The sequence below is a fragment of the Notolepis coatsorum genome (assembly GCF_963971535.1).
Source record: "Notolepis coatsorum genome assembly, chromosome: 8".
Taxonomy (NCBI): Eukaryota; Metazoa; Chordata; class Actinopteri; order Aulopiformes; family Paralepididae; genus Notolepis; species Notolepis coatsorum.
The window spans coordinates 148,819,695-148,963,873 of NC_140172.1; the positions used below are offsets into that span (position 1 = coordinate 148,819,695).

Consider the following 144,179-nt stretch of genomic DNA (forward strand, 5'->3'; position numbering starts at 1 on the left):
GATTGAAATTTTATTTTCACAATTTTTTTAGCAGTGAGATGGAATAGGAGCTATTCGTAGCTCCTGGACTGTTTCTAATAACTGCGCATCAATGTCAAAAAACAAGTCCGTATAAACAAGTTTTGTTTATTATTTAATAGTAAACTACAGCCTGCTACCAACTGGAGAACACAGCGAGAGCCCACAGTTTATATCCTGGTCCCCACCATATATTTTCTCTCCCACTGACCCACCCGGTCTCCTCCCCATATGTATATATTCTCTGTTAGGATCTATCGTTAACAGTACTGTATATTTGCATATCGTATATGTCACAAATGTAACAGTACTATATACGTGTATGTCCCTATGCCATAAATGTCATGATGGCATGTATGTTGTGTATGTCATAAATGTCACTATGAATTGAAAATGGGGGACCCTGATGTAAACAAGACAAAAGTCTTTCTCTGGTCTGCATCCCCTTAACAATTGTGTGTATTGAGCCGTACTGTATTGTACCCATTCTGCAATCTGTTTTCATTCATTCATTCATTCAGTTGTCTGGAAATGACGCCGCTCCGCCTAAGAGTTTATCGGTATATGATTGATTGAAATTTTATTTTCAATATTTTTTGGAGCAGGGAGATTGAATACTGTTTCTTCCAACTGCGCATCATGACAAAAATCAAGTCCTTCCTCTCCCCCAGCGACCTTCATAAAGTTTCACGTTTGTTTATTATTTGTCATAATAAAATACAGAATACTTTATGATGAAATGCTTTGATCTGATATTTCTTTCTACCGTGATCGATGCTGTCTGTGTGGAATGTGTTGTGCTTTTTACCGGTTTTTCGCACCTCGCTACGAGGGCCATTTCATGTATGCACGAGGAGACATAATAATGATAATCTAGCGTTGATTTCAGAAAGATTCGATAATCAGGCAAAAAATTACAACATGATAAGTGTATTCCACTAAAACGCTATTATCGCGTCTTTTCCTGGGATTACTAAGAATCACCAAAACTATACTCATATTCAAAACGGTATAAAACGGAAATGTCCGGATGAAAAAACAATCCGTTTTTTGCATGTTGACTAGAAGCAACTCACTGACAATCAACGGTGTTATTAGACCCATAGCTATAATATAAGATATATTTTAAGCACTTGCAAATTTCGCAATCTCATAGACAGGTCGTGCCGAGGGGCTAAGCAGAGGAGTACAAACAATTGACGAGCGTAGTGAAATAACTCCATTCCACGTCCAGAAAATACTTTTCAAGCTTTTATTCCTTCGTTTCATGAAACAAACAAAATACACTTAATTACATACACTAATATACTGATACTGATGCGTTCTAATGATACTATATTGCGTTCAAGTTCACGTTCACGTTCCTATAAACTTTCTTGCGTTCTTGCGTGGCTTGCGGTCAAAAGAAATTATGCGCTCCTACTCTCACCCCCTCTTTCCGTAAACTGTCAACCTGTGAAAAGGTGAATGAAATTCCATAAGAACACTCCCATTACCACCGCATACGCGTGAACACGCCCTCCACCTAAAGTGACAGTACAACTAATAATACAACACAAATAGAGAATACTGAGACTTCCATTACGGCGCCTACAAGATATTATGCATCATCTCTGCATAAACCCACGACGAGAGTGAGAAATAACAAATAACAAACTCAGCAAGACCGACGGCTTCTCAGTTACAGTGGGTGACAATATTGTCACAAGGAAAGATGAAATCACATACCTGGGTTCCATCCTAGAGGCAAATCTTTCCTGTGACAAAATGGCATCCAATGTAATAAAAAAAGTCAACCAACGAACTAGATTCTTGTACCGGATCTCCTCTCTGGTAAACAAGAATACCCTGAAGACTCTAGCAGGAGCACGCATTCAAGGGTACTACGACTATTGTTACAAAGGGTCAGATTAAACCGAATATATATATTTATTGCCTGAGATCCCATGTATACTATTTGTATATCGTTTGATATCCCTTGTATATTCCTTGTACAATATGCACTGAATATCCCTTTAGTCTAGCAGGACAGACCATAATATTCATTCCTCTATTGGAAGCGATCCCATGGCGCCAGGTACCGAGTAAAGCCTTGCCCCCTCGAGCTGACTTGAAAGCTACCGCCTCGGACTTGTCTTAACATGCCCGCTTTCGCCCACGGCTACGAGACCGAGAGGCGACAGAAATGAGATAGGCACTATTTGTCCGCCGTGGATATAAATATGGCGCAAGAATACAGAACCCCCCTTGCAGTTCCCGTTCAGTTCGCCTTCAGTTCAGTCTGGTTCAGTTACCGAGTAAAGCCTCACCCACTACGCAACGTGTGGTGCAGAGTAGGGCTCGTATCGCCCAAGATAGAATCGTGTTATCCTAATACCTTTGTTCAAGGTACCGTTCGCTATTTACTAGTAAAAGCATTCATTACGAGTCAAAGACCACGTGAAGGGAGTAATTGTGCGTCTATACAGAGCACTTATAGCCGCGTGCAAATAGGAGAGACCAACGTCAAGTTCAACTCGGAACCACCGCGCACTACCGCGCAACACGGAGGATTTACCCCGCCAGCAGAGCCACTTTTCCGGCAAGGATTATTCTTCAGTGCTTTGACTGTGGCGGCTGGAGCAGAACCGTCTGCCCCGCTGCTGCTGTGGGAACTACACATCTACCGTGAGGACCTCCACTCGAGCCCGTCTCTGCCGGAGCAGAGACTCCACGGCTCTCACCTACACAGCGCGCATCCTGGGACCAGGTTGCCTATCCCCACTGCTCCAGGGGTGATATTGCCCCCGTGAACCATTGACTTGCATAGAGCTTTGGCCCCCTCTGCTGGCTTACAACCGGTAGTACCCCCCTTTCCCAGAGCACCATAGAGATCATCCTTAATATTTACTATTGATTACCTATGCACATTCTATTTGCCTTATAAGCGCAATTGACCAAAGTGATGTAATCTAATATCTCCCTTTTATGTAATAAATATTGTAAACTAGTATTTTGTGTGGAAAACCTGTTATTGTGCGAGTGTCGTCATCTAGAATACCTTTGTACGGTGTTGGCCAGTAATGTACAAGTCGGTAGTGATTCAATGATATCAGTACTTGATTAATACAGTCAGGGAATTGTACCCCTCAGTTACAACTATGCTTGCACCTCATGGTACCAAAGCACCTCAAAGGCACTAAAAACAAGATTACAAACATCACAAAACAAACTGGTCAGACTACTACTTGACCTTACTCCTAGAACCCACCTCACCCCTGCCCACTTTGACTACCTAGGATGGCTTAGAGTAGACGACAGAGTACAGCAACTTGCAATGGGCCTGGTCTACAAGATACACTACACCACATAGGTACCCATGTACATGTCGAAATACTTCCCATTGGTCAGTGAATACCACGCCCACAACACCAGAGGGAGTTCCACAAATCATGTGCAACCCAGATTCGGCACAAACAAGGGACTAAACACATTTCGCAATTATGCCACAACAATGTGGAACGTACCCACAGCCGTAAAAAGATGTGAATCCCTACCCACATTCAAAACCGCTCTTAAAGAGCACCTACGGGAGGCTGCAATTCAAAACTGGCCACCGTGAATGTCCAACCAGAAATTAGTCATCATCATGCTAATTTTCTCACAACTGGACTACTGCAATTCCCTCTACTCTGGTCTACTAGTACTGTTTCTTCCAACTGCGCATCATGTCAAAAATCAAGTCCTACCTCTCCCCCAGCGACCTTCATAAAGTTTCAAGTTTGTTTATTCTTTGTCATAATAAAATACAGAATCCTTTATGATGAAATACTTGTTTCTCTATGAGCCCCTGAGAGTGTGCTACATACAGTAACAAAAAAAGTTATTAAGAAGTAAGTAAAAAGTAAGTAAAGGAATGTTCAGTCAATATACATATACAATATACAATACAGAGTAAAATGAGTAACAGTGAGGTACAATGCAGAAATGAGTCATCATCATGCTAATTTTCTCACAACTAGACTACTGCAATTCCCTCTACTCTGGTCTTCCGGACAAAACGATCTTCCTCCTCCACGGTTACATTTGTATAGATGTAGACATATCCATATATCGGACGCTACATGCATGTTGCCTGAGAGTATTTATCTTACACGTTAAGAGATATTATGCATCATCTCTGCATAAACCCACGACCAAGAGTGAGTTGTCTGGAAATGACACCACTCCGCCTGAGACTTTGCCTGAGACTTTACCGGTATATGATTGATTGAAACTTTATTTTCAAAAAAATTTCGAGCAGGGAGATGTAATAGGTTTTATGTAATAGAATAGCACAACTGCACAAGTAGGCCTACTGTTTCTTCCAATTGCGCATCATGTCAAAAATCAAGTCCTTCCTCTCCCCCAGCGGCCTTTATAAAGTTTCAAGTTTGTTCGCTGGGATTGTGGGAAATAAGATGGCTGACTCCCTTGCCAAACAGAGCCTGGGAAGGGAGGAAGAGATAGGCATTTCAATGGGAAGAGTAGAACTCAGAGAGAAGATAAAGAAAGGAGTTGAGGCTGAGTGGCAGGCTGAGTGGGAAAGGGGGACCAAGGGAAGGCACTATTTCTCTCTGCAGCCTCGGGTCAAAATCAAGGTGGATGGATATGGGTCGAGGAGTGATAGGGTGAAGATGTGTAGATTGAGGCTGGGACACTGTGGGTTGAACAGTACCTTGTGCATTGTGGGAAAACATCCAGATGGGGGGTGTGAATGTGGAGAGACTGAAACTGTCGGGCATGTCTTCCTAAAGTGTGAAAGGTATAGGAAAGAGAGGGAAATCTTTTATAAAAGTCTGGTAGAGTTGGGAGTATCTTCCTTCTCTTTTAAATCTTTCTTTGGCATGGATAATGAGAACCACCAGCTGATCACAGAGGCAGTGCTGACATTTCTGCATGCTTCAGAGTTGTACCAGAGGATATAGCGTTATTGTATTTATTAGTATTGGACAGGCAAGAGGAGCAGAGAAGAAGGAGATAGTGTGTTTTGAAGATGAGAAGAAGAAGAGGGTAAACAATCAAAAGTTGGTTTACCAGAGGCCTAACTATGGCACACCACTAGCGTAGTATAAGAACTGAGGAGGGCAGTAATAATACGCCTGCGGGAAATTCGAAAGAAGAAGAAGAAGAGCTCATCAAAAGAATTGCGGAGGGCAGTAATACGCCACGATGCGTCTACACTGCCGGAAATTCTAAAGAAGAAGAAGAATTTGTCATAATAAAATACAGAATATTTTATGATGAAATGCTTGTTTCTGTATGAGCCCCTGAGAGTGTGCTACATACAGTAAAAAAAGGTAATTTATATTAGAGGGTAAAGAATTAGATGATTTTATTTTGTTCATATTCACCGCACTCCAAATGTTTGCCGGATTAGAGTATGAGTTTGTAACCAACTCCAGATAGTTTTAGTTTCATTTTTAGATTTTCTTACTACTGCAGTACATTTGTTCCTAATTTGCCTAAAAGAAAGCCAATGTTGAGGGTCTCCAGAACGCCTGGCCCGAGACCATGTAGCATTTCTGTCTTTAATTAGGGTTGACAATTCCTGAGAAAACCAGGGTATTACTCTATCTTTAATGCGGACTTTTTTTAAAGGAGCATGCTTGTCAACTAATAAATTGTATCCTGAATGAACACGAGGGGACTGTAATGAAATTACATGTTTTCAGTTTGAGGACATTGGTCGTGGAGTTACTTACCTCGCCTACGCTAAGTGCAGTTCGCTTGATTGTCCAGCTGGTGGAGCCAGAGCTCCTTGTGTATCTGCAACGTGAGAGAACATAACAGAAAAACAGGGAGAGATTGGATCGTAAAGTCAACTTGATGTCACCCGCTGATCGTTCGTGAGGTTAACGTTATTCGTTTCCTTTGTCTATATGATTCAGATGAGCAGAAGATATATGCAACTCTTCCTCTTTTAGGTGTTTTTTGAGTTTAGATATTTAGCTCGTATCCTATTGGAGGGTGGCTGCCACGTGACGAGGATGTGTTGGGAAGTATACTTGAATAGCGTTACATTGTTCTTAAATAATTCCTCTATGGTTACATTTGTATAAATGTAGACATATCCATATATCGCACGCTACACGCATGTTGCCTGAGAGTATTTATCTTACACGGTAAGAGATATTATGCATAATCTCTGCATAAACCCACCACGACCGAGAGTAGGTTGTCTGGAAATGACACCGCTCTGCCTGAAAGTGCATAGGTTATTCTAATACTATACGGTAGTCAAATACCTGCGTTGTGTAGTCTATTTTTGGAGCAGTGAGATGGAACGCTATGTGCTCGTAGCTCCCTCCGTCGTTCAACTGCGCATCATTATAAAAATCAATCCCCGACCCATGTGAGAATTGGCTGGGAGGCGCATTATTAATTACGTCATATCATACCACAGTTTATATACTGGTACCAACTGAAGAACACAGCGAGAGCCCACACTTTATATACTGGAAAATATGTAACATGTTGACATACATTTTCATGATCAATCACCTCTAATATGAAACACCATCTTCCTGACTGCTATTATGGAAAAATTACATCTTCTTCCCTGTGCAATATTTAGTGTAATATTCCTTTACCTTTTAACATATTAGGGACTCAGGTCCTGCTAGCCAGATCCAGTTTATCAGTATTCATCCCACACCGTTATCATATGAGAACTGCCTGACTCTTTTTCTGTATGCAAAACCTTGATTTATTTTACTATAAGGCTGAAAGTATCCTTGGCCTCGTGGCTCACTTCTCAGATTGTCTTCCGCTCTCTGTATCGAACGGAGACTATGTCCACAGAATAAACTATCTTTTTTCCTATCCATTGACTCTATATCAATTTCTCTTAAGTTCACCAGACTTGGGGGGGGGGGGTCCATCAGGGGGGGGGGGGGGTCCTTTGGAACAGTTTGGAATAGGGATGGCACTTTGGATAGTATCTTTGCCCGTAGCCACCAGTAGTTCCTCAAATGACACTGGTTGGTCTGAACCACTGTGGTTCATACTGTCTGACCAGATGGATTCTTGCGTGATCTCATGAAGCTGCCATGCAAGGTTAGGGGGGAGGGGCACCACACAGTACAAAATAAATAGATTTGACCCTTATTGACAACACATTGTGAAATGCTGTTGGTTGTGATTGACAACACATTGTGAAATGCTGTTGGTTGTGATTGACAACACATTGTGAAATGCTGTTGGTTGTGATTGACAACACATTGTGAAATGCTGTTGGTTGTGATTGACAACACATTGTGAAATGCTGTTGGTTGTGATTGACAACACATTGTGAAATGCTGTTGGTTGTGATTGGTGCCCGACCATCTGAGAGCACCACAGTCCGTTGAGGTTTTTAAAAGGGGCCTAAAACAATTATTTTTAACAAGGCATTTGCCTGAATTATTATTTATATATATATATTTTTTTATCTGTATGTTTCTTCCATTTCAATTGGTTGTTTTATACATTTTAATTGTTTTTATTCATTAATTTTTTTTATCTTTATCTCCTGTAGCACTTTGAGATTGTCACAAATATAAAGTGCGGTACAAATTTTATTTATTATTATTATTATTATTATTATTATTATTATTATTATTATTATTATTATTATTATTATTATTATTATTATTATTATTATTATTATTATTATTATTATTATTATTATTATTATTATTATGAGTGGTTTTGCAGCATGACATCAAAGTTCATGCAAATCCATCAAAAGGGCATCAAATCACAGCACTGCAAGTGTTTAGCCGTTACAGCAGGTACAGTAATGTTAATAAACAGATGGATGATACTTGGCATTGTGAATATCCCAGGAGGATTAATTAATAAAGGACTTGACTTGACTTGAAAACGACCACAATGTCATTGGATTGAATGTGCCTAGTATCACTATGGAATTTGCGAGTGAATATGTGATTATTATTTAGCTCTTATCCTTAACATAGCCATTAGCCCACTGACTTATATAACCCTCCCATTGCTGTTTGCAGTCATTTTTTCAAAATAATTGAGAATTGCCAATTTTATAAACATAATTCTTTATTTCTGAAGGTATGGTATGGTTTATTTCTTAATCCCAGAGGGGAAACACGGGTTGCCACCAGAGCGAATACAAATATACAAACATGAAAGAAACAATCACATGATACAATACAAGATACACAACACAGTAATAAGAGGAGAGCCTCTCAACACAGTGCTAACGGTGCTCGTTAAAAAATGTAACCGCAGCAGGAACAAAGGACCTTCTCAATCGCTCAGTAGAGCATCGAGGCATCAACAACCTATCAATGAATGAGCTTCGCAGAGCATCAAAAATACTGAACAGTGGGTGGCCTTCAAAGGATAAAATGGGGTTCAGTTTAGTTCTAGTTCGCTTGGCTATGATGATCTCCAAGGAATCAGGAGGGAGGCCAATCACTGAGCCAGCCTTTTTTAATGATTTTATTTATTGTTTTTTTTGTCAGAAACCGTGATGCTGCCCCCGCAGCAGAGAACAGCATTAAAAAGGACACTAGCCAGGATACCTTGATAGAAGACATGAAGAAGTGACCTGCTGATGTCGAAGGATCTAAGCTTCCTCAAATGAAAAAGCAGAGACTGGGCTTTTTTGAACACAGGATCTGTGTTCTGCTTCCAGTCCAGATTACCGTCCAGGTGAACGCCAAGATATTGATAGGACCGGACTATTTCAACCTCCTGCCCCCTAATGAAGACAGGAGAGACGTTCACCTTCTTCCTACTGAAGTTGATGACCAACTCCTTGGTTTTTTCTATGTTTAGTTCCAAAAGATTGGCATCGCACCAGTGGACAAATGAGTCAATCTCCTTTTTATAGGCCCGGTCATCACCTTTGTTGATGAGACCGATAAGAGCAGTATCATCAGAACATTTTTGCATATGGCACATGGCCTCGCTGTGTCTGCAGTCCGCAGTATAGAGCACAAAGAGGAAGGGAGCCAAAACTGTTCCCTGGGGGGCTCCAGTTTTTGTCCAGATGACATCAAGATATCCCTGTATTTCTGAAACCTTTTCTTTTTTGTGGGGGGACATAATTACCGACATAATCCTAGTGCTCTCACTACGGGCTGACTATACTCCCCCTGCCGTAAACGTCATACTCCTTGTAGCGCAGGTAGTCCCTCAGTCTGGGAGGGAGAGGCAGGAAGTTGATGAAGGCCGGGTTCCTCAAGCGCAGGCGACTGAGGTGCCCTCGGATCTGCAGGCGACACAGATGCTTGAGGCTGCGTGCGTTCTCTGAAAAGACAGTTCTTAAAGAGGTAAGTCACACAAATATTATCTGCAGGTTCAAACGTCGTCATTGTTGTTGTTTATTTTTTAAAGGAGAGGGTTAAGGGACTCTTACGTTGGATGTCACATATCTCCGGCCACTGTGTCTGCTCCTCCAGCGTGTCCTTGAGCTTGGTGCACAAGGTGACGTGGTCTGTGTAGTCCAGCATGATGCGCACCACCAGACCGGACATGTGTTTGAGCCAGTTCACCGTTATCACCTCGCAGAACTAGAGAGAGGGGAAAAACAAGGAAACACCCATAACGCAAATTTCACATGTGTTGTATGGAACACTTCACCTGTGATTTACATGATTCTTACATGTGTTCACATGGTGTCACAGATGTGTAATGTTTACACTTAACTTTGCTTTCACGCATCGCCATGTGATCACAGTACCTCAAGTTTCAAGTTTTGTTTTATTTGTCACACATAAGGTAAATATAGAATAACAGTGAAATGTTTGGTTCTGTATGACCCTCCTGAGATTATGCTTCATACAGTAAATTAGTAAAACATTAAAGAATAAAGGCCAAATACTATACAAAATAATAGGGTGGAACTAGGGATGTCCGATATTATCGGCCTACCGATATTGGCATTAAAATGTGATATAGGAAAATATCAGTATCGGTTAAAAAAAAATATTAAAAAATTCTTTTTTATTTTTACATTTATTTAACCTTTATTTACCCAGGCAAGCAAGTAAGAACACATTCTGATTTAATTTATTGTCAAAAGAATGCATAATGTTGTGTTAATTCCACAACAAGAGATATGTAATGTTAATTACCTGAAATTATTCCGCTTTTTGGGGGGGAAACCCTGCATATATCGGTATCGGTTGATATCGGTATCGGAAATTAAGAGTTGGACAATATCGGTATATCGGTATCGGTAAAAAAGCCAATATCGAACATCCCTAGGTGGAACGGTTCACAAAATCCACGGTTCGGTTCATATCACGGTTTTGGGGTCACGGTTTTTGGTTCGGTTCGGTATATCTTGTTTGTTATTAAAAATAAATGTAACACCAAAAATACCATACATCAGCATAAGATATATAGCCTAAAAAGAATCCAACTTTTCAGTTATTCTCAAGGACGTACAGTAGTCATGCAAAAACTGAAAGAATGAGGCAGTTTGACATCAGGCACATCATTTTGACAGTGACCGGTTAGAGCTAGGAGAGATTTTGGTACAGCAAGAGGGGAGGCATTGCTGATTTAAACATGCTTCTTATTTATTTGGTGTAAAAAAAAAGGTTTACAGCGGTTTGCCTTAAATAATGTTTGGCACACAAAGACCGAACTGACTGAAAAATATAGGCTACATTTGTCAAGGTAATAACTTAGTGCAAACAAAATAATTAAACCCTTCTATTTTTGTGGCCACATTATAGATAAAGGCCATCAACATAAATATGCATATGCTCAACCAGCACTAGACTTTCCTTTCTTTAAAATAAACACAAAAAAACAATGTCAACAATGTTTAAATTCCCTGATTGTCAGTTCTTAATGGAAAGATTAGTTTTCCGCTTGAAATTAAAGTGCAGTATTTGAAATACAATGAAAGGAATATGGCTGGATTTCTTATCAAAAGGAAAAGTGTCACTGTGTTATTTAAAATAAATAAATAAACAAACAAATTAGAAGGCCATCAATATAAAATGCAGCATAAATCAAACTAACACACACACTGTACTGTTTCAAAACAACACTGCTCAGTTCATTCTATTTTTAAAATAAGTACATTGTCTTTCTACATTTATTTAGACTAACATTATTTAAATATTGAGTGCAACACAGTTTAGCGTGTGGTACCTTCGTTCTCGACTACCTACAGTGGAAGTTGAGTGGAGTGTTTTCAATTGGTTTGGGGGGTAGGATTTGAATTTTATTTAATATCTTTTGTTTGTGTTTAGGTTTTAATTTAATTTGTATTAGGTTTGTATAGGGTGGTGATGTTAGGGTTGGGTATTTTGTTTTGTTTGTTCTGGGTTTGTTGTTGTTATTATTGTTTTCTTTTCTTTGCCGGGTTCTTGCCTTATCCGATCCAGTTGCTGGGTTGTACAGTAGGTGGCGGTATGCGCCTTTCTGTGGTTTGCGACCCGCCATTAACACCAAAGAAGAAGAAGAAGAAGAAGAGCGGAGTCGAATCGAGTGTTGGCTCCCGCTGTTGTGCTGTATATGCGGGGGACGGCAAGGAGTATCTGGGGTATGTTTACTGGATCAAAGGTGGAAGTTGCCTGGTCAAGTTTGACGGCTATAGCGGAGACGAGGCGATGGATGTGTCCGCCTTGCGCCCTTGCGGGTCCCTAGTGGACTGATCTCGACGTCGGGAGCTAAGACGTGTAGTGGGAGCGACGAGCGAGGGAGATGACGATAGGGATGGGAACGGCCATGACAGGGGAAAGGAGTCGGATAATGGCAGTATGGAGTGTGGTGCGGGGGGTGAGAGCGGGGGTGAAGGGTGGCGTAAGGTGGAGAAGAGGAGCAGGGAAAGTGGGGGGAAGGGGCTTAAGAGGAAGAAGGGTAGGGGAGATAGCTCGAGTGGGTCGGATGGTGAGGGTGGAGGAAGTGATATTGCAGGAGTGATTCATATAGTGGTTAGGTTTGAGGGGGAGGGGGGAGTGAGGAAAAGGATGTTCGAGTTGCCCAAACTCATAGAAGAGCAGTTAGGTGAGGTGAAGTTTGCAAAAGTGTTGGGAGATGGGAATCTGATTATAGGGTGTGTAAGTGTAGAGCAGGTGAAGAAGGCTAGGAAGATGAGGAGCATTGGTGGAGTTAGTATAAGTAAGGTAGTAAGAGTAGGGGAGAAGAGGGAGGGGGGGTGTAAGGGGGTGATAGCTGGGATACCGGTCGAGGTTAGCATGGAGCAGCTGGTGGGAAATTTAAAGAGAAACATGCGTAATAGGACAGTTATTTAAGAGTGCAGAAAGGATGAAGAGAGGAGCAGATAGGATAGAGACGGAGACAGTAGTGGTTCAGTTTCAGTTTAGTTAAGGAAGTTCAGAGTATCGGGGAAGATACTCCAGTCCTTCTACTCCGGAGCTGTAGAGAGCATCTTGACCGGAAACATCACTGCCTGGTATGGAAACAGTACGGCACAGGACAAGAAGGCCCTACAGAGAGTGGTGCGCTCAGCCGAGCGTACCACGGGTATTGCGCTACCTCCCCTGCAGGCTCTATACAACAAGAGGTGCAAATCCAGAGCCTGCAGGATAATGAAAGACCCCCACCACCCCAACAACAGCCTGTTCCAGCTACTGAGGTCAGGCAGACGCCTGCGAACCCCAGCTACTAGGACGGAGAGGCTTAGGCTCAGCTTCTTCCCCCAGGCCATCAGAGCCTTGAACAATGAACATTGAGTGCCACAGAACACTGAACTATCCACACACAAGCACACATGAGCACACACACGACACGCACGCTGTGCACGCTCACACACTAGCAGCCACTTTAACACTTTAACAAGAGCGGGCACACACTCATGCCGCACACACGCACACTTATGGCCAAGAGGAAAGGCCACTTTAAATTAGTATAACAACAGGAACAGTGTATTGCACTACTAAAGCTACCTAGCATGTCCTATATGCTCTGTAAATAACTATGTACAGATACCGAGATGTCACACCATGTTACCTGTTACCTGTTTATTGCACAATGTTGTTTTATTATTGGATTCTATTATATGTTGTACCACTGTATTGCACATCGTCGCGGGCAAGACCACCCGCATTTCATTGTATACTTGTATGCCGTGACAAATAAAACTCTTGACTTGACTTGACTTGAAGGTGAGGTTGTTCCTAGTGAGGTGTTTGTAGGGTATATGGTGTTTAGGGTTAGGGAGTTTGTTCAGAGTCCACTGAGGTGTTATAGGTGCCAAGTGTTTGGGGATATAGCCATTACGTGTAGGAAGAAACAGAGGTGTGCAAGGTGTGGCGGGGAACATGACTATGGGAAGTGTGGAGAGGGAGTGAAGCTGAAGTGTTGTAGTTGTGGTGGGGAGCATATGTAACGGGGAAGCCCGTGGGTATGTCCACAGTCACGGAAACAGGTGTGTTGACGAGTGACTGTGGCAGTGCGGGCTGGTAAATTAAACTCACTTCCCCATAACAGGGTTAACAGACGCATAGGTACGGTAGTTAGGAGTGAATTCACTTCTTAGTGCAGCGGCCTGTGTTGTCGCCCGCGGACGCGGGAGCCCCCTGTTCGACTCCCCCTCGGGACATTCTCATTTAACATCAAACACAACGCAGACCAATATGATCCGTCACAGTGGTGCCCAGTGACCCTGAGGGGCGTGAGTTTAGGGAGGTGAGTGTAACGGGGAAGCCCGTGGGTATGTCCACAGTCACGGAAACAGGTGTGTTGACGAGTGACTGTGGCAGTGCGGGCTGGTAAATTAAACTCACTTCCCCATAACAGGGTTAACAGACGCATAGGTACGGTAGTTAGGAGTGAATTCACTTCTTAGTGCAGCGGCCTGTGTCGTCGCCCGCGGACGCGAGCCCCCTGTTCGACTCCCCCTCGGGACATTCTCATTTAACATCAAACACAACGCAGACCAGTATGATCCGTCACACATAGTGTAGCGTTTAGGGGTTGTGAGGTGATGAAAAGGGAGGTAGTGGTTCAGAGAGTGAGAAGGGAGGGTAAGTTATCATATGCAGAGGCGGCTAGGAGGTAGGACGGGGAAGTCAAGATAAGGTACAGGGGTTTAGAGAAGGGCAGTTGGCAGAAAGGGTAGGACAGGAGGATAGAGAGAGGGTGTGGGAGGAGACGTTTAGTATTGTGGCCTTTGTGGCAGGAGTGGTTAATGCTACGGCAATGGTTAAGGGCAGAACGGAGAGGATAAAGATGATTGTTAGAGTAGCGGTTCAACACTTGGGAATGGACGGTTTGAAATGGGGGGATGTGGTTAGGGAATTAGAGAAGGGGATTGTGAATATTCAGGAAGTTCAGAGTCAACCCATTGGAGGTAAGGAGTGTATCACAGAGGGGGGCTCAGTCAGGGAGGAGCAGCATTAGCTGCACTTCATGATGGTGAAGGAAATGGACATTATAGGAGGTAAAGGATACCAGAAGATGGCGGTAATGCCCTAAAAGTGGCCAGCCGCCGTTAAAACCTCAATAAAAAGAAGAAGAAGAAGAAGAAGAAGTAGAAGAAGAAGAAGAAGAAGAAGAAGAAGAAGAAGAAGAAGAAGAAGAAGAAGAAGAAGAAGAAGAAGAAGAAGAAGAAGAAGAAGAAGAAGAAGAAGAAGAAGAAGAAGAAGAAGAAGAAGAAGAAGAAGAAGAAGAAGAAGAAGAAGAAGAAGAAGAAGAAGAAGAAGAGGCAATACTCCCGGTTGGAGTTAGTAAACACAGTTGTATGTTAGCCTTTTTGGATGTTGAATAAACGTCATTGTCTTTCGACACCCCGCCTCAGACTCCCATCTTATCCTCTGCTAGCTACGGTAACATTTCATTGATGTCTGATAATGATGTCACTGGTATGGAAGCAAATGAGTGCCAGAAGTATTTGAATTTAATCAGACACCGCATTTATAGCATTGAAAATAATAACTTTGAAAACATGTATCAGAATTTTTTCAGACACCGCATTTTTGTATCTGAATTATTTCAGACACCGCATTTATAGTTTCAGACACCGAATTTATAGCATTGCAAATAAATACTTTGAAAATCATGTATCTGAATTTCTTTGCTCCGAATTTACATATGCGAAATAAAAATGCAGTGTTAATAAAACAATTCGAATGCATAATAAAATTCAATTCGACGCCAAAAAAAAAATTCGATGCATAATTGCGGTGTATATAATTCGATGTAAAAAATTCGATGCATAATTGCGGTGTATGGAATTCGATGTAAAAAACCAACATCCGGGTAACCAGCTGCAGAACCACCACAGCAGCAGCAGGCTGAGGCCCCTCGCTTCCATTGGCTGATTTGGGTCACGTGATTTGGGTCACGTGACCGTCCCACCCAATGGCTGAATTGGAGTATTGCACTGCGGGCATTGGCTGATGCACTGCGGGATTGATTGATTGATTGATTGAAAACTTTATTAACAGATTGCAGAATGGGTACACGTGACCGCCACAGGCCCTGATTGATTGATTGAAAACTTTATTAACAGATTGCAGAATGGGTACAGTGACGTCACAGGCCCGGATTGATTGATTGATTGATTGAAAACTTTATTAACAGATTGCAGAATGGGTACAGTGACGTCACAGGCCCGGATTGATTGATTGATTGATTGATTGAAAACTTTATTAACAGATTGCAGATAGAGGTGTGAGGTATAGAGGTGTGATAGGTGTGATAGGTGTGAGAGGTGTGATAGGTGTGATAGGTGTGCTATGTGGGATCGGTGTGATAGGTGTGAGAGGTGTGATAGGTGTGATCGGACACCTCTCACACCTATCACACCGATCCCACCTATCACACCTATCACACCTATCACACATGATCCCACCTATCACACCTATCACACCTATCACACCTATCACACCTCTCACACCTCTCACACCTCTCACACCTATCCCACCTATCACACCTCTCACACCTATCACACCTCTCACACCTATCACACCTATCACACCTATCACACCTATCACACCGATCCCACCTATCACACCTATCACACCTATCACACCTATCCCACCTATCCCACCTCTCACACCTATCACACCTCTCACACCTATCACACCTATCACACCTCTCACACCTCTATACCCATTCTGCAATCTGTTAATAAAGTTTTCAATCAATCAATCAATCAATCCGGGCCTGTGACGTCACTGTACCCATTCTGCAATCTGTTAATAAAGTTTTCAATCAATCAATCAATCAATCCGGGCCTGTGACGTCACTGTACCCATTCTGCAATCTGTTAATAAAGTTTTCAATCAATCAATCAATCAATCGGTCACTGTACCCATTCTACAATCTGTTAATAAAGTTTTCAATCAATCAATCAGGGCCTGTGGCGGTCACGTGTACCCATTCTGCAATCTGTTAATAAAGTTTTCAATCAATCAATCAATCAATCAATCAATCAATCAATCAATCAATCAATCAATCCCGCAGTGCATCAGCCAATGCCCGCAGTGCAATACTCCAATTCAGCCATTGGGTGGGACGGTCACGTGACCCAAATCACGTGACCCAAATCAGCCAATGGAAGCGAGGGGCCTCAGCCTACTGCTGCTGTGGTGGTTCTGTGGTTCTGCAGCTGGATACCCGGATGTTGGTTTTTTACATCGAATTCCATACACCGCAATTATGCATCGAATTTTTGACATCGAATTATATACACCGCAATTATGCATCGAATTTTTTTTTTGTCGTTGAATTGAATTTTATTATGCATTCGAATTGTTTTATTAACACTGCATTTTTATTTCGCATAGGTAAATTCGGAGCAAAGAAATTCAGATACATGATTTTCAAAGTATTTATTTGCAATGCTATAAATTCGGTGTCTGAAACTATAAATGCGGTGTCTGAAATAATTCAGATACAAAAATGCGGTGTCTGAAAAAATTCAGATACATGTTTTCAAATTCAGATACATGTTTTCAAAGTTATTATTTTCAATGCTATAAATGCGGTGTCTGATTAAATTCAAATACTTCTGGCACTCATTTGCTTCCATACACTGGCTGTATTGGAGCTGGCCAACGTGCGTTGTACTTGTAGCGTCACAAACCGTGTTAACGTTATGTGTATGCCTATGTAATGTTAATGCCTATGTTTTTAAAGTAGTAATGAAGATTGATTTATATTGCGATTGCCATTTCCACAAACTTTCTACGAACTGACTAGCACCTGCTGCTGCCGGCCAGCAGCCGGCGTTTCACCTCTCTGTGCCAAATTAATGAATTAATGAAAACTTTATTTAACAGATTGCAGAGAAAAAAATACATATACGGCGGGGAGAGAATATATACATGCGGTGGGGAGGAGACTGTCTATTAGGTGGGGGTGGGGAGTTTGGACATTTACGGTGTCCAGTTTCGAATTGCAGCCTCCCGTAGGTGCTCTTTAAGCACGGTTTTGAATGTGGGTAGGGATTCACATTCCTTTACAGCTTTGGGTAGGGCGTTCCACATTGTTGTGGCATAATTGCGAAACGTGTTTAGTCCCTTGTTTGAGCCGAATCTGGGTTTAACATGATTTGTTGAGCTTCCTCTGGTGTAGTGGTTGTGGTATTCACTGACCTTTGGGAAGTATTTTGACATGTACATGGGCACCTTAGTCGTATAGTGTATCTTGTAGACCAGGACCATTGCAAGTTGCTGTACTCTGTTGTCTACTCTAAGCCATCCTAGGTTGTCAAAGTGGGCAGGGGTGAGGTGGGTTTTAGGGGTAAGGTCAAGTAGTAGTCTGACTAGTTTGTTTTGTGATGTTTGTAATCTTGTTTTTAGCACCTTTGAGGTGCTTTGGTACCATGAGGTGCAAGCATAGTCGTAGTACCCTTGAATGAGTGCTCCTGCCAGAGTCTTCAGGGTATTCTTGTTTACCAGAGAGGAGATCCAGTACAAGAATCTAGTTTGTTGGTTGACTTTTATTTGAAGATAATAATAATCCCCTGAACCAAACAATACACACATGCCCCAAACCGTGGAGGTCGAACCGAACGATGTACGGTTCGAATGCATACTTAAATACAAAACAAAAAATTTACAAATGCAAAAACAAAAGGAGGTAGAGAGATCTTTAGTAATACATGGATAAAATATGGTGTAGTGTTAAAGTGTCTAAAGTGAATGTTAAAGGTAAATACCTTCACATGAGCTAACGTGTGATAACATGATATATGACGTGTCTCTCCTGTACGGAAAGGGCAGTGAGAAAGCAAGCGTGAGTGAGGAGGGCAGGACCTCCCCTCTGAGACACGACGTCTCACATCAGTCTTACCACCACGTCCTTGATGACCTCGCTCGTCCAGGGCGCGTAGTCATGGGAACTGTCGCCGTAGGGGCAGTTGAAGCAGCGCTGCACGTCGTAGCCGTGGTTCAGGATCATCCTGAGCATCACCTCGTCCTTCAGCGCGTACTGCAGCGCCGAGGGGAAGTGCGTGGTGTTGACGCGCGAGTAGTAGTTGACGTTGGCGCCGAACTTCAGCAGGACGTTGATGAGCTCGTAGTTGCCCTGCCTCAGAGCCGCCTGCAGGCAGCTGAGCGGGTCCTGGTTCAACATGGCGCCGGCCTCCAGCAGCAAGCGGGCGCAGTGCAGGTCATTGTTGCACACGGCGAAGTAGAGGGTGGACCGGCGCTCGTCGGCGTAGTTGCGGCGCACCTTGGGATGCAGCATGAAGTTGGGGTCGTAGCCGGCCTGGAGGAGCAGCTCCAGACACCGGGCGTGGCCCCCGGCCGCCGCGGAGTGGAGCGGACTCATCCCGCTGTCCTTCACCACCACCATCTGGGTCACCGGGATCAGGTACTCCAGTGCCCTGTCACAGACGAGAGGAGAGATCTACAGTGTGACCACGTGCTCTAGAGATACGACACCATCTACAGAGCATAAAGGAGACGGTAACGGGCTGGTTCCTCACAGTATGTGTCCGTGGTACGCCGCGCGGTGGATGGGCAGGTGCCCGCTGTACAGTGACACGTTGGGGTCGGCCCCGTAGTCCAGCAGCAGGGAGATGATGTCAGGGTTCCCTGAGGCTACCGCCTCAAACAAGATGGTAGCGGATTCCTCTGATTCACACCCCACATGGGCTCCTGGAAGTAAATGGTGCATTTATATAACGGCTTTTATCCAAAGCGCTGTACAATTTTGTTCCTCACATTTCACTCACACACCGACGGCGGAGGCGACCATGCGAGGTGCCAACCTGCTCATCGGGAGCAATTAGGGGTTAAGTGTCTTGCTCAAGGACGGGAGGAGTGGGAATCCAACACACACACACACACACACACACACACACACACACACACACACACACACACACACACACACACACACACACACACACACACACACACACACACACACACACACACACACACACACACACACACACACACACACACACACACACACACACACACACACACACACACACACACACACACACACACACACACACACACATTTTAAAGAATAGCTGAAAAAGAACAAAACATCACATGTACCTTTCTGCAGCAGGGCCTCCACCACGTTATAGTGTCCGTTCTGCGCAGCCAAAGCCAGGGGAGTCTTCCTCTTGACGTCGCACGCGTTGGGGTCAGCGCCAGACTCCAGGAGGAGGTACACAAAGTTCTCCAAGCCTAGGAAGGCCGATTCGTGTAAGGCGGTCCGGTTTAGTGGTCCCGTTTGGTCCACTTTGGCGTGATAGCGGAGCAGAAGTGTAGCCAAGTCGTACTGGTCATTTAGGATAGCTAATGAGAACGGAGGGGAGAAGAGTGGAGGAGAGGAGGAGGGGATTAATAATGAGCTGATCACTGATCAGTCAAATGAGATGTGTCTGGCAATGCCACCTTTTCACTGCCTATACTGATTCCAAGGCCGATACAGAATAGCCTACTGATCCGATCCTTGATAAACCTAGATCATTGGTTTGTGATTATTGGACAAGAATATGGATATAATGTATTTACCAGACTAGAGACATCAGAATCAGATTCAGAAAGGTCTTTATTGAAGGAATTAGTTTTGGTTGTTTGGTGCAACATTAACAGAAAATTATGGTATAATAAAATAAAATGGAATATATAAACTAAATTGAAATAAAACTACAATAGAATAGAATATAGAGGGCGGCTTCGTGGCGCAGCGGACTAAGCGCTCGTCACCAACGCAAGAGACACTGGTATTGAATCCGGCTGTCAGCGTTGCCTCCGGCTTGGCCGGCCGTCATACTGGCTCGATTGGCAGAGTCAGCGGGAGGGAAGCCGGTGGGTGGGTCCGGGTCGTTGTAAACAGCGACTCCTACAGTTCGGTCGGGGCGCCTGCACAGCGAGGGAAGGATCTGGAGGGAGGTAGTGTGACCTTCCACACGTTACACTCTCCCAGTGAGAGTCCGCGCTGCCAGGTGAAAAGAAGCGGTGGGCTGGGTACACATGTGTCGGAGGAAGCATGTGATAGTCTCCGCCCTCCAGGACCGACGGTAGGGGGTAGAGTGTGCAATGACCAGGAAGGGGATTGGGAATTGGCATAACGACTAACATTGGGAGGGGAGAAAAACGGAAAAAGGAAGGGGGAAAAAGATTAAAAAAAATAAATAAATAGAATATAGGACAGGGCTATATAATTGTGCAGGGTGTACTGTAGTAGAGTATATACATCATCATCATCATCATCATCATCATCAGGTGGCTTCTTCGTTCCGAAGGTTGCCTATCACTCCAACCCATTCTGTCCCCACTTCTTCTCTCCAACTCCAATATACACTAAATTATAATAGAAATACAGTGGAATAGAATATGTAGCAGGGCTGTGCTGGTTTACCATGGTAATAGAGATCATGTCACTTTACCTTTGATTACTGAAATGTTACACGTGGCTCTTGTTATCGGATTTCAGAATTGGGGAATATCCCCGATACCGAGGCCTTTTTTAATGTATGGGCCCGATATCCGGTACCACAATCGGTGCATTCCTAGAATGAAGAGAGGCTTAGACCATAGGGCTGGGCAATCTTTTAAACTTTTTACTTTACTTTTTTAAACGATGACGATTCTGACTTGAGTTATTTTGTATGTTACAACAAGAGACTTTTAAGTTTTAAGTCAAGCACTTTGATACATGTTATGTTGTCTGTTTAAGAAAGAGTGCAATAAATGATTTGATTGAAAAAAATAAGAATCGTGGTGAGAGAATCGTGATCTCAACTCTCAGAGAGAAAAATCATGATTCACATTTTTAGCAAGAATCGCCCAGCCCTACTTACAGTATAGACACCACGACCCACCTGCCACTATAGGAGAGTCCTCCTCGTCGTTCTGGAGGTCTGGGCTGCCCCCGTTCTGCAGCAGGAATGTAGCGTTCTCCCGGAGGCCGTGCACCACAGCGAGGAACAGCGGCGTCTCGCCCTTCAGGGTGCGACACTGACCCGCTCCCAAGGGGGATGCTGTAATGAAGTAATAATTTTTTTTAGTTTTTTTTTAATACATTTATTTATTAGTCGTCAAAGGTACAGTGGAATAATACAGTACACATTGAACGGCACGTTTAATATTTTCGCCCCTTCCTTCCAGGGTTCCCACAGACATTGCAAAATTAAATTCAAGGACTTTCTCATTTTAAAAAGGATACAGTTCACTTTTAAGTGTTGTTTTCTATAGCAAACAATTATAATAATAATAAATAAAGAGAGCATTTTCTTTTTTAAATCGGATCCCATATTTATGGCTCAAAGCCAATCCCCGACAATTAGCGACACCTTAATTCAGAAAAAAATAAATAAATAGAATAAATTAAATGTCTTCATTCAGTACAATTCTATCATGGATGAACAAAACCCTTAATGTGGACGGTCGATTTGAATTTCAAGGACTTTCCAAACACCCTGTCCAGGTAATGAAGTAATAATGTAATAAATATAGTACTTATCAACAGCACAGACTGACATGTTTAATAAGCTCACCTGGGAAGATCATCTCTAGTATTCCTTTATGCTGCTGGACCGCAGCTTCATGCAAAGGGATCCATCCTCGCTCGTCCACCCTCGACATGACCCCCGGCCGCACGGTCAGCCTGTCAAGAGTGTCTTCATCACCTATGTGAGGAACACCGTTATATCATACCTGGTCAAGAGTAGTGGTTAAAGTCCAAGTTTATTTGTCACATACACATTATACATTTGTATATATTATGTACAATGGAAGTGAAATGCCCCCCCCCCCCCCCCCTAGACTGTGCATGTATAAAACCTTTTTAAAAATAAAAAGTATTTTCCGGGAAATTATCATACCCTCTCTTATCGCTTTGAAGATCTCATCAGGATCCTCACTGGGTTTCAGATCACTGTAGAAACACATCATGTAGATCATTGTGATGATAAAAAGCCAGCGCTCTACAACGAAAGCAACATATTTCACCACGAGGGAACGATAAAAACAACACCAACCTGGGATTCAAGCCCTTGAGTTTTCTGTATTCAATCAGACTCTGTTCTATGATATACTGTGTTGCCTCATCCTCGTCTTCCTCCGAGTCATAAAAGTCATCCTGATTCTCTGTGTTCATTTGTTTCTCCAGACTGGATCAGCTGCTCCCCTGGTTGCTCTGGGGGAGACATAGCAGTTAGATGAACTAGCAGACTGTGTTTATTGTGTTTATTGTTTAAAAGGATCCCCATTAGCTGCCACCTAAGTGGCGAGCTAGTCTTCCTGGCGTCCACAGAAAGACAACAGAACACACAAAACATAACAACATGAGATAACATTGAGGTTACATATGACCAATCACAATTAACACTGATAATCTAAAAACAGTAAAACATTGTACTAGACATCATTATCAACATCGGAATATTTTGCTCACATATTTAAGTAGTGCATTCTCAGGTGGTATTTGAAAGACACTTTGCTATTCAATTGACTTATGTTCAGTGGGCAGTTATTCCAATGATTGATGGCACGATAAACAACAGTCCTCCTTAAAGCATTTGAACAGCAGTCCTCCTTAAAGCATTTGATTTTGGACGTGGTAACATAATCTGTCCATCATCGGCTGACCTAGTAAAATAAGAATGAACCTGCTGGAGCCAGAGACCAGATGAACCAGCAGACTGTTGTAGAACCTGGAGCCAGAGACCAGATGAACTAGCAGACTGTTGTAGAACCTGGAGCCCAGAGACCAGATGAACTAGCAGACTGTGTTGTAGAACCCGGAGCCAGAGACCAGATGAACTAGCAGACTGTGTTGTAGAACCTGGAGCCAGAGACCAGATGAACTAGCAGACTGTTGTAGAACCTGGAGCCCAGAGACCAGATGAACTAGCAGACTGTGTTGTAGAACCCGGAGCCAGAGACCAGATGAACTAGCAGACTGTGTTGTAGAACCTGGAGCCAGAGACCAGATGAACTAGCAGACTGTGTTGTAGAACCTGGAGCCCAGAGACCAGATGAACCAGCAGACTGTGTTGTAGAACCTGGAGCCTGAGACCAGATGAACTAGCAGACTGTTGTAGAACCTGGAGCCAGAGACCAGATGAACTAGCAGACTGTGTTGTAGAACCTGGAGCCAGAGACCAGATGAACTAGCAGACTGTGTTGTAGAACCTGGAGCCCAGAGACCAGATGAACTAGCAGACTGTTGTAGAACCTGGAGCCAGAGACCAGATGAACTAGCAGACTGTTGTAGAACCTGGAGCCAGAGACCAGATGAACTAGCAGACTGTTGTAGAACCTGAAGCCAGAGACCAGATGAACTAGCAGACTGTGTTGTAGAACCTGGAGCCAGAGACCAGATGAACTAGCAGACTGTTGTAGAACCTGGAGCCAGAGACCAGATGAACTAGCAGACCGTGTTGTAGAACCTGGAGCCAGAGACCAGATGAACCAGTGTGACCGATCGTATGTCATTTCTTCTGCGTTGTGTTAAATGTCGATGCCCAGAGGAGGACGTTTCGAACACTGGTCTCCCACGCTGTGGGCGACAACATAGACCGCTGCACTAAGAGGTGACTTCACTGCTTGGTACCGTATCTACAGTATGTGTCTTTTAACCCTGTTATGGGGAAGTGGGTTTAACTCGCAGCCCCGCTTACTGCCACAGTCACTTCACAACACACACGTCCATTGTGACGGTGGATATTACTCACGGACCTCCGTTACACTATAGCAGAGAGACCAGATGCCAACAGTAAAAGCAGAATCCGCTACAGTAAGCAGTGGCTACCTTCCACAGTACTAAACCTTTATGATTGAATTTGATGTATAAAATCCATGCAAACTATTATAGTCAACTGAGTGAGGATTATACCCATTCCCTCTGCAGTCATTCTGTCTTTCTTTTATCTTACCTCATTTTATATTTGATCTTACTACTACTACTTATTGTTATTGAACACACACACAAACACACACGCACCCTGCACCTTAACATGCATACACTATACGCAAGACACATTCTGTAAATAATTGACTCTTTTATTTAATCTTCTCATTTTATCTTATTATTCTATTCTTTATTCTATTTATTTATGATTTATTCTATCTACTAAATCATTGTTGTTTCTTAACTGTGCACTGTTGAGTCTGAGCTCGAAACACAAACCCCTGTATTGTTGTGTATTTGACAAATAAATAACTTGAAGTTCTTTATATAACTATCATTTTCTACAATGTTGAATTACTGTTAGCTTGAAATATCTGGTCCAGTTCCTCTTCGGTTAGAGACGGCCAACTGCAGGGCCTGTATCTAGTAGGCTCTCTGCCGCCAGCATGGCTGGATCTAAGGCATGGGTGCCTCTGTACACTCATACAGTAACTACTAGGGCATTGCTGATTATCATGTAGAAATATTATCATGCAATGCTGCAATACTCCTGTGCTGCTGTGACCCCCACATTTCCCCTAAGGGGATTAATAAAAATAAATCTCTCTCTAACACCAATCCAAAGGCAGCAAAAACAGTCATATGTTTTGGACATGAGAACTGACAGCAACTCATCGTAATCAAAATGCAACGGTACAGTCACCTGTGTTGCAGCGGGAATTACCAGTCATGCATCAGGTCACTCAGCCAGCTCAGTAGGGAGCATTACTTGTGTTTACCTTGAGTCAAAGGGCTGTGTGCCTGCCAGTGGTCCTCACAACAGTAGGTCGAATGGCCGTCTCAGCTCCCAAACTGATCTATTTATATCTGGCCTACTATAAATATCTGGTCACGGGACCATCCCAGCTGGCACCTGGCTTTTACCCACCGGAACGCCCCCCACCGTAGGACGACGGGATGGGTCAAACGCAGAGAGTAAAGTTTAAACAGCGAGCCAATTTTTTTTTATAATTGCATGTGTGTGTCACTGCCTGACGACATTGTCAATGTGTGCAATGAATAGACTTCTTCAAAGTCCAGTTTAATCTTTAATCTTAATCTTTTAATAATCACTCATCCATGTATCGTCACTCACTAACCCATTAACTCATCTATGTATCCAGTCACTCACTAATCTATTACAGATCCATTAACTCATCCATGTATCCAGTCACTCACTAATCTATTACAGAACCATTAATTCATCTATGTATCCAGTCACTCACTAATCTATTACAGATCCATTAACTCATCCATGTATCCAGTCACTCACTAATCTATTACAGAACCATTAATTCATCTATGTATCCAGTCACTCACTAATATATTACAGATCCATTAACTCATCCATGTATCCAGTCACTCAGTAACCCATTGGCCATTACACATCCTTTACTCGTTCATCCATTAGTTCACCCACATTCAGTGATTCACATGCTCCAAATTAATTGATTTATTAAAGATTTGTTTTTTCTGCATTTTACAGCTTTATTTCGGACAGGACAGGCAGAGAGAGGAAAGTTGGGAGAGGATATGGGGAGGACATGCAGAATAGGTCCCCGGGCCGGATTCGAACCCCGGATGCTGCGATTACACTGCGAGCGCAGCTACGTGATGCGCCACCGTGGCACCCGCAAATTAATTGATTTATGAAAGGAACTAAGGAAGTTGCCACTACATGGGATGTACAGTACAGATGTGGGGGTTATTGTTTATAGATCTGTCTTTATTGTATTTCTGTTATGTCATAATGATAAGTCATTTCAATTTATTTTTATCCACTTTTTCTCCCATTTTCTATTTTTTCTCCCATCCCAATTTCGTATCGTCCAATTCAACCCTCCCCTGTCTCGAACGCTGTTTCTTGCCTCCCACAAGCCGGCTGCAATGTGGACTAAGTCATACATAGCACGAGTATCCTCCGATACTCGAGGTAACAGCAGTCGCATCTTTTCACCTGCGCGGCGCGATCTTTCAGCGTCAGGGGTCTGCGCTTTGGAGGGGCGCCGCCCCCATCGCTTCCTGATTCTACTGCGCAGGCGCACCATCCGACCTGTAGGAGTCGCTGTCCACAACGCCCGATCCCCAGATCCATCAGTTTCCCACCCCCTAATACTGCCAATGTGTATTAGTACGGAGGACCAGCTAAACTGAAAGCAATGTGGAGCGCTGGGCTCGAACAGGCGAACCCAGCGTCTCCAGTATTCGTGGTGAGCGCCTTGCCCACTGCACCACGTAGCCGCCCAAGTCATTTCAATTCTTATAAATCATTGGTTAGAGGTATTTCATGTCAAACTGCACGCTGCATTTCACTCACTAAACTAAAGTGACAAAAATGATCAAATCGATTTTTTTTATTTTTTTTAAAGTGCGTTGAGTGTTATATCATGTCTTAGTCGTCCAGTTGACACAGCATGGCCACCCCACGCTTGATCCAGTGCTGTGGACGCTTGCTGGTGGGCAACGTCATGGAGATGAGGAAGTTGGTGGAGTGGCCTGTGGTGGACAGGGTGCCCTTCCTCTCGCTGGTCTTGTAGAGCGGGCAGACATACAGAGACTTGGGCTGATCCGCCTCCTTCTTCTCAGCTGGATGGAGGGAGGAGGCAGATCAGGAAACGTATAGAAGACAACTGAACCCTGCTGTTGAGCTACTGGTGAATTAAATGTCTGACCAGACCAATTCTCCTGCTGTTTAGCTACTGGTGAATTAAATGTCTGACCAATTATCCTGCTGTTTAGCTTCTGGTGAATTAAATGTCTGACCAGACCAATTATCCTGCTGTTTAGCTACTGGTGAATTAAATGTCTGACCAGACCAATTATCCTGCTGTTTAGCTACTGGTGAATTAAATGTCTGACCAATTATCCTGCTGTTTAGCTACTGGTGAATTAAATGTCTGACCAATTCCCCTGCTGTTTAGCTACTGGTGTGTATCTAAATGGTAGATATTAATGGTGACCCCCCCCCCCCCCCCCCCCCCCCCTATTGCTAGGTTTTTAGTGAGTCGTTCCTTATCTTCATTGGGGAAAGTCTGGAAGTGTCGCATATTTGGATTTTATGATGGTTTTTGTTTTTGATCTATTGTGATGTTTCTTCTTGACTTGTACAAGAAGACTTGTACAGCCCATGGGGGCTATTCCATGTGATCTCGGGATATACAAATACCTTTGATTTGATTTAATGCTTACTGGGTTTGATCCAGATGATGGGCACAGAGTCAAACAGGACTTTGGGGAGCTGCTCAGCCAGGACTCCGCTGTGAGGGAACAAGAGGCAGATCACAGCTCGATCAACTCCCATAAAACGATCCTACTGCAACAAGATTAGGGACGGGCATCTAAAGGCATATTATCAAATAAATATTTGAATATTCTATTAAAAAGAATTGGTTCAATCAGTTAGTGAACTACCCAAAAAATATATAAAAATAAATAAAAAATAAAGTGTGCAGCAGATCCATAATGTAGCCTGCAGGGCTTCTGTGATCCTTCACTGACAACAAATAATCATCATTCAGGAGGCGAATCAGTGCAGTTTGACACAAACAAAACCGCCAGCTGTCATCGAATACCAACGTAATTTCCAGCAGTCGTGTCCATCCCTAAACAAAACCAAAATAAACACCTACCTTTTCTTGTCCCAGCGAGCTCCATCTAGAAACAGCCCGTTGATGTAAACACCGTCTTCAGGTGCTGCGTCTGAGTCTGAGACAGGGAGGATCTGCAGGGGGGAGAGTCATACTATTGAACAGGACATGAGACAAACGTCCCTTTTTCAAGACCTTTTTTTAATATATAAAATCTTGTTTTTATGAAGAAATTAAGTACAGCCTATCTGATATGAATGTACCAGTAATACTAACACATTGCATGACATTTTATTAAAAATGATTATTATTATTATTTTCTTTTTTTTACTTAAGATAAACATTTATTTGAGTTATTTTAATATTTCAATTGAATTGTAGCCTATTAACACTTTGAGTGCCAGCGACGAGATTTCTCGTTAGTTCATGCCAACCGTTGAGTGCCAGCCGACGAGAAATCTCGTTTTTAATCGTTATTTTTTTATTATCGATTTCCATAAATCTAGCCTCACGTTACCAGTGGCGATCTGTCTGAGCTCGAACAGGGAAACTACCGCCCCCTATCGTCTCTCCGGATGGTACTGCACCCCATTGGATTGGACTGAATGAAACGCATGGGGAAAAAAGAGTCCGGATTCCACATTTTACTTGTCAGGCATGTAATCCGAGCCTATTGCAGTCATCGCCCACCATCAGAACAGCGTGGAATATGTCTTTCGACCACCCAGCGTTGGATCAATAAACGCGATCGATATTTGGAATGGCGATCAGGAATTGGAATAATCTTTTTGGAGAACATCTGATCTGAGGTAAGGAATCTATTTTACCAGTATTGGGATAATCAGAGCTGTTTTCACCTATATATCAAGGTGTCCCATATGTGTGTGTGTGGCTGTGAGTGTGTGTAGCTGATCAGGAAATAAGATAATCGATTTTTCAACCCGCTTCTATAGCGTGCATAAGTACACATATACTATCGATAATCTAGCGTTTATTTGAAAACGATTCATAAATAGGCCGAAAAATTACGTGTTTTGTGTATTACAGTAAAGCACGATTCCTGCAGAATCTTTTTTTTTCTGAAAGTTTAAAAAAACGAGCGTTTTTCAAAATGGTATAAAACGGAAATGAACCGATTAAAAAACAATCCGTTTCGACAATGTTGACTGCAACCAAGTCATTGATAAGCGACGGTCGTATTAGACACATAGCCATAATTTAAGATATAGTTTATGCGTTCACAAATGTGTGCGCTCTGTCATTGAATAGAGCGTTGGCACTCAACGGGGTATAGGACTGGCACGGCCGGCACGGAAAGTGTTAACGGTAGGCCTATTTCTACCATAGTTCATATCACAAAGTGAAACATCGAACCAAATGTCATATTTAAATTAGACTGCCTCATTGATCGCCATGATCTTAAAGGGACACTTCACCAAAAAACAATGCAGATTTATTCTGCACATAATCTCACACACGTCCAAAAACTCGAAACAGTTTTACACACATTCATTTAGTTTTACAGTTATTGAGAGTAAATGAGTTTGAATATACGCCACCAGCGAATTAATCCTTGTGTTGTGTTAATTACAGCTCAATGGAATGATGTAGAATAGATGAAAAAATACCAATACATTGGTATCCAATGTCCCCAATGACATCACTGGTGGCCATATTGAAACTCAATTACTCCCAATAACCGTCAAACTAAATGAATGTGTGCAAAACTCTCTAGAGTTTTTGGATGTGTGTGAGATTATGAGTGTTTAAAGTGTCCCTTTAAAATTGGAATTATAACTCATGGAAAACACAGATCATCAGCATAGTATGAAAGGAATGTGACATCTTAATTCTATACTGATATGAGCTCTTAACCCTTTCACCACCACACTACAGAAGGTTAACCCCTTCACCAACACATTACAGACGGTTAACCGCCTGCAGTGTGGGATAGTGAAAGGGTTAACCTTCCGTAGTGTGGCCATGAAAGGGTTAACACGTTGCCGCATGGCAGTGAAAGAGGGTTAACCTTCTGTATTGTCGCAGTGAAAGGGTTAACCATTTTGGTAGTGTGGAAGGGTTAGAGTAAAACGCATTGCTCAGTGTCTGCCTCCCTGACCTGGAACTCAAAGCCCAGCAGGTCGATGGGGATGTGGTACTTCCTGGCGTAGTTCTGCATGGCCCCGGTGAGGAAGGCCTGGGTGAAGAAGAAGCCGGACAGCCAGAACACCACAGGCTTCCCGGTGTCGTACCAATCCTGTGGAGAAATCACCTCAAATTGGTCATATTCAAACTTCAGGGTTCCGCACAGACATTTCAAAATGAAATTCAAGGCCTTTTTAAGTACTTTTCCAAACACTATTTTTCATTTTCAAGGATGTCCACTCGAAGGATACAATTCACTTTTAAATGCTGTTTTTTTTTAAGCATCTTCTTGGCCTGCTTGCCAGCTAGAGCGATTCTAGAGCATCACACGCGAAGAAATTAGGAAAAGCAGTTGGAGCGTGCAAGACTCGTCAGATTTGATTAAGACAGAACAAAAGAAAAACTATTTCTTGATTCAGAACAATCTGATCATGGATGAACAAAACATTCAATGCGAATGGTTGATTTGAATTTCAAGGACTTTTTAAGCGCCTTGTTAAAAAATGGGCTGTTTTCAAGGAATTCCAGGCCTTGACTATTTTTTGTAAAGAAATCAAGCACTTAAAGCACTTCAAGGACCTTGTGCGAACCCTGAAACTTGCACTTAATCTCTCACACACACGCACACACACACGCGTGCATGCACACACACACACACACATACACACACAGGATGCTCAATGTGGACTCACTGTAACACTAACTCATCCATTGTAACATTCACTGTACACAACACCCTCATGCTACACACTCACTGTAAACATTCACCTTAAACATTCACTTTAGCCACTTTAAACACTTTATTTCTATCTATTTATTCCTACAAATTTGCACTACCTCTTCGACCTCATTTCTGTATTTAGTTTTGTTGCATTTTGTACTTTAGTTTTGTATGTTGTATATTCTGTATAGTGTTGGTCTTTACTTTTTTACTTTTTTAGCACAATCTCAGGAGGGTCATACAGAACCAAGCATGTCACTGTAATGTACACAATACCTTATATGTGACAAATAAAACAAAACCTGAACTTGAACTTGAACAGACAGACAGACAGACAGACAGACAGACAGACAGACAGACAGACAGACAGACAGACACACACACAGACAGTACGGTGAGGATGATGGTCTCATGAATATAATCCATCTTTCTACAAGTGACATCGTTGCACTCGTCTGAACGGGGAGTGTGAGAGTCACCCATGGAGTCTCACCCTCAGGAAGCTGAGCCTGGCGAGGACGTCCGTGACGTAGCTCCCCAGGGGCTTGAGGCTGGGGTAGGAGCGCCTGGCCCACTTCTCCGGGACCTTGCCCACCATCAGGCTGCCCGCCACGGCCTCCAGCTCTGCGTCCATCACCACCAGGCCCTTGATGGCTTTCAGCAGGTTCTGCAGACTCACCCGGATTGTAACACACAGCCTGGAAGGGAGAGGGAGAAACCCAGCTGATGTGAAACAGGTAAGAGACCCGACTCTCTCTCTCTACCAGGGACGTGCACAGGACTTTAGAGGGGCAGGTGCTCAAAGGCTGAAAAGGGCACTGGTCCTGTGCGAAGTGGCAAGTGCGCAAGCCCGATTTTTGGGGGCCCTTTTTGGGCGGGGGCCCCCCTTTTTATGCTTTTTGGGGGGTTTTGGTGATCAAATATTGAATATTAAACTATAATAATCACTGCAGGAGCTCAGTTATCCTTGAAAGACCCTTTTATTACTGACTTAAAAGGCCCATACATCTCCATAAATGTTCAGGGGGGAGGGAATAAGTGCTTACCCTACAGACCCCAAGAAGTGCTGTATATTCTGTATTGTTTAATATAAATATATATTTTTTTTTACTTGGCATAAAAAGGGCACTTTTTTATGAGGCACAAAAGGGCAGGTGCTCGAGCACCCTTTGTGCTCTATGTGTGCACGTGCCTGCTCTCTACAGTACGTCTGCACACGGTCACAGGACTGGTGTTGTGTTATTGTACGTACGTGTTGTAGCGCTCCATCTCCTGGACTAACACAGAGTTCATGCTCTCCTCATAGAGCACCGGGAACCTCGTCAGCGCCGCCTCAATGTCAAAACTGTCTGGGAGCTAAGGAAACAAACAAGAATCATAGTAGGTTTCACATGAACATACTGTATGGGGCTAGTATGTTACAGGGTGTGTGGTCTGTAACAACAATCTACACTTGTTGCACTGCTCTTACTTTATCTATTTTATTTGTATACTCATTCCATGTTTGCGTCTATGCATTGCTTTTATTATTGTTTTTTAAATAGATTTGAATGACAGTTAACCTTAATCTAATTTATTAAATGTATTAACATTTCTACAGGAAGTTTTAATATGAATTCTGTGCCAATTTTATGCCTGTCTATAATTATGCCAATTTTATGCCTATGTCTATTTTGTGTCTACATCACTGCTGTGAAGCACTTTGGGCTGCCATTCTTGTATGAAAGGTGCTATAAAGTGCTTGTATAAAGTTATCTATATTATTATGGGCAAACTACTGTAACGGAAACATCAACACTAAGTACCACCGTAGTTAACCTTTTCACTGCCACACGACAGAAGGTTAACCCTTTACTATCCGCGGAGCTAATGATGCTAATGATGGAACATCGCCGTCGGTTGTGTGGCAGTAAAAGGGTTAAGCGCTCTGGCAGTTCTGTACTGGTGGTGGGTTAATCTTCCGCCATCCCAAAGAGAGCTTGGCAACCAAACTGATACTGAATGGCTTCCTGATTGGGAACATTATCTCAGTTAAAAGCACCCCACCTCAATACAGAGATTCATTATAGAGACTCTTAATGCTGACGTGTCCTTTACTGTATTTTGACCTCAGACATTATTACATCAAGTCCCTGTAAAATGATAAAAGCAGGCTTGGTCAGGTGGTTTCTACCTTCTGTCATTGACTATGTCATACAGGTGGTTTCTACCTTCATAAGGATGTCATTGGCTATGTCATACAGGTGGTTTGGTTTCTACCTTCATAAGGATGTCATTGGCTATGTCATACAGGGTGTTGTCCCCCCCAGCGCCGCCCCCTCCCTTGGCCCCTCCTCCCTGAGTGAGCAGCAGCGAATCAAACAGCAGCTTGGTCTGCTGCAGGTCCTTCGATATGTCCACGTTCTCGTGCATCCCAAACACCTCCGGGTGCTGGCTGAGCGGAAGGCTCTGAAACACAAGACCCATAGACACTCATGTATAACAAGACCCATAGACATATTCACTCATGTATAACAAGACCCATAAACACTCATGTATAACAAGACCCATAAACACTCATGTATAACAAGACCCATAGACACTCATGTATAACAAGACCCATAGACACTCATGTATAACAAGACCCATAGACACTCATGTATAACAAGACCCATAGACACTCATGTATAACAAGACCCATAGACACTCATGTATAACAAGACCCATAGACACTCATGTATAATAAGACCCATAGACACATTCACTCATGTATAATAAGCCAATTTAGCAGAATCGATACATTTACATTTTGGAATTTAGCTGATGCTTTTATCCAAAGCAATACCTACTGTGTATCGGCCTAATGTCTTATAACACCGTGTTTGCGCTTTGAGGCCTTTTACTCATGACAAGTAATCACAAAGTAATCACACTATATACCTTGATGAACTCGACATAATCCTCGTAGATGGATTTAGGCGGGGCGTAGTATTTCCCACTGGGGGAGAAGGTGTAGCGGGGTCTCTCGATGATGTCCTTGTTGTAGAAGTCAGCCAGGATGGTCATCAGGAGGCGCCGGTCCCAGTCGTCCGTCACGCGGCCACCGTAGTTGCACTCCCCGGTCAGGTAGGTTATGGCCTCGAACGGCACCTCGTCATAGTCGTTCACAAACAGCTGGAGGACAGCAGGGGAGGGTTCAGAGATCAGGAGCTACACTCACAGGCACTGTGTACAGGTAACGTAACACCTGTGATCGCATACATGCCACCCACATGTCTCCGGTGCTGCTAGAAAGCTACTGAAACTCCTCAGCGTCAGGGTTTCCCCATAGCTGCTTCAGTGGTTTCCCCGTAGCTGCTTCAGTGGTTTACCCGTAGCTGCTTCAGTGGTTTACCTGTAGCTGCTTCAGTGGTTTACCTGTAGCTGCTTCAGTGGTTTACCTGTAGCTGCTTCAGTGGTTTACCTGTAGCTGCTTCAGTGGTTTACCCGTAGCTGCTTCAGTGGTTTACCCGTAGCTGCTTCAGTGGTTTACCTGTAGCTGCTTCAGTGGTTTACCCGTAGCTGCTTCAGTGGTTTACCCGTAGCTGCTTCAGTGGTTTACCTGTAGCTGCTTCAGTGGTTTACCTGTAGCTGCTTCAGTGGTTTACCTGTAGCTGCTTCAGTGGTTTATCTGTACTGTAGCTGCTTCAGTGGTTTACCTGTAGCTGCTTCAGTGGTTTACCTGTAGCTGCTTCAGTGGTTTATCTGTAGCTGCTTCAGTGGTTTACCTGTAGCTGCTTCAGTGGTTTACCTGTAATGTAGCTGCTTCAGTGGTTTACCTGTAGCTGCTTCAGTGGTTTATCTGTAGCTGCTTCAGTGGTTTACCTGTAGCTGCTTCAGTGGTTTACCTGTAGCTGCTTCAGTGGTTTACCTGTAGCTGCTTCAGTGGTTTACCTGTAGTTGCTTCAGAGGTTTACCTGTAGCTGCTTCAGTGGTTTATCTGTAGCTGCTTCAGTGGTTTACCAGTAGCTGCTTCAGTGGTTTACCTGTAGCTGCTTCAGTGGTTTACCTGTAGCTGATTCAGTGGTTTACCTGTAGCTGCTTCAGTGGTTTACCTGTAGCTGCTTCAGTGGTTTATCTGTAGCTGCTTCAGTGGTTTACCTGTAATGTAGCTGCTTCAGTGGTTTACCTGTAGCTGCTTCAGTGGTTTATCTGTAGCTGCTTCAGTGGTTTACCTGTAGCTGCTTCAGTGGTTTACCTGTAGCTGCTTCAGTGGTTTACCTGTAGCTGCTTCAGTGGTTTACCTGCAGCTGCTTCAGTGGTTTACCTGCAGCTGCTTCAGTGGTTTACCTGCAGCTGCTTCAGTGGTTTACCTGCAGCTGCTTCAGTGGTTTACCTGTAGCTGCTTCAGTGGTTTACCTGTAGCTGCTTCAGTGGTTTACCTGTACGATAGCTGCTTCAGTGATTTTCCTGTACTGTAGCTGCTTCAGAGTGCTTTACCCATAGCTGCTTCAGTGATTTACCTGTAGCTGCTTCAGTGGTTTACCTGTAGCTGCTTCAGTGGTTTCCCCGTAGCTGCTTCAGTGGTTTACCTGTAGCTGCTTCAGAGGTTTACCTGTAGCTGCTTCAGAGGTTTACCTGTAGCTGCTTCAGTGGTTTACCTGTAGCTGCTTCAGTGGTTTACCTGTAGCTGCTTCAGTGGTTTCCCCGTAGCTGCTTCAGTGGTTTACCTGTAGCTGCTTCAGTGGTTTACCTGCAGCTGCTTCAGTGGTTTACCTGCAGCTGCTTCAGTGGTTTACCTGTAGCTGCTTCAGTGGTTTACCTGCAGCTGCTTCAGTGGTTTAGCTGCAGCTGCTTCAGTGGTTTATCTGTAGCTGATTCAGTGGTTTACCTGCAGCTGCTTCAGTGGTTTACCTGTAGCTGCTTCAGTGGTTTATCTGTAGCTGATTCAGTGGTTTACCTGTACTGTAGCTGCTTCAGTGGTTTACCTGTAGCTGATTCAGTGGTTTATCTGTACTGTAGCTGCTTCAGTGGTTTACCTGTAGCTGCTTCAGTGTGGTTTACCTGTAGCTGCTTCAGTGGTTTACCTGTAACTGTCTGACACTGATCCGCAGGTCAGACTCGTTGAAGCCATAGGGGATATTCCAGCCCAGAGGACCAAACTTCTTCCTCTCCTGGACGAGAGCGTGGAAGAAGCAGACTCCATACAAGAGCTTCTCCCAAATCTAGAGGAGACGCCCCAACAGGAAGAAGTGAGGAGGCTGAAACACAGCATGGCTGACAGAGAATCTCTTTTATTCTCCAAGGATTACGACTTGTTCATTTGGTGCCAACGCATCAACACAACCAATCCTTCCATTCCATCAATACTCTGACAAGGTGCTGTATACTGGACCTCACAGAAAGACATTCACACCAACACAGACATGTGTACATTCAACGTGAGCAGTATTGTCATAATTACTTGTCTCCATGTAAGTAGTATTGTCATAATTACATTGCATTAAATAAGTAATGCCTCTTTACAGTGTGTGTGAGAGAGAGAGAGAGAGAGAGAGAGAGAGAGAGAGAGAGAGAGAGAGCTGAACCCCACAATTGGTTGATATGAACATAGATAATGTATGTAAAAGCTAAATAGTATATTATGCTGTATTGTATTATGAATTAATTATGAGTAGGTATTGTTGTATTGTATTATGAATTTGATGAGGAGTATTTATTGTTGTTTTAATTGTCTGTATGACATGTGAATGTTGTGAGTGTATAAAGTCTGTAACTGTATTTTACGTGTTATGGACCCCAGGAAGAATAGCCACAGCACTGCTCACTGCTGTGGCTAATGGGGATCCAAATAAACTTAAACTTAAACGTACCAGTTCCTTGTCGGGGCAGTTGGTGAAGAAGCTGGAGTCGCAGACAGGATCTGACATGTAGGACTGCAGCAGGTTGAGTCTGAGGCCGGTCGGAGGCTCGTTGGTCATCTTCACCCCGTTCTGCAGGATGGTTACTGGGAACTGACCCAGGGAGACACGGAGGTCGTCGGTACGGACAGTATACACAGATCTGGAGCGCTCATTATTAACGCGTGTTGATTAATTGCCCTGAACAAGCTCTGATATTCATATTAAATGTTTAACGTACAAATACACATTAAGAAGTAAAGGGTACATTTACCAAGATTCCAAATGTAATGATATTGCCAACAGTGATTAACCTTCTGTAGTGTGGTAGTGAAAGTGTTAACCATTTGTAGTGTGGTAGTGAAAGTGTTAATCCTTTGTAGTGTGGTGGTGAAAGTGTCAATCCTTTGTAGTGTGGTAGTGAAAGTGTCAATCCTTTGTAGTGTGGTAGTGAAAGGGTTGAGTATCAGGAAGAATAGCCCCAGCACTGCTGTGGCTAATGGGGATCCAAATAAACTTATAAACTTATTATCTCACATTCTTTGCATTTGTGAACACCCATAATGCATATCAGTTGGCTAATTGAATGACAGGTAGTGTAAAGGTGTTGGAAATCGGCCATGGCTAGAAACATGTTTGCAGTGCATCAGATACTGTCATCGCTATGGTACCAATGTTTTAGTATATGTCCCTATTATGACAATGCTTGGTCTCACCTTGTTTCCTGTTGCTAGGTAATGTGTCTCACCTTGTCTCCTGTTGCTAGGTACCGTGTCTCACCTTGTCTCCTGTTGCTAGGTACCGTGTTTCACCTTGTCTCCTGTTGCTAGGTACCGTGTCTCACCTTGTCTCCTGTTGCTAGGTACTGTGTTTCACCTTGTCTCCTGTTGCTAGGTACTGTGTCTCACCTTGTCTCCTGTTGCTAGGTACTGTGTCTCACCTTGTCTCCTGTTGCTAGGTACCGTGTCTCACCTTGTCTCCTGTTGCTAGGTACTGTGTCTCACCTTGTCTCCTGTTGCTAGGTACTGTGTCTCACCTTGTCTCCTGTTGCTAGGTACCGTGTCTCACCTTGTCTCCTGTTGCTAGGTACTGTGTCTCACCTTGTCTCCTGTTGCTAGGTACTGTGTCTATTTTTCTCCCATCCCAATTTCGTGTTTCCAATTCTCCCCTCCCCTGTCTTGAACGTTGCTCGACTATGCCCCCCACTGGTCGGTTGTAGTGAGGATAGAAGCCTTGCATCACGCGTTCCCTGTTCGGCACACGAGGAGGCAGCCTGTCGCATCTTTTCACCTGCCAGCGCGGACTCTCATTGGCGAGGTGTAACGCGTGGGAGGCTCACACTACCCTCGCCCACTTCCTGTCTCTGCTGTGCAGGCGTCTCCCAACCGACCTGTAGGGGTCGCTGTCCACAACGTCCAGATTACCACCCATCGACTTCCACCCTCTAACTCTGTTAAATGAGCCAGTTCGATACCGGAGTCTCTTGCATTGGTGACGAGCGCAATCTCCGCTACGCCACCCAGCCACCCGTCTCACCTCGTCTCCCGTTGCTATAGGTACCGTGTCTCACCTTGGGTGACGGATAGCTGGTGAGCCAGAGGCGGAAGTCTGCGTGGCAGGTGTCCGGGCTGAAGTCCTCGCAGATCTTCTCCAGGGTGGACATCCAGGACACGGCGAGGTGACAGTTCTGCAGACACACCCATGTGCCCTCGCTCATAGCTGTGCGGATCATCTTGGCGGCGATGGGACCCTGGCCCTGCCCCAGAGAAATGGACTGGAACCTGGCTCCACCCATGCTCTTGTCATTGGCGAACTTCAGCAAGCCTGGGGGGAAAAGGCAGACAGACATGTCTGGTGATTTCCTTTGACAGCAATACGCGTACTACTGTAGCTATTCAGAGAAAAGAGGATGCTCTACATCAGTGGTTCCCAAAGTCGGGGTCGCGACCCAAAGGTGGGCCGCGAGATGATTTAAAAAAAAAAAAAAAGAAAAAAAAAAAAAAAATTGTCAGGCCACTGAACTTAGAAGCAGGCCAGGACAGTGTTTCTAGTTGTAGTCTAAAATTCTATTCTATTGTATTCTAAAATGTGACTATATGGTTTTATATTAACTTAATAAATAAACAAAAACGAAAAATCGACTTATTTCAACGAACATTTCAAACTAAATAACAGATTATGCACATAAAACGCTGAAAACAACCGAAGCAACAATAGTATTTAGTATAATAATAGTATGAGGCTATTATTATTATCATTATTATTTTGCAACAAGTAAGCCCTCTCATAAATAGCACATATAAATGAATAACTAACTTGAACTAACTTAATAGGATTGAAGTGATATTTGGCTTAAAAAATTGGTCGTCTGGCAAAAAAAATAAAAAATAAAAAGCCTGACGATGTGCATTGGGCCGCGGCTCTCTGACGCCTTATTTTCTGGGTCCCGGCCTGAAAAGTTTGGGAACCCCTGGTCTACATTAGCGATGGGACATCTATCTAAAACATCAATGTGATCTGTCAATCCCTGAGGAGACTGTATTACTTACTGGTCATGGGGTCAGCTCCAGGAGACTGTATTACTGGTCATGGGGTCACAGCTCCAGGAGACTGTATTACTGGTCATGGGGTCAGCTCCAGGAGACTGTATTACTGGTCATCATGGGGTCAGCTCCAGGAGACTGTATTACTGGTCATGGGGTCAGCTCCAGGAGACTGTATTACTGGTCATGGGGTCAGCTCCAGGAGACTGTATTACTGGTCATGGGGTCAGAGCTCCAGGAGACTGTATTACTGGTCATCATGGGGTCAGCTCCAGGAGACTGTATTACTGGTCATCATGGGGTCAGCTCCAGGAGACTGTATTACTGGTCATCATGGGGTCGGCTCCAGGAGACTGTATTACTGGTCATCATGGGGTCAGCTCCAGGAGACTGTATTACTGGTCATGGGGTCAGCTCCAGGAGACTGTATTACTGGTCATGGGGTCAGCTCCAGGAGACTGTATTACTGGTCATGGGGTCAGCTCCAGGAGACTGTATTACTGGTCATGGGGTCAGCTCCAGGAGACTGTATTACTTACTGGTCATCATGGGGTCAGCTCCAGGAGACTGTGTTACTGGTCATGGGGTCAGCTCCAGGAGACTGTATTACTGGTCATGGGGTCAGCTCCAGGAGACTGTATTACTGGTCATCATGGGGTCAGCTCCAGGAGACTGTGTTACTGGTCATCATGGGGTCAGCTCCAGGAGACTGTGTTACTGGTCATGGGGTCAGCTCCAGGAGACTGTATTACTGGTCATGGGGTCAGCTCCAGGAGACTGTATTACTGGTCATCATGGGGTCAGCTCCAGGAGACTGTATTACTGGTCATCATGGGGTCAGCTCCAGGAGACTGTGTTACTGGTCATCATGGGGTCAGCTCCAGGAGACTGTATTACTGGTCATCATGGGGTCAGCTCCAGGAGACTGTATTACTGGTCATGGGGTCAGCTCCAGGAGACTGTATTACTGGTCATGGGGTCAGCTCCAGGAGACTGTATTACTGGTCATGGGGTCAGCTCCAGGAGACTGTGTTACTGGTCATCATGGGGTCAGCTCCAGGAGACTGTATTACTGGTCATGGGGTCAGCTCCAGGAGACTGTATTACTGGTCATGGGGTCAGAGCTCCAGGAGACTGTATTACTGGTCATCATGGGGTCAGCTCCAGGAGACTGTATTACTGGTCATCATGGGGTCAGCTCCAGGAGACTGTGTTACTGGTCATCATGGGGTCAGCTCCAGGAGACTGTATTACTGGTCATGGGGTCAGCTCCAGGAGACTGTATTACTGGTCATGGGATCAGCTCCAGGAGACTGTATTACTGGTCATGGGGTCAGCTCCAGGAGACTGTATTACTGGTCATGGGGTCAGCTCCAGGAGACTGTATTACTGGTCATCATGGGGTCAGCTCCAGGAGACTGTATTACTGGTCATGGGGTCAGCTCCAGGAGACTGTATTACTGGTCATGGGGTCGGCTCCAGGAGACTGTATTGTTCGTTTTCGTTTTAGTTCGTTCATTTTTTGCATTATTTTTTTGCGTTTTCGTTTTTTGTTCTTTTTTTTCGTTCGTTTTCGTTTTAGTTCGTTAATTTTTTGCATTCTTTTTTTGCGTCCGTTTTTTTTCGTTCTTTTTTGCTTTCGTTTTTTTTTCGTTTTTGCTTTCGTTTGTTCATTTTTTTGCGTTCTTTTTTTGCGTTCTTTTTTTTCGTTCTTTTTTCGTTTTTTTATTTGTGTTCATTTTCGTTTTAGTTCGTTCATTTTTTGCATTATTTTTTTGCGTTAGTTTTTTTGCGTTTTCGTTTTTTGCGTTCTTTTTTTTTGTTCTTTTTTTTGCGTTCGTTTTCGTTTTAGTTCGTAAATGTTTTGCATAATTTTTTTTCTTTCTTTTTTTGCTTTCGTTTTTTTTTCGTTTTCGTTTTCGTTTTACTGTATTACTGGTCATCATGGGGTCAGCTCCAGGAGACTGTATTACTGGTCATGGGGTCAGCTCCAGGAGACTGTATTACTGGTCATGGGGTCAGCTCCAGGAGACTGTATTACTGGTCATCATGGGGTCAGCTCCAGGAGACTGTATTACTGGTCATGGGGTCAGCTCCAGGAGACTGTATTACTGGTGATGGGGTCAGCTCCAGGAGACTGTATTACTGGTCATTATGGGGTCAGCTCCAGGATACTGTATTACTGGTCATGGGGTCAGCTCCAGGAGACTGTATTACTGGTCATGGGGTCAGCTCCAGGAGACTGTATTACTGGTCATGGGGTCAGCTCCAGGAGACTGTATTACTGGTCATCATGGGGTCAGCTTCAGGAGACTGTATTACTGGTCATCATGGGGTCAGCTCCAGGAGACTGTATTACTGGTCATGGGGTCAGCTCCAGGAGACTGTATTACTGGTCATCATGGGGTCAGCTCCAGGAGACTGTATTACTGGTCATGGGGTCAGCTCCAGGAGACTGTATTACTGGTCATGGGGTCAGCTCCAGGAGACTGTATTACTGGTCATGGGGTCAGCTCCAGGAGACTGTATTACTGGTCATCATGGGGTCAGCTCCAGGAGACTGTATTACTGGTCATGGGGTCAGCTCCAGGAGACTGTGTTACTGGTCATGGGGTCAGCTCCAGGAGACTGTATTACTGGTCATCATGGGGTCAGCTCCAGGATACTGTATTACTGGTCATCATAGGGTCAGCTCCAGGAGACTGTATTACCGGTCATCATGGGGTCAGCTCCAGGAGACTGTGTTACTGGTCATGGGGTCAGCTCCAGGAGACTGTATTACTGGTCATCATGGGGTCAGCTCCAGGAGACTGTATTACTGGTCATCATGGGGTCAGCTCCAGGAGACTGTATTACTGGTCATGGGGTCAGCTCCAGGAGACTGTATTACTGGTCATGGGGTCAGCTCCAGGAGACTGTGTTACTGGTCATCATGGGGTCAGCTCCAGGAGACTGTGTTACTGGTCATCATGGGGTCAGCTCCAGGAGACTGTGTTACTGGTGATGGGGTCAGCTCCAGGAGACTGTATTACTGGTCATCATGGGGTCAGCTCCAGGAGACTGTATTACTGGTCATCATGGGGTCAGCTCCAGGAGACTGTATTACTGGTCATCATGGGGTCAGCTCCAGGAGACTGTATTACTGGTCATGGGGTCAGCTCCAGGAGACTGTATTACTGGTCATGGGGTCAGCAGCTCCAGGAGACTGTATTACTGGTCATGGGGTCAGCTCCAGGAGACTGTATTACTGGTCATCATGGGGTCAGCTTCAGGAGACTGTATTACTGGTCATCATGGGGTCAGTTTCAGGAGACTGTATTACTGGTCATCATGGGGTCAGCTCCAGGAGACTGTATTACTGGTCATCATGGGGTCAGCTCCAGGAGACTGTATTACTGGTCATGGGGTCAGCTCCAGGAGACTGTATTACTGGTCATGGGGTCAGCAGCTCCAGGAGACTGTATTACTGGTCATGGGGTCAGCTCCAGGAGACTGTATTACTGGTCATGGGGTCAGCTCCAGGAGACTGTATTACTGGTCATCATGGGGTCAGCTTCAGGAGACTGTATTACTGGTCATCATGGGGTCAGCTCCAGGAGACTGTATTACTGGTCATGGGGTCAGCTCCAGGAGACTATATTACTGGTCATGGGGTCAGCTCCAGGAGACTGTATTACTGGTCATTATGGGGTCAGCTCCAGGAGACTGTATTACTGGTCATGGGGTCAGCTCCAGGAGACTGTATTACTGGTCATGGGGTCAGCTCCAGGAGACTGTATTACTGGTCATCATGGGGTCAGCTTCAGGAGACTGTATTACTGGTCATCATGGGGTCAGCTCCAGGAGACTGTATTACTGGTCATGGGGTCAGCTCCAGGAGACTGTATTACTGGTCATGGGGTCAGCTCCAGGAGACTGTATTACTGGTCATCATGGGGTCAGCTCCAGGAGACTGTATTACTGGTCATGGGGTCAGCTCCAGGAGACTGTATTACTGGTCATGGGGTCAGCTCCAGGAGACTGTATTACTGGTCATGGGGTCAGCTCCAGGAGACTGTATTACTACTTACTGGCCATAGGGTCAGCTCCAGGAGACTGTATTACTGGTCATGGGGTCAGCTCCAGGAGACTGTATTACTGGTCATGGGGTCAGCTCCAGGAGACTGTATTACTGGTCATGGGGTCAGCTCCAGGAGACTGTATTACTGGTCATCATGGGGTCAGCTCCAGGAGACTGTATTACTGGTCATGGGGTCAGCTCCAGGGCCCTCATTCATCAATGTGTGCGTAGAACTTGACCTATTTCCACACGTAAGCACGGAATGTAGAACTAGTGTACGCACAGGGAAGTCGGGATTCATCACACGGTGCGTACGCAGGCTCTATGCTCCTCCGTGTTGATGAATACCACTTTGTTCTACCGTCAATGCTCGTGCATGATTATCCATATATGGTCATGAAAATGAGGAAACACCCCCCATGGGATGTGAAATAATGGACTGACCCGAGCGGAACTCCGAGAAACTCCACGAAGATTGTTCACTGCTGTCGAACCAAGAAGACACTATCGCGTATTATGGGATAAATAAAAGGCGGACTTGTAAACGGTGATGTCAGATATCAACGGCTCCCTAAGACCATTGCTGCAATTCTGCCTGGACAGCTCAAAATACTAATAAAGACCGTTCGTTGACCACTGTTTGGCGTTGGTTGTGTGTCATTATAACCGTGCTGTAATATGAATGCCTTTATTAGTTGTGTTCGATTGGCTATATGATTTTTAGAGGCATCTATTTTGTTGTCGGCTAATAAAGACTGCGCTGGAATATGACTGCCTTTTCCCGTGTTGTTTGATTAATACCCAGGGATTAAAGTTCTCCTCAATTCTATTCCAAATCGCGATGGATCTCCCGTCAATTTTCTACCTGCTGCATATGATTTCTAGAGGCATACTACAATCTATTTTGATGTCAGTATTGGGTAGCCTATATAAACAATATTTAAGCATTACATCACACGCAGGAGTGGTTTGTGACCAATAAACCATGCCTAGGGGTGGTTGTTAGGCCCGAGGCGCAGCCGAGGGTCGTTAGACCCCCCTAGGCATGGTTTATTGGTCACAAATCACGACTGCACGTGGTGTAAAGCTTTTATACAACTGCCAGATTCATCCAACCTTATTTCTATACAATAAACACACATTAATCGAAGATTTATTGAAAAAACCATCCGCCAGAAAAAGTAGTTCCCACAACTCCATGTGGAAGCAGCTTGAAGTGCATCCAACCAAACTAACACATCCAACTGTGTATTATTGGAATGATTGAGAGAAGTTGCCTCATGTGGAAGCAGCTTGAAGTGCATCCAACCAACTAACACATCCAACTGTGTATTATTGGAATGATTGATTGAAAATTTATTAAAACGTTTTCTTTGCCCTATAGGAAAAAAACGTTTTCTTCGCCCTATTTTTTTATTTATTTCTTTTAGCCTAAACTTAACCAGTTGGAAACCAGGGGTACAGTAATAAAATTAGCAATCAACCAATCAATCAATTCAATAGACCATGCTCACTTAAAACAGCGCTGCTTCTCTCTCAGTCTGACTCCCCCGCTGTTGCAGACAGGAGTGTGTGTGTGTGTGTGTGCGTGTGTGTGTGTGTGTGTCACAGTGTGTGTGTGCGTGTGTGTGTGTATGTGTGTGTGTGTGTGTGTGTGTGTGTATGTGTGTGTGTGTGTTTGTGGGTACGCCAGCGTCGGACAGTGAGAGAGAACGCTGCAGTCAGTGGGAAGTAGGAAGGAAGAAATTTAAATCAATCAATTAATCTATCAATCAATCCGCGATTTTTCTTTTGTTCTAGATTGAGTCAAGACCCATCAATTACATCATCCAACATTGTTTAAAGGACTAACACATTCCCCTTGACAGAATCGCTTCATATTTAGTCGTTATGGTGCTTTCAACATAACCATTTGTTGTCCGCGATCTTGTTTTCTCCCGGAGTGAGCCGGGGAGGGTTATGTGATAAGGTTGTGGGCGGGTCCTGAGCCCAGGACCGTGGATTGTTGCCAATAAAGACGTGTGAATGGCCAATCAGAATCGAGAAATTTGCATGCCGTTGTATAAAATACGAGAGCATATACAAGAACAATGAATCTCACTGCATGTATGATGTAGCCTGCCTTTAAATACATGAACTTGAATTCCATCATGTTTGTGTGCGGGACTCACAAGGCTGTTGTCACAATGGGTGGTACCGGTGTACAGTAATAATAACAGTCCACACAATATCACGATCCATGCCATAGCCTATGTTCCATTAGGACATGATCTGTGACGACAAATGTTCTAGAATGTTTGATTAAGATATCATACTCTGACAGCATGCCTATGAGCAACAAAAACGCGAACTTGAATCCCATCATATAGTCTGTCCACTATCTGCATGGTGTCATTGCAATGCGTTTTCTATTCTTTCTTATACAGTAAAAAGGGGGAAGAACACTATATTCATGACTTATTCTGCTTACAGCTTCGAAATTCCACTTGTTTCGTTTAACGTAAAGCCTTTTAAATATAATCAAAACGTTCCCGTGTTTCGGCGGTCTGTGTGCAAAATAATAACGAGTTGAGCTTTATGATTTATGATGAATTGAAAATGGGGGACCCTGATGTAAACAGGACGAAAGTTGGTCTGCATCCCCAATTAACAATTGTATGTACTGAGCTGTACTGTACTGTACCCATTCTGCAATCTGTTAATAAACTTTTCAATCAATCAATCAATCAAGCTACGCGGAGCGCAGTCAGTCAGTAGCCTACACCCCGTATATTCCGATAACGCTATATAAACCATGCTGCATTCATTCTGAGAGAAAGATCTATTATTCCAAATGCTATTTATAGGGTTTTGACCATAATTACACTACTGTTGCTATTTTACAATGAACTATAATGAACTACGGTTCGTACAGAACATGCCAGTGTTATTATGCACAGAAGCTCATTTCCTTGTTGTAATAATATATTCTACCACTGGGCGCCAGGTACGCCTGGTCTGACCTGTGCGTAGATGTAAGCACGGAGTCAAGTTCAAATCGAAATTGATGAATCCCACTCTTTGCTTAGAAATGATCGTACGCACAGGGTAAGCACAGATCTGTGCGTAGAACACGTTGATGAATGAGGGCCCAGGAGACTGTATTACTACTTACTGGCCATAGGGTCAGCTCCAGGGCCCTCATTCATCAACGTGACGTAGAAAATGTTCTATTTCCACACGTAAGCACAGAATTTAGAATGCGTGCACGCACAAAAGAAACGGGATTTACCACACGTGCGTACGCAGGTTCTACGCACACCTGTCATGATAAATATCACCTTGGCCCTGCGCCGAGGCTCGTGCACACTTTCACGTATTTGCATACCAAAACCGCCCCGATTAACCATATACGGTAATGGACACCCCCATGAAATGTGGAAGAATGGACTAAACCGAGGGTGTTGTACACTGTCGGATATTATATCTATTAACTTCCTAAAAGACCATTGCTGCCTGGACACCGCAAACACTAATAAAGACCATTAACCACTGTTTTGCCGTTGCCCGTTAGTGTCATTAATGCATGCTGGAATAAGAATGCCTTTCTTAATTTATTTTTAATATTAATAATTATTATAATACAATAAAAGACAGCTCCGTCTTTTAATACACATAATTGTACAGTAACGTCAAATAAATACTACAGTCCCCGCTGAAATAAAGGTTCTGCACGCACATACCAGCAGTGATCTACAGCATAAAAGATAGCCACTTTATAATACTATTCTGAGTAGATAATTCATCTGTATCGCAACAGAGTCACGGATCTGGTCGGGGCAGGTAGCATTATGTCGGGAAAATCTTTATGAAATAAACAAAAGTGAATTAAGGAATTTAAAACGAAGTTTAGCATATTAAATCGTTTTATAAGCTTATAGCTTTTTTCGTGCTGATTTGAGAAGGGTCCAGCTGCAGAGCCGGAGAGCAACTCTCAGGGCCAAGATAGCACTTATACTATTTTGAGAGAGACAGCAGAGAGACAGACAGCAGAGAGACAGACAGACACTGTTCCACAGTGTGTGTGTGTGTGTGTGTGTGTGTGTGTGTGTGTGTGTGTGTGTGTGTGTGTGTGTGTGTGTGTGTGTGTGCGTGCGTGCGTGTGTGTGACTACTAGTCTAATGGTAGAGACTCAGCCCCCCCCCCCCCCCCCTCTGGACCACCTCCTAGTAGAAGACGAAGATGAGGATTAAGGCGAGACACTGCAGGTGAATAGGCAAATATACTTTTTTTGTTGATTTTGAGATTTTGTTATATTTTGCTTCCTAAACATGTCTTCTATGAAACTAGTGACAATAAAACGTCAATAACACACATTTAGTTGTTCATTTTACTTCATTTTGCCTTATTGCATCCATAAATGTCCACATATTTAATGGGGAAGTGCCTCATTTGCATATATAAACATACATTTCAGAAAACTTGTCTCTACTAGGAGGTGGTCCAGAGGGGGGGGGGGGGGGGGGGTCTCTACTGGGAGGTGGTCCAGAGGGGGGGGGGGTCTCTACTAGGAGACTAGTGGTCACACACACACACTGTGGAACAGTGTCTATCTGTCTGTCTGTCTGTCTCTCTGCTGTCTGTCTCTCCGGCTCTGCAGCTGGACCTTCTCAAATAAGCACGGAAAAGCTTTTAAGCTCATAGCTCCAATTTGGGTCCCAAATTGCGGTACAAATGAAGGAGGTGTCTCGGGTAGTGGACTCTAGTTAATATTATGTTCTCTCTGCAATTAGACTGCCCCTCATTCATTCATTCATCCCTATCTGATGCTATCTCTGAAAACAGTTCCTGCGAGCGCAGTCAGTGCACCCGATAACGCTATATATATAAACCTGCATTCATTCGGAGAGAAAGACCTATTCCACATGCTATTTAGGGTTTGACAATAATTACACTAATATCGCTATTTCACAATGAACTATAATGAATTACGGGGGTCATACAGAACATGTCAGTCAAGATTATTTCCGTGTTGAAACTAATGCATGCAACTGATCTATGCCGTCCGTCTGCAGTCCCCATATTCTACCACTGGGCGTCAGCTACGCATGCTCCGAGCTGTGCGTAAATATAAGCACGAAGTCAAGTTCAAGTTGAAATTGATGAATCCCACACTTTGCTTAGAAATGGTCGTACGCACGGGTTACGCACATATCTGTGCGTAAGTCACGTTGATAAATGAGGGCCCAGGAGACTGTATTACTACTTACTGGCCATGGGGTCAGCTCCAGGAGACTGTATTACTACTCACTGGCCATGGGGTCAGCTCCAGGAGACTGTATTACTACTCACTGGCCATGGGGTCAGCTCCAGGAGACTGTATTACTACTCACTGGCCATGGGGTCAGCTCCAGGAGACAACACGAACACCAGTGGGAGAGTTGAGTTGGAGTCCAGGTAGCTCTTGCTCAGGTCGAAGGGAGGAGGCTCCACAAACTTCTTGCCCAGCTTGTCCTTCACATAGTTGGTGATGGCCGGCACCACTTTATCGGGCCTGAGGCAGCGGAAGATGATCATCTGCTGCAGGTCGTTGAGTCGCTCGCACCAGGGGCCGGGCAGACGGGTGCTGTAGGGCTGTTTGCTGTCATAGATTGGCTTGAAATCCCCCGGGCTCTTGATGAAAGCCTCCCTATGGAGGGGGGGGGGGGGGCACATTTTATTTATCCAAATTACGTTTGCTGAGCACGTGGGCACTTATTCAGAAACCACATGCATTCACACCTGGGAGCCCAGAACAACTGCATGGTCTTCTAATGTTGCCCACTGAGTTGGGAGGTGCCTTGCTCAAGGTGCCGCAGTCCCCTTGTTGTCACCCGATTACAATAGTACACTTTTAAGTTTGATGGGTTCTACAGTAGAAAAGAACAATATGGGCGCCACGCAGTGTAATCACAGCGTCTGGGGTTCGAAAGTTCTCCCAACTTTCCTCTCTGCCTGTCCTATCCGAAATAAAGCTGTAAAATGCCAAAAAACAAATCTTTAAAGAAGAAGAAGAAGAAGAAGAAGAAGAAGAAGAAGAAGAAGAAGAAGAAGAAGAAGAAGAAGAAGAAGAAGAAGAAGAAGAAGAAGAAGAAGAAGAAGAAGAAGAAGAAGAAGAAGAAGAAGAAGAAGAAGAAGAAGAAGAAGAAGAAGAAGAAGAAGAAGAAGAAGAAGAAGAAGAAGAAGAAGAAGAAGAAGAAGAAGAAGAGAACAAGATGAGATTTGTTCAGTAGATAATAGATCCTACCGGATTCCCTGCAGGCCAGGCAGCTCATTGGCTCTGCAGATTTCATCCCAGCTCTTGTCCTGCAGCCAGGTGGGGTCTGGGTTGGGGGTGGTGTTCTGCAGGCCCACTCCGCCAGTCAGAAAGAACATCAAGTCGGAGTAGTCAATCTCCTTCTTTGCTCTGAACGGAGAATGTAAGACAAAAACACAAGATCAACATGACAAGAACATTTTACATATCAACAATATCATTAAACAAACACTCACCTTTAACATTCACTTTAGACATATTTTATCCATTTATTACAAAAGGATTAGCATTTTTTTTTTAAGTTTGCATTTTGTACCTCATTGTTTGCATTTTGTACTTTAGTATTTGTATATTTTGTATATATACAGTACATTCTTTTTTACTACTGTATGAAGCACATACTCAGGAGGCTCATACAGAACCAAGCATGTCACTGTAATGTAGCTTTATACGTGACAAATAAAACAAAACATGAACATAACGTCTTTAAGAGCTACCGCGGGTGATTACTGACATTCAAATTCTATGACGCTAAAATACTCAAATGAACACTAACTAATATTATTTCCTGCTTTTCCTTCTACAGTATCACACGTCTACATGCTGGTACATTAATACTCACAGGAGGAGGTTGCAGCACGTCTACATGCTGGTACATTAATACTCACAGGAGGAGAGCAGCACGTCTACATGCTGGTACATTAATACTCACAGGAGGAGAGCAGCACGTCTACATGCTGGTACATTAATACTCACAGGAGGAGAGCAGCACGTCTACATGCTGGTACATTAATACTCACAGGAGGAGAGAGCAGCACGTCTACATGCTGGTACATTAATACTCACAGGAGAAGAGCGCAGCACGTCTACATGCTGGTACATTAATACTCACAGGAGAAGAGCAGCACGGCTACATGCTGGTACATTAATACTCACAGGAGGAGAGCAGCACATCTACATGCTGGTACATTAATACTCACAGGAGAAGAGCAGCACATCTACATGCTGGTACATTAATACTCACAGGAGAAGAGCAGCACGGCTACATGCTGGTACATTAATACTCACAGGAGGAGAGCAGCACGTCTACATGCTGGTACATTAATACTCACAGGAGGAGGTTGGAGCACGTCTACATGCTGGTACATTAATACTCACAGGAGGAGGTTGGTGCACGTCTACATGCTGGTACATTAATACTCACAGGAGGAGAGCAGCACGTCTACATGCTGGTACATTAATACTCACAGGAGGAGGTTGGAGCACGTCTACATGCTGGTACATTAATACTCACAGGAGGAGAGCAGCACGTCTACATGCTGGTACATTAATACTCACAGGAGGAGGTTGGAGCATGTCTACATGCTGGTACATTAATACTCACAGGAGGAGGTTGGAGCACAGCAGGAAGGAGAAGAGCAGCTTGTCCTTCTCAAACAGCGAGCGACACACGTTGCAGTACAGGCTGTAGGTGAAGTAATTGATAAGGTATCGGAGCCTCTTCTCCAGGATCTTGGACTTGTTACTGATGAAAAGATCACGCCACATGGCTTCAGTTAAAGGGATAGATAGGTATTTTGAGAAGCCTATCTGATTCGTCACAAACTGGGGAGTCCCGTCATTCAATGCAAAGGGTACTTGGAAAACACTCTCATCAAAAAGACGAAGTCTCAGGGCGGCCGGGTAGCGCAGCGGACTAAGCGTCTGTCTACCACCACAGAGCCAGTGGGATCGAATCCGGCTGCGGTGCCTCCGGCTTGGCCGACCGTCCATACTGACACAATTGGCAGTGTTAGCGGGTGGGAAGCCGGCGTGGGTGGGTCCTGGTCCTGGTCGTTGTAAACAGCGACTCCTACAGTTCGGTCGGGGCGCCTGCACAGCAAGGGAAGGATCTAGGAGAGGTAGTGTGACCTTCCACACATTACACTCTCCCAGTGAGAGTCCGCGCTGCCAGGTGAAAAGAAACGGTGGGCTAGCTACACATGTGTCGGAGGAAGCATGTCTCCGCCCTCCAGGACCGACGGTAGGGGAGTGCGCAACGACCAGGAAGGGGATTGGGAATTGGCATAACGACTAACATTGGGATGGGAGAAAAAAACGAAAAAAGAAGGGGGGAAAAGATAATAATTTTTTTTAAAGACGAAGTCTCAAAAACAATTATGCCCCTGTGAAATATAAAATAATAGTTTGGGATATATGATAAAACATCCTATAGTCATCACTCACCTGTCCTGGATGGATTTGATGTAGAGGTTGACAAACCAGCTGAGAGAGTACTGGTACATGGGGTCTATGTTGGCCAGGTCTGCAATGCTGAAGAACAGGATGGAGGAATGCTTGGCGATGGCCCTGTAGCCCTCTCTGGACTCTGCTATCTTTATCTCTGTCTTCTCTGCTATCTGGGAGGCAGGGAGACAAGGGGAGGTTATATCTGAGCGAGTCTATATGATGAGAAGATGGAGCACTGTGGTAGATCTGAACGGGTCAATCTGTAACACTGAAGATGGATGCAACGACGAAACCACTTGCCACAAAACAAACATATTCAGAGAAAATTAAAGTTTTATGTTGAGGAAATGATAATTGACCGCATCTTGAGGTGAAATGTGAGTTTTAAAGATATCACGATTTCTGCCAAAAGGTTGGAAATCAGCGAGTGGTTGCCATGGTAACTAAGGACAGAAACCACTGTATGGTGCATGCATAGAAGCTGGTTCCTGTATAAAGGCATTTTTCTATCACTAAATTGTTCTTTACGACCAAATTAACCATTCTGTGTTCAACAACAACTTCAAATATGAAGAGAAACGATGACATGAATGACAGATTTATTCAAAGTAGGAATGTTCGATGTTGGCTTTTTTACCGATATCCGATATACCGATATTGTCCAACTCTTAATTTCCGATACCGATATCAACCGATACCGATATATGCAGGGTTTCCCCCCCCCAAAAAACGGAACAATTTCAGGTAAGTAACATTACATATCTCTTGTCGTGGAATTAACACAACATTATGCATACTTTTGACAATAAAAAAAAAAATTGAAAGCATATAACGATAATTTCCGATATGACATTTTAACGCCAATATCGGCCGATAATATCGGTAGGCCGCTAATATCGGAGATCCCTAATTCAAAGAGATTAGGGGTCATGTTTTGTTAGTCCCCGTTACCAAGATGGCGGCAGAGTGAACCGACTTGTCCTTTAGACAGACTTTGGTTATGTTTCTGTACACAAATAACCAGGTTCTCATAATCACCATCCATGTCTCATTTCTGCAGACACCAGGATCTCTGAGTTGAGTCCTGTTTGGTAAATCTTACCTGTTGTTTTTTGGAGATCTCGTTGGACATGATCTTGGCCGAGTCTAGGATCTGGATGGCGCTCTCGTCCTCAAGGATGTTCCCCTCAGAGGACTGCAGCGTCTCCAGGATCTTGTCCTCAATCTCCTTCAGCTGCTTCTTATTGGCTGCCGACTGCAGGATCAAGGCGTTCCTTTCCTCTTCCAGTTCTGGCCTGAGGAACGGATGAAGTACAAACACTATAAGAATACATTCACAAGAGGTATTTGATAAAGAATACCAACATTTTAAGGTAAATTGGCCTATCTCAAACCCTGCCCTCTTTTCTCGATCCTCCAATCACAACTGTTCCTCGGACAAACTTTGCAAACCCCTGTTGCTTTTGTTCCTCGGAGGTATAAACACTAACTATAAGAATAAATTCACAGGAGGTGTTTGATGAAGAATACCAACAAACAAGGGTCAATTGACATCTCAAACCCGTCCTCTTTTCTCGATCCTCCAATCACAACGGTTCCTCGGACAAAGTTTGTCTGAGGAAAGCAACAGGGGGTCGAGGTCCATTTCTCGTACCTCTCTTTAGCGACTACAAGGCCCAGCAGCTGGTCCTGCAGGCCCTCCGGGGTGATCATGAAGTTGAGCAGGGACACCTTGGTCGCCAGCTCAGGCAGGTAGTGGGGGTTCCGGAGCTTAGTGGTTATGTAGAAACGGAAGTCACAGGAGTACTCCACCACGCTCTCGCCCAGCCGAATACATTCCATGCCACCTGAAAGAGGTAGATGTGAGTGAGAAATTGACATGTTTTTTTGTTCTTTTTTTTTATCCACTTTTTCTCCTCCTGTTTTTCTGTGTTTTTCCTCCCATCCCAATTTAGTCGTTATGCCAATTCCCCCCTCCCCTTCCTGGTCGTTGCTCGCATGTGCCCCCCACTGGTCGGTCTAGGGAGCCCTGAAGTCTATCAGATGCTTCCTCCGAGACATAGGAGACAGCCAGCAGCATCTTTTCACCTGGCAGCGAGGACTCTCATTGATGCAGTGTAACGTGTGGGAGGTCACACTACCCTCGCCATCTCCCTCCCTCGCTGTGCAGGCGCCCTGACCGACCTGTAGGAGTTGCTGTTTACAACGACCCAGACCCACCCACCGGCTTCCCTCCCGCTGACTCTGCCAATTGAGCCAGAACGCTTACAGCCAGATTCGATACCAGTGTCTCTCGCGTTGGTGACGAGCGCTTAGTCCGCTGCGCCACCCAGCCGCCCTACATGTTTTTTTGTTATTGAAGACTCCAGATGAAGAACAACATTTTCAAACCTCATTATCTAAAGTTGACAAGTTGGAGTGAAGTGTACATTCACAGTTAAAACAATGCAGAGATTGACTACTTTTAGGTCATTCACAATTCAAATTCACACTCCCATTCACACTTCGATTGACTTTCAAACTGCAACCTCACAGCATGGTTCTTCGTCTCAAGGTTTCAATTGACCTATCTCAAACCTGCCCTCTTTTCTTCATCCTCCAATCACAACCATCGCTTCCCTGTAACAGTTGCAATAGGAGGATCAAGAAAAGAGGGCAGGGTTTTTATTGTTTTTATTGTTTTATTGTGGATCCCCATTAGTCTACACCAAAGTGAGACTACTCTTCCTGGGGTCCAAACATTAAAAATACAAACACACAAAAAAAAAAGTAAAATAAAAACATAAAACCAAAGAAAATTGAAGTACTCACAAGAAAACATCACAACGAACAAAACAGTGAATAAAAGTTAGATATCACAATTCTCAACCATAAAATACAAATTACATATTCAATCCATAAGAACAAAACAGATCAAAATCATATATATTATTTGAACTCATATTATAGCATAACTTTTCTCATGTCACCGATCACCTTTATATTTCCATACTAATTTCAAAAGTAAATGGCCAAAATGTAACTCATTATTCATGAGCGCAATTTAAAACTTTTTTTTAAACATAAATGTGTTCCTTATCATAGTTATATTTCTGGGTATTTTATTCCAATAAGCAACTGCTCTATATATTACCGTCTTTTTCAGAGCATTTGTTTTTGGTTTGAGATAGGTAAATTCCTCTCTCGTGTAAAGAATAAGATCCCACTGTAATTTACACAGGGGGAAAAAGGGCAAATATCATCATATATATTTACATCGTCAAAAATTACGTTATATTTTATCGCCCAGCAGCCCCTAACGCCACCCTAGCAGTAAGCTGTCTCCCTTCACCAGCAAAGGCCTCACCTTGTTTGAAGGTTTGTTTGAGCAGCAGTGGTTCCAGGGCCGGGTCCAGTTCCTCGCCTACGTTCTCCAGCAGCAGAGGAGTTCCAAACTGGATGCAGTTCTCCAGGGTTCTCATGTAGTCCCCGTCCGTCAGCTTGATCACACTCAAGTTGTTGTCTCTCTCCGAGTTCTTCACCCACTTGTTGGCCTGGCCCTGAGGATCGATCATCAGAGGCCTACGAGAACACACACAGACGGATGCAGAGAGTCAGGAGAATCTTAAAGCTGGTCTATAATATACGATTGCACCCAAAAACACCTTCTGTTTAGGGCTGACCCCTATAAGTCGATTAGTCGACTAATCGGTCGAAAGGAGCCGTAGTCGACTGGCCAACCTCTTAGTCGAATATCAAAAGAAAATATTAAAGAAAATTATAATCTTTTTTTTTATCATTCTTTCCAAAAGAAAAGAGGCCTAGAAGCGTGGCTAACGCTAATGGCATGCATACCAGAGGCTAACTGCCTACGAAAACAGGCACAGAGGGCACTGAAAGAGGATTTCACCCGTCTAATGAACACACTAGACTAGACAAATATCAAGATGTATCCATCAGTGGACCAATTGCATGCTTTTGCAGAGGACAAGAAGCCTTCAGTCGACTCCTTCAGACATTAAGCACCCCCCACAGCCCAAATGGAATGTTAAAAAATAAAAATAAAATTGTAAAATTTAAAAATATTATACGTTTTTTTTTTTTTTTTTTTTTACCAATAGTCGACTAACGGCACATTTTGGCCAATCATAGTCAACCATCCAAATCCTTAGTCGGGGACAGCCCTTTCTGTTATATTTGTTGAAATGCTATTAAAATCCTGACAGCCCACTGGAATATAAGGCAAATCAAGGAGGAATAAAAAATTATCCATTGTTCCATTCTCCTCTGATCCTAAAATAACCATTACCAATCAGAATGCAATGATTGGCTGGGCTACCTGCCTGTCTAACTACGTCCTGCGTGCGTGTGTGCTGCCAGCCAGTCTGGGGCAGTGGAAGGCTAGCCATGTAGCTAATGCTGCAGCTACTAGCTAGTTGGAACTCCCTGTCTACCATTAGATTACAAAAGTTATACTTCTGTATATACGCTTCCACTGCGAAATAAGCACACACAAAAAAAAATGTTTTTTGAAAAGGCCACAACAAAAAAGCAGCTGGATCAGAGTTCAGCACTTCAACGATGACATCAACTGATGCAGCTAAAGCTACAGCTGAAAAGCGATGCAATAGTTGCAGAGTTTCTGTTGGACAGGTAATTACTTTCTTTTTGTTTCAGGGGGGATTTGTTATTCTGCTTTAGTGTATACCGCTATGTGGGAGCGACAGTGGCTCGGGAGGTAGAGCAGTCGTCTGGTAATCCGGAGGTTCCTGGTTCGATTCCCGCTCCTCCCATTGCATCGGTGTGTGCATTTGTGAGAGGAAAATGTGAGGAACAAATTGTAAAACGCTTTGGACAAAACCGCTATATAAACGCACCATTTACTATATATATAGTTTTTTTTTAATCAAATTTACCATTGATTATTTATGGAGGGGCTTCACTGCTTCACTCAGAGGGAGGGCTGAAGGGAGAGGTGGGGTGTATGAGATGTGGATAAAAAATAATTGGGACTTGCTCCACAATCATATAGACCAGCTTTAATGTGAGAGAATCCTGACTGAATTGTATGAATGCTGCCAGGTTTAACTATACTTCATATTTTTTAGCAGATGTTTTAGTTTGAGCTTATTACTGACATTAAAGATGTATAACAGAGCTTTCCCAACTAACACATACAGAGTTTGTATTAGTATTCCCTAATGCTAGGGCTGGACTTCTGGACTTGAACGTTGTGCTGCACTGTATCCATGTCCCCAACCACTGCACGTTTTACAGTCGTATTGTTGTCTCACTGTTCTGTCCTGTCTTGCACTTTACAATTATTTATTTACTGTTGTATTGTTCTTAATTGTGAAAAAAGCATGCACTGTAAATGTCAAATCACGTTCCATTTGTACTGCAATATGGTGAATAAAGTAATCTGAATCTGAATCTACCAGATGAATAGCCTCATAACCATTTTTCAAACTGTTATCTTTGCTCTTACATTGTTTACATGAATTTTCAGATTTCTTTAGAATGTTCTGCTTGTAAAAACATCTTCATTTTATTTACAGGTTAGTTGTAGGATTCTGAGGGGGAAGAATTATAGACCAATCCATTTAAAGCACAAATACGTGATTTTTCACCCTCTGCACACTGTTCCTTGGGCAAAAGTTGTAAATAAATGTTAACCTGTAGTGCAATGGTGCACAGTGTAACTTTTATACCGGTAACTTGATACATCTCTGTGAGAAAGACTCACCAGCGACGCGAGTTACCGACGATGACTCCATTGTCTATGGAGAAGGTGTCAGTGGGCAGCCCTGCTATGTTCCACGCCCTGATCTTAATGGGATCCCCCAGGGTCTTACTGAGGGAGAAGTCATCCGATGATGGAATGTTCTTGGACTGCAGATACGGAAATGGGTGTAAAGAAAGTTAATATTGAAGTCAATATGTCTGAGGAGGGGGGTAGCAAGATTTTAGCCTTTTTTGGCCCAAGTATAACAACGAACATGAGGGTTGTTCACCTGGCAGAGCTTGGTCCATATCTTGGTGCAGTCCTGCCTGAAGCTGGCAGTGAAGGCTCCCAGATAGGCAATGACCCCGGCAGAGATGAGGACATCCCCAGTCAGGTTATCATAGGTGTTCTGGAGGTCATCTGCCACCTTAGACCACCTGCAGACACACAATTATTATATGTCACATCTGTCCCAGTGTTCCAGCTGCTCAAATATCTACTATCATGACTAGTGATGCACCGATGTGAAAATTGTGGCCGATACCGATATTTACCGATGTCGATATCTCTGTGTATAGAAAACACTTTTTTATGATAATCAAATGAAGAGCTATTTTCCAAAACGCTTATTTTTTTAAACTTTTGTAACTTATTTTCAGAAATAACTGATATTTTGAAACTATTTAAGACCAAAACATGTAAAAAAATTGTTTTAAAAGAATACAATTTTTTTTATTATTATTATTATTTTTTTTTTTATATCGGCCCTATCTTGATATGGGAACGGTACCGATGTGTAAAAAATATGACCATATCAGCCGATATTATATCAGCGGCCGATATATCGTGCACCACTAATCATGACCATCAAGACCTCATCATCATCATCACCTGGTCTTCTCTCCACCCAGGCCTCCGATGAGTTTCTCAGCCCTCTCCAGCTTGCGGGCACACAGGTCCACCTGGATCTCCAGCTGGGCCTTATCCTCTGTCTTCTCTTCGAAGGTCCTCTGCAGCGCGGCCAGGCGGTCCTCCACCTCCTTCAACTCGGCCCTCTTCCGGTCCAGCAGGGCCATGGTGGTGGCCAGAGACTGCTGAGCCTCCACTAGGTTGGCCTTCTTAGGAGCCACCACCTAAAACAAGAGGGCGGGGGGGTTAACCAAAAAGAAAAAAAGCCACAGACAGAATAGGGGACAAAGAGTGCTACTGGTTGGAGTTAAGAAATAGAGGACAACTTACTAGATGACAGACAGATCAGTCTTTGAGGAAGATTTTAAGTAACATGAAACAGTGATGTCTTGATCTACTGCTCAATTGTTGGGGAACACCCCTTAGGCCTACAGCTACACTTACAATGAAAATTCAAGCCTTTTTACTTATTATTATTTTATTTTTAGTTTTTTGCTTGTTTTTTTTTCTATGCATTTTTAATTTATTTGCTATTATTATTGTTGTTGTTATTTTTCTTGTGTGTGTATGTGGGGACGAGTAGGGATGGATGTTGGATGTGTACCGGTCCAGGATCTATACTGGTGCTCACCCCTTTGTTTGTGTTTTTGTCTCTTGTTTTTTGTATGGGTGATGGGTAAAAAAAAATGTCAAGATTTAAAATATGCGTATGTACATTTGTGTGTGTATGTACGTATGTAAGTATGGATATGTGCAGTTATGTATGTGTATGTGGGTACACATACCATACCTAAATGTAAAATGACTTTCTTTGACATAATAAAGTATAAAAAAAAAAAAAAAAAAAAATAGAGGACAAAGAAATGGAAAGACTCTACCTTCACCACCCTGTCGTACACCTCCATGGCTTTGATCCACTTGCAGAGACCTTCCGCGGCTGAGGAGGCCTTGGCCACTTTGCCGGGGTCAAAGTCAGGGTTGGTCATGTACTCACTACGGATCTTCTGCATCACCGGGACCTGCAACGGAAGGGGGGGGGGGTTAGAGGAAGTAAAGCACGCCATTCCACGTCACCTTTCCCACATTTACCATCATCTCAGTAAGACTGCAGCGTCATCACAACTCACTGGAATATTCTCCTTGTCGTATATCTTCAGGTCTCGTAGGAAATTCATGTCACCCAGCAGCTTCTTGCTTGGACCCCAATAATCAAGAATCTATAGACAACAAAGAAAACACAGTTACACTCTTTAGTTAAATACTTTTAGTAAAACAATAGGCTGACAAGTCAACACAAGGAGGAACCGTCGTTGTACGATTAGCTTTGACAAAGCTACACGGTGTCACGATAGATTAATCAACGCATATATTTTCTCGGGTTCTAACCTTCCGTCCTGTCCCGGCCGGGTCAGCTATCCTATCAGGTTTGATATCCTTCATCACACACACAGCTGACATCACCAGCTTCACACCCGAAGGCGGATTCTTCATTGACTTCACGATTGTCACATCGGACGGCTGAAATGAAAATCAGACATTAGCTGGACTGACTCTTTGGTTTATAGTGTATCAGGTATTACGTACAGTAAATCAGGGGCATGACTGAAAGTAGTGTAGCGCTGAAGGAACGCCCACCTTCAGAGTGTCCAGGGCAGAGAGCGTGGCCTCCTTACCTTCAGAGTGTCCAGGGCAGAGAGAGCGACCTCCAGAGCAGGAATGGCCTCTTTACCTTCAGAGTGTCCAGGGCAGAGATAGCGGCCTCCAGAGCAGGAAGGGCCTCCTTACCTTCAGAGTGTCCAGGGCAGAGAGCGCCGCCTCCAGAGCAGGAAGGGCCTCCTTACCTTCAGAGTGTCCAGGGCAGAGATAGCGGCCTCCAGAGCAGGAAGGGCCTCCTTACCTTCAGAGTGTCCAGGGCAGAGAGAGCGACCTCCAGAGCAGGAAGGGCCTCCTTACCTTCAGAGTGTCCAGGGCAGAAAGCGCCGCCTCCAGAGCAGGAATGGCCTCCTTACCTTCAGAGTGTCCAGGGCAGAGAGAGCGACTTCCAGAGCAGGAATGGCCTCCTTACCTTCAGAGTGTCCAGGGCAGAGAGAGCGACCTCCAGAGCAGGAAGGGCCTCCTTACCTTCAGAGTGTCCAGGGCAGAGAGAGCGGCCTCCAGAGCAGGAAGGGCCTCCTTACCTTCAGAGTGTCCAGGGCAGAGAGAGCGACCTCCAGAGCAGGAAGGGCCTCCTTACCTTCAGAGTGTCCAGGGCAGAGAGCGCCGCCTCCAGAGCAGGAAGGGCTTCCTTACCTTCAGAGTGTCCAGGGCAGAGAGCGCCGCCTCCAGAGCAGGAAGGGCCTCCTTACCTTCAGAGTGTCCAGGGCAGAGAGAGCGACCTCCAGAGCAGGAAGGGCCTCCTTACCTTCAGAGTGTCCAGGGCAGAGAGCGCCGCCTCCAGAGCAGGAAGGGCCTCCTTACCTTCAGAGTGTCCAGGGCAGAGATAGCGGCCTCCAGAGCAGGAAGGGCCTCCTTACCTTCAGAGTGTCCAGGGCAGAGAGAGCGACCTCCAGAGCAGGAAGGGCCTCCTTACCTTCAGAGTGTCCAGGGCAGAGAGAGCGGCCTCCAGAGCAGGAAGGGCCTCCTTACCTTCAGAGTGTCCAGGGCAGAGAGAGCGACCTCCAGAGCAGGAAGGGCCTCCTTACCTTCAGAGTGTCCAGGGCAGAGAGCGCCGCCTCCAGAGCAGGAAGGGCTTCCTTACCTTCAGAGTGTCCAGGGCAGAGAGCGCCGCCTCCAGAGCAGGAAGGGCCTCCTTACCTTCAGAGTGTCCAGGGCAGAGAGAGTGGCCTCCAGAGCAGGAAGGGCCTCCTTACCTTCAGAGTGTCCAGGGCAGAGAGAGCGACCTCCAGAGCAGGAAGGGCCTCCTTACCTTCAGAGTGTCCAGGGCAGAGAGCGCCGCCTCCAGAGCAGGAAGGGCCTCCTTACCTTCAGAGTGTCCAGGGCAGAGATAGCGGCCTCCAGAGCAGGAAGGGCCTCCTTACCTTCAGAGTGTCCAGGGCAGAGAGAGCGACCTCCAGAGCAGGAAGGGCCTCCTTACCTTCAGAGTGTCCAGGGCAGAGAGAGCGACCTCCAGAGCAGGAAGGGCCTCGTTACCTTCAGAGTGTCCAGGGCAGAGAGAGCGACCTCCAGAGCAGGAAGGGCCTCCTTACCTTCAGAGTGTCCAGGGCAGAAAGCGCCGCCTCCAGAGCAGGAATGGCCTCCTTACCTTCAGAGTGTCCAGGGCAGAGAGAGCGACTTCCAGAGCAGGAATGGCCTCCTTACCTTCAGAGTGTCCAGGGCAGAGAGAGCGACCTCCAGAGCAGGAAGGGCCTCCTTACCTTCAGAGTGTCCAGGGCAGAGAGAGCGGCCTCCAGAGCAGGAAGGGCCTCCTTACCTTCAGAGTGTCCAGGGCAGAGAGAGCGGCCTCCAGAGCAGGAAGGGCCTCCTTACCTTCAGAGTGTCCAGGGCAGAGAGAGCGACCTCCAGAGCAGGAAGGGCCTCCTTACCTTCAGAGTGTCCAGGGCAGAGAGAGCGGCCTCCAGAGCAGGAAGGGCCTCCTTACCTTCAGAGTGTCCAGGGCAGAGAGAGCGACCTCCAGAGCAGGAAGGGCCTCCTTACCTTCAGAGTGTCCAGGGCAGAGAGCGCCGCCTCCAGAGCAGGAAGGGCTTCCTTACCTTCAGAGTGTCCAGGGCAGAGAGCGCCGCCTCCAGAGCAGGAAGGGCCTCCTTACCTTCAGAGTGTCCAGGGCAGAGAGAGTGGCCTCCAGAGCAGGAAGGGCCTCCTTACCTTCAGAGTGTCCAGGGCAGAGAGAGCGACCTCCAGAGCAGGAAGGGCCTCCTTACCTTCAGAGTGTCCAGGGCAGAGAGCGCCGCCTCCAGAGCAGGAAGGGCCTCCTTACCTTCAGAGTGTCCAGGGCAGAGATAGCGGCCTCCAGAGCAGGAAGGGCCTCCTTACCTTCAGAGTGTCCAGGGCAGAGAGAGCGACCTCCAGAGCAGGAAGGGCCTCCTTACCTTCAGAGTGTCCAGGGCAGAGAGAGCGACCTCCAGAGCAGGAAGGGCCTCGTTACCTTCAGAGTGTCCAGGGCAGAGAGAGCGACCTCCAGAGCAGGAAGGGCCTCCTTACCTTCAGAGTGTCCAGGGCAGAAAGCGCCGCCTCCAGAGCAGGAATGGCCTCCTTACCTTCAGAGTGTCCAGGGCAGAGAGAGCGACTTCCAGAGCAGGAATGGCCTCCTTACCTTCAGAGTGTCCAGGGCAGAGAGAGCGACCTCCAGAGCAGGAAGGGCCTCCTTACCTTCAGAGTGTCCAGGGCAGAGAGAGCGGCCTCCAGAGCAGGAAGGGCCTCCTTACCTTCAGAGTGTCCAGGGCAGAGAGAGCGGCCTCCAGAGCAGGAAGGGCCTCCTTACCTTCAGAGTGTCCAGGGCAGAGAGAGCGACCTCCAGAGCAGGAAGGGCCTCCTTACCTTCAGAGTGTCCAGGGCAGAGAGCGCCGCCTCCAGAGCAGGAAGGGCTTCCTTACCTTCAGAGTGTCCAGGGCAGAGAGCGCCGCCTCCAGAGCAGGAAGGGCCTCCTTACCTTCAGAGTGTCCAGGGCAGAGAGCGCCGCCTCCAGAGCAGGAAGGGCCTCCTTACCTTCAGAGTGTCCAGGGCAGAGAGAGTGGCCTCCAGAGCAGGAAGGGCCTCCTTACCTTCAGAGTGTCCAGGGCAGAGAGAGCGACCTCCAGAGCAGGAAGGGCCTCGTTACCTTCAGAGTGTCCAGGGCAGAGAGCGCCGCCTCCAGAGCAGGAATGGCCTCCGCCAGGTCACTCTCGCACTCCTTCTTCAGGGCCTGAGCCGCGTTGGCTTTTATAGTAGCAGCCTCCTCGTCCACTCGCACCACCTTACTCTTGGCCTCCACCTCCACAGATTCCACTTCAATCACCTGGAAGACAACGACGTATGTGCGCAGCGATACATACATCCATTACATACAAACTATAGGGATGTCCGATATTATCGACCTACCGATATTGGCATTAAAATGTGATATCGGAAAGTATCTGTATCGATTAAAAAAAAAATATATATATATATATATATATATATATATATATATATATATATATTTTTTTTTTTACATTTATTTAACCTTTATTTACTCAGGCAAGCAAGTAAGAACAAATTCTGATTTTATTTATTGTCAAACGTATACATAATGTTGTGTTAATTCCACAACAAGAGATATGTAATGTTAATTACCTGAAATTATTCAGTTTTTGGGGCTTTAATAGGTTTAATAAGGGTGAGTGCTCTTCTTCGCTCACCTTCATCATCTTGGTGTTGTCTATCTTTGCCTGTTCCAGCTTAGGCTGGAGGTCCACCAGTTCCTTCTTCATCTCGCCCACCTACAGAGAGATGTTTTGATAATGACACTACTATACAGTGATATATTTCATATTTAATTGAGATATTTCTCTCAGCGCCGGGAAGCAGCGCTGCGTACCTGAGACTCAGCGAAGGCCAGTTTGTCCAGACCGTTGGTGTATCTCCTCTTGGCCCTCATGACGGTGTCTCGTTTCTGCGTGAGAAGCAGGCGGAAGGCGGCGATCAGCTCCAGGTAGGAGGTGGGCGTCACGTAGTTATGGCGACCGAGCTCGGAACGGAACCTGTCGATCAAAACAAGGTATCGTGATGCGCGTGTACATTTACGTTACCTTTTAAAGTGTTGAGTTCCGAAGATATACTACTTACTTCTGCGAGAGTTGTATGGCCGAGGTGTGGAACGTCTTGCAGATGGGCATGACCTCCTGCCTCTCGTGGTCACTCATCTCCAGCGTCTCCAGGAAGGAGTTAGCCACCCGCTCGAGAGCCTCCTCTGGCCATGGCTGACAGACCAGACGAAAAAGGAAAGAGAGATAATGTTTGACATGTCTAAAGGAGCAGATACGGACCGGCTAGCCTAGCCACTGACCAAAAACACCTATCCCGGAGAGTTACGCTAGGCTCCGTATCCGCCTCTTTTCATTTGTGCTAAGCTAGGCTAGCTTGCAACCAGATAGCTTTCTTCTGAATGCACACAGAGGAAATTGGTATCTATCTGCTTGTCTGACTCTGGAGAAGACGGTAAGCACATTTCCCATAATGTCGGCATGTTCATTTAAGCCTACTGTCTAGTAAGTCATCTAACCAGTGTTAGATGCCATATTGTAGTCATATAGCTACATACGATCACTTCACTCCTTACGTACCTGGAACCAGTCGATAGTGCAGCAGTTGACGAGAGAGGGGAACTGGCGCAGGCGATTTCTGAAGGCCTCTCCGATGGGACTGAAGGCCACCACGATGTGCAGGTTCGCCCTACAGCGGGCCACGAAGAAGGCAAACAGAGCCAGAGGGCTGAACTCCAGACCCTTATTACCAGCCTGGGCGATGGGACGGACCGCCTGAGAGGACCAGGAGCAAAGGGATGAGGTCAGGGAAATATTGCATCTAGCAGGGTTACCGCGCGTTTTTTTTGTGAGCTCAAATTTGTGTGACTGTATTTCTGTGGTGTAATGAATGAGCAACCTTTACAACTGTTATGGCATAACTGTAAACATGTTATGAATGTATTTTTGCCTTTCAATTCCTGTAACTTATATTAAAACATTTACATAAATGGTAACCTTATAACCATAATTCTAAAATCGTACTTGACTTTTTTTTAAAAGGTTTATGGATATTTCATCATTTTCCGCAGGCCTGGAAAACACATGTTAAAATTCCATAACATTTCCAGGATTTTCACAAATCCTGTTAAAGTGGTTACCCTGCCTATGGCCTATATATTATGCTCTGTAAGTATCATTATGTAGAGGCCTAGTTACCTCCAAGATCTCTTGCTTCTCATCCACAGCAAACAGGTTTGGCACCTCTCCTGTGTTCAGGACACTGTCCACGTCCTCCAGGAAAGCCTCCTCTTTAATCTGAGCATCAGTCAGCAGGAACACCATCTTCTGACCTTTCACCCCGGCATTCTTCAGCAGCAGCTGAAGCATAATAAACATATCTTGATGATATGCCGATATTTTCCCCAGGTGGTCAAAAAAGTGCAAAAAAAAAAAAACACTGAAAATAATGAAACATTGAAAACTGAATTCACACAAAATAGAACTAAAATGTTTTATGAATCACGGAACCATAGAAGCCTCTTCTTCTAAATGGTAAATGGTGCATTTATATATCTATTTTTATCCAAAGCGCTTTACAATTTTGTTCCTCACATTCACCCATTCACTCACACATTCACACACTGTGTGCAAGGTGCCAACCTGCTCATCGGGGGAGCAATCAAGGGTTAAGTGTCTCGCTCAACACGCTGCCCTGGAGGAGCGGGAATCCAACTGGGGAACCTTCCGATTACCAGACGACCGCTCTACCTTCCTACCTCCACTGTCGCCCCTATCGTTCCCCCCCTCAGTCATTGCTCACCTTAAGGTCGTCCCTCCACTCGTTCATGCCGTAGCTCTTGGAGATCTCTGGCTGGAAGATGTTCATGTGAGCCATGGAGGTGGCCAGGCGGGTGATGGACTGGCGTCCGCTGCCTCCCACCCCGACCAGCAGAGCGTTGCCCCCCGGCTGCTTCAGGACCCGGCTGATACGGGACAGGTGCTCCAGGAGGTAGCTGCGGCCCAACGACACAAGTCAACAAGGGGCAGCGTTTAGGTTCATCACACTGACTGAGATTTCCGGAATCATTTGAAACGAGGACAGTGTACCACGTAACATTTACATGGAGTAATCGGGAGCATGTCTATGTTCCCCGGGTCCTATGTTCCCCGGGTTCTATGTTCCCCGCTTTGATTGATTGATTGATTTAACATTTTAGACCACCAGCCCTGATTCCAAACTCTAACCTTAACCAGTTCGAAAGAGGGCCTAAGCTTAACCGTTCGAAACAAGGCGGACATTAATAATTAATAAAATAATAAAAATGTATAACATTTTCAATCTATTAATCAATCAAAGTGGGGAACATAGGACCCGGGGAACATAGGACCCGGGGAACATAGGGATGATCCCGAGTAATCATGTCATTTAGCGGTTGAATCATGTTCACTGAGATGTGGCTGGTGAACACGTGAACCCTCTCACCGGAAGATGACGAGGTTCATCCGGTTCTTGTGTGTGTGGTTGTACTCCTCCAGACAGACCTCCGCCACCTGCCCGAAGCTCTCCATGGAGGGCACCTCGGCGTACAGCCGCTCCTCACCCTCCAGGTCTGGGTTCATGTAGTCCCCAAACAGAAGGTTACGCATGTCCTCCTCCACCAGCTGGGAGAGCAGGGGAAATTATCACCTTATTAGAAATAATAATTAAAAGGTAATAATTATTAGAATTAGATAAAAAATAAAAAATAATTACTCTGTATTGTATATTGAACACTTTGGTTTTGAACACTTTTGTTTACTTGTTACGTACTTTTGACTTCTATTTTTTATATAATATTACTGCATCCTGTGGCTGTAAAAGCTTTGTTTACGTTTGTAAACACTGGAGTAAAACATCTATATATATTTAAAGGGTTAAGAAAGTTCCATCTACAGATTAGACTCTTTAAAAAAGTTCCATCTATAGATTAGACTCTTTAAGAAAGTTCCATCTACAGATTAGACTCTTTAAGAAAGTTCCATCTACAGATTAGACTCTTTAAGAAAGTTCCATCTACAGATTAGACTCTTTAAAAAAGTTCCATCTACAGATTAGACTCTTTAAGAAAGTTCCATCTACAGATTAGATTCTTTAAGAAAGTTCCATCTACAGATTAGACTCTTTAAGAAAGTTCCATCTACAGATTAGACTCTTTAAGAAAGTTCCATCTACAGATTAGATTATTTAAGAAAGTTCCATCTACAGATTAGACTCTTTAAGAAAGTTCCATCTACAGATTAGACTCTTTAAGAAAGTTCCATCTACAGATTAGACTCTTTAAGAAAGTTTCATCTACAGATTAGATTATTTAAGAAAGTTCCACCTACAGATTAGATTCTTTAAGAAAGTTCCATCTACAGATTAGATTCTTTAAGAAAGAGTCTAATCTGTAAAATTCCATCTACAAATTAGACTCTTTAAGAAAGTTCCATCTACAGATTAGACTTTTTAAGAATGTATTATGACATAGATATTGTAAAAGAAAATCTGGATTGGGGCTTTGAAGTTTAAAGAAAACAAAGAAACGAAAGCATTACATAGATTGTATAGTTAGTTATAAAGCTAACTAGCATGTCCCACATGCTCTGTAAATAACTATGTACAGATACCGAGATGTCACTCCATGTTACCTGCTACCTGTTACTGCACAATGTTGTTTCCTTCTTTTGATTCTATTATATGTACCACTGTATTGCACATCGTTGCGGGCAAGACCACCCGCATTTCATTGTATACCTGTATGCCGTGACAATTAAAACTCTTGACTTGACTTGACTTGATACAGTGAAACACAATACGATAGAAACAAATGAAGGACACAATAGCAGCAGCAGCAGCAGCAACGTCGTCAACTGGACTCACGCGTGGGCCTTGCTTCAGGTGATCGAACACCTGGTGGAAGGTCTCCCTGAAGTGTTCCCTGAGGATGTCGTTCATCAGCACGTACAGCCAGGCCCGGTCCTCGTCGTCCACCAGGCGGTCGTAGTAGACGCGGAACACCTTTGATTGATTGAAAACTTTATTAACAGATTGCAGAATGGGTACAATACAGTACAGCTCAATACACACAATTGTTAAGGGGATGCAGACCAGAGAAAGACTTTCGTCTTGTTTACATCGGGGTCCCCCATTTTCAATTCATCGTAACATATATGACATACATGTAGACAGTACTATACATTTAGACATTGATGACATACCAGAGTACAAAAAGAGTCTAAAAAGAGAGTATATGCATTTGAGGGGGAAGAAATTGTACATTGGAGGAGGTGGTTTGGTGGGGTGGGGGGGGAACTGTACATTGGAGGGGGTTGGGTTTGGACATTTACATGGGCCAGTTTCGAATTGCAGTCTCCCGTAGGTGCTCTTTGAGAGTGTTTTTGAAAGTGGGTAGTGATTCGCATTCCTTTACAGCTGTGGGTAGGGCGTTCCACATTGATGTGGCATAATTGCGAAACGTGTTTAGTCCCTTGTTTGAGCCGAATCTGGGTTTGACATGATTTGTGGAGCTCCCTCTGTTGTTGTGGTCTTGGTATTCACTGACCTCGTGGACGAAGAGTCTTATCATGGTGCGCTTGTTCCCCAGTGACTCCTTCCTCAGCAGCAGGCAGCCGTGCACGACGCGGGAGAAGTCTCGCAGGTTGAAGGTGTAGTGGGACTTGGCCGGGGTGGGAAGCAGGTTCTCCATGGCCTTCTTGTACACCTTGAGGAACACAGAGGGAAATGAGCGGACCAGAACTAAAAAAAAACGTAGAAAGGAAAAAAGTAATAACTTGTGAGTCTAATGAGCTTCAACGCGTGTTCTAATGTATGTGGTAGGAGGGCCGACAGTGGCTCGGGAGGTAGACCGGTCGTCTGGTAATCAGGAGGTTCCCGGTTCGATTCCAGCTCCTCCCGCACAGCGTGTCGAAGTGTCCTTGAGCAAGACACTTAACCAAGATTGGCACCTTGCATGGTTGCCTCTGGTTGCTGTGATAGGGCACACCCTCCGGTCCCCAGCTCACAGCTGGTATACAGCCCTCTGTTGTTGCACGGAATCGAACCAGCAACCGTTCAGTTACTGGTCAGCCTCTCTACCTCGGGGCCCATAAATGGTAAATGGTGCATTTATATAGCGCTTTTATCCAAAGTGCTTTTATCCAAAGCACTTTACAATTTATGCCTCACATTTTACCCATTCACTCACACATTCACACACCGATGGCGGAGGCAACCATGCAAGGTGCCAACCTGCTCATTGCTCAAGGCCAACTTGCTCAAGGACACTTCGACATCTGGCCCGGGAATCAAACCAGGAACCTTCCGAAAACCAGACGACTGCTCTACCTTCATCGCCTTCAAGGTGCGTCTTGAGGGATCTCACCTCCATCGTAGCGGCCACTATCTGGTTGCCCACGGTGAAGCACTCGGGGGGGAAGTCGTTGTTCCGGAGGTAGAACGCCACCACGTTGGAGAAGATGCGCACCATGGTGTCGTCGCTGAACGCGTTGATGCCGACGACGTTGAAGTGGCGCAGGAAGCGGGGCGTCACAGCGTTCCTCCCGCCACCAGGGGGCCCCATGGCCGAGATGAGCTGCAGGTCCACCAGGGTGATCTTGGAGGTGTCCTTCAGGTTGTACCTGTCCAGAGAACCGGGGTCGGAGATTGGGTCAATTTCAATTCAATCGATTTCTACATTTAAAACCACTTTCCCTAATTCATTGAATTGGAGGTAAGTCTATCTCGGCCCTGCAGTAGAAGTGATAACAACTGATTTGTTGATAATGATTCCAATGCATGGTCTCTACTGCAGGTCTCTGCTGATGGTCTCTACTGCAGGTCTCTACTGCAGGTCTCTACTTCAGGTCTCTCTCTACTGCAGGTCTCTACTTCAGGTCTCTCTCTACTGCAGGTCTCTGCTGATGGTCTCTACTGCAGGTATCTGCTGCTTCTGATGTCTTGTAGTATTCTCCTAACAGACCACTCACCAGTTCCCGTGGTCAAAGTACTTTAATATTCTCCTAGCAGACCACTCACCAGTTCCCGTGGTCAAAGTACTTTAATATTCTCCTAGCAGACCACTCACCAGTTCCCGTGGTCAAAGTACTTTAATATTCTCCTAGCAGACCACTCACCAGTTCCCGTGGTCAAAGTACTTTAATATTCTCCTAGCAGACCACTCACCAGTTCCCGTGGTCAAAGTACTTTAAAGGGGAACTATTTTACTATTTCTTTCACTATTTGGGCACTTTTACACAATTCCTGTGAGTCTATGGAACACCTCTGTAATATATATATTTTTTTTATTCATTGTTTTGTATTTCTAATCAAGTCCTCAAAAACAGCATTTTTCTACCTCAAGATCTCGAGCTGTTTTGAGCCTGGGCTGCTAAACCACTGCGGAGCGTCGTGTTCGCCTGAACATTAACATGCAGCGGTGACTATATGACATCACATATAGGCACATTTTCAAACGACTCAGTTCAGTGAGGGTGAATATTGTGAGAGGAGAATTGGAAGAATGTGCCAATATGAGAATTTTGAGACATAGATCATATTAATATAAGTTCACATAGCTAGGAAACAATGCTAAACACTCTTATAAGTGTTTATAAGATAGTTCCCCTTTAATATTCTCCTAGCAGACCACTCACCAGTTCCCGTGGTCAAAGTACTGTCGAAGGAGCTCCACGGGGGGCTGCGCTCCAAACTGCTCCAGAGCGGGCATGTTCATGTCGTCCACGAAGATGACACACTTCTTCCCCATGGGAGGGCCGAACACCCCCTTCCTCCTCTTATCCAGCCTGGACATGATGATGTTCTGGGAAACAAGACCATATAATTGGAAAAAGAGAGAGAGAGAGAGGGGGGGGGGTAAAGGGAAGTGTTTTCTCCTTTCTCATGTTTATAAATAGATTTGACTTGAAGATAGAAAATCAATTAAACATGGTGTTGTTGTTGTACATCAAGATATCTTTTGTATATATATATGATCAGTTTATCTTCTGTATGCAGTGTACTATAGATTCTGTGACGTGGGAGTGAGCAGGTAGTAAGCATCCTGTACACAGGACTCCTTTTACACGTGGCAAAATAAAATCCCCAACCTCTGATATTATATCAAAGAACAATTCCTCCTATTAAAACAAAGATTCCTAAAATGTGAAGGTTCCCGTCTCCGTAGCTCCTCATGCTGACCTGGCTCTGGTTGGCGCTTGTGCGGGCGGAGAAATTGATGAAGAAAGGCAGGTAGCGTTCCTTGTCCAGGTTGTTCATCAGCTTCTCCTTCACATACACGGACTTTCCAGTGCCGGTGGGACCAACAAACAGGATGGGTCTGAGCGGAGACAACAAACAGGATGGGTCTGAGCAGAGACAACAAACAGGATGGGTCTGAGCAGAGACAACAGACAGGATGGGTCTGAGCAGAGACAACAGACAGGATGGGTCTGAGCGGAGACAACAAACAGGATGGGTCTGAGCGGAGACAACAGACAGGATGGGTCTGAGCGGAGACAACAAACAGGATGGGTCTGAGCAGAGACAACAAACAGGATGGGTCTGAGCGGAGACAACAGACAGGATGGGTCTGAGCGGAGACAACAGACAGGATGGGTCTGAGCAGAGACAACAAACAGGATTGGTCTGAGCGGAGACAACAGACAGGATGGGTCTGAGCGGAGACAACAGACAGGATGGGTCTGGGCAGAGACAACAGACAGGATGGGTCTGAGCGGAGACAACAGACAGGATGGGTCTGAGCGGAGACAACAGACAGGATGGGTCTGAGCGGAGACAACAGACAGGATGGGTCTGAGCGGAGACAACAGAGAGCAGTGAGATACATCCATGGAAATGTTGTCTATTTAGCTGCTGTCTATTTTATGCTCATTTTAAAGGGGAACTATCTTATAAATGGCCTTTTTCAGTGTTTAGCATTGTTTCCTAGCTATGTGGACTTATATTAATAGGATCTATGTCTCTAATTCTCATATTGGCGCATTCTTCCAATTCTCCTCTCACAATATTCACCCTCACTGAACTGAGTCATCTGAAAATGTGCTGATCTGTGATGTCAGAGATGTCTCAGCTGCATAATAATGTGGCAGTTGATGTGGCACGGTTAGGGTTAGGGTTACAGTGGTTGGAGCCCAGCCTCAAAACGGCTTAAGATCTTGAGGTAGAAAAATGCTGTTTTTGAGTACTTGATTAGAAATACAAAACAATTAATTAAAAAAAAAAAAAAATTACAGAGGTGTTCCATAGACTCACAGGAATTGTGTAAAAGTGCGCAAATAGTGAAAGAAATAGTAAAATAGTTCCCCTTTAATACTTATTTTATGCCAAATTTGATGTCTGCACTTTATGCATTGCTCTTGATCAGGCAATTTTGTGCTAATTGTATGCCTATGTATTTTTCATTGCTATGAAGCACTTTGAGCGAATACAATTTATTATTATTATTATTATTATTATTATTATTATTATTATTATTATTATTATTATTATTATTATTATTATTATTATTATTATTATTATTATTATTATTATTATTATTATGTGTCACAAGTTTGGGTTAGATTCCTTTAAAGTTTATATACAAACTGAGAATGAGGACACGGCTGGAATCTCACACTCCATAGTTGATGCAGAGGTCCATGAGGTAGGTGTAGCGGACTGTATCTATGGTGGGCACGATGATGTCCTCCACTTTGGTTTTCTTGTCCCCCAGGTTGACGTTCTTGATGGCGTCATTCCAGTGGACCCAGCGGCCTTTCCCTTTAAACTGGAGGCCAGATCACAGAGATCACAGTGAGATTTCTAGATAATAAAAAAAAAAAAAAAAAAAAAAAAAGCAACTGAAAGGCGACTGTTTTCTCACCCTACCTCGTAGGAATAGTCGTACACCAGGCCCTTGTCGTCCATGGGACACTCCCATTTACCCACGGAGTCGGGGATGCCGTGTTTGTTGGCCTTCCCCGACAGGGTCTCCCTGAGGAACTCGTCGAACCTCTCTCTGCTGTCCGCGTCGCAGCTGCCTCCCACGGACCACACCAGGGAGAAGGCGAAGGCCGCCTGCACAACAGAGGAGAAGAGGGAGGTTTAATCTATCCTTAATAATAATAATAAACATTATTTGTATAGCACCTTTCATACAAGAATTGCAGCTCAAAGTGCTTCACAGCAAAGAAAAAAGACAAAATGGGCATAAATGTGCAGACATAAAATAAGTATAAAATAGACAGCAGCAAAAAAAGACAAAGTCAAGGCACGGCATAGAACATCAAATCACAGCGTTTTTCACACTAGGATCTAACATCCCAATAGGCCTCCTTGTTTACGGTTTGATTATCACTGATACACATCTGTAGCTCAAACCACCCACATTCCCATAAAGACAGTAGTCACAAATCAAATTCAATTAGCCGTAGTGATGATCACAGGGCCTTTAACCCACAGTATCAGGCCCACAGTATCCTTAACCCCTGGGAAAGATTGATCATTGAGAACGCACTTGTTCTCAGTGTCTTACCATGATCCAGGTGCGTATGTTTTTGTTCCCGGGGTCATCTGTCACAGGTTCCTTCAGGAGCATCTCAAACAGACGACACAGAGACACCACTGTGTTGCTGTCACTGGTGGACACAACCTCCTGCAAGGGAACAAAACCATCATTCGACTTGAGAAGACATGATGTACCAGCTTAAATTATTAACTAAACGTGAAGGTTTTCTTTTGGACAGCAACGTGAATAATAAAACCGCATGGAGTAAAACTCTTAAAGGAACACGCCAACTTTGGGGGAAATTAGCTTATTTCCCATCTACTCTGGAGTTAGACAAGCAGATACATACCCTTTTCTTCTCAGTGCATGCATTAGGCTTAGGGAACAGCCGTACCGTTAGCCTAGCTTAGCGTCATTCACTGGAAGTAGGTGTGCCAGTGTAGCCTAGTTCCCAACAGTCACAAAATACACTCCAACTACAAAACGTTCCTATAAACATGTTGTGACCTGTGTATTTACCACGTGGAGAATTATACTTTTTTTGTGACATTTCGTTTTCTAAGCAGATATATACTCTGAGCTATTTTTTGCCGAACCACTGCTGCCTGGGCGCAGTGATTTCATCACCTCAAAAGCCCTGTTGCTTTTTGAAAAAAAATAGTTTATTTTCTCCATGTGGTAAATACACAGGTCACAACATGTTTACAGGAACGTTTTGGAGTTGTATTTGGAGTGTATTTCGTGACTGTTGGGAACTAGGCTACACTGGCACACCTACTTCCAGTGAATGACGCTAAGCTAGGCTAAAGGTGCGGCTGTTCCCTAAGCCTAATACATGGACAGAGAAGAAAAGGAAAATGTATCTGCTTGTCTAACTCCAGGGTAGATGTCAAATAAGCTAATGTCCCCAAAAGTTGGCGTGTTCCTTTAAGCGAGGGGCTCTCTACTATACAAAATGTGAATTATTCAACAAATCCTTTCATCTGGTCAGCCCGGGGGACCTTTCAGCCCGGGGGCCCTTTCGTCCGGCCAGCCCGGGGCCCCGGAGGCGACTCACTCTGCAGTGTTTTCGCAGCACCCTGAGGGCCGGGGGCAGCAGCCAGTGGAAGAGCTGGTGCAGCAGAGAGCTGTTGTCTGGGCGCTGCAGGGCCTCTGGCAGGGTGCTCACCCAGGACGCCACCAGGGGCTCCCAGCCCAGCTGAGACGGCTCCATGTAGATCATACCACAGCGGCTCACTGTAGCGGGCTGTAGGAGAGAGAGGGGGGGGGGGGGGGGGGGGGGGGCAGTTAACTAGACGGCTCCATGTAGATCATACCACAGCGGCTCACTGTAGCGGGCTGGAGGAGAGAGAGGGGGGGGGGGGTGGCAGTTAACTAGACGGCTCCATGTAGATCATACCACAGCTGCTCACTGTAGCGGGCTGGAGGAGAGAGAGGGGGGGGGGGGGGGGTGGCAGTTAACTAGACGGCTCCATGTAGATCATACCACAGCTGCTCACTGTAGCGGGCTGGAGGAGAGAGAGAGGGGGGGGGGGGGTGGCAGTTAACTAGACGGCTCCATGTAGATCATACCACAGCTGCTCACTGTAGCGGGCTGGAGGAGAGAGAGAGGGGGGGGGGGGGTGGCAGTTAACTAGACGGCTCCATGTAGATCATACCACAGCTGCTCACTGTAGCGGGCTGGAGGAGAGAGAGAGGGGGGGGGGGGTGGCAGTTAACTAGACGGCTCCATGTAGATCATACCACAGCTGCTCACTGTAGCGGGCTGGAGGAGAGAGAGAGGGGGGGGGGGGGGTGGCAGTTAACTAGACGGCTCCATGTAGATCATACCACAGCTGCTCACTGTAGCGGGCGGGAGGAGAGAGAGAGGGGGGGGGGGGGGGGGGGGCAGTTAACTAGACGGCTCCATGTAGATCATACCACAGCTGCTCACTGTAGCGGGCGGGAGGAGAGAGAGAGGGGGGGGGGGGGGCAGTTAACTAGACGGCTCCATGTAGATCATACCACAGCGGCTCACTGTAGCGGGCGGGAGGAGAGAGAGGGGGGGGGGGGCAGTTAACTAGTCAGTTATATCTATGTTTACAGTCAGGAGAGAGGGGGGGGAAGTTAACTAGTCAGTTATATCTATGTTTACAGTCAGGAGAGAGGGGGCAGTTAACTAGTCAGTTATATCTATGTTTACAGTCAAGAGAGAGGGGGGGGCAGTTAACTAGTCAGTTATATCTATGTTTACAGTCAGGAGAGAGGGGGGGGCAGTTAACTAGTCAGTTATATCTATGTTTACAGTCAGGAGAGAGGGGGGGGCAGTTAACTAGTCAGTTATATCTATGTTTACAGTCAGGAGAGAGGGGGGGGGAGTTAACTAGTCAGTTATATCTATGTTTACAGTCAGGAGAGGGGGGGGAGTTAACTAGTCAGTTATATCTATGTTTACAGTCAGGAGAGAGGGGGGGGCAGTTAACTAGTCAGTTATATATGTTTACAGTCAGGAGAGAGGGGGGGCAGTTAACTAGTCAGTTATATCTATGTTTACAGTCAGGAGAGGGGGGGGGCAGTTAACTAGTCAGTTATATATGTTTACAGTCAGGAGAGAGGGGGGGCAGTTAACTAGTCAGTTATATATGTTTACAGTCAGGAGAGAGGGAGGGCAGTTAACTAGTCAGTTATATATGTTTACAGTCAGGAGAGAGGGGGGGGCAGTTAACTAGTCAGTTATATATGTTTACAGTCAGGAGAGAGGGGGGGGCAGTTAACTAGTCAGTTATATATGTTTACAGTCAGGAGAGAGGGGGCCGTTAACTAGTCAGTTATATCTATGTTTACAGTCAGGAGAGAGGGGGGGCAGTTAACTAGTCAGTTATATCTCTCTGTACAGTCAAGAGAGGGGGGAAGACATATCCACATCAAAGCACAATTCATATGTGTTGGATCCAAAAAGCAGCAGGGAGAGATGGCTGACTTACCGAGGCCTGCGACAGGTCCATGGCTTCAAAGATCAGACTCATCTGATTGGACATCTGAATGATCTCGCCGCTCATCAGGCACAGCTGTGCAGAGAGTACAGGTAATAGTCATATACATGCATAATAATAATCATTTACTCCTGTAATACTAGAAGTAGGCCTATATATATTACACCATATTTACCTTCTTGTTGTCGTCTAGCACAGTGTTCATGCTCTCAATCCATAATGTGTCAATGGGGCCGTCGAAAACCACCCATTTACGGTCCGGTGTCTCAGACGATGCAAACTCACGGAAGGTGTTGGCCACGATCCCATCTGCCCACTGAGTGACAGAGACAGACGGTAAGATGACAGAAACACAGTCACGCAGCTTGTGAATTTGGAGCACTAAAAGAAAAGGCTGACTTCCCAAGTTCAGACACAAGGGGCTTTAAGCATAAGTCTCATTTGAGTGGGTAAGATGGGGTCCAAAATTCCAATTTATTCACTCAACAAGTATGGGATGATGTTTATAATAAAACGTATATAAACTTATAAAATAAACTTAAAACGTAAGATACGTGTGGTGTGCCCTAATAATAAGGAAGAATCCCCTTGTCAAACATCTATGCTACACATAGGGGTCAATCAAAAGGTAATCACATGTGTATTATGTGTGCGTGTGTGCATGTGCGTGTGTGTGTGTGTGTGACGTGAAGACGGTGTCCATGTGGAATACCGCCTTGATGGTAGTCTCTTCAACATCCGCCGGCTCCAGGCACACACAAAGACAAAATCCTGCCAAGTATGTGAGCTACAGTACGCTGATGACTGTGCCATCTTAGCTCACAGTCCAGAGTCTATGCAGCATGCTCTCGACACCATATCCAGCCTGTACCAATCCTTCGGTCTCCAGGTCAACGTACAAAAAAACCGAAGTCATGTCCCAACTCACTTCCCGAACCTCTACACCTCCCAGTTTTCACATAAACGGTGTTCCACTTAAAACAGTGGATCATTTCACCTACCTCGGCTCCACTCTGTCCTCATGCTGCTCCCTATTATTTTATTTTATTAATTTAATTTGCCCTCTAGGCCATTTAACTCACATTTACCATCTACTGTACATCCTCCTACAGCTCTTCTCTCTGACGGCAGGCTGGTTTCAGTACCATCTACTGTACATCCTCCTACAGCTCTTCTCTCTGACGGCAGGCTGGTCTCAGTACCATCTACTGTACATCCTCCTACAGCTCTTCTCTCTGACGGCAGGCTGGCCTCAGTACCATCTACTTCCCCTCCTACAGCGCTTTCCCTCTCCTCCTCAGTGACAGGGTTACTGATAACTGTGGTTTTCTACCCGTCGCTGCACTTCAACCGACCGACTTGACTTGACTTCTCAAGAAGTACCGATCCTGAAGAAGTGAAGCTTCTATCCTCAGGCCATCAGAATGCTAAATGACAACAACACTATGTAACAACCATCAAATGCACTCACAGCACACACACCCACACGCACACACTCACTTTAAACAAACAACTCACTGCAGCACCCACTTTACCCACTTTAGACACCTAAACACACTTTATATATTGGTAAAGAATTTGCACTACAACCCATACCTCATTACACCTTACTGTAAATTGTACCTAAATTGTACCTCATCCCATTTCTGCATTGTACTGTATAGTATATAGTATATTGTATTGTAACTCAGTTACTTTTCTACTATGCATTGTATATTGTATATATGTATATATTGAACACTTTTGTCTACGTACTTGACTTCTATTTTATACTTACTATACTTATTTTATACTTATCTATTTTTATCTAGCACAATCTCTGGAGCATAACAGAAAGAAGCATTTTATATTAAAGTATTCTGTACTTCTGTATGACAACTAATAAAGAAACTTGAACTTGATGTCAAAACGGTACAGAAGCAGGCCCCACCTCATGAGAGACCGGGTCAAACTGTCCAAACAGCTGTCCCATGGTGATGGACTTGGGGTTCACGGTGCGGTAGACGACCCTCTCCTCCTCGTTCTGTCCCTTCTCGTGCATCAGGGACAGCGTGTCGGCCAGGACGTGCAGGACCATGGTCTTCCCAGCAAAGGGCTCTCCCACCAACATGAACCTGATATACCAAGAGAAAAACATTCAGGAATATCCCTCATGATATATTACAGTATCTGGAGGAGAAACTCTCCTTGGCGTGTCTTTGAAAAGGTTAACGGCAAGCACTCTGTGTTTTTGATTGATTGATTGAAAATGTTATTAACAGATTGCAGAATGGGTACAATACAGTACGGCTCAATACACACAATTGTTAAGGGGATGCAGACCAGAGAAAGACGTTTGTCTTGTTTACATCAGGGTCCCCCATTTTCAATTAATCATAACATATATGACATACATGACATACAGATAGACAGTACTGCTACATCTATACATTTATGACATACCAGATTTACAAATACAGTACTGTTTTTGATACAAGAAGAGTCTAAAAAGAGAGTATATACATTTGACTGTACAAGAAACTGTACATTGGAGGAGGTTGGTAGGTAGGAGGTTGGGTAGGTGGGTGGGAACTGTACATTGGAGGTGGTGGGGTGGGGTTGGGTAGGGGGGGGTAACTGTACATTCTCGACGAAACTGTGTCTTGTAAATTGATTAAAGGCCTTTATTATTATATAGCTAAATGCATTCGAAAGATCTACATGTAGACCTGGTAGTTTGCGACACATTAGGTCTTTAATATTTTCTAATTTTAAAGGCTATTAATGAACCCTTTCACTACCACACTACAGAAGGTTACCCCTTTCACTACCACACTACAGAAGGTTAACCCTTTCACTACCGCACTACAGTCGGTTAACCGTCTGTAGTGTGGTAGTGAAAGTGTTGACCCTTTGCTGTGTGGCAGTGAAAGTGTTAACCTTCTGTATTGTCGCAGAACCCTTTGGTAGTGTGGTAGTGAAAGGGTTAAACACATTTCAAACAATAATTATAGACATGAGGTTTCCAGAGTGCCTGCTGACACGTAATCTGTATCCACGCAGTGCCCTGGTTCATTTATGTTTAGAATCCCACAACATAAGTCAAGATAATGTGGAAAATAACTGAAAGATGAATATAGGGTGAGGTTTAACATACCCATGTCTGACTATCATCATCTCATATGTCTGGATCATCTTCTCCAGGAAGACGGGTGTGGGCTGTAGGTTGCGGTTCTTACAGCACTCTGCAGCAGCCTCCAGAAACAGCTGACATGACAGAACATTCATGAAGAGATACAGGGAGAGTTCAAAGAAACCCTGATACAGCACCTCAAAATAATAATAATAATAATAATAATAATAATAAACTTAATTTTTTAAATATAACTTTATTATTTATTTAATAATATTTGTTTAGCACCTTTCATACAGGAATTGCAGCCCAAAGTGCTTCACAGCAGTGATGTAGACACAAAATAGACATAGCATGAGCATAGAATTGGCATAATAATAGACAGGCATACAATTAGCAGATAATTGATATAAAGAAAACCTCCCTGAAAATGTTTGAAAGATTTCTGTCAATCAATTTTAAACCATAGATTACTAAACTATAGATTTTAACTATGGAAATTAACATTTTAAAATTAAGAAAAGTTTTTAATAGACTTCTGTCATGAAAAAATATATATATATATATATATATATATATATATATATATATATATATATATATATATATATATATATATATATATATATATATAAAAAAATACTAATAGATTTCAGTGTTAGAATGTCCAACCCCAAGAGAGGTTCCTGCACAGGTCCCACCCACCTCCAGGGTCTGAGGCCCCGCCCACCTCCAGGGTCTGAGGCCCCGCCCACCTCCAGGATCTGAAGCCCCACTTGTATTGGGAATCGCGCAGAATAAAAGCAATACATAAAGTGCAGACATAGAATGAGCATAGAAACTGACAGAATAAGAGCAGTGCAGTAAAATAGACATACATTTGCATAGAATAGACAATAACAGAAACAGAACAGAGCAACAGGTCCTACCCGATAGTCTGCCGCAGGGAGGAAGATGCCAGGGAACAGGTCACTGGTGATTCCGTTGAACAGTGGGATGTCATGGGACAGAAACTTGGGCTCATTCACATCCTTGATGGACCTCAGCAGCTGGACATGACAGAGAACATAGAGAGCAGCAACCATTACAAACCATAGATGAGGACGGAATAAAGATGGCTGGAATAACGACTGAGGGAATAAAGACAGACGGAACAAAAACTGATGGAATTAAGACAGACGGAACAAAGACAGACAGAATTAAGACTGATGGAATAAAGACTGACGGAATAAAGACTGATGGAATTAAGACAGACGGAATAAAGACAGACAGAATTAAGACTGATGGAATAAAGACTGACGGAATAAAGACTGATGGAATTAAGACAGACGGAACAAAGACAGACAGAATTAAGACTGATGGAATAAAGACTGACGGAATAAAGACTGATGGAATTAAGACAGACGGAATAAAGACAGACCAAACAAAGACTGACGGAATAAAGACTGATGGAACAAAGACTGATGGAATAAAGACAGACAGCATTAAGACAGACGGAATCAAGACCGACCGAACAAAGACTGGCGGAATAAAGACTGACGGAATAAAGACTGACGGAATAAAGACTCACCAGTATGTCTTCGTTCTCATCGGGGAACTTAAGCTTGAGGTTCCCTGCTGCCACCAGTACAGCCTTGACGGCCCTCATGCCGTAGTCATAGTGGAACTGAGAGGAGAGCTGCTCGGAGCAGAGCCTGTAGGTCATGACGATCTTCACCGACAGGGGTTTGGCGTTGAGGAAGCCATAGGAGTACAGAGAGATCTCTGCTATCAGGGCGTAGTTAGGAACCATCATGGCCACTGTTCTGAACAACACCTGTGGGGGAAGAAGACGACGCAAGGCAGTGAGAAACAACGTCATTTTCATTTTCATTTACATTTAGCTGATGCTTTTATCCAAAAGCGACTTACAAATTGTGAACAACAAGTCAGCAAGAGAGGTACCTCTTGGGTCAGTGACATTGTTCATCAAATAGTAACAGGCTTGAGTGTTACACTCTGAGTGCACAGTAGTATAGACATATTAAGATTCCTCAAACAATTAGAGTGCCACAGAACACTGAACTATCCACACACAAGCACACATGAACACACACACGACACGCACGCTCACACACTAGCAGCCACTTAACACTTTAACATGAGCGGGCACACACTCATGCCGCACACTTATGGACAAAAGGAAAGGCCACTTTAAATTAGAATAACAGGAACAGTGTATTGCACTACCAAAGCTACCTAGCATGTCCTATATGCCCTGTAAATAACTATGTACAGATACCGAGATGTCACACCATGTTACCTGTTACCTGTTTATTGCACAATGTTGTTTTTTTATTGGATTCTATTATATGTTGTACCACTGTATTGCACATCGTTGCGGGCAAGACCACCCGCATTTCATTGTATACTTGTATGCCGTGACAATTAAAACTCTTGACTTGACTTGACTTGATCATACCATTCATTCAAGTGCAGGGTTAGGGAATGGCTCATTGAAAACCAGAACTGTCAACACTGAGGTGTCTGTATGTGTGTGTGGATATGGTGCGCCTGTCTATGTCTGGGTCTCTTAATATGTCATGATGTGCTCTGTCCTTGTGTCCATGACTGTATTGTGACCTGTATCCCTACTATGTCTATGTGCTTTTGTTGTGTTTTTATTCTAATGTATTTATCTTGATTTTATTCTGTTTTTATTGCTAACCCTTTTTTTTTTACACAGGATTTTAGCCTGTACCTTCTGGCAGGGGGACTGCCAATGGAAATTAGCCTTTTGGCTAAAATTGGGTGCATTTACATTTGTAAAATGTTTTATTAATGTACACTGTCCCCCTTGAACAAATAAAGTAAACCTAACCTAAACCTAACATGATAAGTAGTAGTAATGGTAAATGGCTGCTTTTTACATAGCGCTTTTATCCAAAGCGCTTTACAATTTGTTACTCACATTTTTACCCATTCACTCACACATTCACACACCGACGGCGGAGGCAACCATGTCAAGGTGCCAACCTGCTCATCGGGAGCAATTAGGGGTTAAGTGTCTTGCTCAAGGACACATCGACACGCTGCCCAGGAGGAGCGGGAATCGAACCGGGAACCTCCGGATTGCCAGACGACTGCTCTACCTCCTGAGCCACTGTCGCCCCTGTATAAGTATAGTAGCATAGCAGTATAGACATATTAACATGATAAGTAGTAGTATACGTATAGTAGCTTAGTAGTAGAGTACATAGTAGTAAAAAGACAGTAAGAAGGTTTGTTTTCTTGTTATTTCTTTCTTTCTTTCTTTTTTACCTTTTTTTTATTCCAGATTCTTATTTGAAGAGGTGTGTTTTTAGTCAACGGCGGAAAATTGGCCGGGTTTCATAATTACGTAATGATGACACTGCACATACATAACAGCCCAAGATATCACCATACCATATCACCATAGATACCAACAATATTGGACTAGTGTTAGATCAACTGTTATGGTTAAAAGTAGGGCTGTCAGTTTATCGCGTTAATTAGATTAATTAATTACACAGCAAATTATCACGTTATGAAAATTAACGCAAAATGTATTAAAAAAAAATTAAAAAAAATTATATAAAGAAAAATAATAATTGTATCTCATTTATTCCATAAGAACATAGAATAAACATTTATAGATTTTTTTTTTTTTTTTTTTAATGGCCCATTTGCATGTTCTTGGTATCTGATTCTAAGGACATCTATGGATCTCAGGGAATGTATTCCCAGTGTCAGAAATACTGTGTCTGTTACTAGGCTTGAGTAAATTGTAATGAACCAAATGAGAATATCAATTCAATTATTATTTTTTTTTATCTTTGACTGTGAATAACACCATGCTAAAATTGACCAGACCTGAAAAATCTAAGCAAATGAATAAAGAGAAGATGATTAAACAGAAGGTTTTGTAGATACAGTACTGAATTCTGCCATCCGGACACATGCAATTTGAAATATGATTATAGAATATCAGGCCTAAAATGGTTATGCGATTCAAATGCGATTAATTAGATTAATTAATTAATTACAAATCCTGTAATTAATTAGATAAATGTTTTTAATCGCCTGACAGCACTAGTTAAAAGACCTTGAGGTTGTCGGGCAGCTCCGAGCGGCCTGCGTAGCCAGGGTTCATGGTGATGGACACGAAGCAGTTGGGGTTCAGTTTGAGCATCGTCCCCTCGAAGTCAAAGTACTCCAGCTTCAGCTCAACGGCCCTCTGGATGCAGAGCACCTGCTGGGCCACAACCGACAGCACCTCCAGCTCGATGCGGTTGAACTCGTCAAAACAAGCCCACGCGCCAGAGGACGCCAGACCTTTGAAGAACTAAAACAAAAAATATATATGAATTACAAAAAGATTAGACACAATTTTTAAAAAAAAAATAAGATTTTATAACAAATATTATAACAATTATGCTTGATGACATCTCTTGAAATCTCTTTTTCAAAGTCAAAGTCAAAATAAAATTTTAGATTTGCTATTTTACATAATTTCTAGCAAATTATTTTAGCTCTATTTGAGCCCTTTTTAGCTCTTCTTTTTAGCCCTACGTATTTGTCCATCTTTGTTTTTAACACATACTAAATAATTGTATGTTATACATTAACTGTTTTTAAATGGCTGTTGGTGCTGTGATGGACATCTGAATCTCCCCTCTGGGATAAATAAAGGTTTTCAATCAATCACTTAACTCAAGACTTGTGTGATGTGATGAAAATTAATAAGCAGCAATGGAACCAAAACGTTTGAGATGTCCAGGTAGTGTTACCTTCCCCATAGTGAGGTAGTGTTACCTTCCCCATAGTGAGGTAGTGTTACCTTCCCCATAGTGAGGTAGTGTTACCTTCCCCATAGTGAGGTAGTGTTACCTTCCCCATAGTGAGGTAGTGTTACCTTCCCCATAGTGAGGTAGTGTTACCTTCCCCATAGTGAGGTAGTGTTACCTTCCTTATAGTGAGGTAGTGTTACCTTCCCCATAGTGAGGTAGTGTTACCTTCCCCATAGTGAGGTAGTGTTACCTTCCTTATAGTGAGGTAGTGTTACCTTCCCCATAGTGAGGTAGTGTTACCTTCCCCATAGTGAGGTAGTGTTACCTTCCCCATAGTGAGGTAGTGTTGCCTTCCCCATAGTGAGGCAGTGTTACCTTCCCCATAGTGAGGTAGTGTTACCTTCCCCATAGTGAGGTAGTGTTACCTTCCCCATAGTGAGGTAGTGTTACCTTCCCCATAGTGAGGTAGTGTTACCTTCCCCATAGTGAGGTAGTCCAGGCCGTCAGAACAGTTGAAGACCACACACTGTACAGCCAGTGCCTTGGCCAGGTCCTTAGTGGTCTCTGTCTTCCCCGTCCCTGCCGGGCCCTCTGGGGCCCCCCCCAGGCTCAGGTAGAACGCTCCTATCTGAGACAGAGAGAGAGGGAGAGAGAGAGAGAGGGAGAGAGACAGAGAGAGAGAGAGAGAGAGAGAGAGAGAGAGAGAGAGAGAGAGAGAGAGAGAGAGAGAGAGAGAGAGAGAGAGAGAGAGAGAGAGAGAGAGAGAGAGAGAGAGAGAGAGAGACACAAAGAGAGAGACACAAAGAGAGAGACACAGAGAGACAGAGACAGTGTGTGTGTGTGTGTGTGTGTGTGTGTGTGTGTGTGTGTGTGTGTGTGTGTGTGTGTGTGTGTGTGTGTGTGTGTGTGTGTGAGAGAGAGAGAGACATAGAGAGAAAGAGATAGATAGATAGATAGATAGATAGATAGATAGATAGATAGATAGATAGATAGATAGATAGATAGATAGATAGATAGATAGATAGATAGATAGACAGACAGACAGACAGACAGACAGACAGACAGACAGACAGACAGACAGACAGACAGACAGACAGACAGACAGACAGACAGACAGACAGACAGACAGACAGACAGACAGGATAACAGACATAAACATATTATACATATATATATATACAGTATATGCGTGCATGAAAAATATATTAAAATGGGAATTTGTGGCGTAAAGATATTTGTGTATTAGTCAGTTTACCAGTGTTCTGTAACACCTGTCAGTCAGTGGGGTGATGACCAGTCGAGGGGAGTTCCCCAGGTACTCATAGGCGTACTTCACGTCACAGTTGATGATGCGAACGCGCACATTCTCATTGTTCCAGTAGTAACGAAGCTGAGCGAGCCACTGGAAGTCTGTGTCATGTGATACACCTGCAAAGACAATATATAATGTTTTTTTTTTTTTGTATCTACTTTTTCTCCTATTTTTCAATTTTTCTCCCATCCCAATTTCATATTGTCCAATTCTACCCTCCCCTGTCTCGAACGCTGTTAGGTCATGCCTCCCACAGGCCGGCTGCAATGTGGACCAAGCCTTGCATCACGTGTCCCCTCCGGTACTCGAGGAGGCAGCCGTCGCATCTTTTCACCTGCACAGCGCGATCTCTCAGCGGCGAGGGTCTGCGTGGGAGGGACACGCCGCCCCCCGTTGCTTCCCGATTCTGCTGCGCAGGCGCACCAACCGACCTGTAGGAGTCGATGTCCACAACGTCCGATGCTCACCCACCAGCTTCCCACCCCATAACACTGCCAAGCTGGTAGCAATGCCGAGAGCTGGGCTCGAACCCAGCGTCTCCTGCATTAGTGGCGAGCGCCTTGCCCACTGCGCCACTTAGCTTTTTTTATTTGTATTTGTGTCCCACATTGTCTGCATTTTTACTTCATTGTACTTTAGTTTGTATCGTATATTGTATATTTGTAGTGTTGAGACTTTATTCCTCTTTTACTTTTTTTTACTGTATGAAGCACATTATCAGGGGCTCGTACAGAACCTGTACTTTATACGTGACAAATATAACAAATATAATTAGGGATGCTCGATATTGGCTTTTTTACCAATACCGATATACTGTATCTGTATATTGTCCAACTCTTAATTTCCGATACCGATATCAACCGATATCAACCGATACCGATATATGCAGAGTTCCCCCCCCCCAAAAACGGAATAATTTCAGGTAATTAACATTACATATCTCTTGTTGTGGAATTAACACAACATTATGCATACTTTTGACAATAAATAAAATCAGAATTTGTTCTTACTTGCTTGCCTGGGTAAATAAAGGTTATAGAAATGTAAAAAAAAAAAAAAATTATATTTTCCGATATCACATTTTAATGCCGATATCGGCCGATAATATCGGTAGGCCGATAATATCGGACATCCCTAAATATAATATATAACTTGAAACTTGGTACCGTTCTCTATCAGCTCCATGACCACATCCCTGGCGTGGACGTCCATGGTGACCAGCGCGCCCAGGGTGGTGCGGGTCTGCTTGGGCAGCTTCCCTCTCACCAGACCCACGATGTCCTTCAGCTGACCCTGCAGCTGCTGGTAGTACTTCTTCAGGCCCTGCGGAGAGAAAAAATGCACAGTCGCCATTAAAAAATAAAAAGAGTTTATATAGGTATGGTTGTAAGTTTCGAAACTGAGGATTGGATTGGATGATAAAAACACACAGGGACCTACATCAGCTCCTCCTCTGATGGCCTCGTGCACCTCCAGGGTCCAGAAGATCTGGGAGGTGCAGAGCACCACCTGACCGGGCCACTCCTTCACCCATTGGCTACGGGGGGTCTCGCCGTAGGCCTGCCGATCAAGACACCACAGACCAACCAGGCAGTAGTCACTGACTCACATTCTCATGTTGACTTTGAGAAAACACAGGAAGTTCTAAGTAAATGGTAAATGGTGCATTTATATAACAGCTTTTATCCAAAGCGCTTTACAATTTTTGTTCCTCACATTCACCCATTAACTCACACACCGATGGCGGAGACGACCATGCAAGGTGCCAACCTGCTCATTAGGCCCCAACTGCTCCCGATGAGCAGGTTGGCACCTTGCATGGTCGTCTCCGCCATCGGTGTGTGAATGTGTGAGTTAATGGGTGAATGTTAGGGGTTAAGTGTCTCGCTCAAGGACACCGGGAGGAGCGGGAATCGAACCGGGAACCTTCCGACTACCCGACGACCACTCTACCTCCTGAGCCACTGTCGCCCTCTAAATAAAATGTTATCTTCCGAGAACCACCTTGACTGTCCAAATATAGAACTGATCTAAAAAAATATATATATATATGAATTTACTTGCACACACAACAAGGCGTCTTAGTGGTAAATCACTGTGCATTGCATTAACGATCCGCTCACCAGTCTGGAACGGGCCACTATGTCTCTGACACTGCGAATCATCACGTCCTCCACCTGCACCAACCACTTCTCCACCGCTCCCCGTGCCTCCGAGGTGGAGATCAGCTCGATGAGCTCCACACGCTCCCCTTCACTGCTGTACATGGCCTGGACACAGAGAGAGAGAGAGAATCATGGAGCTCAAAGTGAGTGAGAAGATCTTAAAGAACTTCTACTCGTGCACAATAGAGAGCATCCTGACTGGTAACATCACGTCCTGGTTTGGGAATAGACTGCAGAGAGTGGTTCGTTCAGCCGAACGCACAATTGGACGGGGGCTTCCCCACTCTCCAGGACATTTACACCAGGCGTTGCAGGGCCAATGGTAAGAGAATAGTCAAAGACTCCAGCCACCCAAACAACTGCCTCTTGGCACTGCTGCGGTCAGGCAAGCGCTACCGGAGTCACATGGCCGGCACAGAGAGACTCAAAAGGAGCTTCTATCCCCCAGGCCATCAGGATGCTCAATGACTCTATGCAACACTAAACCATCCAATCTATATTAATTGCACACACATCCACATGCACACACTCACTTTAAACATTCACCTTTAACATTCACTTTAGACACTGTTATGGTATCTATTCATTACTAAAATATTTGCCTTTCTACCTCATCTTTGCATTTTTGCTTTGTACTTTAGTTTTGTATATTGTATATTTTGTATCGTGTTTGGTCTTTATTCTTAAAATGTTTACTGTATGAAGCACAATTTCAGAAGGGCCATACAGAACCAGGCATTTCACTGTAATGTACATGTACCTAAAATGTGACAAATAAAACAAAACTTGAACTTGGAGGCGGAAGCCAGAGCTGTCTTCAGTTTCTGCGCCAATGATTGGGCTTTTCATTCAATCTACAAATATAATCTATATTGATCGATTGTATTGCATTCAGTTTTACACATTTTTTACCAACCAAGTTTTAACAATTTAACCTTAGTTTCATTTAAGGACCAGCATCACTATGAGAATGGAATATAATTATGTAAAACAAGATCACGCTAAATGAATGCACAAAACCTCATCATCTTTACTAGACACAAAGAACAAATTCCTTTTAATAAAGTCAATGGATCATGGCACCATGCAACAATAAGTTGAGACTGAGCGATCACAAGGACCACTTGCCTGGATGTCCAGGTTGGGCAGGAAGTCCAGCTTAGAGATGCCCTCGAAGCACTTCTTCAGGTGGGGCTGCACACGCAGAGGATCCTTGGTCTCAGACAGAATCTCCAGCATCTCATCATTAGACAGGAAGAAGAACCTTGGTGGTGGTGAGAGAAGACATGACTTAACAAAGACGTGAACTGGGGAACAAAAAGGACACTAAAGTTTTGTTTTCTTCCCTACCGTGGAAAGAAGAGACGCTTCTTCTCCAGGTAGGCGTTCAGCCCCTTCATGATGGAATCCAGAAGGTTGTTGCAATCCTGGAGTCTCTCAAGCAGCCCAGGCAGCGAGGTTGCTGCTAGAATCTACAACCACAAGACATCTCAAATTAGATTAGATTAGATCAGCGACAGTGGCTCGGGAGGTGGGGCGACAGTGGAGGTAGAGGTAGAGGTAGAGGTAGAGGTAGAGCAGTCGTCTGGCAATCCGGAGGTTCCCGGTTCGATTCCCGCTCCTCCCGTGCAGCGTGTCGATGCGTCCTTGAGCAAGACACTTAACTCCTAATTGCTCCCGATGAGCAGGTTGGCACCTTGCATGGTTGCCTCCGCCGTCGGTGTGTGAATGTGTGAGTGAATGAGTAAAATGTGAGTAACAAATTGTAAAGCGCTTTGGAGAAAAGCACTATATAAAAAAGCAGCCATTTACCATCAGATTAGATTCAAATGTTTTGTCATCATACAGCACAAGTACAGTACAACAAACAGAGGTTTGGCATCCAACCAGAGTGCAAATGTAGCAGCAAAGTGCAACAGCAATATACAATGTACAGGTGATTAAACTGGGTACAAAATATAGTACGATTGAGTGTAGTGCTAATCAGATGTATGTACAGAATTGTAGTATAATAAATTAAAACAGTATGACTGATTACTACTTGCCAGCAGCGTAACTAGTAAGAGTAGGATATGTACAGATATGTATATAGTAAAGGACTATGTGCAGGTAAGTACAGACAGGTGAGGATAGGTATATATGCGGTGAGAATAAATATATATATATATATATATATATATATATATATATATATATATATATATATATATATATATATATATGGTATATACAGCGTTATTGTACACGCTATCATACAGAGCTATGGGTTATATTCAGGTGTACAAGCAAGTATATAGATGGGTTATATGCAGGTATATCCAGAATGGGTGTATATATATGCAGTAAATATAAAGATATACATGTAAATATGCAGTATACAGCACTGTTGTACATGCCATCATACAGAGTAGAGGGGTAGACAGTAAAAGCAGTAGGTAACAGAGGTAGGCAATTTTGTTCTCTGTTTATATACTGTATTGTAGTGGGCACTTACATGGACACTTACATGGACTGAACATAATTCACCTACACTGTCAATTTAAGGACACTGGGGATTGCGGGTAGGTGGGTCGGCCATATTAACTGTATGTTGTTTTTTTCATACATAGCACAAGTCCCCTCCGGTACTTGAGGTAACAGCAGTCGCATCTTTTCACCTGCGCAGCTCGATCTCTCAGTGGCGAGGAGTAACGCGTGGGAGGCTCACGCTGCGAAAGCAATGTGGAGCGCTGGGCTCGAACAGGCAAGCCCAGCGTCTCCGCATTCGTGGTGAGCGCCTTGCCCACTACGCCACGTAGCCGCCAACTGTATGTTTGGTTTGTTGTGGTTGTCACACTATGCAAATAAAATGATACACACTGATGTGTGGTCAAAGAAACCTACGCCCTCTCATCGTGTTTTCCGCAACTCCTATAGTATATGTGTTTTTGTTTTTTTGAGAATCATTTCCAAAGCTAATGGGACAACGGTCATGTGATCAACGGAGGAGCTCCTGATTTTGGCTAACCTTGGGGTCTTTGACGCAGTGCCCGGAGACCTCCTTCCAGTGCTTGTCGACGGTCTGGAAAAGACGCCCCTCCTCGGGCATCTGCTGCATGATGTCGGCGGAGGAGAAGATGGGCTCCAGGTAGAGCCACTGCGCCTGCACCTTCAGCCACTCGTCAATGGTCTCCTGGATACGGATCAAACGCTCCTCCCAGAGCTGACGGACACCGAGAGTAGGAGGCAGAGGACGGTGCTGCGGTCAGACGAGCGCTACCGGAGTCTCATGGCCCGGCACAGAGAGACTCAAAAAGGAGCTTCTATCCCCCAGGCCATCAGGACGCTCAATGACTCTATGCAACACTAACACTTTAAACATTCACCTTAACGTTAACTCTAGACACTTTAAACACTACACCATATTTGATCTATTCATTACAAAAAGATTTGCACTACATCCATACCTCATTTTTGCATTTAGCATTTATTTTAAATTCTTTTGCATTTTTGTACCTCGTTGTCTGCATTTTTACTTCATTGTACTTTAGGTTGTACTTTAGTTTGTATATTGTCATTGCTAATACAGAACCAAGCATTTCACTGTAAGGTACATGTACTTTATACGTGACAAATAAAACAAAACCTGAACTTGAAACTTGAACAAGCGGTTAAAAACACAGAGCACGAGCGCAGTTCAAATACCCTCCCACCTGTGCCAGGTCTGCGTATTCTTGAGGTTTAAAAAAACAAAAATAATAACCCAAAGCCCACCTTGACCTCAGACTCGAAGGGCCTGATGAAGGGCGAGCCCCTCATGGTCTGGGTCTTGACGATCTGGTCGTCCAGCACCGTCTGAACCTCGTCCACCGCTGTGAGTATGGACACCCCGGTCTCCCTGTAGGGGCTGTGGTGGAAGCAGACACTGTCCCACATCTCCACCATGGTCTGCATGGCCTTCTCCAGAGAGAACTCCTGCACACACACACACACAAGGGAGGTATTGTGCAACATCCATTACCTGCTGTATTCTCTATATATATACCTACTGTATTCTCTCTATATATATATATACCTACTGTATTCTCCCTCTATATATACCTACTGTATTCTCTCTCTATATACCTACTGTATTCTCTCTAGTAATCTCTATATATATACCTACTGTATTCTCTCTCTATATATATATACCTACTGTATTCTTTCTATATATACCTAATGTATTCTCTCTATATATACCTACTGTATTCTCTCTAGTAATCTCTCTATATATATACCTACTGTATTCTCTCTATATATATACCTACTGTATTCTCTCTATATATACCTACTGTATTCTCTCTATATATACCTACTGTATTCTCTCTATATATACCTACTGTATTCTCTCTATATATACCTACTGTATTCTCTCTATATATACCTACTGTATTCTTTCTATATATACCTACTGTATTCTCTCTATATATACCTACTGTATTCTCTCTCTATATATATATACCTACTGTATTCTCTCTATATGTACCTACTGTATTCTCTCTATATATACCTACTGTATTCTCTATATATATATACCTACTGTATGCTCTATATATATACCTACTGTATTCTCTCTATATATACCTACTGTATTCTCTATATATATACCTACTGTATGCTCTATATATATACCTACTGTATTCTCTCTATATATACCTACTGTATTCTCTCTAGTATTCTCTATATATACCTACTGTATTCTCTCTATATATACCTACTGTATTATCTCTATATATACCTACTGTATTCTCTATATATATACCTACTGTATTCTCTCTATATATACCTACTGTATTCTCTATATATATACCTACTGTATTCTCTATATATATACCAACTGTATTCTCTATATATATACCTACTGTATTCTCTATATATATATACCTACTGTATTCTCTCTATATATATACCTACTGTATTCTCTCTATATATACCTACTGTATTCTCTCTAGTATTCTCTATATATACCTACTGTATTCTCTATATATATACCAACTGTATTCTCTATATATATACCTACTGTATTCTCTCTATATATATACCTACTGTATTCTCTCTATATATACCTACTGTATTCTCTCTATATATACCTACTGTATTCTCTCTAGTATTCTCTATATATATACCTACTGTATTCTCTCTATATATACCTACTGTATTCTCTCTATATATACCTACTGTATTCTCTATATATATACCTACTGTATGCTCTATATATATACCTACTGTATTCTCTCTATATATACCTACTGTATTCTCTCTAGTATTCTCTATATATACCTACTGTATTCTCTATATATATACCAACTGTATTCTCTATATATATACCTACTGTATTCTCTCTATATATATACCTACTGTATTCTCTCTATATATACCTACTGTATTCTCTCTATATATACCTACTGTATTCTCTCTAGTATTCTCTATATATATACCTACTGTATTCTCTATATATATACCTACTGTATTCTCTCTCTATATATACCTACTGTATTCTCTACATATATACCTACTGACTGTATTCTCTATATACTGTATTCTCTCTATATATACCTACTGTATTATCTCTATATATAACCACTGTATTCTATATTATATATACCTACTGTATTCTCTCTATATAAGCGGTGTTGGCGTCCTCACCTTACTAGCAGCAGTGCTGATGGTCTCAAACTGCTCCAGGTAAAGAGCCAGGTCCTGTTTGAGGACTTTGCGCAGCGTGGTGCCGGAGTCTGGAGTGAGGTCATACTCCACGATGTTCGACATCTGGTACCAGTGGCGAGCTCTGATACCTGGGTTACACAGGATGGACACTGTGGGGATGTGCTCCTGTGGACAACAAACACAGTCAGCGTGATGATGATGATGATGATGATAATAATAATAATAATAATAATAATAATAATAATAATAATAATAATAATAATAATAATAATAATAATAATTATTATTATTATAATAATAATAATAATAATAATAATAATAATAATAATAATAATAATAATAATAATAATAATAATAATAATAATAATAATAATAATAATAATAATAATAATAATAATAATAAACTTTAATTGTATAATAATAATAATAATAATAATAATAATAATAATAATAATAATAATAATAATAATAATAATAATAATAACAATAACAATAACAATAATAATAATAATAATAATAATAATAATAATAATAATAATAATAATAATAATAATAATAATAATAATAATAATAATAATAATAATAATAATAATAATAATAATAATAATAATAATAATAATAATAATAATAATAATGCATTTTATTTAAAGGCACCTTTCTGAGCACTCAAGGCCGCCGTACAGGGTTAAAAACAAATACAATTACACGCAGTAAAAACACAGTATTACAGAGTTATATAGTTACATAGGGGAGCAGTTATAATAAACCTTTCATATAAGAGTTGCAGCTCAAAGTGCTTCACAGCAGTGATGCAGACACAAAATAAACAATAGGCATAAAATGTATATCAAGACCTCCCAGAAAAGATTTAATACATTTACATTATTAAAATCTATACAAACAAAAAAAGATCTATAAAAAGACTATTGGCAGGTTTCAGAAAAAATAAAAGCGATGCATAAAGTGCAGACAAGATAGAATGAGTATGATTGCTTCTTCAACATCAACATCGGTTGTGAAAGCCTATAATACCTTGAACTCCTTGACCTGCTCCATCACCCCGGAGCACAGCAGTGTGCTGGGGCTCTCCCGCTCGCTGGGCTCCTCCGCCCCAGGTCTCCTCCTGGACGCCGTGGCCATCTTCTCCCTCTCCTGCTCGGCCTTCTTCTGCTTCTGCTGGAAGAACTTGAGCATCTTGTAGATCTCCCTAAAGTACTCGTCCACCTCCACCTCCATGCTCTCCCCGTTCAGGTCCAGGAAGGAGCCGTCCATCCACCTGCACACAGGGGGGGGGGATACAGGGGGGGGGGGTCAGCACAGGATTTCAAATCACGTGAAGCACCGTACTAAAAATGCAACGCATTAATTATGTAATAATCAGACCTCTTCTCAGTGCGCTGCCACTTCAGCACCAGTCCGAAGAGCTTCTGGTAAGGTTCGATGCCGTCCTTGATAACCTCGACCTGCGGGTAACACGTCTGGTCCCAATGGTAGAGAGCCTCCTCCTTATTGATGAAGACAATGGCCTCCTCAGCATCCTGGAGCCTCTTCTGCACCGTCCTGACGTCTGTTACGTACTGGCCGACACAAAGACATGGTGATAAGTAGGGGATGGGCGTGAGCAATCGATCAATTATTATTTACTTTTTTTTTACATATTTGTTTCACATGTATGTGTAAGATTATAACTGTTTGTTGGTTCCATTAAACATAATACGTGAATGAACAAAAAATAAAGAAAAAAGAATAAAAAAGAAAATATTCAACATTTGTTTTAGTTTTTTCCTCCATGAGTAAAAAAATTTAAGAAAATCTAACCCTAACTAACCTTACTGTCATGCACTTGTCCTAATAAACTAACCTACACTGTAGCATGCAACACTTTGATGAATATTGTTACTCAGCTGATAGAGTTGTACCCTTCCTGATGACCTGTCGTACAGAACTTGTAAGTCGCTTTGGATAAAAGCGTCAGCTAAATGACTAAATGACTAAATGTAAATGTAATACACGATCACTCGAGTATAGCATGCGATCAATCTATCTAGATTCTTCTTAAAAATTCCCATCCCTAGTAATAAGACATCTGAGACATAAGACAAGACATAAGAGCAGTGATACAATTAATTATATTCTAAACTCAAGTTAATCAGAAGTGCTTTGGGCAATCTGTTCCTCAGAACTTTTATAATAAAACACAAGATACTTGTGCCCTAATGATAAGGATAAACGCTCAATGAAGAAACCCCATCCCCTTGCCACACACCTATGCTACTCGGTTTATTCTGAGAGGATGGTGGTGACCCAAAACCTAGGAGGACCATGCATTGCTTTTATTTTAATTTTATTTATACTAGAGAGAATACAGTAGGTATATATATAGAGAATACAGTAGGTATATATAGAGAATACTATGTGAAAAATGAAATGTTTAATCGCTACTTAAAGGGGAACTATTTTACTATTTCTTTCACTATTTGGGGCAATTTTACACAATTCCTGTGAGTCTATGGAACACCTCTGTAAGGTTTATTTATTTTTTTATTCATTGTTTTGTATTTCTAATCAAGTACTCAAAAACAGCATTTTTCTACCTCAAGATCTTAAGCCGTTTTGAGGCTGTGCTCCAACCACTGTGTGGCCTGGTGGCCAACTGCCACATCAACTGCCACATTATTATGCAGCTGAGAAATCTCTGACATCACAGATATGCACATTTTCAGATGACTCAGTTCAGTGAGGATGAATATTGTGAGAGGAGAATTGGAAGAATGCGCCAATATGAGAATTAGAGACATAGATCCTATTAATATAAGTCCACATAGCTAGGAAACAATGCTAAACACTGAAAAAGGCCATTTATAAGATAGTTCCCCTTTAACAGGCTTAGAGTCCCAAACGTAGCCATAGAAGGCACAACATTGTATGTATAATGCAGGTGTCTGTTCCTAGTTCCTACCATACTGGCAGAAGAGGCACGACATGTCATGACAATTGCAATTTTCTGAATCCGCTGCCAACCCTTTCATATCTAAGAGTGGTTCGGATTTGTCCCGATTCCAGCGACACTGACCGGACATGTTTGTAGAAAGAACGCTGTCCATTATTATTATGTGACAATACCTGGTGCATCATGTCCAGCTCAGAGCATTCTGCAAACTCCTCCATCCTCCGCCCCAGTTTCTCCAGCTCCATCCTCAGCCTCTCCTGCCGGCTCAGCAGCTCCTCCTCCCCCCTCCTCTTAGCCTTCTCCATCACCTGCAGAGAGAGAGGCACGTCGTTTAGACACGGTCCTTCTTGGGGACAAACCCTCTGGATCCACTGCGGACGAGATGAGTGGCGTTACTTACCTCCGCGTTCAGTTCGAAGACGGGGAGGATGTTTCGTGGCCAGAGGAGGACGGTGGCATTGAGCTCCGTGTCTTCTGGCTTGAAGACGTGGACATCCAGCAGGTAGCTCAGTCTGCGGTGGGCTTCCTGTCACGACACAAGAGGGAGTGGTACCGTGTATAATGGTGTTGGTATTTACCACTGGAAGGTAACTAAGTATTTTGACTCTACTCCTCTACTCCACTACATTTCAAAGGAAATATTGTACTTTTTACTCCACTACATTTATCTGAAGCCATCGGTTACTAGTTACTTTGAAGAAAAAGATTTTTGCATAGAAAACATGGCAAAGATTTATGAGGATAATGGTTTTGTTTTTTTATCTGAAGCCTGCCGACTTCAAGAGGACGTAATCAGAGCAGCATAACTGGATCACATACCACTTTAACATAACATTTGATCAGAGCAGCATAACTGGACCACATACCACTTTAACATAACATTTGATCAGAGCAGCATAACTGGATCACATACCACTTTAACATAACATTCTATCAGAGCAGCATAACTGGACCACATACCACTTTAACATGACCTTTAATCAGAGCAGCATAACTGGACCACATACCACTTTAACATAACATTTGATCAGAGCAGCATAACTGGATCACATACCACTTTAACATAACATTTGATCAGAGCAGCATAACTGGACCACATACCACTTTAACATAACCTTTAATCAGAGCAGCATAACTGGACCACATACCACTTTAACATAACCTATAATCAGAGCAGCATAACTGGACCACATACCACTTTAACATAACCTTTAATCAGAGCAGCATAACTGGACCACATACCACTTTAACATAACCTTTAATCAGAGCAGCATAACTGGACCACATACCACTTTAACATGACCTTTAATTAGAGCAGCATAACTGGACCACATACCACTTTAACATGACCTTTAATCAGAGCAGCATCACTGGACCACATACCACTTTAACATGACCTTTAATCAGAGCAGCATCACTGGACCACATACCACTTTAACATGACCTTTAATCAGAGCAGCATCACTGGACCACATACCACTTTAACATGACCTTTAATCAGAGCAGCATCACTGGACCACATACCACTTTAACATAACCTTTAATCAGAGCAGCATAACTGGACCACATACCACTTTAACATAACCTTTAATCAGAGCAGCATAACTGGACCACATACCACTTTAACATGACCTTTAATCAGAGCAGCATCACTGGACCACATACCACTTTAACATGACCTTTAATCAGAGCAGCATAACTGGACCACATACCACTTTAACATGACCTTTAATCAGAGCAGCAGAACTGGACCACATACCACTTTAACATAACCTTTACATAACCTGGTTTGAGGTTTGAAGCACTGAATACACAAACGTCACGTAGAATGCATACCTTTACTTTAGATACTCAAGTACATTCAATAGCAAATACTTCTCTACTTTTACTTAAGTAGAATTTCGAATGGAGGACTACCGGGTAGGCCTACTCATTTATCTGGGTATTTCTACTTTTACTTAAGTAAAGGAACTGTGTGTACCTCTACCACCACTGGTACCTGATACCTCAGAACTCACATAAACATCCAGTGACATGTTGCAGGTGGAACCTGTTGCTAAGTTACCCACCGTTATCTTTTCATTTAGATCTGCGATGCCCTTCGTCTTAGTGTGATTGATGTAGTCAATCATCTCTTTCATGTCCTCAGCGCTCTCTGGGACCTTGATGGCTTTCTCTCTGATGGTCTCAAACTCCCGGCAGATCCTTTGAGAAGGTATTTAAAAGAAAAACAGAGTTGGATTGCACAGAGCACAAAGAATCTAAAGAAGAAGAAGTCTTTAATTGTCATGCAGATTAACACACACACACATGCGAGATGGGCGACCCACAGGAACACACACATGCACTGAGTCGCCGATGAAATGTCTCTCTGCACTTTTCCCATCCCATCATCCTTCCCCTCCAAGGGAAGCCGGGAGCAGACAAGGGTCCCCCCCCCCGGGGACCAATCCACGTGCTCCTGTCCGTCTTCGTCAGGGATGCGAGAGCGTTAGCGATCTGTTGTGCATGTTTTTCCATTGGGTTTATCTTATCGGGAGGGGAAACCCTTGAGAGCACGGGGAGAGAACATGCAAACTCCACACAGAAAGGCCCAGTTGCCCACCTGGGTAACTGGGAACGTGGCAACCTGGTCCCCAAGCGGGAATCGAACCCAGTCAAGTCAAGTCAAATCAAGAGTTTTATTTGTCACGGCATACAAGTATACAATGAAATGCGGGGGGTCTTGCCCACAACGATTGTGCATAATACAATAATAATATATAATAATATAATAAGAATCCAATAGAACGACATTGTGCAATAATACAAGTAATCAAAGTAGGGCATATCGGTATACATACATGATTTATTTACAGAGCATGGTAGGACATGCTAGGTCCTGTGGTAGTGCAATACACTGTTAGCTACGGATGAGGCACTGGGTCTTTATGTACACTGCTATACAATGCTATATTATACAATCTCAAGTTATACTATGCTATTCTTAAAGTGACCTTTCCTTTTGTAAAGTGACCATAAGTGTGAGCGTGTGCAGCATGAGTGTGTGTGTGTTCATGTTAAAGTGGCTGCTAGTGTGTGAGCGTGGACCTTATAGCTATGAGTGTTAACCACTACACCACCGCCACCACCACACCGGGGGGCTAAAGGACAGCATCTCTGTGAAGGAACACAACGCTGCTGTCGGGACAAAACCTCATAACTCCAAAAACCCAACTTTTCAGCAGATGAAAAAAACGAACACAGATTTGAGGGTGAATAGAGTTAGGAGGTTTAGACAGATGATCGGTTTAATGCTTTCCCATTGTTTAAACTTTGTAAAACCCACACACACATATGGAGGATGATCTACGGAGTTGATTTATATAATAAAAAAAAAATATTAAAAAAATTGAGTTATGAGGTTTTGTCCCGACAGCAGCGACAAGATGAAACAGGAAGGCGGTGTCACTCACTGCAGGTTGAGCTCACGGTGGTCTGTGATCAGCTTCTGCAGGAGGGTCTGAGCAAAGGTCTTGGCTTTCCTGGCCAGTCCCTGTTTCAGCTCCTCACAGTCCAGACAGACCATGGTGAAGTGGGCGAGGGCCGGCAGGCTGACGATCTCCCTCAGTAGAGTCTGGAACTCATCCACTTGCTGAAAGAAAACATTCGCATTCACATTCTTTAATTGTCACAGCTTTTTTTTTTTTTTTATATATACATACATTCAGAGAAACGTGAAATGCTCGTTTTTCCCCAGCTCCTCAACCATAGTAGATTTGTAGACAACAATATATACAACGATCTGTATTAGGGATGTCCGATATTATCGACCGACCGATATTATCGGCCGATATCGGCAGTAAAATGTGATATCGGAAAATATCGGTATCGGTTTAAAAACAAAAAAAAACAATAACAATATTTGTTATATATATATCCAGTGAAATTATTAGTTACCTGAAATTATTCCGTTTTTTGGACGGGGAAACCCTGCATATATCGGTATCGGTTGATATCGGTATCGGAAATTAAGAGTTGGACAATATCGGAATATCGGTATCTGTAAAAAAGCCAATATCGAGCATCCCTAATCTGTATACAAACTATACAATACAAGGTCAAAGAAAAAGTGGATAAATAAAATATATAGTGTACGTAGCAGCAGCAGAGTGTGTGTGTGTGTGTGTGTGTGTGTGTGTGTGTGTGTGTGTGTGTGTGTGTGTGTGTGTGTGTGTGTGTGTGTGTGTGTGTGTGTGTGTGTGTGTGTGTGTGTGTGTGTGTGTGCGTGTAATAAGTGTGCGTGTGTGGTGTGTAAGTCACTTAGTGCTTTTGTGTGTGTGCTCATGAGGTCTATCGGTCAGTAGTTCTGTTTGCCCGGTGGAAGTCGCTGTTCTCTTGGATGTGGACCTGACACTGCGGCAGCGGCACCATCTGCCAGACGGCATGAGCTCAAAACATGCCCACCGCACAGTCACATAAAACACTGAGGTAGGCTAATACAAGACGACGCATTGATATTAATTAGGGCTGACCCCTATTAATCGATCAGTCGACTAATTGGTCGAAAGGAGCCGTAGTCGACTGGCCAACCTCTTAGTCGAATATAATAAAAATAAATAAATAAAAAAAATATTATTATTATTATTTTTATTTTTTTATCATTCTTTCCAAAATAAAAGAGGCCTAGAAGCGTGGCTAACGCTAATGGCACGCATACCAGAGGCTAACTGCCTAAGAAAACAGGCACAGAGGCACTGAAAGAGGATTTCACCCATCTAATGAACACACTAGACTAGACAAATATCAAGATGTATCCATCAGTGGACCAATTGCATGCTTTTGCAGAGGACAAGAAGCCTTCAGTCGACTCCTTCAGACATTAAGCACCCCCCACAGCCCAAATGGAATGATAATTTTTTTTTAAATAAATAAATAAAACATTTAATTTTTTTTTTCTTTTTTTTTTTACTAATTTTTTGGCCAATCCTAGTCGACCATCCAAATCCTTAGTCGGGGAAAGCACTAATATTAATAGCAACACAACGCCGTGTCTACCTGTCTGTTACCTGTCTGTTACCTCAGCCAGTCTGTTACCTCAATGTACTCGTCGAAGGAGTGCTCCTCCCCCATGAACGTCTCCACTCGAGCCCGCGCCGCTCCATTGACCAGCCAGTCATAGTTGTCGACTGCAGAGACAATGCAGATTGTCAACATCAAACTGGATTATTCACGATGATCATGATGATGATGCTAGAGAAGAGCGAGATTAATCAATACCTGAAGTAAAGAAAATAATAATAATAATAATAATAATAATAATAATAATAATAATAATAATAATAATAACCTTACTTAAGGGCGTTTTCACACCTGTAGTTCGTTTGCTTTGTTCCGATTCAGGGAGACACAGGGACTATAATGATACAATGTTGCACTTGTCCCTTAGTTCGTTTGTGTTCACGCGGCTGTGTTAACAGCTGACCAAAACAAACGCACGCGCAAGCAAACTGTCACTCATTGGTCAGATTTTGGGGAGTCCCCCCCCCCCCCCCCCCCCTAACCCTGAATCTCCGCGTTACATTGAAATCGGGGAGGGGATAGCGGGGGGAGCAAATTAATGAATGTGGATGAGAGCCGTGATGTAAGTGGTTGCAGATACGGCTGTGGGGGTGCTAGAGACATGATCGAATAGACCTGTATGCGCCAGAATCTCCTGAACACGGCGCGAGCCATTCCTAATCGATCAGAACTAATTCGGCAGCGAAAAAGCCTGTTTTTAAGCAGAGCATCCCCCATGCACATGCGCAGATTGCCCACGGATTGTGATGCAACGCACACCCTCCCTGGACTGTTCCATCAGAGGGGGGAGCTTCGGTGGCCAGTGTCCTTTCAGCCGAACAGGATAATGAAACAATGATCCCACTAAATGACCAGACGCGTCTTATGGCGACATCTACAATTACCTCATTGAGTCTCCAGGTAGACTAATGTTTATATTTAGGTGCAGTGGTCTGTAGCCACTCACACTGGCCACCGAAGCTCCCCCCTCTGATGGAACAGTCCAGGGTGCGTGTGCGTTGCGTCATCATGCAGCGCGTATACAGTACGGCAAGTGAGTTGTGTCTGTTTGTTAAATCGATTGCATTCTCACAGCGTACGAGTCGCGTCGGGTTCGTTTGGAAGTGCGCCGAGACCACCCTCTCTAGGTGGTCTCGGCCCGCTTGTTTTGTTCCGCAACAGAATGTGATTGCTGTGTTCATATATGCCCAACTGAACCGAAATAGGGGGTAAACGCTCCAGGTTTCGGAACAACAGCTCCAAACGAGCTAGGTGTGAAAACGCCCTATTACTGTCTTCTATGAGCATTCTAAAAGCGATTCTTAAAAAGATACACTGTATTTTGTTTTGTTTTGTTTTGTTTTTTTGTTTTCTGTTTCTTTGCTTGCATGTAATTTTAGCCATCTTAATTGTTAGTTTCATTGTGTATTGTATGTTGAGTACTGACTTTTAATAATTCTGTTTTGCAATAATTGTTTTTGTATGTTTTTTTGTGTGGACCCCAGGAAGACTAGCTGGTTGCCATGGCACCAGCTAATGGGGATCCGTAATAAAATAAATAAATAAATTCTACTAGCATGCACTAAATCATTCCACTAAATAATCGGACTTGTCTATATTACTACGTACTATACTAATATGTCTCTACTACTATGCACTCAACACTGCAGCACCCAAGTTTCAACACCGTTTGATGAATTGTCATTGTGTTACTCAGCTGATAGAGTTGTACCCTTCCTTCCTGCTGACTTGTCGTACAGAACTTGTAAGTCGCTTTGGATAAAAGCGTTCGGCTAAATGACAAAATGTAATGATTATACAGTGCATCACCATAATTCTGAAAGTGTTCATCGGGCTCCTCTAGGTTCTTGCGCACGGCGGTTTTCACGACGGTCCGAGCGCGGATAAGGACATGATCTGCCAGTGTGGCATCGATGAAGGAGGAGCTGGTGGCTTCCGCCAGCCATGACTGGACCGTCTGCACGCCCTGTGGATCAACAATGGCCGTCAATCATTTCAACACTAGAAACATATTCAAACACGGTAGTTTCATGTCTTCGCTGTGATAGAAATGACCATTTTCTATTATCCAAGATAAGATAAGACATTCCTTTATCGATCCCCTTGGGGAAATTCAGGCGTCATAGCAGCACTGGGGGGGGGGGGCAGGTACAGGTATGGACAAGGTAGTAGTAGAAAGACATAAATATAGGCAATTAAATTATAGTAAAGATAAAAATAAGCAGTGTAAACAATATAATTAACTCTGAATATAAGAATATGAGCAAGTAAACAGTGTAATCAAAGGTGCAGATGAGGGTCTGTATGCCCTATATCAGTTATATTATACGTTACAATCAGGGGGCAAAGTTTCCACTAGGCACCGGCCCCTCACTTTTTAAAATCTTGTTTTTGCCCCTCTCACTTTTTACAGTCGGAATTTTTTTTTATTATAAATAATATAACATTAATTAATATGCAAGACTTTTTCTGCGATGTGTGCATTTGTGTGCAATGACATGTCGAGAGGAGTATGGCTAATGAAAAAAAGAATGGTTAAATGGAAATCATCGTGGGTACGATTTGAGCTTCACGCGTGCGCACATATTTCCCATCCCATAATAATTGTGCCCCCCCCCCCCCCCCCCCGTCCTTGGTTACAGTAAATATGGTCAATAACACTTAGAATCTGAATATATACTATGAGTAAGTAACGTAAACAGTATACACAGGTGCAGTATACATAAGGTACCCTAACTGGCATGATTTACGTCATACGTTATACGTTGTAGTCCGTGCAGGTTAGGTGGTAAGTAGGGATGCTCGATATTGGCTTTTTTACCGATACCGATATACCGATATTGTCCAACTCTTAATTTCCGATACCGATGTCAACCGATATATGCAGGGTCCCCCCCCCCCCCCCCCCAAATTTAATAATTTCAGGTAATTAACATTACATATCTCTTGTTGTGGAATTAACACAACATTATGCATACGTTTGACAATAAATAAAATCAGAATTTGTTCTTACTTGCTTGCCTGGGTAAATAAAGGTTATAGAAATGTAAAAAAATATATATATATATATATATATTTTTTTTTAAACCGATACCGATATTTTCCGATATCACATTTTAATGCCGATATCGGCCGATAATATCAGACATCCCTAGTGGTAAGAGTCAGTGGCGCCGGTATCTAACCTGCATAGTATCTGTGATGACGTTCAGAATGTCCAGGACAGTCTCCTCGAGGTCCTGAAAGCTGGGATAGAACTCCATCCTTTCGTCGTCAAACGTCAGGTCCATCCTGAACACCGGCAGGCGCTGGGTGTCGTTGGGATCGAACAGGCCGACGAACTCCTCCACGCTTCTCTCAAGCAGGGACTTCAACTGTGAGGAAACGTGTTTTTGATAAGGACTCTTAACTTCAAATATTTTACACATACAGTACACGACCAAAGCTGTCCTAAACAAGCCGTCTTTCACTTCGGCTCACTGTCACTATGCGTGACTTCAGTAGCAGACTGGAGACTGGGAATGGATAGTTCTTGAGTTGCTGTTTGTGAAAGTGGAACAAGGGAAATCAGATTAGAATGACTTGCCCACTAAATGGAATAACTAGACTCCCAAATTTCTTCTGACCAATTCAGGATAGAATCAGCAGAGACAAGAAAGCCTACTTAACACTTATTTGATGTCTGTGACAAGCACACTTGTTTTGACAGATGGATATTATGTCTGTGACAAGCATTTACACTTGTTTTGACAGATGGATATGTCTGTGACAAGCACTTACACTTGTTTTGACAGATGGATATGTCTGTGACAAGCACTTACACTCATTTTAACAGATTATACAGTATGTCTGTGACAAGCACTTACACTTGTTTTAACATATTATATGTCTGTCGATTTGTCTTGCTTTTGCATTACAGTACGTCTATGAAAATGTATCAGACACCCGGTAATGAAGACCCCCCCTTTACATAAATGTGTAAACAAACAAACAAACAAACAAACAAACAAACATGCGTATCATTGAACTAGCATCAGCATCATCATCTGACCTGATTGGAGATGAGTGTGGACACACAGTTGTAGAAGCGGTCCAGTTTGTCAGCTCTGACCCCCTGCAGCGTCTCCTGGCTGGTCAGCAGGTGGATGACTTTGGGGAACCAGGTCTTCATGATGCGCTCCTCCGTCTTGTTGCAAACCTCAGTGACTTGTTTCTTCAGGTGTTCACAGTCCACTGGTCCTGAAGCCCTACAAGACACAACGTAAAAGAGAGAACCTTTACCTCAAACCTCTTGTGCTCATTCTAACAGTAGTTTATGTGTTGCGTTCATAGGAGAAATACATGTTTCTGTAGTTTTTCTCCTCGCATGAACAGATTTGGGGCAACAGTGGCTCAGGAGGTAGAGCTGGTCGTCTGGTAATCGGAAGGTGCCCGGTTCAATTACAGCTCCTCCTGGCGGCATGTTGAAGTGTCCTTGAGCAAGACACTTAACCCTTACCTGCTCCAGATGAGCAGGTTATCACTTTGCACGGTCACCCCCCCCCCCACCGTCGGTGTGTGAGAATGTGTGAGTGAATAGGTGAATGTGAGGCATAAGTTGTAAAGCGCTTTGAATAAAAGTGCTACATAAATGGTTATCTTTTTTAGGGCAATTAAAACCAAATCCTTATTTTTATTGTCAATTATAATAAACTGACCTATTTCAAACCCGCCCTCTTTCCTTGATCATCCAATTGTGTGAGGGAAGCAATGGTTGTGATTGGAGGATCAAAAAATAGGGCAGGGATTTTCCGGTCCCTACCGAGATTTCGGGTGCATTTCCTTTTACACCTTAACCCCTCGTTCACAACGTCTCACCTGACCCTGGTTTCAGGGGTTATTTCTGCCCTGAACCTGTTTACCTCTTAACCGTCGTTCACAATGTCTCACCTGCAGCCAGAGAGGTCCACCAGGAGCAGTGGAGAAAAGGTCACGTGGCCCATATCCAGGACAACTCGCATCGCCGGGTGAAGGATGTGTAGGTTCTTCTTCACCTCCTCGCGGTGCCCGATGAAGCTCTCACGCCACCGGCCAGACAGATCAGACACTCTGCCAAAACAAATCAAGGACATTTTCATAAAACAATACAACGTTCACAAAGAATTAAACCATACGGAGCATGTTTTTGCCCCCGTTGCCTTGTGTATATGGTGTACTTGTCAGTGTACAGTAAGCCTACTGTATATATGGTGTACTTGTAGTGTACAGTAAGCCTTCTGTATATATGGTGTACTTGTTAGTGTACAGTAAGCCTTCTGTATATATGGTGTACTTGTAGTGTACAGTAAGCCTTCTGTATATATGGTGTACTTGTGAGTGTACAGTAAGCCTACTATATATGGTGTACTTGTTACTGTACACTAAGCCTACTTGAAGACACTTGTATATGGTGTACTTGTTACAGTAAGCCTACTTGAAGACACTTGTATGTATGGTGTACTTGTTACTGTACACAGTAAGCCTACTTGAAGACACTTGTATATATGGTGTACTTGTTACTGTACACAGTAAGCCTACTTGAAGACACTTGTATGTATGGTGTACTTGTTACTGTACACAGTAAGCCTACTTGAAGACACTTGTATATATGGTGTACTTGTTAGTGTACAGTAAGCCTACTTGAAGACACTCACGTTGGCGCTGGAGCTCTCGGCTCTTCGAAAACTGTCCCCTTCATCTGTGGTTTCTTTAGTACAGAGTTCACTGAAGAGAAATACACACAACTCCATGAGGAAATGATAAGATAAGCTCAACGTGGAAGGAAACATGTACACACACACACACACACACAAACAAACAAACAAGAAACCAGTATACAAGTGATTGGATAGGCCTGTGCCCTGAGAGAGGGAACTGCGCCCTGAGGGAGGTTTGCCCTGAGAGGGAGGTTCGAAGGGTCACAGTGGGTATCAAACAGGAGGAAAGACTGTCAGGTTTTAAACTGTGTGGGTATCAAACAGGAAGAAAGACTGTCCGGTTTTAAGCTGTGTGGGTATCAAACAGGAAGAAAGACTGTCCGGTTTTAAACTGTGTGGGTATCAAACAGGAGGAAAGACTGTCCGGTTTTAAACTGTGTGGGTATCAAACAGGAAGAAAAACTGTCCGGTTTTAAACTGTGTGGGTATCAAACAGGAGGAAAGACTGTCCGGTTTTAAGCTGTGTGGGTATCAAACAGGAAGAAAGACTGTCCGGTTTTAAACTGTGTGGGTATCAAACAGGAGGAAAGACTGTCCGGTTTTAAGCTGTGTGGGTATCAAACAGGAAGAAATACTGTCAGGTTTTAAACTGTGTGGGTATCGAACAGGAAGAAAGACTGTCAGGTTTTAAACTGTGTGGGTATCAAACATAGGAAGAAAGACAGTCAGGTTTTAAACTGTGTGGGTATCAAACAGGAAGAAAGACTGTCAGGTTTTAAGCTGTGTGGGTATCAAACAGGAGGAAAGACTGTCCGGTTTTAAACTGTGTGGGTATCAAACAGGAGGAAAGACTGTCCGGTTTTAAGCTGTGTGGGTATCAAACAGGAAGAAAGACTGTCCGGTTTTAAACTGTGTGGGTATCAAACAGGAGGAAAGACTGTCCGGTTTTAAGCTGTGTGGGTATCAAACAGGAAGAAAGACTGTCCGGTTTTAAACTGTGTGGGTATCAAACAGGAGGAAAGACTGTCCGGTTTTAAACTGTGTGGGTATCAAACAGGAGGAAAGACTGTCCGGTTTTAAGCTGTGTGGGTATCAAACAGGAAGAAAGACTGTCCGGTTTTAAGCTGTGTGGGTATCAAACAGGAAGAAAGACTGTCCGGTTTTAAACTGTGTGGGTATCAAACAGGAAGAAAGACTGTCCGGTTTTAAACTGTGTGGGTATCAAACAGGAGGAAAGACTGTCCGGTTTTAAGCTGTGTGGGTATCAAACAGGAAGAAAGACTGTCCGGTTTTAAACTGTGTGGGTATCAAACAGGAAGAAAGACTGTCCGGTTTTAAACTGTGTGGGTATCAAACAGGAAGAAATACTGTCAGGTTTTAAACTGTGTGGGTATCAAACAGGAGGAAAGACTGTCCGGTTTTAAACTGTGTGGGTATCAAACAGGAAGAAAGACTGTCAGGTTTTAAACTGTGTGGGTATCGAACAGGAAGAAAGACTGTCAGGTTTTAAACTGTGTGGGTATCAAACATAGGAAGAAAGACAGTCAGGTTTTAAACTGTGTGGGTATCAAACAGGAAGAAAGACTGTCCGGTTTTAAACTGTGTGGGTATCAAACAGGAGGAAAGACTGTCAGGTTTTAAGCTGTGTGGGTATCAAACAGGAAGAAAGACTGTCCGGTTTTAAACTGTGTGGGTATCAAACAGGAGGAAAGACTGTCAGGTTTTAAGCTGTGTGGGTATCAAACAGGAAGAAAGACTGTCAGGTTTTAAGCTGTGTGGGTATCAAACAGGAAGAAAAACTGTCCGGTTTTAAGCTGTGTGGGTATCAAACAGGAAGAAAGACCGTCCGGTTTTAAACTGTGTGGGTATCAAACAGGAAGAAAGACTGTCAGGTTTTGAACTGTGTGGGTATCAAACAGGAAGAAAAACTGTCCGGTTTTAAGCTGTGTGGGTATCAAACAGGAAGAAAGACCGTCCGGTTTTAAACTGTGTGGGTATCAAACAGGAAGAAAGACTGTCAGGTTTTAAACTGTGTGGGTATCAAACAGGAAGAAAGACCGTCAGGTTTTAAACTGTGTGGGTATCAAACAGGAAGAAAGACTGTCAGGTTTTAAACTGTGTGGGTATCAAACAGGAGGAAAGACTGTCAGGTTTTAAACTGTGTGGGTATCAAACAGGAAGAAAAACTGTCCGGTTTTAAGCTGTGTGGGTATCAAACATAGGAAGAAAGACTGTCAGGTTTTAAGCTGTGTGGGTATCAAACATAGGAAGAAAGACTGTCCGGTTTTAAACTGTGTGGGTATCAAACAGGAAGAAAGACTGTCAGGTTTTGAACTGTGTGGGTATCAAACAGGAGGAAAGACTGTCAGGTTTTGAACTGTGTGGGTATCAAACAGGAGGAAAGACTGTCAGGTTTTAAACTGTGTGGGTATCAAACAGGAAGAAAGACCGTCAGGTTTTAAACTGTGTGGGTATCAAACATAGGAAGAAAGACTGTCAGGTTTTAAACTGTGTGGGTATCAAACATAGGAAGAAAGACTGTCAGGTTTTAAGCTGTGTGGGTATCAAACAGGAAGAAAGACTGTCAGCTTTTGAACTGTGTGGGTATCAAACAGGAAGAAAAACTGTCCGGTTTTAAGCTGTGTGGGTATCAAACAGGAAGAAAGACTGTCCGGTTTTAAACTGTGTGGGTATCAAACAGGAAGAAAGACTGTCAGGGTTTAAACTGTGTGGGTATCAAACAGGAAGAAAGACTGTCCGGTTTTAAACTGTGTGGGTATCAAACAGGAGGAAAGACTGTCAGGTTTTAAACTGTGTGGGTATCAAACAGGAAGAAAAACTGTCCGGTTTTAAGCTGTGTGGGTATCAAACATAGGAAGAAAGACTGTCAGGTTTTAAGCTGTGTGGGTATCAAACAGGAAGAAAGACTGTCAGGTTTTGAACTGTGTGGGTATCAAACAGGAGGAAAGACTGTCAGGTTTTGAACTGTGTGGGTATCAAACAGGAAGAAAGACTGTCAGGTTTTGAACTGTGTGGGTATCAAACAGGAGGAAAGACTGTCAGGTTTTGAACTGTGTGGGTATCAAACAGGAGGAAAGACTGTCAGGTTTTGAACTGTGTGGGTATCAAACAGGAGGAAAGACTGTCAGGTTTTGAACTGTGTGGGTATCGAAAACCCATGGGTCTCCCAAGTCTGTCATCATTAGTCTGTTTTATCTCATCAAATAATAGACCATGGACCCCCATGTGATGAGATTTTGTCCCAGGGTCTCCTGTCCGGTTTCTTGTTCGCCGTGTGTGTGTGTGTGTGTGTTCTACCATTCTACAAATGAGACTAATGTAAGAAGTCAGTGTACCATTGTGCGTGACCATCACATTGAGGAAGTCATCGCTGATTTCCTGGCAGAGCTCCTGCAGCAACTCCTCCCTCCTAGGACCCTCTCTGAGCCGAGGGGGGACGCGGGACCGGATGGCGTCCAGCCACTGCTGCTGAATGGGCGCGATGGGAGCGCTCTCCACACACTTCTTTAGGACCATGTAGTTCATCTGCAGACGGAGACAAACGTGGACCAGCGGTGATGTGAAATAGACTAGAAATATTACTATTATTCACCGTTGAAACAGGGGTCAACGTTTATTCTAGACCCAAGACTGCACTTACCATTCTCTTCCGATGCTCACTGGCCATCTGTAAAATGTAGAATAATGCAAAATATTAACGATGATTGTTTGAGGCTGGAACCATTTGTTGTGATAGTAAACCATCATTAACCCTTTCACTACCACACTACAGAAGGTTAACCTTTCACGACCACACTACAGAACCGTCTGTACTAGTGAGGTAGTGAAAGGTTAAAACCTTCTGTAGTGTGGTAGTGGGAAAGGGTTAACCCTTTGTCGTGTGACAGTGAAAGGGTTAACCTTATGTATTGTCTCAGTGAAAGGGTTAACCCTTTGGTAGTGTGGTAGTGAAAGGGTTAAAGAAATGTCCTTACTGTGTCAGGAAACTGAGGCTCAGGTGACTGGGGAGCCGCGGGTCTTTCTTGGCTCCTTCTGTAAGCCTCCATTGCACTGAAAACCCTGTAAAGGTTGAAAGGATTTTACACCACTGCCAAAGACTAGGTGCCCAGACATAAGCAATATGACAGGAGAGGATGAATGAATGAAAATTGTATTTAACAGATTGCAGAATGGGTACAATACAGTACGGCTCAATACACACAATTGTTAAGGGGATGCAGACCAGAGAAAGACTTTCATCTTGTTTACATCAGGGTCCCCCATTTTCAATTCATAGTGACATTTATGACATACACAACATACATGACATCATGACATTTATGGCATATAGGAACATACATGACATATACAGGTATAGTACTGTTACATTTGTGACATATACGATATGCAAATATACAGTACTGTTACCCAGAGATCCTGACAGAAAATACATGACAGGAGAGGGAGTGAGCTGTACTGTATTGTACCCATTCTGCAATCTGTTAATAAAGTTTTCAATCAATCAATTGTACTAGATATCATCAACACAGCTGCGACTCTGCGACCTCGCACCAAAGATAATCACAGCCATGCTGATATGCAAAATAACAGTGGTTTGGGAGATAGAGCGGTAATCTGGAGGTTCTCGGTTCGATTCCCACTCCTCCCAGGCTGCATGTCAAAGTGTCCTTGAGCAAGACACGTAACCCCTAATTGCTCCCGGTGAGCAGGTTGGCACCTTGCGTGTGTGATCATGCTTTTAAATAGCTCTACAATCGCCATTCATTAGTTAACAATAATAAGCGACTCAAAATGATCATTTGTTTGCTTATTTAATCATTTATTTAGCTCAGCCAACAAATACTTCAACAGATATTCTCTGAATATTAGCACTCATTGAATGCTTGTCAAATGACTTGGTTGGAACTAACGGTTGTTTTTTTTATTTATCCTTTATTTATCCAGGAATGTCCCATTGCGATACGAGATCTCTTCTTCCAGGGAGTCCTGAGTTGTGTATGATCGGCTGAGGGGTCACGTCAGTCTGAGACATTTGAGTGTGTAGGTTTAACATCTCTAGGAACTAATAAAGGGTGTTTTAAAGCTGTGGCCTACATGATCTTGTGGAGTTGTCCCTGCTGTTGTTTGCTTCTCCTGTGCCTCATCAGCTTCCTCCTCGCCGACAGCCTCTCCTCTGGGATGGGAGGCAGGACCGGAAACTGTCTCATGCTTTCTACCTCAGGGGGCTTCAACCCCCCTGCAGAGGTAGGCATTTCTGTTAGGGGAAAAAGGAACACATTGTAGGGGGGGTACAATATGTACAGTCCAAGGGTGGGCCTATTATTTAGATGTGTTCTCATATCAAAGCTGCTTAATTAAACGGTTACAGTTCTCCCCCACTAAATTTTTTTAGAGGCATTTTCATATTATCTTTCTTTTTCCTACATTACACAAGTTAAATATGTCTTGATTGGCACATATTCTCTAGAGACAGCCGTTTAAAATCCCTCAGGTTTGCAAAGAGGTTTGGTTTGGGTTTGATTGCAATGCCCCCCACGATCATCGGTAAAAATATTGACATTTTAATTGAGAGGGTTGCTTCTTTATTGTGACTTTGAATGAATGAATGAATGAAAACTTTATTAACAGATTGCAGAATGGGTACTTTCTGCTTGTTGTGAGATTCATTGTACGTTGAATGAATGAATGAATGAAAACTTTATTTAACAGATTGCAGAATGGGTACAATACAGTACGGCTCAATACATACAATTGTTAAGGGGATGCAGACCTGAGAAAGACGTTTGTCTTGTTTCCATCAGGGTCCCCCATTTTCAATTCATATAGACATTTATGACATACATAACATACATGACATTTATGGCATAGGGACATATAGGTATTTAGTACTGATACATTTGTGACATAGGCGGTATTCAAATATACAGTACTGTTACCCCTAGATCCTGACAGAGTATATACATATGATGGGGAGGGGACTGTACATTAGGAGGGGGTGGGTGGGTGGGAGGGGAATATACATACGGCGGGGAGGGAATATATACATGCGGTGGGGAGGAGACTGTCTATTAGGAGGTGGTGGGGGTTTTGGGCATTTACGGTGGCCAGTTTCGAATTGCAGCCTCCCGTAGGTGCTCTTTGAGGGCGGTTTTGAATGTGGGCAGGGATTCACATTCCTTTACAGCTTTGGGTAGGGCGTTCCACATTGTTGTGGCATAATTGCGAAACGTGTTTAGTCCCTTGTTTGAGCCGAATCTGGGTTTAACATGATTTGTTGAGCTTCCTCTGGTGTAGTGGTTGTGGTATTCACTGACCTTTGGGAAGTATTTTGACATGTACATGGGCACCCCGGTCGTATAGTGTATCTTGTAGACCAGGCCCATTGCAAGTTGCTGTACTCTGTCGTCTACTCTAAGCCATCCTAGGTTGGCAAAGTGGGCAGGGGTGAGGTGGGTTCTGGGGTTCAGGTCAAGTAGTAGTCTGACCAGTTTGTTTTGTGATGTTTGTAATTTTGTTTTAAGCGCCTTTGAGGTGCTTTGGTACCATGAGGTGCACGCATAGTCATAGTACCCTTGAATGAGTGCTCCTGCCAGAGTCCTCAGGGTATTCTTGTTTACCAGAGAGGAGATCCGGTACAAGAATCTAGTTCGTTGGTTGACTTTTTTTATTACATTGGATGCCATTTTGTCACAGGAAAGATTTGCCTCTAGGATGGAACCCAGGTAGGTAATTTCGTCTTTCCTTGTGACAATATTGTCACCCACTGTAACTGAGAAGCCGTCGGTCTTGCTGAGTTTGTTATTTGAACCGAAGAGAATGGACTCTGTTTTGCCCATGTGTAATGATAGTTTGTTATCAGCGAGCCATATGCAGATTTTGCCTAGTTCCGTGCTGAGGGTTTTTTCAACCTGCAATTTGTTCTTGTCAGAGACCAGCAGGGCTGAGTCGTCCGCAAACAGGAACAAGTTGCAGTCACAGGCTGACGACATGTCATTTGCATAAATTAGGAAGAGTAGCGGTCCTAGTATGCTTCCTTGTGGAACACCACAGCTCACTGTGAGGGGGGGGGATAGAGTACCGTTTACCTCTACCATCTGTTCTCTCCCCTCCAGGTAGGATTGCATCCAGCTCACTGATAGGCTATCAAAACCAATTGCTTTTAGCTTGTCCATTAGAATGGAGTGATTGACAGTGTCGAAGGCCTAACATTAACATTAAAATCATTCGAAAACAACACGAGGCACAGTATTCTTACACCAAGAAAGTACATTTGAAAATGAATGTTAAATATATCACCCTTTAAGTTAGCTGGCGTTAGGTTAACACCCGGCTGCTCTCTATAACGTCACAGCGTTAGATCTAAGTTGGCTAGTCAACACAAGTATTAATTCGTTTAAAAGTTAATCACAAATAGTGAAATTCACTTACCGCTTCGTTCTGAGATAAAACAGCAATGTTTGTAACGTTGTTTGATACTCGATACTATCAGAGAACATTAACGTAAATAAACGGATGGTTGAACCATTTTGTTACCATAGAAACTGTAAACCGAGTCGCTGTGGGTCCGCACCATTACCTGTACGCCTGTGCGGGTAGGCGGAGTCTGGGAGATTGATAAGACAGAGAGAACGGGTAGATGACGTCGTTCATGCTTACTTACTTACTTACCTACTTACTTACATCAACTATATTGTGAATATCTGTCAACTAGGAAGGCTACATTTCCGTGTATTTTGCTTGCCTTGCTGTCTGCCTGGCTGCCGCTGGCTGCAGTTTTCTCCGCCCTCGACCTCAAAGCGGTGCACCGGCGCCAGGAAATGGAGCGCTATCAATGTCTTGAAAGACGAACCGCCCCCCTTCCTCTACAAAAACTTTAGCCACTGCCTCCGAAAACCGTACAGAAGTTGCGCGTACATTTAATTTAAAACGAACAGATTGTGACCTCACCACCATAGGTTGATTTCCAAGTATGTCATCATTATTCTGTTTTATCTTATCAAATAGACCATGGATATGGATGGACCCCCATGTGATTAGATATTAGAATGAATGAATGAATGAATGAATGAATGAATGAATGAATGAATGAATGAAAACTTTATTTAACAGATTGCAGAATGGGTACAATACAGTACGGCTCAATACACACAATTGTTAAGGGGATGCAGACCAGAGAAAGACGTTTGTCCAGGCACGCGGGAACTATAAAACGGCAGGGGGTGCTGGGGGGGTCGCCAGATGATTTTTTTTTTTTTTTTTTTGGTCAGGCCACTGAACTTAGAAGCAGGCCAGGCCAGTGTTTCTATTTGCACCAGCGCAATAGTTAGATAACCTAGGTGGGGAACAACCAGGAGATCACTGCAACTCACACAAGTTGGAGAACTATCTCTCTCTCTCTCTCTCTTGCTCTCACACACACACAAAGGGAGCCGCATGTGATTGGTGGAGGCGGGATCCTTACGAAAAACTGCTAATCATTGACACATGCTAGCCTGTAATAATCCCCCCCAGAAAAATGTACTTTGCATTTGATATATTGCAAATATATGCCATCACACACACTGGCATTTAAAGGGTTAGAATTATAAAATGAATATGTGGTGTTATGATCAGGGCTGAAGTTGAATAAAATATTGTATTTATCAATTACAAAAAACTGAAAATCCATAAAAATCTGTGTTGTTGCTAATCATACATATGCTAGCCTGTTTTTTAACAATAAGTTGTGATGCCATCACAAACACTGGCATTTAAAGGGTACAAATAAAAAAAATGCCTGCACCAGAATGCAGGAAATTAAGTCTTTGTAACAAAGAAATTCCTGGTGGGGGACCCCCAGACCCCCTGCTTAAAAAGTGGCCTGACTGGGGCTATATTTCCTGGCCTGAATGATTTCCCCAGTCCGGCCCTGGTTAAAAGCCTCCAATGCTTATTAGTGTGTGTGCGTTTGAACGTTTGCATGTTTCAACCATACATTTCCATTTAAAATATTTTTTTTTACCTCCTATAATAGTGGGGGTCGCGGCTCTCTGACACCGTTTTTTTTGGGTTGCGGCCTGAAAAGTTTGGGAACCCCTGGTCTAGCCTGTACCCCCCAGACATGTTGCTGGCCCCGTCAAAACAGTATCCTATCAGCCTCTCCATGGGCAGGTCGAGGCGTAAAAGTATTTTATACACAAAAACAGCGTCTCGGCTGTTGTGTCTGGCCGGGCATTGTAAAAACCCCAAAAGAAGTTCTGAGCTTCCAAGTTGTCATCGGCTAACTGTATATTACACGAGAATTGTTCTTTTCCAGTGATTGACATCAGTGGTTCCGTCAGCGCTCAAGCCAAAGATTGGGCTTTTGGATGCTTTGCCTCTAATTTGTCGCTGAATATCATGGGCAAGCAGCTGTAAGATTTCGTTTTGGATGTTGTTGGACATCCAGTTGTCTCTCTTTTGGAGCCAATTCTTCAACTCGGGATCAGACTCGGTGCGCACTCTTTCCATCATGAGCTGCCATAACACCCCATCCCTATTTGCATCACCCCTCAGTGGAAGCCCCTGGCGCCCGAGGGGGGGTATAGGGGAACAGACTCAGTTAACTCTTCAATACCTGATGCTGAGGCTGAACCTGTCGTCTCTGTCTCTCTCTGACGTTTATCAGATTTAGTGGGACTGTCACTGGGACCGGCAAGACGTTTCGAAAATAAATCTGATATTTTTCTTTTCTGCGAGTGAGACATTCTGTGCTAGCAAAGTCTGACTACTAGCTCAAATCGACTGACTGCGCAAGCACTGTATCACAGTAGCTCAGTGGTTCGTGGTGCGTGGGAAGGGCTGGAGACAGGAGGTGAATACAATTAGTTGTTTCACCTGTCATTCAATCAGTCTGTGACAGTCTGTCATCACTCGAAAATCTACTCGGTTTTACACGTATGATTGTGTACATACAGTAGTGTAATGAATGAATGAAAACTTTATTTAACAGATTGGAGAATGGCTACAATACAGTACGGCTCAATACACACAATATTAAAATGGTGACGTGCTTTGAGCAGGATAAACTTATAATATACAGTGTTACAGTTATACAGTTACAGAGGGGGTGCTGCAGCACCCCCCGCACCCCACCTTCCCGCGTCCCTGTGTTTGTCTTGTTGTTTACATGATCAGGGTCCCCCATTTTCATTTCATAGTGACATTTATGACATACACAACATACATGAAATGAATGAATTAATGGAAACTTTATTTAACATATTGCAGAATGGGTACAATACAGTACGGCTCAATACACACAATTGTTAAGGGGATGCAGACCTGAGAAAGACGTTTGTCTTGTTTACATCAGGGTCCCCCATTTTCAATTCATATAGACATTTATGACATACACAACATACATGCCATTTATGGCATAGGGACATATAGGTATTTAGTACTGATACATTTGTGACATAAACGGTATTCAAATATACAGAACTGTTACCCCTAGATCCTGACAGAGTATATACATATGATGGGGAGGGGACTGTACATTAGGAGGGGGTGGGTGGGTGGGAGAGAAATATACATACGGCGGGGAGGAGACTGACATTTGGAGGGGGTGGGTGGGTGGGAGAGAAATATACATACGGCGGGGAGGGAATATATACATGCGGTGGGGAGGAAACTGTCTATTAGGAGGTGGTGGGGGGTTTGGGCATTTACGGTGGCCAGTTTCGAATTGCAGCCTCCCGTAGGTGCTCTTTAAGAGCGGTTTTGAATGTGGGTAGGGATTCACATTCCTTTACAGCTTTGGGTAGGGCGTTCCACATTGATGTGGCATAATTGCGAAACGTGTTTAGTCCCTTGTTTGAGCCGAATCTGGGTTTAACATGATTTGTTGAGCTTCCTCTGGTGTAGTGGTTGTGGTATTCACTGACCTTTGGGAAGTATTTTGACATGTACATGGGTACCTTAGTCGTATAGTGTATCTTGTAGACCAGGCCCATTGCAAGTTGCTGTACTCTGTCGTCTACTCTAAGCCATCCTAGGTTGTCAAAGTGGGCAGGGGTGAGGTGGGTTCTGGGGGTAAGGTCAAGTAGTAGTCTGACCAGTTTGTTTTGTGATGTTTGTAATCTTGTTTTTAGCGCCTTTGAGGTGCTTTGGTACCATGAGGTGCACGCATAGTCGTGACATGACATCATGACATAAAAGGACATACAGGTATATAGTACTGTTACATTTGTGACATATACGATATGCAAATATACAGTACTGTTACCCAGAATCCTAACAGATAATATATACATGTGATGGGGAGGAGACTGTACATTAGGAGGGGGTGGGAGAAAATAATGGTGGGGAGGAGACTGTCCATTAGGAGGGGGTGGAGGGGGGTGGACATTTACGGTGGCCAGTTTCGAATTACAGCCCCCCGTAGGTGCTCTTTGAGAGCTGTTTTGAATGTGGATAGGGATTCATGTCAGAATGCAGGTAGGTGAATTCCAATGGTTGAAGGCAATCACAGAGACAGAGAGTGTTTACTCTTGAACAGGTTCGACTTTAATAGTAAGAACACAGAGTAAATTCTAAGAGAGAACAAGTGCTAAAAGCACAAGTGTAAGATAAGGTAAATGGGAGCTTATTGGAGGTCCACAGAAGAACCGTCCGCGTTATCCCCGAACGCAATTAGTGAAGACCTGACAATGGACAAGCAGAAGAGAGGTATGTTAAATAGAGACCAAATACCAACATTCCACACACACCCCCGTGACAGCCAATCAGGAACCACCCCTAAGTGACAGCACTAATTGACAGGGAAATGACAGGTGACAAGCCCAGTGACATATGCCAGGAATGTGGGTGGTCACCGACCGAGGTCGGTGTCCAAAACGTAACAGTACCCTCCCCCGACGAACGGCACCAGACGTTCACCTAGGAGCCTCGGGATTCAGCCGCCGGAAATCAACGATCAGGCTGGGATCTAAAATATCCCTTTGAGGCACCCAAGAACGCTCTTCTATCCCGTACCCCTCCCAATCCACCAAGAACTGAAACCCCCTACCCCTCCGCCTACAACCCAGTATCCTCCGCACCGTGTAAATGGGTTGACCGCCAATAAACCGGGGCGGAGGAACCACAGGCAGTGGCGGGGCCAAGGGCGATGAGAGGAATGGCTTCAACAGGGACACATGAAACGTCGGATGAACCCTCATAGAGCTCGGAAGTCGTAGCTTGTAAGCCACTGGATTAACCCGATGAATCACTTTAAATGGTCCTATAAAGCGAGGAGCCAGCTTCTTGGATTCCACCCGGAGAGGGAGATCCCGGGTGGAAAGCCAAACCCGCTGCCCTGGACGGTAAACTGGAGCCGGACGACGCTTACGGTTAGCCTGCCGTTGGGTACTAACCGAAACCTTCTGTAGCGCCTTCCGAACCTGTTTCCACGTCCTGCGACAGCGAGCCACATGTGCCTGGGCCGAGGGCACCTCCGCCTCCTGCTCCTGCTCGGGAAACAGAGGAGGTTGAAAACCATACTGGCACTGAAAGGGAGACATACCGGTAGAAGAGGAGAGAAGGGTATTATGCGCATACTCAGCCCAAGCCAACCTCCTACTCCACGTTGCCGGACTACCGGCAACGTAACACCTCAAGACCCCCTCCAAATCCTGGTTGACCCTCTCCGTCTGCCCGTTCGACTGTGGATGGAACCCAGACGACAGACTGACAGAGGCGCCGAGGCCGGCGGCAAACGCCTTCCAGAACCTGGAGGCGAACTGAGGACCCCGGTCCGACATGATATCTACTGGCAGCCCGTGGACCCGAAAGACATGCTGTATAATTAAATCAGCAGTCTCCCGGGCCGAAGGAAGCTTGGGGAGAGGGACAAAGTGAGCCGCCTTAGAGAACCGATCCACCACCACCAAAATGGTGGTGAATCCGTCCGAAATGGGAAGACCAGAAATAAAGTCCAGAGATATGTGTGACCAGGGTCGTTTAGGAATAGGAAGTGGTCGGAGGAGACCCGCCGGTGCCCGTCGAGAGGTCTTACTACGTGCGCACACCGGACAGGCCGCCACAAAGGAACGCGTATCCCCCTCCACTGTCGGCCACCAGAACCTCCTACGGATAAATTCCAGGGTCCTGGTTGCCCCTGGGTGGCTGGTGAGGGATGACGCATGTGCCCACTGTAGCAAGCGTGAGCGCGCCACCTTGGGAACATACGACCGTCCCGGAGGACCCCCACCAGGATCGGGCTCCCGCGTTAGCGCCGACCTTACCACCTTCTCTATGCCCCAAGACACGGGTGCCAAAATCAAGGCCGGTGGAATAATGGGATGGGGCTGCTCCTCCCGCCCAGGAAGATCAAACTGGCGCGACAACGCATCAGGTTTGATATTCTTGGAGCCGGGTCTATAGGAGATGGTATATCGAAATCGTGTGAAGAACAACGTCCACCTGGCCTGGCGAGCGTTAAGGCGTTTAGCCCCTTGGATGTAAGCCAAGTTCTTATGGTCAGTCCAAATAATGAAAGGATGTGCCGCCCCCTCCAACCAATGTCTCCACTCCTCCAGTGCCAATTTGATCGCCAATAACTCCCGATTACCCACGTCGTAATTACGCTCGGCTGGTGACAGACGGCGAGAAAAAAAAGCACACGGGTGCACTTTCCCATCCTTTAAGCATCTCTGAGAGAGCACCCCCCCCACCGCGACGTCAGAGGCATCCACCTCCACAATGAACGGAACCTCCGCGTCATGGCGGATCAATACAGGAGCGGATGTAAAACGACGTTTAAGATCGCAGAAGGCCGACTCAGCCCTAGGCGACCATTCAAAGCCAGGGAGAGAGGCCTTAGTGAGAGCTGTTAAGGGATTGGCTAAGGCGCTAAAATTGCGAATAAAGCGCCTGTAAAAATTTGCAAAGCCCAAAAACCGTTGTAACCCCTTGAGCGACGAAGGCCGTGGCCAGTCCAAAACTGCACTCACCTTGGCTGGATCCATGCGCAGATCGCCCTTCGTCAACACAAAGCCCAGGAAGGACACGGTGTCCGTGTGAAACACACACTTCTCAGCCTTAACGAATAGTTGATGCTTGAGGAGACGGTCTAGCACCTCCCGAACGTGCATTTGGTGTTGCACCATATCGCGAGAAAAAATCAGGATATCATCTAAGTAGACAAACACCGACACCCCAATCAAGTCTCGCAGCACGTCGTTAACCAGGGCTTGGAAGACTGCCGGAGCATTAGCCAAACCAAAGGGCATGACCAAATACTCATAGTGCCCATTGGGTGTGTTAAATGCAGTCTTCCACTCGTCTCCCTCTCTAATCCTGACCAGGTTGTATGCATTACGTAAGTCAAGTTTAGAAAAGACCTGTGCCCCCTGTAAGCACTCAAAGGCCGTGTCCATGAGGGGTAAAGGATATCGGTTCTTGATGGAAACGTCATTCAATCCCCTATAATCAATGCATGGGCGCTGATCCCCATCCTTTTTATCAACAAAAAAGAAGCCAGCGCCGGCAGGGGAAGTGGAAGGGCGTATGTGCCCCGCAAGCAATGCCTCCTCTATGTAGGTGTTCATGGCCAAGGTTTCGGGGCGTGAGAGAGAGAACATTCGCCCGCGAGGCGGGGAGGTACCGGGTAGAAGATTAATGGGACAGTCGTATGATCTATGAGGCGGAAGTGCTTTAGCACGCGTCTTGCTAAAAACGTCCGCCAGGTCCCAATAGATCTCAGGCACCCCTATTAAATCGGGATTAGAGGGTAGATCAGAATCTGCCACGCTCCCCACCATCCTGGAGAAAGAGGGAGGAGACAAAAGAGAAGAGGGGGGGGGAGACAAGGGTTTGGGCAAACTCCCGCTGACGATCGACTTGACGTCGGCCGCCGTTGAGAGTTCGCCCGTGCTCCAATTAATGACACGAACACATGACGACAACCAGGGATGACCCAACACCATGACAGAATAGGGGGAAAAGATGACAAAAAAAGTAACCCATTCCCACTCCCCACCCTCCACCCGGATGTGTAAGGGAACTGTGCGCTGGGTGACGCTCCCACTGCCCAGGGGCCGACCGTCCAGGGCATAGACTGGTAAGGGAACCCCTAAGTCCTCCACCGGGGTTCCCCACTCCTTCACCAGTCCCACGTGAATAAAATTGCCCGCCGCCCCTGAGTCAATGAGAGCCTTAGTTCCCCTAATGTCACCCCCACAGTTGATCGCCACCTCAAAAAATGTGCGAGAATCCGTGGTTTTGGCAGGAATGAGCCCACCTGCTGGCGCCCTCTCGAGGCCCGACGGCGCACCTTCCATCCCCGATTGGCGCCGAGCCGATACAGCCTGGACCCGACAGCTGCCGAAGCGGTGACCGGTGCGGCCGCACCGGAAGCAGCGTCGCTCTTTGATGAAGCGCTGCCGCTCGTCGTCCGAGAGCGACAGCGCTCCAAGCTGCATGGATTCATCACCCAGTGGCCCACTCGTGTAATGCATGGAATTATCAACACCAGGAGAAGAAGGAAAACATACCTGGGGCTGGGTGTTGTTGACATGCTCCTTCTCCCTCTCCCGGTGCCGATTATCCATCTTGATGGTGGTGTTGATCAGCACTTCCAGCTGCTCGGGGATCTCACGCGCGGAGAGGGCATCTCGCATCCGCGCTGAGAGTCCCCTGACGAACAGAACCACGCAGACGTTCTCCGCCCAAGCTGTCTCCCGAGCCAAGATCCGAAATTTGATAGCATAAGCTGCGACTGTGCGGAGGCCCTGCCGGCAGTCGAGAAGACGACCACCAGCCTCGAAGATCGAGAGTACCCGGGAAGTATCGAATACTCTTCTCAATTCCCGGGTAAAGGCGTCCAGACTGTCGCAGATTATCGCCCCTGCCTCTAATTCCGCCGTAGCCCAGGAGAGAGCTTCGCCGGTGAGCAGTGTGATAATATACGCTACCTGCGCTGTCTCCGATGGAAATGATCGTGGTTGCAGCCGGAAAACGAGTAGACACTGGGTGATGAATTCCCGACAACCATCCGGTGATCCGTCATAGCGAGCGGGCGCCTGCAGATGTGGTTCGCGGGACCGCTCCTGGACCCCGAACCCCCCCCGACTTTCCTCTGCGTGGAGCGCTGCTTCCCCCGCCGCCGACTGCACACCAGCCACTCCTTCTTGGGCTTGTCGAGCTGTGGCCAACGCCGACTGCGCCACCGCTTGGGATGATCCGACGACCCCATTGAGTCGGATTAACTCGGCGCTGACCAGCTGCTGATGTTCCTCCATCCGTGTCTGGGCTGCTCCCTGCGTCCGGAGCATCTCCATGATGGCCTCCATGGAATTCTGATGGTCAGGTCTTCTGTCAGAATGCAGGTAGGTGAATTCCAATGGTTGAAGGCAATCACAGAGACAGAGAGTGTTTACTCTTGAACAGGTTCGACTTTAATAGTAAGAACACAGAGTAAATTCTAAGAGAGAACAAGTGCTAAAAGCACAAGTGTAAGATAAGGTAAATGGGAGCTTATTGGAGGTCCACAGAAGAACCGTCCGCGTTATCCCCGAACGCAATTAGTGAAGACCTGACAATGGACAAGCAGAAGAGAGGTATGTTAAATAGAGACCAAATACCAACATTCCACACACACCCCCGTGACAGCCAATCAGGAACCACCCCTAAGTGACAGCACTAATTGACAGGGAAATGACAGGTGACAAGCCCAGTGACATATGCCAGGAATGTGGGTGGTCACCGACCGAGGTCGGTGTCCAGAACGTAACAGATTCAAATTTTTTTATGGCTGTGGGTATAATTGCTAAACGTGTTTAGTCCCTTGTTTGTGCCGAATCTGGGTTGCACATGATTTATGGAACTCCCTCTGGTGTTGTGATCATGGTATTCACTGACCTTTGGGAAGTATTTCGACATGTACATGGATACCTGAGTGGTGTAGTGTATCTTGTAGACCAGGCCTATTGCAAGTTGCTGTACTCTGTCGTCTACTCTAAGCCATCCTACAGTAGGTTGTCAAAGTGGGCAGGTGTGAGGTGGGTTCTAGGAGTAAGGTCAAGCAGTAGTCTGACCAGTTTGTTTTGTGATGCCTTGTTTTTAGTGCCTTTGAGGTGCTTTGGTACCATGAGGTGCAAGCATAGTCGTAGTACCCTTAAATGAGTGCTCCTGTTAGAGTCTTCAGGGTATTCTTGCTTACCAGAGAGGAGATCCGGTACAAGAATCTTGTTCGTTGGTTGACTTTTTTGATTACATTGGTTGCCATTTTGTCACAGGAAAGATTTGCCTCTAGGATGGAGCCCAGGTATGTAATTTCATTTTTCCTTGTGACAATATTGTCACCCACTGTAACAGAGAAGCCGTTTTGCCTTTGCTGAGTTTGTTATTTGAACCAAAGAGAATGGACTTTGTTTTACCCAGGTGTAATGATAGTTTGTTATCAGCGAGCCAGGTGCAGATTCTGCCGAGTTCAGAGCTGAGTGCTTTTTCAACCTGCAGCTTGTCCCCCAGTAACGGTCCTAGTATGCTTCCTTGTGGAACACCGCAGCTCACTGAGAGGGGGGGGGGGTAGTGTACCGTTTACCTCCACCGCTTAGAGTAGACGACAGAGTACAGCAACTTGCAATGGGCCTGGTCTGCAAGATACACTATACGACTAAGGTACCCATGTACATGTCAAAATACTTCCCAAAGGTCATTGAATACCACGACCACAACACCAGAGGGAGCTCAACAAATCATGTTAAACCCAGATTCGGCTCAAACAAATTTAAGGGACTAAACACATTTCGCAATTATTTGTTTGTTTTTGTTTGTTTGTTTATTAAAGGGGTTATGCACTGCTATTCCTAGCACTATTTGGGCAACTTTACACACTTCCTGTGAGTCTATGTAACACATCTGTAATTTTTATTCCAAAAATAATCATTGTTTTATATTTCTAATCTTGTACTCAAAACCAGCATTTTTCAGCCTCATGAAAGCAGGCTATTATTGGCTTGGCTCCACCCAGACTTTGAGTGACAGCCACCCACCAAATAGCTCCGCCCATCTCCCCGTCAGAGATTAGGTTTCAGGTTACATACAAATATGGTATGTCATAAATATAGAGATGTAGCAGTACTGTCTATCTATATATATATAATATGTTACCATGAATTGAAATTGGGGGACCCTGATGTAAACAAGACGAAAGTCTTTCTCTGGTCTCCATCATAGCAGTACTGAGCAGTACTGTAGCAATACAAATATGGTATGTCATAAATATAGAGATGTAGCAGTACTGTCTATCTATATATATGTTACCACTATTTGTAAAAGCCACAACCACGTTACCATATTTGTAATAATGTAAATCATTGTGTCGTTGTACATATTGTGTATACACCGTTAGAAGCTAACATAGCTTAGCTTGGTAGCTATTGTGCTAACAACATATCCCGACGTCCGGCTCGCTGGCCGGCATGCACGCCCGACACAAAATGGTTCTCTCCTCTCTGTACACCCCCGTCCCCACGGGTACCCTGCCGGGGAGCCCATGGACGCGACAACGGCGGCAGCCGTAGGGTGCTCGAGCCCGCCGTAACGCTAGTGGTACACAATAGCTATGAGCTAACTAACGCTACGGCCGCCGCTGTTGTCGCGTCCACAAGCTCCCCGGCAGGACACCCGCGAGAACGGGGGCACACAAGGAGGAGAGAACCACCCCAAATCGAGCACTCATGCCGGCCGACAAGCCGGACACCGCGGTTGTTGTTAGCACAATAGTAGCCCACTGTGATGCACCGAGTGGGCCACCATTGATCAACATGCAGCGATGTGTAGCTTGCATGATGCGTGTGCAGTGCTTTGCCACACAGGTCTGAGAAGAGGACCTGCACATGATAGCAACCGGGAGCGTCGCGGAGCATTCAGCCTGCTGGCTACCTAGATCCACTTCAACCAGCCGAGCGTCGGGAGCTCCAGCAGCTTGTCGATGTGCTAATAGCCTGGAGCCAGCTACCGTTAGCTTGCAGAGGCTCCAGCACACCGACAAGCTGTGTAGCCAGCTAACGTTAGCTTGCAGAGGCTCCAGCACACCGACAAGCTGTGTAGCCAGCTACCGTTAGCTTGCAGAGGCTATTAGCACACCGACAAGCTGTGTAGCCAGCAGGCTGAATGCTCCGCGACGCTGGTTGAAGTGGATCTAGGTAGCCAGCAGGCTGAATGCTCAACGACGCTCCCGGTTGCTAACGCCGGCCCCGGCTGGTGCTAAGTAGCTAGCGATCGCTCCCGAGTCCCGAGAGCTAACGCCGGTCTGTCTGTCGAAGACCGAGGGAACCGCATCAGGCTTCAGCTGATTAGATTAGTGATCTTCTGGACAAACCTTCCACCCTGCAGGTAGCAAGAATGGAGGCGGGCATTACTAAAACCACAGAGCCAATCACATCACTGTGCGCTATAAACAGCGCCCTGTGACGTGCACCAGGTCGTCAAATCAACATGACCTGATTTACTAGAGGCAAAGAGGGGATGGGCTGTAGCTGAGGAATTCGCCAATATAGTATTTAGGCCCAAAAACACATTGATACGAACTCCTATTACTATAATACAATGCTAGAGACTGAAAAATGACATTTATAATGCATAGCACCTTTAACACAGTTAAACAGAAGTAAAAACAATACATAATAAGTTATAACGATTGTGAAGGAGAAGTTAGAAGCCTAGAGGCTTATCAAGAACTTTCCCTGTTTTATAAAATCAAACATACAAAAATACAAAAATACAAAAATATGCATATTATAAAATACCAGAATACATTCAAAAGATTTGTGTTAATACAAACATACATACACACAGTACATACATGCATATACTGTATACTGCGTACATAATAATATATAACAATAACAACCCACCCACCTGCCTACAAACCTACCCACCCACATAACCAAATGCATACCTACATGCAGGGGTGTAAAAAGTACCCAGAAATTATACTTAAGTGAAAGTATGGGTACCGTCTCAAAATCTGACTCAAGTAAAAGTCAAAGTATCTGGCTAAAAACACACTTGAGTAAAAGTAAAAAAGTCCTACTTTTAAATGTACTTAAGTACTAAAAAGTAAAAGTAAATTTTTTTTGAAAGGGATAGACCAGGGGTCTCAAACTCATTCCATCGTGGGCCAAGTTTTCATTTTAACTATACATTGCACCAGGTAAGTTAGTTGAAGAGGTGAGCCAATTAGTGAAATCATCAGCTGGTGTTTAGGCAAGGCTGGAATGAAACCAAGCAGACACTCTGCCCACAATGGAATGTGTTCTGCGATAGACAATGCTGAAATGAAAGAACAGAGGACATTTTTTTTATTAAAATTATTTAATGCACTTCTCCATTGAAGGTAAACTAACATGGACGGCATTCACATCACAGCATGAATAATATGACAATATTAAAAACAGAATGGTGTATCCTGAATAATATGACAATATTAACCACAGCATACTGGATTATCCTGAATAATATCACAATATTAAAGACAGAATACTGGAGTACCCTGAATAATATCACAATATTAAAGACAAAATACTGGAGTACCCTGAATAATATCACAATATTAAAGACAGAATACTGGAGTACCCTGAATAATATCACAATATTAAAGACAGAATACTGGAGTACCCTGAATAATATCACAATATTAACCACAGCATAATGCGGATCTGACTGTCTATTCTTCTGATAGCAGGTGTTTAATCAAAGATCCCCGCTTTCTAGTGTTGCACAAGGACCAATCAGCATGGGTATGGGCGGGTTCATTTTCCATTGATGGGGATTTGATTGGCTGTTTACCTGCGGTCGCAGGATTAATAACGTTAACGTTAGTTCGGCCAGATAAACAATTAAAATATACTAATTAAAATGATTGGACCTGTGAGATTTGTACTTTGTACTTTGTAGGTCTGCATTTTAAATGTAAGGAGTAAAATGTATGTTTTTTTTCTCTGAAATGTAAAAGTACAAAGTATACAAACCTAATAATACTCGAGTAAAGTACAAATCCCCCAAAACAGTACTTAAGTATTGTAACGAAGTACAATTACTCAAGTACTTTACACCCCTGCCTACATGTATGACCTATTTATCTATCTACTACTTTTGGATATGAGCATTTTTTTGTAGTTTGCTTTGAAAATAAGCAGAGATGGAGATTTCCTCAGCATAGGATCAGCTGCATTCCAAAGATTGGACCCTCTATACCTCACTGAGAACTGCCTGTGAAGTACCACAATAAGGTATATGCAGGTCCCTGGACTGACGTGTAACATAATGAACATCTGAATTAAAAGAAGAAAAACTATTAAAACCATTTGGTAGATTGTAATCATGAATGCATTTGTACACAAATATACATATCTGTAAAGAATTAACCTCAGACACAGTCAGAATGTTTAGTTTCCTGAAAAGAGGAGCAGATGGTTCAAATCGATCTGAGATGGTTGCCAGTCTAACAAATCTTTTTTGAAGTAAAATAATTTTTTGAAGATGAGAATTATGCTACATCAATGTGGAACGCCCTACCCAAAGCTGTAAAGGAATGTGAATCCCTACCCACATTCAAAACCGCTCTTAAAGAGCACCTACGGGAGCTGCAATTCGAAACTGGCCACCGTAAATGTCCAAACCCCCCCACCCCCTACTAATAGACAGTATCCTCCCCACTGTATGTATATTTCTCTACCACCCACCCACCCCTTCCTAATGTAGTCTCCTCCCCACCGTATGTATATTTCTCTCCCACCCACCCACCCCCTCCTAATGCAGTCTCCTCCCCATCATATGTATATATTCTCTGTTGGGATCTATGGGTAACATTACTGTATATTTGCATATCGTATGTCACAAATGTAACAGTACTATATACCTGTATGTCATGTATGTCCCTATGCCATAAATGTCATGATGTCTTGTATGTCATAAATGTCACTATGAATTGAAAATTGGGGACCCTGATGTAAACAAGACAAACGTCTTTCTCTGGTCTGCATCCCCTTAACAATTGTGTGTATTGAGCCGTACTGTATTGTACCCATTCTGCAATCTGTTAAATAAAGTTTTCATTCATTCATTCATCCATTCATCCATTCATTCATTCATTCATTCATCCATTCATTCATTCATTCATTCATTCATTCATTCATTCATTCATTCATTCATTCATTCACCATCTGTTCTCTCCCCTCCAGGTAGGATTGCATCCAGCTCACTGATGAACTATCAAAACCAATTGCTTTTAGCTTGTCAATCAGAATGGAGTGATTGACAGTGTCGAAAGCCTTTTGGAGGTCCAGCATGACCATGCCGCTGTTTGATGTGGTCGTTCAAATAGAGAAGGCATGCGTCAGTGGAGTGGGATGTTCTGAAGCCAGATTGGAATTCGTAGATTCGTTTTTTTTCCCGCGAGGTACTTTTCCACCTGTTCGTAGAATATTTTTTCCATGACTTTCGAGATGGAGGTAAGAATAGAAACAGGGCTGTAGTTTCCTGGGTCTCCTGCTGCCTTTTTGTGCAGGGGGGGGGTCACTTTCGCAATTTTGAAGTATTTGGGGACGTATCCCTGTTTTATGGAGAGGTTTATTATGTGGGTGATGACTGGGGTGATGGCGGCTGCTGAGTCTCTGAGGAATTTGGAGGGGATATTGTCATGGCCAGTGGCCTTGTTAGGTAGGAGGGCGCTCAGTTTTTTGAGCACCTCATTTGTTGTTACCATTTTGAGTTTGAAGTCATCTTTGCAGACCCCTAGGTTTTTGTAGAAGGCTAGGATGTGTTCTACCCCAAAATGCCCTGAGTGGGAGGGTGGTTTATTAACCAGTGTTGTGGCTATGTTTGTAAAGAACATGTTTAAGTAATTGGCCACCTCCAGCTTGTCTGTGATGAGGGTGTTTTCTGTCTTTATGTTGATGTTTGAAAATCTGGTTTTTAGTTTTTTACTGCAGCCTAGTTGGTTGTTGAGTAATTTCCAAAGTTCACAGGGTTTGTTTTTGTTTTCCTCAGTTTTGTCATTGATGACATTTCTTTTAGCCGATTTGATCATGGTGTTTACATTGTTTCTTAGCCTGTTCCTTTATAGTTTGAGTTCAACCACCTGGGCTTAGAGGTCACTGTTTGAGCTTTTGGCAAGCTTTGACTGACTTTTATGAAATTCAGAGCATTTTTTGTCTCTGGTTTTCATAGCGGTCAGTATCTCTGAGTACATCCATGGCTCAGTGCGGTTTTTTACCCTGGTGGTTCTTAGGGGGGCCATGTTGTTTAGTATTGTTGAGAATTTGGTTTTGAATCCAAGCCATGTTTCTTCAACTAGTGTGCCACTGAGCTCATCTGACCAGTCTAGGCTCTCCAGTTCTTGGTTAAAGGCCTCACTAGAGTAGGTTTTGAGGTCCCTAGATGTGACTGTTTTGTGACAGCCGGCCTTTTGTTTTAGCTTTTTGCGAGTACAGAATATCATATAATGATCGCTTAACCCGCATGCTATAACCCTGTTACTGGAGATCCTGGACTTGACACAGTGCAGATCACAAAATCTGCCGAAGGACTTGGAAACGGGTGCTTCTTTACGTCGCATATCCGTGTTCCAGTCCCCAATCAGAATTTGTTCTACATCTTCAACTCCAGCTAAACACCCATCCAGTGTATCATAAAAGCCACTCTGTTCAGGTGGTCTGTAGATTGTGCCGACTAGTACAGTCTTAGCCCTTTCGAAAAAAAATTCAACCCAAACCGTTTCAATTGCATTATGATTCAGGTCAGTACGGTTAATGGATTTGGTATCTTTGTGTATGTACATGTTTAATGGAGGTACTGCATGTCTATCCACAGTCACGAGGGACTTGTATAGTGAAGTGACTGTGGACGCAAGTAAACTCACTCCCCAGAGGCATCCAGACCCACTACTTAGAAGTGAATTCACCTCTTGGTACAGTGGTCTGCGATGCCGCCGCGGCGCGGGAGGCGTGAACACTTTCGGCAACCAACATGCGCTTCCACGGTTTGTCATGACAGTGTGTTGTTGTAGCCACCGGGTAAATCGCGATTTTTTATTAGTTTGTCATGACAAACCAATTACATAATCCAACATATGTGTAAAGGCACAACATATTCCAGTTAACACTTTGATTGCCTAAGGCTAAATTCATGATATACCATCTCTTGCCAGCTCTATTTGTCTATGGAGAAGTTCCCCTTCTTTGCAGGGCTATAACTTTTTAAATTCTATTGCTAAATTGCCATTATTAGGGCCCATTCAAAGTCCTATATGTATTGTTCAGGGTGTATGAACGTTAAACTTTTTCATTCACATATGCATACTAAAATATGATCTAAAGTAGGGATGTCCGATATTATCGGCCGACCGATATTATCGGCCGATATCGGCAGTAAAATGTGATATCGGAAAATATCGGTATCGGTTAAAAAAAAAAAAAACAATAACAATATTTGTTATATATATATCCAGTGAAATGATTAGTTACCTGAAATTATTCAGTTTTTGGGGGGGGGGGGGAAACCCTGCATATATCGGTATCGGTTGATATCGGTTGATATCGGTATCGGAAATTAAGAGTTGGACAATATCGGAATATCGGTATCGGTAAAAAAGCCAATATCGAGCATCCCTAATCTAAAGTATAAGTATGTTTTCATCTCTTTCTGCAGCTTTCTCCAGAACGTGATTTATAGCCCCAAATGCATTATATTGATGATCAAATACAGTTTGATAGCAATCGGCGCGATATAAAAAAATCCAACTGGACGGACTTCTGGAAGTTACTACACGTCATCTGATGTTGACCGGATGGGCGAGGGGGCGTTTATAATTCCGTGGGCAGCGTTATACCATTCATCTAATGTGGGTCAAATGTTCATCATAGCAGTTAGTGTCGAACACGGTAATATTACACGCTAAAACTCACCCCAGTCTCCGCGGGCCGTTGGGCGATCAGCGTGAGGTAGAAAGTTTTCCATTATGGGATGTCGAAATACCCGGTCCATTTCCAGGTTGTATAATACTATATACGTCCAAATCATGTTGTTTATCGAGTTATTTGCAACCGATCGATGTCCAGTGTATCAAGATGGAGTCCCAGGACCTATAGCGAGTGCCCGGAAGTAATATGGGTGATCAGCACTTCATCCACATAACTTCCTGTTTGGCGCTTCTGCCGATCGGCCACCAGATGGCGCTCTTGAACCGCTAGAGGATTGAGAGGAGCTCAGAACTGTGTGTGAAGGCTGCGGATGGAAAATATGATTCCGATCACAGATTTTTGAAATATTGATATTAAAGACGAGTTACGGCGTCCTCGGCAACTTGAGCATGGCGGGGAAGGACGCCTAAACACGTTGTCGGCACTTAAAGTGTTAACGGTATATTTTTTTAATGATTCGTTACAGCGCAATCAATACTTCCATGCGTTCGGGACCTCCACGTTTTAGGGGTATTCATCAGAAAAATCCGATCCGGGATTCGGCTCCCATCAGTCGGGCAAGAACTGCAGGTTTTCAGCCTCTCTCCTCTCTCCTGGAGCTTAAGGGGGAGCTTATTATTCCTGCCTCTGAGGAGCACGTCGCGGCTCATGCGCATTCTCGGCCAATCAGAGCAACGTGGAAGGGCATGTTGGTTGCCTAAAGTGTTCACGCACGCGGGAAACCGGGGTTCAACTCCCACTCAGGGCGATCCCTTAACAGGGGTCGAATCGAAACAAACACAATGCAGAGCGAGATCACACCGGCTACACATGCAGACACCACCTCCATACTATACTTGTTCCTGTCATTTCTGACGGCACAACATATTCCAGTTAACGGTATCTTTTTTTAATGATTCGTTACGGCGCAATCAATACTTCCATGCGTTCGGGACCTCCATGTTTTGGGGGTATTCATCAGAAAAATCGGATCCGGGATTCGGCTCCCATCAGTCGGGCAAGAACTGTGGGTTTTCAGCCTCTCTCCTCTCTCCTGGAGCTTAAGGGGGAGCTTAGTATTCCTGCCTCTGAGGAGCGCATCGCGGCTCATGCGCGCACTCGGCCAATCAGAGAAACGCGGAAGTGCATGTTGGTTGCCTTAAGTGTTCACGCGTCCAGCCGTGAGAAAAGTAGCATGATGATGACTAATTTCTGTATTGTACCTCACTGTTACTCATTTCACTCTGTATTGTATAGTATATTGACTGAACATTCCTTTACTTGCTTTTATTTTTTTATGTAGCACACTCTCAGGGGCTCATACAGAAACAAGCATTTCATCATAAACTATTCTGTATTTTATTATGTCAATTAATAAACAAACTTGAAACCGTGGTGGGGGAGTGGAAGTAGTTGATTTTTGACATGAAGTGCAGTTGTAAGAAAGAACAAACAGCTATGAGAACATAGCATATTCAATCTCTGGCTGCTCCAAAAACTTTGTTATTTAAACAGCTTGTGTCATAACAGGATATATGCCGATATATTGTCAGGCGGAGCCAGGTCATTTCCAGACAACTGACTCTCGGTCGTGGGTTTATGCAGAGATTATGCATAATAATATCTCTTAACGTGTAAGATAAATACTGTCAGGCAACATGCGTGTAGCGTCCGATATATGGATATGTCTACATTTATACAAATCTAACCGTGGAGGAATTATTTAAGAACAATGTAACGCTATTCAAGTATACTTCCCAACAACACATCCTCGTCACGTGGCAGCCACCCTCCAATAGGATACGAGCTAAATATCTAAACTCAAAAACACCTAAAAGAGGAAGAGTTGCATATATTTTCTACTAATCTGAATGATATAGAGTTATAGACAAAGGAAATTAATAACGTTAACCGAACGATCAGCGGGTGACATCAAGTTGACTTTACGATCCAATAATCTCTCCCTGTTTTTCTGTTATGTTCTCTCACGTTGCAGATACACAAGGAGCTCTGGCTCCACCAGCTGGACAATCAAGCTAACTGCACTTAGCGTAGGGTAAGTAACTCCACGACTGATTGATTGATTGATTGAAAACTTTATTAACAGATTGCAGAATGGGTACAATACAGTACAGCTCCAGACCAGAGAAAGACTTTCGTCTTGTTTACATCAGGGTCCCCCATTTTCAATTCATCAGGACATATATGACATACATGACATACAGATAGTCAGTACTGCTACATCTATACATTTATGACATACCAGATTTGCAAATACAGTACTGTTTGTGATACAGAAGGAGTCAAGAAAAGGGAGTATATACATTTGACGTAGAAACTGTACATTGGAGGAGGTTGGGTGGGGGGGGTTGGGTACGTTGGGATATTGACAACCATACTGGGTAATTTACATTGGAGGTGGTTGGGGGGGGGGGGGGGCACACTGTATAACCAAGCAAAACTGTACATTGAGGGGGGGGGGGGAGACACTGTACAAACAAACAAAATTGTACATTGGACTATTGACAAAACCATACTAGGTAAATGACTGTACATTGGAGGGGGTTGGGTTAGGATATTTACAGGGGCCAGTGTTGAATTGCAGTCTCCCGTAGGTGTCCCTTGAGAGAGGTTTTGAAAGTGGGTAGTGATCCACATTCCTTTACAGCTTTGGGTAGGGCGTTCCACATTGATGTGGCATAATTGCTAAACGTGTTTAGTCCCTTATTTGAGCCGAATCTGGGTTTAACATGATTTGTGGAGCTCCCTCTGGTGTTGTGATCGTGGTATTCACTGACCGTTGGGAAGTATTTTGACATGTACATGGGTACCTTGGTCGTGTAGTGTATCTTGTAGACCAGGCCCATTGCAAGTTGCTGTACTCTGTCTTCTACTCTAAGCCATCCTAGGTTGTCAAAGTGGGCAGGGGTGAGGTGGGTTCTAGGAGTAAGGTCAAGCAGTAGTCTGACCAGTTTGTTTTGAGATGTTTGTAATTTTGTTTTTAGCGCCTTTGAGGTGCGTTGGTACCATGAGGTGCAAGCATAGTCGTAGTACCCCTGAATGAGTGCTCCTGCCAGAGTCTTCAGGGTATTCTTGTTTACCAGAGAGGAGATCCGGTACAAGAATCGAGTTTGTTGGTTGACTTTTTTTATTACATTGGATGCCATTTTGTCACAGGAGAGATTAGCCTCTAGGATGGAACCCAGGTAGGTAATTTCATCTTTCCTTGTTACAATATTGTCACCCACTGTAACTGAGAAGCCGTCGGTCTTGCTGAGTTTGTTATTTGAACCGAAGAGAATGGACTCTGTTTTGCCCATGTGTAATGATAGTTTGTTATCAGCGAGCCATATGCAGATTCTGCCTAGTTCCGAGCTGAGGGTTTTTTCAACCTGTAACTTGTTCTTGTCAGAGACCAGCAGGGCTGAGTCGTCCGCAAACAGGAACAAGTTGCAGTCACAAGCTGACGACCAATGTCCTCAAACTGAAAACATGTCATTTCATTACAGTCCCCTCGTCTTCATACTGGGAATGGGTGAAGACATGCCAATTGCTGGAGGGCTAAGTTAACGGGTGGTGAACTTGAGGACGGCTATGACTATTTCACTCTTAATAATAAACACTGTTAGGACACTGTTATTATTTTACCCAAGGGGAAAACACTTGAAGGAACACTTGACTTCATTTCGTTTAATTTATTGGCTAATTCATGTACAGAAAATGAACACTGACAATGAAATGCATTCATAAAACGTTGAACCGTTGGTAATTTGAACCTGTGTGTATATCTGGTCTGTCCTGTTAAAGAGCACCTACGGGAGGCTGCAATTCTAAACTGGCCACCGTAAATGCCCAAAACCCCCACCACCTCCTAATAGACAGTCTCCTCCCCACCGCATGTATATATTCCCTCCCCGCCGTATGTATATTTCTCTCCCACCCACCCACCCCCTCCTAATGTACAGTCCCCTCCCCATCATATGTATATACTCTGTCAGGATCTAGGGGTAACAGTACTGTATATTTGAATACCGTTTATGTCACAAATGTATCAGTACTAAATACCTATATGTCCCTATGCCATAAATGTCATGTATGTTGTGTATGTCATAAATGTCTATATGAATTGAAAATGGGGGACCCTGATGGAAACAAGACAAACGTCTTTCTCAGGTCTGCATCCCCTTAACAATTGTATGTATTGAGCCGTACTGTATTGTACCCATTCTGCAATCTGTTAAATAAAGTTTTCATTCATTCATTCATTCATTCATTCATTCATTCATTCATTCATTCATTCATTCATTCATTCATTCATCCTGCACAAGGACCAGGCCTCCCTCCTCAAGTCCACCATTTGCAAACGCGCTTGCGAGGCCGTATTTTAACTACATGATTACAACTTCAGATGTTGAGATCAGAGGCTCTGTGTAGGATTGTTAGTAACTGTCTAACTGTACATATGGCTGTTTACACTAGTAACTGTTTACCTGCATATATAATTGTCTCCACCAGTGACTGTCTAGTTGCATATATATCTGTTCCCACTGGAGGGCGCTCTAGGCGGAGCCACCCAGGTACTCTACCTTATGGCGACTATAAAAGCAAAGGTATCCACCCATTTCATTCTCTCCCCCAATGTCTCTCAGTGAGAGAAGACTTGTGTTACTGCTGCTTACCATGTGAATAAAAGAAGTCACACCAGTTCAGGCTCAAGATAGAAACCATGCCTCTTGACCACATTATTGTCACCCTATAGTTGTATTCTGTTAACAGGTTATGGGCCCAGATAACGCTGGGGCGAAATAGTGGAGGTACTGTAGCAAGCTTAGCTAAAGTTATAGGCTAGGATAGCACCGGGAGCACCGTGTGGCTAGTCGCTAGGCCAACAAGAGCAAAAGCTAAGCATACCATTAACGAAGAGGATGGAAAACAAGAGAAGAGACAAATGGCCGACATTCAATGGAAAAGCAGAGAACTACGAGCTCTGGGAAGAGCGCATGCTGTGCTGCATGCACAGGGCGGGGCTGAAGGAGACGATCCTGGGGGCCCCCACCGGAGAACTGACAGCGGAAGAGCAAGCCCTGGACGACCAGCGGAATGCTAGCGCATACTGTGAGTTAGCGCCGATGCTTGACGAAACCAGCCTGGGGCTGATATTCCGCGACACTAAAGACAGAGGCAGAGAAAGCCTGGCGGTACTGAGAGAGCATTTCATCGGGCGAGGAAGACCCAGAGTCGTGGCCCTCTACACAGCGCTAACGGGCCTGAGGAAGGGGACCACCGAAACTGTGACCGAATACGTCAACAGAGCGGAGCAAATCACGACGCCATTGAGGAGTGCCGGAGAAGCACCGAGCGATGGGCTAATGATGGCGATAATAATGAGAGGACTACCGGAGCTGTACAAACCGTTCACACTCCTGATAACACACGGTTCAACTGACATTACGTTGGGACAGTTCAATGCTAAGTTAAGGAACTTCAAGGCCTCAGAAGACACCCACCCAGCCGCCGCGGAGGAGGGGGAGAGGGTGCTAAAGGCCCGAGCGACACAACCAGAGTGCGCGATACGCGCATGGACAAGATGGCGGCTACGGATGAGACGACGGCCATGAACGAGACAGAGGCCACGGACAAAATGGCGATTACAGGCGAGACGAAAGCCACTGACAAAATGGCGACTACAGACAAGATAACGGCTGTGGACAGGATGACGACAGCGGACACGACGGCGACTATCGACGTGAGATGAATCGAGACGACGCCCGGAGAATTGATGGCGGCGACTATCGACGTGAGATGAATCGAGATGACGCCCGGACAATCGATGGCGGCGACGATCGACGTGAGGCGAGTCGAGACGACGCCCGGAGGATAACGGGACAAAAAGACTGCGCTTTTGGAGCGCGGACGGCGGGCATCGCCGGACCGGCCCAGCTGCAGCGGGCCCAGAGAAGGGGACTGATCGTGGACACGGGCGCGTCGTCCCATCTCATCAACGAAGAACTTTGACGACACTTTCCACTCGGAGAGGCACTGCATGGAGCTGGCGGACGGTAGACGCATCTACGGATTGGCACAAGAGAGGGGAGACGCACAGGTATGCCTCACGGACAGCAAGGGGCGCCGGCGTACGGTGACGCTAAAGAGCGCTCTATACGTACCATCGTTCCCACAAGGGCTATTCTCTGTAATAGCTGCTACTGCAAGCGGCGCCAAGGTATTCTTCGATAAAGGTAAAAATGTTCTTGTAGAACCTGACGGTACCCGGTTTGACATAAAGATGTACCAGAGAATATTTTATCTGAAAACGATGTGTAATGACAACGACCAGTGTAACGATAATGATGATGTGTGTAGCGGGACGGCCAGTCACGATATTCAGACATGGCATAAGATTATGGGTCATTGTAATTACGAGGATTTACTGAAACTGCAAGTAGTGTCAGAGGGCATGCACATTGAGGGGGAGAAGCGTAGACCTGACAAAAATTGTGCAATGTGCAAAACGGGGAAGTTTACCCAACCGAGATACAAAAATCCCACAGACAGAGTAAGGGTACCACTTGCACTAGTTGACATGGACCTAGCAGGCCCAGTAAGCAACGAGTCCATAGGAGGTTTTAGATATGTACAGTATTTTACAGACGTGTGTACAGGGGCAGTGTTTGTTTACTTTATCAAAGAAAAGAGTGACACACTCCAGGCCACAGAAAAATTATGGTACAGTAAGATGTTTGAGGTCCGACCACGAAACCGAGTTCACAAACAGAGAGTTCCAATCACTGTTGAGAAGGTATAAGATAAGACACGAGACGTCACGTCCATATCCCACGCACCAGAGCGGGGTGGCAGAGAGGGAATGGCATACCCTTTTTGAAATGGCTAGGTGTAAGCTAGCAGATAGTAACTTACCAAAGAGCCTGTGGCATTATGCGGTGCAAGAAGCCGCTTACACCAGAAACAGGTGCTTTAATAAGCACTTGGGCACCACTCCGTATACAGCGCTGACAAGAAGCGTAATCTAGCCAGAATGCACCGATTTGGATCAGTGTGTTATGCGTACCTGCAGGACAGGGGAAAACCCAAGTCCAAGGATGTAAAAGGATTTTTCGTAGGACACGACAGAGGAAGTCCTGCTTTCCTAGTTTATCACCCCGGTAACGGGAGAGTGCAGAAACACATGCTAGTCAAGTTTGTCACGAAGGCAACCTGTGAGAGCGAGACACAGACAGATGAGCCAGAGCTGGACTCCAGAGCAAGGTGTGTAGAAATAGAAACACATCACCCCAGTGTACTTAGTACAGTTGTGCAGACAGACAGTCAGCAACCCCCAGAGGGCGATGACGAGAAGCACCTGAGGGTGACATCAAGTGCCCCAAGCAGTGGGAGGTATCCCCCAAGGGAACACAAACCCCCAGAATATCTGCCAGACTATGCCAGGAAATGGAGTGACGAGGAGGACAATACACCTACCCACATTGAGTACTACTACAGGGTAGCCAGTGGGGTAAACCTGACCTTTAAGGAGGCCACATTGTCCCCCGAAGAGGGCAGACAGACAGTGGGAGGGAAATGGTTGTATTCGATCCAGGAGGGTATTGAAGACCACAGTAAATACAAAGTATGGTTCATAGACAATTTATTGAATGCTGAAGAATTGAGCCATATGTTTGGTCCCATGTTTAAGTACAGAGGTGGATGAGCTACCAGGTTTAAAATACTGAAAATGGATCTTATGTTTAACCCCATGTTTAAGTACAAAGGTGGGTGGTTTACAATGTTAAAGTACAGAGGTGATTCAATGTTTAAATACAAAAGAGGATCTATGTTTAAAATACAGAAGTGGAGGATTTGATCATCGTTCCAGACCACAAAAGAAAGACCTAGGCAGGTTAAACCATTTTATAGGTATGGACTTCGAACAGTCTGCCAACTGTGTGGAAATATCCCAGAAGAGATATGTGGGGAAAGGTCCTGAGATGTTTTTGACTGAAGTAAGAAATGTATAGATAAACTGTGGGTAGCTTCATTCTGTTGGACAACCTGTACTCGCCCTGACCTATGTTCTGTAGTGAGTAAGAGTGTCATAGTATGTTTGTTGACCCCACAGAGGGGAGTTTGTTTTTTCGGACGCGCATGCTGGAAACGCTGCTGGGTTGAATGTTTGGAAAGTATGGCATGTTCATGTGGGAGGATGGATTTTAAGAGGTGCGCCAAGTGGCGGCGTCTGCCTCCGTCGGAACTGTGCATTGAAGACGGGTTGGGGAGTAGTGATCGGTGGTGGAAGGCGAACAGTGTAATTATGAAGGATCGGGAACAGCGAAGACCTTGCGATTGGTGGCCCCGGCCTGTGAGCGGCTGCCCAGGGTATTGGGAGGATCATGATGGTAGTAAATGGAGTGAGTTGGGCAAGATCGACAGAAATAGGGATGAGAATGGTCATGACGAAGGGAAGGGGACGGGTGGTGACAGTATGGAGTGTAGTGGGGAGGAGAGTGGGGGAGAAGGGTGGACAAAGGTGGGGAAGAAGAGTGAGGTAAGTGAGGGGAAGGGGAGTAAGAGGAAGAAAGTGAGGGGAGATAGGTCAGAAGGCGAGGGTGGAGGAAATTATGTTGCAGAAGTGATTCATATAGTGGTTAGGTTTGAGGGGGAGGGGGGAGTGAGGAAATTAGGTATGTTCGAGTTGCCCAAACTCATTGATGAGCAATTAGGTGAGGTAAAGTATGCGAGAGTTTTGGGGGATGGGAATCTGGCCGTAGGGTGTGTTGGTGTGGAGCAGGTGGAGAGGGCTAGGAAGATGAGGAGCATTGGTGGGGTGGGTATAAGTAAGGTAGTGAGAGTAGGGGAGAAGAGGGAGGGGGGATGTAAGGGGGTGATAGCTGGGGTACCGGTCGAGGTTAGCGTAGAGCAGCTGGTGGGAGAGTTAAGGGGGGACGTGCGTAATGGCATAGTTAAGGGTGCAGAAAGGATGAAGAGGGGAGCAGATAGGATAGTGACGGAGATGGTAGTGATTAAGTTTGAGGGTGGGGTTGTTCTTAGTGAGGTGTTTGTAGGGTATAGGGTGTTTAGGGTTAGGGAATTTGTTCAGGGTCCTCTTAGGTGTTATAGGTGCCAGGAGTTTGGCCATATAGCTATTTCGTGTAGGAAGGGACAGAGGTGTGCTAGGTGTGGCGGGGAGCATGACTATGGGAAGTGTGGAGAGGGAGTGAAGCTGAAGTGTTGTAGTTGTGGTGGGGAGCATAGTGTAGCGTTCAGGGGGTGTGAGGTGATGAAGAGGGAGGTAGTGGTTCAGAGAGTGAGAAGGGAGGGTAAGTTATCGTATGCAGAGGCGGCTAGGAGGGTTGGACAGGGAAGTCAAGATAGGGTGCAGGGGTGTGGAGAAGGGCATTTGGCAGAGAGGGTAGAGCAGGAGGATAGAGAGAGGGTATGGGAGGAGAAAATTAGTATTGTGGCCTTCGTGGCTGGGGTAGTTAATACTGCGGCAGAGATTAAGGGTAGAACTGATAGAATAAAGATGATTGTTAGGATAGCGGTTCAACATTTGGGTATGGAAGGTCTGAAATGGAAGGAGGTGGTTAGGGAATTGAAAAAGGGGGCAGTGGGTGACCAAGGAGTCCAGAGTCAGCCAGAAGGGGGCAAGGAGTGTCTCGCAGAGGGGGCCTCAGTCAGGAAGTAGCAGCGTTAGCTGCATTCCATTGGACAATGTAGGGGATGACGGATTCCAGTAGATGGCGGTAAAGTAGAAGGAGAAGAGGACTTGTAACAGTACTACTAGCGTAGTATTCGAACTGGGGAGGGCAGTAATACACCATGTTGCGTCTACTCTGCCGGAAATTCAAAAGAAGAAGAAGAAGAAGACCCCACAGAGAATAATTGAATTACGTCAAAAATATGTTTTTTGTTATCCCAGAGGTGCTGCAGACGGACAGTGGTGTGGGACGGCAAGTTCTGCGCCTATTTCCGGGTCGAACAGCCTGCAAACGACCTAACGCCTATAGTTTATCACTGGTTAAGCTTAGGCAACTCTTTCGCAGTTGGTTAAGGTTAGAGTTTGGAATCAGGGCAGGCGTTCTATCGCCATGCTCTAAGACAAACTCTAACGTTAACCAACTTCGAAAGAGCGCCTAAGCTTAACCAGTGTAGAAACGTGCGGTCCCACGATTGGGCGTACATGTCACATGACCTGGCCAATCAGAGACGCGAAAACACAAACGCATTGGTAAAAGCATACAGGCGGCTGGTACACCTGGAGTGCGCTCTCTTGGGGTATGGGAATGCAAGCAGAGATGATGCACAGAGTCTTTGTACCTGAGACCCATACCTGAGACGTTGAATAAAGAGATAAGTGAGAAACAACAACCGAGTTGGTGAGTCGTCAATAGCGGAAACGCCACAATCTCTTCCACAACCTCCTAATCCGTGGCACGCACTGAGCCAGAGCACTGAGGGGGATGTTTGACGCCCAAAGGACCCTGCAAGAAGAACATCTGGATCCTTCATTGTCATCACATTCCTTTATGTTGCAATAAAGATCTCCGAGTTTGCTGACATCACCATTTTGTCCCCACGTGTGTTTTCAACTTGATTTGTTTGAGTTGGCCCAATTCCTGACGATGTTACAATCAGTTTAGATGCAGTGTATTGGCTTCAAGACAACAGAAGGGCTCATGTGAAATCATAATGTGTAATTGTGATCCAGATTAGTGTCAGGTGAGGTACTTGAGATTCATTCTTTTTGACAGAAGAGGATTTAATGCCACAGAGAGTGGATATCTTGTTACCACTTTACTTCATTTATACGGTTCAGTCCCACTGATTTGAAGCATTTAGTCTTGATATTTTTGTCTAATTTATTTTTTAAGTCCAGAGGGCAATTGTATCTATGGTGCAGTTATCAAATTATAATGATCATCAATAGCTATCCCAACACACCTATAGTCTCGTACTTAGACTCTTGCATCAACATCATTTGTTGTGATAGTTCCTGGTTATTTATTAGATGAGCACCTCATAGAACAGCACAGTCACTCACTCAACCTGAACCTGCTCAGACCTCTCTATGACACAATGGTGACAGTGGCTCAGGAGGTAGAGCGGTCACCTGGCATTCCGGAGGTTCCCAGTTCAAGTCCCACTCCTCCCGGGCAGCTTGTCGAAGTGTCCTTGAGCAAGACACTTAACCCCTAACTGCTCCTGATGAGCAGGTTGGCACCTTGTATGCTCTGCCGATGTGTACTGTACGTACTGTATACTATAGGGAAGCGCAGTATCCGTGATATTCTAATAAAACAAGTCATTAGAATAATATAGCCTATATTGTTCATTCATTACGCACGTAGACTATACTGTATGCACGCGCATGTGCGCAAGCGCGCTGCGGCAGGTGGCCGCGAGCGCGCAACAAGATGGTATACATTACGGAATATTAATAGTCTATTCCACTAGCTGTGTGATGACAATAATGAGCTGGACAGGGCAGGCGTGTCTGTATGCAAAAAACTTTGGTCAATGAGTGACGTGTCTCATTCATGCAGGCATCACAGCTGTGATCATTTTGGCGCGTTAAGACAGCCTCTCCACGCCGTTGGTGAATCCGGGTGGGATTGTCGTCGACTTTCTCTTATGACCTTCCAAGGTGGTTGTCGTAAGATAAATCTTATGACAATGTTGGTGAATGAGACCCATTGACTTTGTGAAATTTGCCTTTGTTTTGGTGAAATTGCCTTTGTGTGTGTGTGGCCATAGAGAGCTATAGATAGATTGTTTTGTTATATGTTTACATGTCCTGTATATGTATCCCTAATGTGTTATTTTCTCACTTTTCAGGAAGCACGGATGGGGTGCTGCCATTTTATTTGGATATTGTTTTCTCCTGGTTTTGTTAGGTAAGGGTATAGGGAATGTAATTTCTTTTTACCTATTAGGTTGGTTTATGTTGGAGAATAGTGGTGTTTGTTTGTTGGTTTGGCATT

General features: G+C 44.2%; 2 protein-coding genes across 2 annotated transcripts; both read right to left on the bottom strand.

Moving 5' to 3' along the window:
- Positions 1-9,133: 9,133 nt before the first annotated feature.
- asb14b (ankyrin repeat and SOCS box containing 14b) lies at positions 9,134-22,563 on the bottom strand (the record flags this gene model as incomplete). The annotated part of the gene is made up of 9 exons (XM_084320009.1): positions 9,134-9,309; positions 9,419-9,572; positions 18,286-18,820; positions 18,923-19,094; positions 19,509-19,754; positions 21,287-21,445; positions 21,962-22,093; positions 22,289-22,341; positions 22,445-22,563. The coding sequence occupies 9 exons, from the start codon at positions 22,561-22,563 to the stop codon at positions 9,134-9,136; spliced, it is 1,746 nt and encodes a 581-aa protein (XP_084176135.1).
- A 3,954-nt stretch (positions 22,564-26,517) lies between these two features.
- dnah12 (dynein, axonemal, heavy chain 12) lies at positions 26,518-106,613 on the bottom strand. Its single transcript, XM_084319864.1, has 69 exons — positions 106,527-106,613; positions 105,649-105,844; positions 104,783-104,971; positions 103,407-103,563; positions 101,613-101,704; positions 99,992-100,170; positions 98,606-98,741; positions 96,937-97,062; positions 96,710-96,844; positions 94,970-95,163; positions 94,619-94,862; positions 93,566-93,751; positions 91,655-91,855; positions 90,909-91,103; positions 89,252-89,373; positions 89,030-89,165; positions 87,860-88,006; positions 87,177-87,296; positions 86,903-87,059; positions 85,680-85,852; positions 84,900-85,052; positions 83,740-83,979; positions 81,205-81,450; positions 80,564-80,683; positions 79,659-79,768; positions 78,453-78,636; positions 76,698-76,838; positions 76,514-76,597; positions 74,608-74,796; positions 73,578-73,697; positions 72,932-73,120; positions 72,679-72,830; positions 71,243-71,381; positions 70,699-70,865; positions 69,429-69,684; positions 68,610-68,768; positions 67,928-68,065; positions 66,509-66,687; positions 65,846-66,038; positions 65,242-65,403; positions 64,624-64,818; positions 64,127-64,260; positions 63,879-64,041; positions 63,700-63,780; positions 63,141-63,317; positions 59,774-59,905; positions 59,515-59,604; positions 59,266-59,406; positions 58,370-58,611; positions 57,768-57,915; positions 57,500-57,645; positions 55,121-55,335; positions 53,429-53,621; positions 52,877-53,069; positions 51,772-51,944; positions 50,930-51,070; positions 49,537-49,695; positions 48,644-48,939; positions 38,239-38,492; positions 36,642-36,782; positions 35,856-35,993; positions 33,730-33,963; positions 33,070-33,258; positions 32,063-32,166; positions 31,304-31,508; positions 30,064-30,201; positions 27,987-28,078; positions 27,547-27,614; positions 26,518-26,943 (listed from the first exon to the last, which is right to left on the bottom strand). Exons 1-69 carry the CDS (start codon positions 106,595-106,597, stop codon positions 26,750-26,752), a joined length of 11,253 nt encoding a protein of 3,750 aa, XP_084175990.1. The 5' UTR covers positions 106,598-106,613; the 3' UTR covers positions 26,518-26,749.
- Positions 106,614-144,179: the final 37,566 nt, after the last annotated feature.

Excerpts from the sequence above, each read along its gene's own strand:
- dnah12 (XM_084319864.1), bottom strand. The coding sequence starts at position 106,597 with ATGCGAGTTGTCCTGGATATGGGCCACGTGACCTTTTCTCCACTGCTC. Across the intron at positions 76,839-78,452 it reads TTGACCCGGTCTCTCATGAG|TGGGCAGATGGGATCGTGGC; the intron begins GTGGGGCCTGCT and ends TCTGTCACTCAG. Across the intron at positions 55,336-57,499 it reads GTCGGTAACTCGCGTCGCTG|GCCTCTGATGATCGATCCTC; the intron begins GTGAGTCTTTCT and ends GTGTTCTCGTAG.